This window comes from Myodes glareolus, chromosome 2 (genome assembly GCF_982192425.1).
Source record: "Myodes glareolus chromosome 2, mMyoGla1.1, whole genome shotgun sequence".
NCBI lineage: Eukaryota > Metazoa > Chordata > Mammalia > Rodentia > Cricetidae > Myodes > Myodes glareolus.
In genome coordinates, this window is record NC_142027.1 from 104,539,016 (window position 1) to 104,660,911 (window position 121,896).

Below are 121,896 nucleotides of genomic sequence, written 5' to 3' on the forward strand. Positions count from 1 at the left end.
GTCTCTCTCTCTCTCTCTCTCTCTCTGTGTGTGTGTGTGTATGTGTGTGTAAGTTGGGGAACAGCTTATAGCTTTCAGGAATTGATTCTCCCCTGTACGTTGTGGGTCCCAGGCACCTGACCTTATGCAATCTGACTTGGCCACAAATGCCTTCATCTCCTGAGCCATATCATTGCCCACCCAGGAAACAGGTTTCTAAAGACACAAATAAATACACCTGGCCACAGTTACACACCAAACAGGGCAGACCAAGCCCCTTACCACTGAACATACCCTGCCGAGCCGCGGTGGCCCTTCCCACCTCAAATCTACCCACCAGCCTCCCTCCTTAAATCAATGTTGGAGCTCTGAGCTCTGGAAGAAGTTTCTGGAACATGTTTTGGCCCCCAAACAAACCTTTGAGAGGCTCTGAGTGTTTTCAAAGGCAGCCCGAAGTGGAACCTGACTCTTTAAAAGCTGAGCCTTGCAAATCTGTGCCCTAGGTTTTCAAAACCCAGAATTTTTCAGGAAACTGACTACAAAGGCAAGAAGCTGTGGAATAGAAGCAACTGAGATGGCAGCAGCTCCCTTAGCCTGGAGGGCTTCTCCAGCCCCACCCCACCCCGTGTTTGTACACTGCTCTGAAAGGGGTGTGAATTTACCCAAACCGAGTTCCCATGACTGAAATGGAGTTGACCAAGTTCTTGCTCCGTGAGGACAGACTTGGAGTCATCAGAATCTAGACATTCTGGCATTTTGGCTCCATGCATGTCTCTTACAAGCCATCCCCTAAGCCAGCTCTTCTCGGGTGTGCCATCAAAGGCAGAAAAATTCATTCTAAAACCAGACACAGAGCTGGAGGGGTGGCTCCATTGGTAAAGTGCCTGCCTGTGAACATGAGGAGAACCCACATTTGACACCCCTCCCGCTTAGAACACATGTAAGAAAGCTGGGGCTAACTGGCCAACCAGAGCAGACAGACAGTCCAAGGCTAGAGAGAGACAATGTCTTGTAAAACAAGGTAGGGCTGGGGAGATGGTTTGGTGGATGCTTATCGCACAAGCTTGAGAACTGAAATTTGGGTGCCCAGAAACCATGGAAATGCCTGGAGGCTTGGGATCCTCAGGAAGAGTTGGCTAGTGAGGCGAGCCAGAGTTGCCAGATCGGGGCTGGGGGCCTGTCTCATGATGGAAGTTGATTCCCAACATCAACTTTGGACATGCAAAGGCACAAACGCATCCACATGCACGTATGTGCATGCACACGTGTGCAAAAACTCATGCACACATACATGCATACCGCATACACACTTAAAAATGGAAAAAGAAAGAAAAAGTAGACAGCACGTCCTCCTCTGTTTCAACAGGTCCTCATGTATTCCAGGGTGGCTTCAAACTCCGCAGTAGCTAAGGGTGACCCTGCACTCCTGATCCTCCTGCCTCCACCTCCTGAGTTCTAAAATAACAGATATGCATCACCATGCTGGCTGAGGCGGTGCTGGGGATGGAACCTGGGCTTGTATTCAGTCAGGAGCTCTACTGACTGAGTCACATCCCCAGCCCAGACGTTATTTTTCACAGGAGCATCAAACACTTGGTCCTCGCTGCCGGCATCTTTCTTCTCTGAGCACAGGGATGCCTCGTGTTTCAGGAGATGACTGAGGTGCCAGGTGCCCTGACCAAGGATGGCCATCACCCTGGAGGATGGGACACCATGCAGAGGTCTGCTCCGGAGTGACTTATCTCCGACCAGGAGTGGAGATGTCACTTCCTGTCTAGGAGACCCACAGCCTGTGATCGACACAGAAGAGGTCCCTCCATGAGCCATGCAGGTGCGAGCAAGGTCTTGGGACGGCGCTGCACCCATGCACCCTTTGCCTGACACCAGGAGCAGGGACTCAGTGACTCAGTTGTGGTGTCAAAGCCAGCAGGAAGACAGCAGAGCGGCCATTCAGCTGGGAAGCTACTGACAGATTTCACCCCAGCTCTTTGTGTCAATAAAGAGTCGGAGGGCCAGAGTGGTGGCCTGATCCATGAGGTGTCTGCTACGCAAAAATGAGGACCAGAGCTCAGATCCCGGTGCCCAGAAAAAAAGACGAGACACACAGGCAATGGCATCCCGTCATCCCGTCATCCCAGCACTGGGGGGCACAGACGAGGGTCCCACGCTCCCGTGAATTCCACCATGATACACTGCATACTCTGAACTGTCAGCCAAAATAAATCCTTCCACTTGGGCTGATGGCTCAGCGGGTAAAGATGCTTGCTGCCAAGTCTAACATGAGTCTAATCCCCGGAACCCACATGGTGGAAGCCAAAGAACCAACCCTTGCAAGTCGGCTTCTGAATCTACAAGGAGGTTGTGGTATGCACATGCGTGTATGGACACAGGCAGGCACATACACACACAAAGTAACTGTAATTTAAATTTATTTATTTTTATTTTATGTGCACTGGTGTTTTGCTATGGGTGTCGGGTCCTCTGGAACTGGAATTACAGAAAGTTGTGAGCTGCCATGTGGGTACTGGGAATTAAACCCAGGTCCTCTGGGTTAAGACCAGTCAGTGCTCTTAAGAATTGAGCCATCTCTCCAGTCCTAAATAAATGTAATTTAAAAATCAAACCTTTTCTCAAGCTGTCTCTGTCAGATGCCTGGCCACAGTGTTGTACAAGAACTAGCCATCTCCCTGGTGGTTTGAAATGAACTCTCCAATAGAAGGCCTTGGTCTCCCTGACTGGGTCTTGGCAGAGAAAGGAAACGGTCATAAATATTCATCAGTCTTCATGAATATTAATGATACTATTAATAATTTTTAATACTGATGAGTATCCAATGCCTGCCTGCACAAACACCACCTCAGAAGGTTCCATGCCATTCCTTTTCTTTCCTGTTTTCCTCTTTTCTTTTCTTTTGTTTTTTTTTAAAATTATGCATACAACATTCCTTCCATGTATGCTTGCATGCCAGAAGAGGGCACCAGATCTCATCATAAATGGCTGTGAGCCACCATGTGGTTGCTGGGAATTGAACTCAGGACCTCTGGAAGAGCAGTCAATGCTCTTAACCTCTGAGCCATCTCTCCAGCCCTCTTTTGGTTTTTTGAGACAGGGTTTCTCTGTTGTGTTGCCCTGGCTGTCCCAGAACTTGCTCTGTAGACCATGCTGGCCTTGAACTCACAGAGATCAGTTTGCTTCTGCCTCCTAAATGCTGGGATTAAAGGTATGTACCACCACACCTGGTTCCATTTTCTTTTCTTAATGGGATATTTTCAACCCATGATGATAAAATGGTAGTTTATCAAATACCAACATACTAATTCAACAACAAAATTCATACTCAGGACCCTGTGTGTTTAATTAAACACCACACATCTAACTTTTCACTGGGGGATTCTAGGCAGGTGCTCTACCACTGATCCACACCCCAGCCCCTCACTGGGGGATTCTAGGCAGAGGCTCTTCCACTGATCCACACCCTAGCCCCTCACTGGGGGATTCTAGGCAGGGGCTCTACCGCTAATCCACACTCCAGCCCCTCACTGGGGGATTCTAGGCAGGGGCTCTCCCACTGAGCCACATCCCAGCCTCTCACTGGGGGATTCTTAGCAGGGGCTCTCCCACTGAGCCACACCCCAGTCCCTCACTGGAGGATTCTAGGCAGGTGCTCTACCACTGAGCCCACTTTTAATGTTTTATTTCTAGACCATGTCTCACTGAGTTGCTCAGGTTGCCCTTGCCTTTAATTCACTCTGTAACCCAGGCAGGCCTTTAATTTGTGACCCTCCTGGCTCAGCATCCCAAATAGCTGGGATAATAGACCTACATCACTAGGTTGGGGCAATGGCTGTGAATCTGACAGCTAGGATAGAGAGTCAGCTTTGCTTTGAGTCTCTGACCTGACAACAGCTTACCGCTGACCCCATTTCTTCAGGGAGCCCTAGATATGGTGTCAGCGCTTACCCTTCTCAAAAGCATCCCCACTTCATAAAAGGGCTTAGGGGCTGGAGAGATGGCTCAGCGGCTAAGAGTTCTTCCAGAGGACCTGGCAACCACATGGCCGCGCTCAGGCACCTGAAACTGGATTCCAGGGGATCCGATGCCCTCTTATGGCTTCTGTGGGTACTGCATGCACATGGTGCACAGACAAACAAGCAGGCAAAACACTCATACATAAACAAATTTAAAAAATACTTCAGGCAAAGCCTGTGATGACTGGGGATGGTTTGGCTATGTCACCCAGGGGTCTTGTCCTCAGGGGCCAGGGAATTCGAGGCTGAGGGAACCAATGCCCTCAGAAGAGGCAGAAGGGCCACAGCCACACTCCGTTTCCTGTCTGGTGAGATCCTTCCCTCTTGCACATATTCCAGCTGCTGCCACCACCCTGAGGGTCTCACAGGGCCTCACCAGGCCCTTATAAATTACTGAACCTCAGGGGGTTTGTTACAGCAACAGCAAACTGAGACAGCTGGCCTCAAATTTAGACTGTTGTCTAGTGGGGACACTTTGAGAGCGTCCCCCTCCGGGGGAGGTGTGAGGCTTGGATATCCCATTAACTCCTGGGCCCCTTCCTGTGTGTGCTGTTGCCCGACCCAAATAACCACAAGAGTGCAAGGGTGCGGGCACCACACTTTACTCCAGCTCTCTCCCACTTTCGTATTAAATATATCTGAAATATATTAATCTTAGAAAACAGTATTAACAGTGTCCCATGAACACAGGCTGCGGAGTAAACAAATCCAGATTGCAAAAGGGTGGGGTGTGCAAAACCCTGGAGTGTGAGGTGCTAGGGTCTTGATTGTTCTGTGGTCTCCTGTTGAGAAACGTGTGGCACCCTCCGCCTGTCACACCAGAAGGCCAAGGAAGCCAGGAGAGACCCCGTCCTCAAAGGACCGCCTCACTACGACAGTCATTCAGTTTAATGGGATAGCGTGGGTGCTTATTTGGTGCTGTGGAACTCAGTCTCTGAGCAGGTTTTCCGGCTTGGGATAGCCAAAGAGAACAAAGTCAGCTTCGTAGAGTTTATAGAGCTGCTGCCTCCAGGCCAGGGGGATGTTGGCAAACCAATCCTCCTCCCAGCTGCTGGCCGTCCTGTTCCGGTAACTCGGGGGGAAGTGGAGCTGGGAGTCTACTTTGAGGGACCTCAGGAGTTGGGCAGCATCCTCATCCAGGGTCTCCAGCTTCCCCACGAAGTCATAGTCTATCTGGCACGGGTGGCAGAGGCGGTACACCTGTCGCCAGTGCTCGTTGAAGGGCGCCAGCTTCTCGGTGTGGGGGTCCAGCAGGTACTGGATGAAGTTGGCGAAGGAGACCTTGAGACCGGCGCTGAAGGCCTCGCTCACCGAGGCGGGCAGGCTGGTGTGGTTGGCATATAGCCGGAGCATGGGCACCGCGAACTTGCGGTAGAATTCCTCGTTCTCCAGCTCGAACTTGCTGCGGAAGGCCGAGATGAGGCGCACGAAGGGGTCGCGCACGAACAGGAACTTGGTGTACTTCTTCAGCTTGACCTTCATGAGGTGTCGCGAGAACTTCCCGTAGCGGCGCCAGAACTTGTTGAAAGTCAGGTGCGTGCTGGTGTTGTGCACGTGCTCCCGGGGGATGTCCAGGGGGTCTCGGTAGGGGCTGCCCCGGTCCAGCAGGCTCTCACTCAGCACGATCATCACCCGCTTCCAGTTGGTACAGGCTACCTTGGGCACGTAGCAGTAGATGACCCCGTGGCGATCATCCACGATCAGGTGGTTGAGTTCATAGTTGGGGATGTCATCAAAGGAGCGGTCCTTGGTGGGGAATGCCAGGCTGGCGTTGGCACAGAAGTCTCTCAGCAGGCTCCTCCTCTCGGCCTGCTGCCGGTCCTGGTCTGGGTTCTGCTGGGCATCATGGGTGGACCAGTCGTAGCCTCTCACATTCTCCTCCATGTGGTCCAGGACCGGCTTGCTGGGGGTGAGCACCGGGGGCTGCTCAGTTTTTCTTCTGGAATGGTCCTTCTGCTTTGCATCGGAACTAAGTAGTGTGTCCAAAAACTCGTCCACATCGGAAGTGAACACATTCTCACCACCCAGTCCTGGGGTGGGCAGGGACTCCAAGATGTGTGGTCGGGATAGGGAGGTGTGTAGATAGAAGTGGGCGGTGCCCACGTTGTCCCAATAAACAATGATCAAAAGAATCATGAGGGCCGACCCCAGTACCAGCCATAGCCGGAAGAGCCGAGGCTTGGTCATGCTGCCCTGGGCAGGGCCCACACCTGGCCCCTCACTCCAGTCCTGTGTACAGCTGGGACATGGTGCTGGGAGATGAACCTGGAGAGGCCAGAACACACCAGTTAGAGGTCCAGAACAGCATGAGCTTTCTCGCACATCGAGGGCCTTGGGTGGTGGGTATTTGCTGACATTGGGACCCCCCCTCTCCAATACCCACCAAACAGCCCCACCTGCAGGTCCAGTCTCTAGACTCCATGGTTGGGGCTCAGTTACTCCAGCTTGGAGGGTCACCAAAGTAAGTAGAGACGCTTTGTCCCTTAACTGAAAAAGGCCAAAGGGCTAGGCAGATGTCCCAATGGGGTGTTTATTGGGCGAGCATGAGGATCTGAGTTAGATCCTCAGAATCCCCTTCAGCCACATATGGCTGGCACATTGGTGCATGCCTTTTATCCCAGCACTCCAGGGGCAGAGGCAGGAGGATCTCTGTGAGTTGGAGGCCAGCCTGGTCTACACAGTGAGTTCCAGGACAACCAGGGTTATGTAGAGAGACTCTGTGTCAAACAAACAAACAAAAAGAATAAAAATAAAAACCCAGGTGTGGAGGTGTGTGCATATAATCTCAGTGCTTGGGTGCAATGGCCAGTCTGTCGAGTCTAGTAGGCAAGCCTCAAGTCAAAAAGAGAGACCTTGCTTCAAAAGAGAAGGTGCATGCTCCAAGGGACACCTGAGATTGACCTCTGACTCAAACACACACCCTACACACATGTGCGCCCCCCCAACACCCACTCGCATACACCCACTTACAAACCCTGAAATGGCACCTAAGGTTGACCTATGACCTCTAGCCTTCATATACACACTTTCTCATACGCATACATACACACAATTTTTTTTGAAATAAAAAAAGGAGAGAAAATGGTTTCCCAGAAACTAAGCACACAAGGAAATGGCAAGGAAGAAGGGGAGGAGGCGGACAGAAACATCTGTTACCGGGAGGTTAGAGCTGAAGTTTATACAATGTCCAAGCCATCCTTCCTCCCAAACCCCTTCCATTGTGCATTCTCAGACCAAACAAGTGAAGCTGAGCCAGGCCCGGCTGCAGCATGCCGGAGGACACCAGCAAAGTGACCTGCCATTGGAACGGCCTGGCTCCCATGCAGACAGAGTACCCAGACGGCATGGACCTGAAGCCCAGGTCATGGGCAAGTGATTTGGTTCCCAGGTTCCAAAGTTGGTCCCCAAGGAAGTGCAGCTGACCATCACTGAGGCCAAAGCCATGCTCACAGTAGCCTAGCAACAGGAAAAATTGGTCCAGTGACATCCATTCCTCTTAAGCTAAGCACCATGGGAATGCACAGCAGGGCCTTCACAGCAGTGAACCACCCTTCACAGAGGTCCAGCATTCCCGCTCCCGCTCACCACATACCATGTGGTAGTCGTGGGGCCAGAGCAGACAGCTGATCCCCAACCCTCACCATAGGAGCAAGAGATACTGTGGCAGCCAGCATGGTGGTGCGGTAACCTGGATCTTGACTCCACCTGGTGTCAGCAGCTAGGAAGAGATGGACACCTGAGGGTGACCTCTGACCCAAACACACACACCCTACATACATGTGCACCCACGCACACTCACAAACCCTGACACGGATTTTCACAGCAGAACCTAGAACTGGGCCGAGTCCACCATGACTCCCATCCCCACTGCTCATGGTGGGAGGACAGGGGACATGGAGACAGTGCTGGTTGGCACTCAGCTTTCTCCATTCCTCTCCACTGGTACAGAAAAGATTAGTCATGCAAACATTAATCAAAAGCAAGCAGAAGTGGCTATATTAATATCAGATGAAGAAAACTTCAGAAGGAAAGAACTTAGTCAAGATGAGGAGAGACATTACGTCATCACAGAAAACTCAACCCACAAAGAAGACATAACAACCACAAATACATATTCATCATATGATATAGCTTTGAAATACATAAAGTGAAAATTCAGACTGGGGATGTAGCTCAGTTAGCAACTACTGAGCCCTGGGTTCTATCCCTAGCACTGTATAAAAACAGGTGTGGTGACACATGCCTGTAATCTCAGTAATAGAAGGTGGAGATGGGAGGGTCAGGAATTTAAGGTCATCCTGGGTTACATAGTGCGTTTGAGGATAGCCTGGGCTACATAAGACCATGTCTCAAAAAGTTATTTCATATATATTTACATATATGTTATGTGTATGTATATATAGTTGAGTTGTACTTAAGGGGAAAATTCACAATTATATTTGGAGACTTTAACTTTTTTAAAAAATATTTATTTATTTATTATGTATACAATATTCTGTCTGTATGTATGTCTGCAGGCCAGAAGAGGGCACCAGACCTCTTTACAGATGGTTGTGAGCCACCATGTGGTTGCTGGGAATGGAACTCAGGACCTTTGGATGAGCAGGCAATGCTCTTAACCACTGAGCTCCAGCCCCCTAACTTTCTTTTTTTTAATTTTTTAAAAAACTTTATTTTATTTATTATATAATATTCTGCCTACATGTATGACTGAAGGCCAGAAGAGGGCACCAGATTTTATTACGGATGGTTGTGAGCCACCATGTGGTTGCTGGGAATTGAACTCAGGACCTCTGGAAGAGCAGCCAGTGTTCTTAAGCGCTGAGCCATCTCTCCAGCCTGAGACTTTAACTTTCTACTCTTTTCATTTGATTTTGTTCGGTTGCATGTATTTGTGCGTCTGTCTACGTGGGTATCTGCATGCAAGTGAAGGTGCCCTCAGAGGCTGGAAGAGGACATCAGAGGCCCTGGAGCTAGAGTTACAGGGTGTTGTAATCCATGTGACATGGGTTCTGGGAACCAAACTTGGGTCCTGTGCCACGACAGAACATCCTGTGAACTGCAGAGCCACCTCTCCAGCCCTGGCATTCCGGTCGATAACCGAGAGAACAGGACAGGGCGGAACTGACACGTCCATGCTTCCTGATACGGCTGATTCACTTGTCACCTCCAAGCACATAACATTCAGCACAGGCCAAAGGTAGACACGGTTAATGGACCAGAAACCATCTGGAATTATTTAGTTACAATGCTATAAAAACAAGATAACAGTATCAGAAGGGTAATAGGAAAAGCTTCTAACACAGGGGAATCAAAAGGCCCACTTCTAAATTAATCTGTGGGCTACGACAAAGGGAATTTTGGTTGTTGCTTGTTGAGACACTGTTTTAAAGGAAAGTTTTATTGTTTGAGACATTGTTTCAAAGAGGATTTTTGTCATTTGAGACATTGTTTCAAAGGGAATTTGTTGTTTGTTATCTGAGACATTGTTTCCATGTACAGGCTCGGCTGCTTTCAATCTGTCAGCAATTCTCCTTCCTCAGCTTCCCCACTGCAGGCATGCACCAGCACCCTTGGCCTCAGAAGTTTTCTTTCAGCGCATGCATGGCTACACGCATGGGGGTGCATATTCATGACACAGCGCACAGGTGGAGGCCAGAAGACAACTACTCTGGTGCCGATGTTCCCCTTCCATCTCGTTTGGAGGCAGGATCTCTCATGTCAGCCATCGTGTTTATTACACAAGCTTCCGGCCACTTCTTCCCTCTCTGCTTCCCTTTCCACCTTCTGAGTTCTACATTAGACATACACCATTGCATCTGGTCTTTTATGTGGGTTCTGGGGGGTCAAACTCGGGTCATCACACCCACACAGCAAGCACTTTACCCAGAGTCACCTCAGTCCCTTCAAAGAAAGGTGTAAAAAGACACAGGAAATAAAAAATGAGAACACGATGCATCAAACCCCATGGACTCCAGGGAAGCAGGGCCCGAGGTATTGGAAAGTGAGAGATGACAGATCCGTGATCTAAACTCAGCCAGGTGTCGGGTCACACACTTGTAATTCCAGCAGAGGCAAGAGGATCTCTGTGAGTTCAAGCCCAGGCTGATGAATATAATGAGATGCTGTTTCAAACAAACAAACTAAAACAAGTAAATAATAATTAAAAGCTCCCACCTCTCATAACTGGAAAGAGTAAAATAAACCAAAGCCATAAAGGAAGAAATAACAAGAGCAGGGCAGAAATCGGTAAAATGGAAAATAGGTAAAATAAAGAAATTAATGAGGCAAAAACCTAATTTTTAGGCAAGGACGGTAATGCCCCATGTACTGCCCCCTGGGGGTGACGGAGGTTATAGGACAGGCGAGACTGAGCTCCACAGTCACACCTGTCCATAAGTAATTCTAGAATCAGGTCTGCTGGAGAGCCACCGAAGCGGAAGAAACTGAGGGGGACTACTGAAGCCACAGCTCACTCTCCCTATGATGTCTCAAAAGGTCACAGGGCTGACAGACCTGTTTATTAAAAATGTGTGGTGGGGGCTGGAGAGATGGCTCACCGCTTAAGAGCTTTTGATGCTCTTGCAGAGGACCAGGGTTTGGCTCCCAGTATCCACATGGCAGCTCACAAGTGCCTGGAACTCCAGTTCTAGGAGATCAGACACCCTCTTCTGGCCTCCATGGGCACCAGGCACACAGACATGCATGTAGGCAAAATTCTCATATATGGAAAATCAATAAATCTGTTTGAAGAATTTGTGGAATGAAGGAGAGCAAGAAAATAAGACTGACAATGAATCTGACCTGGGTTCTTATAGGGAGAAAGACAAGGCACCAAATCCCAGAGTTTTCCTTTAATGCCACACTGTGGGTTTTCACACACGGTAAGTAAGTACTTTCTGTCTGAGCCACACCCAGCCCCTCACTGGGGGATTCTAGGCAGGGGCTCTACCACTGAGCCACACCCCAGCCCCTCACTGGGGGATTCTAGGCAGGGGCTCTACCTCTGAGCTATACTCCCCACCTAACGATTCCCTTTGGACAGTCAAACCCCATCATTTCCTCATCCAGCTTTGAACTTGCCCCTGTGACACAATGCCGGGTCCACACAGGGCCAGACCTGGGCCATCTGCAGCCCTTCTCATGACTTTTTATACCAAGGTGACAAACCCAGGGACTCTTTCCACCAAGACACATTCTCCTTCCAGTCTGAGAGGCCAGGGTTCATTTTTAACATCAAGGCCGTCCTCTCTTGTCATGTCTGACCTCAGACAAACCACATAAACAGCAGTTACAGAAATGAGTCAGCTGCAAACAGGAGAGGGCTCTGTGGCAGTGGCCCTTTGAAGGGGCCCACTCTGCCACTTTAAAGTCACCTCTCACAGGACTGCAAGGAGCAAGAGCGAAGGAAGGAAAAGGCCCGCCAGGTTAGCGCCACCAGCACCCAGCTTTACTTTATTTCACTTTTAAGTAGTTTGGGATCTAGGAATGTCTAGCCTTGTTTCCAGACATCTGGGGGAACAACTGTGCTGCCTTCTGTGAGGGTTGGGGAGTCAGCTGGGAGCGGTGGGACAGAGAACCACAGCCATGGTCCCTGCCTGCCTCCAAAACAGTCAAGGACCACAAACGACCTCAGAGAGTAATTTTCCATTTAAAAAATAAGGGCGTTATTTTCAAATCCAAAATCTCCCAACTCTTTCAAAACAGCAGTCAACAAAAGGCCCCGTGTGCTCCGAAGCAACAGGAGCAGCCGACCGGAGCTCAGCCAAAGGAGCTGCTATCAAGTAGACACACTCGCAACAGCTGTGGGACCTGGGCTCTCCCTTCAGCAGGACGCAGCAGAGGCTGGGAGACTTTCACAAGCCTGGGTCCCTTGTGCTCCTAAGTGTCCTGATAACCCAGGGCAACTTCAACACCAGACTCAACAGCAGGGAGGTGTGGTTGCATGCGATGGGGCCATCTGACATTTCTCTCACCCACCACACACATAACAATGCCCTAGGCAAGTCAAGCAGCCAGAGGGCAGGTGCCATGTGGGGGCCCAATTGTTCCAAACCACCCACCATAACAACATGGGTGAGGAGCTGGGGACAGAAGGGCAGTCAGCGGCAGACACTGCAGTGGCCTCCGACCCATCATGTCTAGTCACCATTAGCTAAGGGTGACGTTGGAAGGCAGAGTCACACCTCCATAGGGGCAGCATCGCTCTCTGAGAGCTCATGACCATTAGGCAAGAATGTCCAATAACACAGGAGGGTTTCTTTTGTGTGCCAACATCGGAAGTCCAGATATTTAGACAAAGGTTATTCTGGGGCTGGGAAGATGGTTCAGTGGGTAAAGTGTCAATCCCCAAACACAACTCTCCTCCTACAGGGGATAAGATAGTTTATTTGGGGGCCAAGTGAGTGATCATAGCCCTGGCACAGATTCCAAGCTCCAATGTGGTAACAGTTTAAAGTTGTTAGTAACACCAGAACAAAGGAAGTTATAAATCAAGGGCTTACACACACTGTTTCTGTTAAGTTTTGGGGTTTGTTGTTGCTTTGTTTTTTTTGAGACAGGGTTTCTCTGTGTTGCCCTGGCTGTCCTGGAACTCGCTCTATAGACCAGACTGCCCTTGAACTCAGAGAACCACCTGCCTCTCAAGTGCTGGGACTAAAGGTGTGTGTCAGGGCAATTTTCAAATACAATGGAAGAAATGTCAGGCAGGCCGTCACAGCAAATCAAAGAGATCTCTGCCACAGGCCTCAGACGCTGGCTAGGCGAGCTAGGTGTCTGTACATTCCAGAGGATTTGCCTAATAGCTGAGAGGATGTCAGGCCAGACAACCAAAACTGTTCAAGATAAACTACAATCAGGCTCTGGAGCCACACATCCCAACCTCCCCACAATCACTAACATACACATGGTTATTCTGGGTGGGAAAGTGGATAAAATGAACATGGGAATGGGGAAACTGATTGCAGCTGGGATTGGTGCTACACGCCTGGCATCCCAGCAGTCAGGATGCTGAGACAGGAGCATCACAAGATAGGAGTGTATTTTGGGCTACATAGAGACATCCTGTCTCAAAAAGAAAGGAAAGGAAAGGAAAGGAAGGAAAGGAAAGGAAAGGAAAGGAAAGGAAAGGAAAGGAAAGGAAAGGAAAGGAAGGAAAGGAAAGGAAAGGAAGGAAGGAAGGAAGGAAGGAAGGAAGGAAGGAAAGAAGGAAGGAAGGAAGGAAGGAAAGAAAGTGCTCTACCACAGAGCCACACCCCAGCCCCTCACTGGGGGATTCTAGGCAGGGGCTCTACCACAGAGCCACACCCCAGCCCCTCACTGGGGGATTCTAGGCAGGGGCTCTACCACTGAGCCACACCCCAGTCCCTCACTGGGGGATTCTAGGCAGGTGCTCTACCACTGAGCCACACCCCAGCCCCTCACTGGGGGATTCTAGGCAGGGGCTCTACCACAGAGCCACACCCCAGCCCCTCACTGGGGGATTCTAGGCAGGGGCTCTACCACTGAGCCACACCCCAGCCCCTCACTGGGGGAGTCTAAGCAGGTGCTCTACCAACCACTGATCTGTCCCCATCTTTTTCCTTTTCATTTTGATACAAGGTCTCATAAAATGCCAGGACTGCCTTTGGACTGTGTAGCCAGGCAATCCTGGAATTTGCCATCTTCTTGCTTCAACCTCTCAAGTAGCTGAGATTATTGGCATGAGTCACCAGGCTGGGCTTATATTTGCCGACTTTTTTACACTCAGTCTCTTTGTGCACACACACTCCTGGCGCTGGCTCTTTCTCTGCAGAACTCTACCTAACTACCAATGTTTTCTTTGCCACCTAGACTGGGGGTCTCTTTGTCTCATCACACAGAGTCCTCTGCCACTGAGAAGTGCATAAGAAGCATGGAGGTGGCAAAGCTTGGCTGGGACAGAAGTAGAGGCCAGTTACTGTCTGACACAGGTATGTCAGGGGGCAGCCCTCTGTCACAGAACCCCAGGGGCTCCGGATTCTCATTCCTTCCCAACTGAGTCACTCTGGTCTCTCTGAGCTTTCTCTAATAGGCTTATTGAGGAATGACTGACACAGAATAAAAACTCCCCCTTCCTGTTTAATGTGTAGTTTAATATGCCACTGACTGAGTTTTGGCATATGTAGACTACAATTAATATTTCCAGCTGAGCGTGGTGCTCCAAACCTGTCATCCAACACTCCGGAGGTGGGGGCAGGAGGAAGAGGAGTTCAAGGACAGCTTGCATCACACGAGACCCTGTCTTTAAAAATAATAAGTTGCGATGCACCAGGCGGTGGTGGCGCACACCTTTAATCCCAACACTCGGGAGGCAGAGGCAAACAGATCTCTGTGTGTTCAAGGCCAGCCTGGTCTATAGAGTGAGTTCCAGGAAAGTTTCCAAAACTACACAGAGAAACACCCTGTCTCAAAACAATAAAAATAACAATAAAATAAATAAAAATAAATAAGTAAAATTAAAATAAATAAGATACTGCTAACCTCTGACACTTAGCCATGGCAATTTCCACTGTTTTCTAGAAGGTTAAAAGGAATCATATACCAGAGAGGCTGTGCTGTATGGGCTTTCCTCAGCATAGTGCTCCTGAGGGTCACCCAGACCATCACTTATGTCAAGAGAATGCACCTTTTCTTAATGCTGAGTTCTATTCCACAGTACTATACCAGAGAGAGGGCTCAGCAGGCAAAGGCGTTTGCCTCCAAGCCTGATAACCTGAGTTTGACCTCTGGTATCCACATGGTGGAAAGAAAGAACTGACTCCCTCTAACTATGTCATATATGTGTATGCGCACATGCACATAGACAAACATATGCAATAATTTTTTATATTAAAAAAACACTGGGGATGTGGGGGTTGGAGAGATGGCTCAGTGGTTAAAAGCACTGGTTGTTCTTCCAGAGGACCCGGGTTCAATTCCCAGCACCCTCATTGCAGCTGACAACTGTCTATATAACCAGTTCCAGAAAACCCAACACCCATGTAAAAACTACCAACACATGTAAAATAAAATAAAAATTAAAAAAAATCTGGGGATATAGGCCCATGATAAAGTACCTGACTATAGTCACCCACCGAGGGGCTTGGGTTTGGCTCAGTGGTCGAGCCCTTGCCTAGAGTCCCCCAGTGAGGGGCTGGGGTGTGACTCAGTGGTAGAGTCCCTGCCTGGAATCCTTCAATGAAACTGTTCAACAGTAAGGAGGAAAAAACTGAGTGCACTGACTGCCCCCCTTCACATCACAGCATACACATGCACACACAATAAGAATAAATTAAAATTTTAAATTAAAAAATAAAATAGGGACTGGAGAGATGTCTCAGTAATTAAGAGTACTGGCTGCTCTTACAGAGGACCCAGGTTCAGTTCCCAGAATCCACATGGCAGCTCACGATCATCTACAGGGAGTCCCACGCCTTTTCCTGGCTGCCATGGGAACTGCATGCATGTGGTGCACAGACATGCATGCAGACAAGGCATCCATTCACAGAATTTTTATTTTTAATTTTTTTAAGGTTGAAGGAAAGGAGTGACACCCAAAATTGTCTTCTAATATTCACATGAGTGCTATGGTACACACACCCAAACTCACATGAATTCAGAGGAACACATAAACATTCAGGCATGCACACACACACACATAGGCACACATATACATGCACACATGGGGTAGCGTGTAAATCAAGATCAAATTTGGTCTTTGACCACAAATGGCTTCTGTAGAGCTGGGCCTCAGGTGCAGAGGTTACAGCCATGTTATCCCCACCACCACCCCACTGCGCTAATCAGACTGCAGTGTTAAGTATACAAGACATCAATACAGCCCAGCGCAGGTCAACAGCTCCAAACAGGATCGGGAGTCCTCCAAAGGTAAGGACCATAGCTAATGTACCTTCACCATTCCAAGTTCAAAATTCACGTCTGTGTTGCCTGATCTGAAAGATAAGGCAAATATAAGCCCTATTCAATGCACACCACGTCAAAGATATTTTCCAGCACCGTCAGACATGTCAGCAAGATCAGATTAAGACATGTTTGGGACCAGGCCTGACACAAGCTGTCATCCCAGCTACTCAAGAGGTTGTGGCAACAGAACTTCAAGTACAAAGTCTACCTGGGAAATAGTTCAAGAACAGCCTGGGGAATTTAGCAAACTTGTCTCAAAATAAAACAATCAAAAGAGGTTGGGTCTCAGAGTGTGGTGTTGTACCTTTTATATCAGCAGGATCTTTATGAGTTCAAGGCCAGTCAAGGTTACAAAAAGAGGGTTGAGGAAGTAGCTTAGTAGAGCCACTGCCTAGAATCCCCCAATGAGGGTTGGAGTATGACTCAGTGGTAGAGCCCCTGCCTAGAATCCCCCAGTAAGGGTGGAGGGTATAGCTCAGGGTAGAACACTTGCCTAGAATTTCCCAATGAGGGGAACAGAAAGCAACAGTAGACCATGCTTGACTTCACTGTGGAGCCTGCCCATAGCCCCTCCCCGCCTAGGCCCTCTAACCACCCAAGCTCTAACCAATACAGCCCTGACTTGTATTGCTCCAATGCCCCCGCCCCTCTCCCTGCTTCTACCCTCCTACCTTCCTGCCATGCTGCTGTGAAGAAAGCCAATTAGGACACATCTCTTTCCCCTGTCTCCCCTTCCTGGTGTCCCTGGGTTCCACAGTGGTGACCAGGCCTGTTTATCTTTCCTCTTGGTCACTCCTGTATAGCCACTGAGAGGTTCCTTGTCATTCCTCAGTGGCTTGGTGGACAGCCCCAGGCTGATGTCCCTCTGCTGGGTCCAATCATGCCCTGGGGTACTTCAAAGCACATTCTGTTCCAAGGCCTTCCTAGTCACGCCTCAGAAAGTGGGTCCCAGGTCCCACGGTCCCACAGCTGCGGGCCCCCAACTCTGTCACCGCCCACCGTGTAATCATCTCTTCTCTCAGCCCCGGTCACGGATCTTTCACTGTGTGGAGACCATCACCACTCACACTAAGCAACTTTAGGAGGGAGGACCCATCTAATTTGTCCCAGCACATCCTCAAGGCACAGGGCACTGGGGCCCACGTGAGCTAGGTGACTACTATTCTCTGTCATCCTAATTCTGAAAGTGGGTGCCAAGCGAGAAAGGGTCACTAGCACTCCCGCCACTTGTAATTACGTTTAAAAATTCCTTTACAGGAGCCGAGGTGGCTCAGTGGGTAAGAGCGCTTGCTGCATAAGAATGAGGTTATGAACTTGAACTCTCTCATCTATGTAAAAAGCTGACATGTCTACACATGTACCTGGAAAAGAAGCGCTGTGGCGGGGTGGCGGACAGGAGGTCCTGAGGCCTCGCTGGCTAGCCAGGCCAAAACAGCAAGCTCCAGGTTTAACAAGGATCAGCTTACCAGTTAAAAACACAGGCTGCTCTTCCAGAGGACTTGGGTTCGAGTCTCAGCATTCACATCAGACAGGTCACAACTGCCTGTAGCTCCAAGAGCTGGAGAGCCAACAGCCTCTCCTAGCTTCTGTGAGCACTTGGACACAAGTGAGTATCCATACACATACGCACGAATAAAAATACATCTTAACAGAAACGAAGAGGGGCAGAGATGGCTAAAGGGCAGCGTGGAACCTTTGATAGATGACGAAGTGACCAGAGCTGAGGCGGGACACAGAGAACAGCGAGAGTAATGAGGGGGGAAATGCACAGGAAAGCCCCACCAAGAGCCGAACACATGCCAACCAAGGAGGGGAAGTTCCTTGCTCCAAGACAGCTATGCTTGGCTGAGACTGCTGCAGTCTGTAGTGATGGAGCCCAGCAAGTTCCTTAGCAACCAGTATCCCTTCCTCTTTCCCTATCTTCACAGCTGCTTCTCCCTCATTCTGCTCTCTCTCCGGGGACGGTCTCACCGTGTAGCCCCGACTGGCCCCGGACTCAGAACTCCACCCACCTCTGCCTCCTGAAGGCTACCACATATGCCCAGCTTTGATTGCCAGTTCACCCCGTTCACCCTGTGCACCTAATCTCTCTCAGTCACTGCCACCCAGCCCTTGGCTTCGGGTCTGATTTCCCTCATCACGGCAGGTGACATCACAGGGTGTCCTCTCTCCTCCGGGCCCCTCCCGGGCATGTCATGACTCCAATTAGAGCAGCAGCCTGTGTTTATACACACTGCCGCAGCTATGGGGGAGACTCTCCGCAGCTGGGACTGCCAGGACGCCGTAATTATTTTTCTTTCCCCTCCCGCACAACAGTTTATTTTCCCGGGAACTAATAACAGTCTTGTGTTTACATTTGCTTTGTTGCCCGTGTTCTCAGGACTAATCCGGCCTCGACCCTGCCAACCGTGTCAAGACCCCGGCAGCTGTTCCAGTGCAGAGACCTATGAGTCCATCCCCTTCGAATGCATCCTCTCCCGGAGTCCCGCGAGCCGCTGGGTCAGGAGCACCTGTGGCCGTGGCGCCCTGCTGGTCCCCTGGCCACCTCTGCCTGCAACGGCTCTTCTCACCCATCTCCAGAGAGCACACTGTCCCTCCAACTATCTTTTTAGGTCTAGGCTCAATACCTTACACAGGGACACAAGCTGGCCAGTCACCCTCAAGTTCAGGAGAGACAACTTTGGACAGTCTATCAAGGGCCGAGACTGTGGACTATGCTTGAGGACAGAGCTCATCGGGAGCAAGGGTCTCCCTCGGGAACCGTCTGTTCACTGACTTATTTTGTTGTTCGGGTGTGTGCACACATAGAGACCAGGGGCTGATGTCTGGGTGTCTTCCTCAGTAACTCTCTACTTCATGTATTGAGACAGAATTTCTCACTGAACCTGGAACCCATCGATTCTACCAGACTGGCTGGCCAGTGAGTCCAAGGGATCCTCCTGTCCCTGCCCCCTTCTCTGCCAGCACAGTGTCTTGGGTATACATGGCCATACTTGGTTTTTATGTGGGTGCAAGTGATCCAAACTCAAGTTCTCACGCATGCATGGTCAGCACTTATCCACTGAAATAGCCATGAAATCTTTTGTTAGGTTTTTTGTTTTGAGACAGGTTTTCATGTAGCCCAGGCTAACCCCAAACTACTTGATAAGCAATGGATGACCCTGAACTTTTACTCCTCCTATGATCCTATTCTACGTCCTCCCCCGACCCTCAGTCAGACTCCCAAGTGCTGGGATTGCATGTGTGAAACACCAGACCCACTATAATTTGGGCTTTTTGAGACAGGGTCTCACTATGTAACACAGGCTGACCTCTCCCCTCCTGTCTCAGCCTCCCAAGCCCTAGGAAGACAGCATGTGCCACCACACCTCCACCTCATCCTGTGAGGGTTATAATTATTTATGAGTTCTTCTTCCTTTTCATTTTCAAAGACAGGGTTTTACTATGTAGCCCTGGAACTCACTATGCAGGCGAGGCTGGCCTCGAGCTCACAGAGGTCCACCTGCTTCTGCCTCCTTAGTGCTGGGATTAAAGGTGTGAGCCACCACTTCCCAGCTCATTTATGAGTTACTTTAGAAACAATCGAGTATTCGAAACAGCGACTGGCCACTGCTACTTATAGGTCTCTTCTCTCAGGTTCTCCAGTTGTGAGAAGACCATTCATCCTCCTGGCTAAAGGGAAAGGCTGGGGGCACAGGTGGGCTCGTCCAGCCTGGGAGCCAGAGGCTCTCGTCTGCGGCTCTCCCTGGTGCTCTGAGGGCAGCACCTCCCCCACTCGCCACCGGGTCTGCCGTTTCCCATTTGGCAAGTTTCAGAGTTTCTAAATAGTTTTAGAAACCTCCCTGGCTAACAGCAGGAAGTATTATGTGAGAGGGTTAGCTATTTCCAGCCACATCTGTGGGCCAGCATCAACCATCAGCAGGGGCTGCACACACCAAAGGGGTGTGAAACTCAGGGTTAGCCCTTCCAGCTCTAGCCCCTCCCCAGCTCCTCCCCCCCCTTCCACTTCCACCTCCTGCTCCTCCAGCCTCCACCTTATAGGGATTACAGGCTTCCTTCTACTTGAAAGACAAACTTCCCCCCCCCCCAAGGGGTAATGGTGGAGTTTCAAGGTGGGGTTTTTTTGTATAGCCTTGGTTATCCTGGAACTAGCTCTGTAGACCAGGCTAGACTTGAACTCAGAGATCCACCTGCCTCTGCCTGGGATTAAAGTTGTGCACCACCACTGCCCGGCTGAAATACAAACATAAAAAACAAACAAACAAATAAACAAAAAAAACTGGACAGTGAAGACGAAAGCTGTTTTAAAACGATGATAGTCCAGGGCTGGGGATGTGGCTCAGTTGGTAGAGGGCTCACCCAGCATGTACAGAGCCCTGGGTTCTACCTCTAGCACTGCATAAACCAGGTGTAGTGGCTCATGTCTGTCAGGAATGCCGGCACTTGGGAGGTGGAAGCAGTATGATCTGGAGTTCTGGGCTCTCCTTGGCTACAGAGGTCAAAGAAGCAGCCTGGGTTACCTGAGACTTTCTTACAAAATCTATAGAGAGAGCTTGGCATAGTGGTGTATGCCCTTAATCCTAGCACTGAGGAGGCAGAGCTGGCGTATCTGTCTGACTTCGAGGCTAGCCTGGTATACAAAGCAAGTTCCAGGACAGCCAGGGCTACACAGAGAAACCCTGTCTTAAAAAAAATACAAACAAACAAAAAGAAACACACACACACACACACACACACACACACACACACGCTCGTGTGCACGCACTTTCTCACCTTATTTTTTTTTTCAGTATTGTGAGTGAACAGGCTGTTTTCACCCCCAGCATCTACTGGCCTGCCTTCCTAGAACAACCATTGCCCCCACCCAGCCCTGGCGGTCGTGTGGTAATGACCATAAACTGGTAAGTGCACAGTCACTGAGTGTGCACTTCTCTCCTCCTCAGGTTCTGAACCCCTGAGGCTTCAAGCCTGAGCACACACGCCTCGTGCTGAGGATCTGCAATGCCACACCTTCTTAGCATCTAAAGTTCACACCCTGTCCCACGCCTCTCCCGGCACCCAGCGTGGTGGAGCGGCTGCCCACCCCAGATCTCACGTCACTTCTGCCTTCTGCCCAGTTCCTACCATATCCTAAGGAGAGCCTTGCTGCCCAGAGAAGCCCTTGGGGACTTCAGACTCCTCATCCTCTCCTTAGCTACTGTGTTATACCCACGCTCCACGATGACACGCACTGCATCTCCCTAGACCCCGAATTCACCTGCCCTTCCCTCTAGGATCATGGGTTTACCTTTAACAGACCTGGTCCTCGCTCATGCCAGACCTCGACTGCAATCTCCAGCAGCCGAACCTGGGCTCCAGTATGGCATCCAGGTCCTTCTCAAGCAAAAAGAGATCCTTTCAGGGCCAGGAGGATGGCTGAGTTATAAAGGGCTTGCTCCGTTCAGATCTCCAGAAGTCACAGAGTAAAAATGCCTGGCATGGTGCCCGTATGCCTATAACCCCAGCACTGGGGAGGCAGAAACAGGGGGGATCCTGAGGCTCACTGGTCAGCTAGCCTTACCAAATTGGTGAATTCCAGACCTCTGCCTCAGTGGAGGAGGTGGTTAGCACTCTGGCTTTCAATGCACCTGCACACAAGCCCAGTCCCCGACAGGGGGGCCTTAGTCTCCCGCTCCACCCAAGTCCCATCCCCTATGAGTGCAGCAGCTCAATGTCTCCCGCATTAGCTGCTTCTCCCCTTCACACTTGGTCTCTTCTGTTTGGCTAGTTTCTTAGAGAGAGGGTTTCACATAGCCCAGGCTAGCCTGCAGCTGCCTTCAGTTCTTCAGCACCACGGTTACAGGTATGTGCCACCTTTTCTGGCGTCCTCTCTGCATAACACGAATGTCTTTCACACAGTGGCACTTGAACTGTATCACCGAGTCGGGCGAACCTGAGCCAGAAGGACCTGAGCTGCCCAGGGCCCGTGGTTTCCAGCAGGTCACTCAATTTAGTGGTTTGCCCATGCAACAAGAAACTGATGATGCAGGACCACAGACACCGGACGACAGTAAACAGTTACTGCCCCTGCCCCTCTGCAAATTCAGTCCCAAATGCTAGCAACTCATGTGTAAGGAAATTAAACGTGAAGATTCTCGGCAGACCCTTGGCGGGTTTTGAGACACAGACCCTGTAGCCCAGCCTGGTCCAGACCTCACTATGCAGCCCAGGCTGCCCTCAAAACTCACAGCAATGCCCTGGCCTCAGCTCGAAAGTGCTGGCAGCACACTCGGCCTCAGGCAACTCTCGAAGCGCACTATCATTCCCTTCATACAGGAGTTTCCCCGATAATCTTTTCCCTCTCCTTCACATCCAGACACGGGGCCCTAACTCATGGTACCAAACCTGGAGCCACACCGTAGAACCCCAGCAATCCAAAGGCTCACAGCGCCACTCCACCCCGAGGCTCACATTCTCATTCAACCTGGGGTTCCCATCGCAATGTGGGATTATAAAATAAATAATTTAAGAAGGTTGCAAACATTACAGCTCTCCGTGCAACAGCCGGACGGATGTGCGGAGCCCAGGGTCTGCCAGCAATGTCTTTAGATGTCTTCGTGGCCAGAAGCCCAAAAAGAAGATAGGTCCTACTGTTCGTCACTAATGTTCGGCTTCCTGTGGCCCACCAGTCATGAGGCTGCTGCTGGGGGCAACCGCAGCAATGCTCAGCTCCATCTATGAGCTGGGGTCTGCACTGCTGTCTGTGGCCAGCCAAGTTCAGGGGGGCAGGAGGATGCTCAACGGACTGGGGTGAGATGTGGAGCCAGTGCTTGCTCTGTGCAAAACCTCGCTTCACAGACAGCCTCCTGCAAGGTCTTGCTGGGACACTGCAGCATGCCAGTCCCAAAACAATTGCTTTCTCGCCTGTCCCCCACAAATAGTCAGAGACAAGACTGATGTGTCTCCCCCCCCCCCCACCTCAGAGTCAGCCGTTTCTACTGCAAAGGAGGTTGGCCAAGCGACCACACCCTCTTCCACGCATTCTGCAGGGCTTCACAAGAAGATAGCTCAGAGAAGGTGTACGCTGGACCAAGGTCACAAAGCCAGCTGGCCAGAGCCGGGATTCGAACCCGGGAGCACGTGGGAGCTGCCAAAGCCGTGCAGAATGGGGTACGGATTTGCGTCGCCCACCCGTGGGACCTCGCCCCACCCCGGACCCGGGAGTCCCTCGCACACCTCACTCCACTCGAGCCTGCGCTCCTCACCTAGCGCCCGCTATTGCCACCGCCGCCGCCGCTGCTACTGCTGCTGCTGCTGCTTCTGCGGGCGATGTTGCCTCCTCCCGCTAGCCGCCCCTCCCGCTAGCCGCCCCGCCCGAAGAGCGGCCCCGCCCCCCAGCCCGACCCCCCCTCCATCCTCTCGCGAGAACTAGCTCGTGGGACTACGCCCGTCCTTGATGCGCCTGCGCACTCCTCCCCACCCTCGCCCCATGCCAGCCCGTGCCATGTGGCGCCTTATTTACGGCCAGCGATTGGTCCCACCCACCATCCACTGGGAGTCCCGCCCCTTCCACAGCCACCAATCCGAGGTGGGGGCGTGGCTGATCTCACGAGGCGGGGCCGATCTCGCGATTCGAACTCCAGCGTGGGCAAAGCTGGCTGACAGCCCTGTCAGAGTTTATGGGGCTAAAGAGAGAGCTTGCAGGTAAAGCTCTTAGTGAGAGCCAGGCATGGTGTCTCAGGCCTGTCACCCCAGCTATATGGGGGGGGGGGGGCTGAGGCAGTAGGATGGAAAGTTCCAGGCTAGCCTTAATTAAGATCCTCTTCTCAAAAGCCAGCCAAAGTTTGGGGAGAGGGCTCAGGGAGTAGAGTGCCGGCATGGCAACTGTGAGAACCTGTGTTCGGAGCCCTACCACCCACGCTCATGAGACAGGCTCCAAGGTGCCTGCCTATAATGCCAGCGATGCCAAGATGGGCAGAGACAGAGCGATCCCTGGAGCTTGCTGGCTACCCAGCCCACTCTATTGGTGAAGTTTCAGACCAATGAGAGCTCTGTCTCAAATAAAAGTTGGAAGGTGCCTGAGGTTACCTTCTGCCCTCCACACACCACATGGGACCACCTCCACAGAGCAAAGCAAGCATGGCGGCACACACCTGGAATCCCAGCACTGAGCAGCCTTCTCAAAGTAGGGGACCCTTTCGATGCCAGCAGACTCTCCCGGAGCCCAGGATAGAGGCCTCTTTCTGTAGCAATCTGACAGGATGGTAGAGCTTAGCAGGATTGATTATATTTCAGTGGTGGGTGATTCCCAGCTTACTACTAGGACTCAAATCTTACAGCTAAATACCCTGAGTTCCCCAGTGTGCGCATGACCGGTTCAGGCTGCTGTGACTAACGCTCTGGAGGCCACAGCAGGAATCGAGGTCCCAAGCAGGCTGGTTCCTACAGAGAGTTCTTCAGAAAGCTTGTGGGAGGATCTTCCGGTCCTGTGTGCTTCTGCAGACAGGATCAGGACCACCCTATGATCTCATTTTATTGCACTCTACTGACCCAGTGCCCAAATAAGGTCACTTCGGAGGCGCTGGGAGTTAGAGAGCCAACATCTCTTTCTTTTGCCGGGGGTTGGGGGTGGGAGGGTGGACGGGGAGATAAAACACAGTAAGTTTCAGGGCTGAAGTGTGACTCCGTGGGTAGACTGCTTGCCCAGCCCTGGGTTCCATCCCTATTAGTGCATAAACAATGCATGGCCGCACACATCTACAACTCCAGCACATTCAGGAGCTGGAGACAGGAGGATCAGAAGATCAGGATCAGCTTCGGATACACTGAGCTTGAAGGTAGCCTGGGCTACTATGAGGCATTGTCTCCAAAACAAAGTATAAATGTCATGCAATAAGTTCTTTCTTCCTTCCTTCCTTCCTTCCTTCCTTCCTTCCTTCCTTCCTTCCTTCCTTTCTTCCTTTCTTTCTTTTTGACAGGATCACTCTATGTATCTATGTAGCTCTGGTTGTCCTGGAACCAGGCAGGCCTAGAATACACAGAGGTCCACTTGCCTCTCTGCCCGTGCCTCCCGAGTGCTGGGATTAAAGGCATGCATCGCTAGGCCTGACCAATGAGCCCACTGCATTTTATTTAGGCAGGTGTTATGGCACTCTCTTATAATTCCAACGCTTGGGCAATGGAGGCAGGATTGCAAGCCTGAGGTCAGCCTGGCCTACGTAAATGTTGTTTTCTCTTACATATCTGCTGGAATGGCTTATGCCAGTGTAAACACCGACAACTCCAAATGCAAGTGGAATGGCAGAGCAAGTGGGTGGCCTTCCATGGCAGGTGGAAGTGCAGCATTGTGTGCCTCTTTGAGAAGCTGTGTGGCAGTGCCGTACGAAACATACGCCTTCCTGGGACTAGGCAGGTAGGTGGCTCAGTGCGAAGGAGTAGTGCTGGCTGAGAACGCATTAAGGATCCAGGTTTGAACCCCAGCAACCATGTGAAAGACTGGGCCTGGCCCCATGCATGCATGCCTACACATGTTCTCAGTGCTGAAGAGAGGGGAGGTGTAGAACCAGGAGGCCTGAGGGAGCTTGCCGGCCACCACCCTAGTTCCAGGTTCAAATGGAGACCCCTCTCTCAAGGGACTAACATAGAGTGTGATAGATCAGCATTGGGAATAGTATGTTAAGACGTGTTACTTTAGTTTATGTGGCTTTTGTTTAACTCTGTGAAGCTGTGATACTTTGTCTGTCTAAAACACCTGATGGTCTAATAAAGATCCGAACGGCCAATAGCGAGTTAGGAAAAAGGACACTCAGGGCTGTCAGGCAAAGAGAATATAATAGAAGGAGAAAACTGGGAAAAGGTTGGGAGGAGGAGGAGTCCAAGAAGGAGGAGGACATCAGGGGTCAGTCACCCACACAGAGCAATCCTTGAAGTAAAAGTAAGATTTAAAGAACAGTCCTTCCAGTGTCTATATGAATAAAAAAAAGAAAGAACAGTCCAGTAGTGGCACACACCTTTAATCCCAGCACTCAGGAAGCAGAGGCAGGTGGTTCTCTATGAATTCAAGGCCAGTCTCATCTACAAAGAGAGTTCCAGGACAGCCTCCAAAGCTACAGAGAAAAAAAAAGGAAGGAGGAGGAGGAGGAGGAAGAAGAGGAAGAGGAGGAAGAAGAAGAGGAGGAGGAGGAAGAGGAGGAAGAAGAGGAGGAGGAGGAAGAAGAGGAGGAGGAAGAAAAGGAAGAAGAGGAGGAGGAGGAAGAAGAAGGAGAAGAAGACGAAGACAACAACGACAGAGGCCCAGAGGTCAAAGGGTGGATGGGAAAATATAAATTAAAAAAACAAGGCCAGAAACAAGCCAAGATAATGCAGGATGTTCATAAATAAGAATTTGGGAGCTGGGTGGCAGGCCCCCCAAAAGAGTCCAAAGAAGATAAATAACATCATACTACCACAGATCAGGGCACTTCAGGCCTTTACCGCTGCATGCAAGGGCATGAGCACACACCCTGTGCACATACATGCCCTGTGCACACACACGCCCTGCACAACACAGCCATGCACACACACAGCCATGCACACACACACGCCTTGCATTCACATGCCCTGCGGACACACACACACAAGCCTTGCACACACAGTCCTGCATGCACACATCCCTGAACACACACACCCTGCACACACACAGGAGCTGTTCTAGCTTGCTTTCCATTTCTGTGATAAACAATGACCAAAAGCAATTTTGCAGGGGTGGGAGTGGAGAGTGGGTATTTGAGCTTACAGGTAACATTCCATCACTCAGGGAAATCAAGGAGCTTGAAGGTAGGAACTGAAGCAGATCAATGGAGGCCCTGCCTTGCTTCCCCTGGCTTGCTCAGCCTACTTTCTGATAAACCCAGTCCCCCTGGCCCAGTGGTGAAACCACCCACCTACATCTGGCTAGGTCCTCCCATATCGATGGACGATCAAGGCAAAGCCCCCACAGACATGTCCACAGGTCAATCTTTTTTTGTTTTGTTTTGTTTTGTTTTTTGAGATAGGGTTTGGAGCCTGTCCTGGAACTAGCTCTTGTAAACCAGGCTGGACTCGAACTCACAGAGATCTGCCTGCCTCTGCCTCTCAAGTGCTGGGATTAAAGGCATGTGCCACCACCGCCTGGCTCCACAGGCCAATCTGATGGAGGTAATTTCTTAACTACAGTTTCTTCTTCCCAGGTGTGTCTAAATGTGTGTCCAGTGACAAAAATTATGTCAAGCATATGCACACATGCATGAACGCCCCATGCACACCCCAACCCCTCACTGGGGGATTCTAGGCAGGTGCTCTACCACTGAGCCACACTCCAGCCCCTCACTGGGGGATTCTAGGCAGGGGCTCTACCACTGATCCACATCCCAGCCCCTCACAGGGGGATTCTAGGCAGGGGCTCTACCACTGAGCCACACTCCAGCCCCTCACTGAGGAATTCTAGGCAGTTGCTCTACCACTGAGCCACACCCCAGCCCCTCACTGGGGGATTCTAGGCAGGGACTCTATCACCAAGTCATGCCCCCAGTCATGTCATGCCATTTTCGTAAACTCCAAGCTCCTTTATGAAACTGGGCCTCCCAGGGTATTCTTCCGCTCCATGGGTCCCCAAGTGTGTCTTATCTTAGACGGAGGCCATGTGCCCAAATGGTTTCATAACCAGGGTTGCAGCAGAGGAAAAACATAACTAACTGTGAATCTTGCAAGAATGATCCAAAAACTATCTCTTGGTACTGAAGAGGTCCTGACACACCCTGGGCTCTGGACTGCTATGAGGGTGCAGAGAGTAAGAAAAAGGAACAATTAACAGATGGGACCACATGAAATTAAGGTTTCTTCACAGTTAAAGAAACAGCAGGACCCACGGATACCCACAGAATGGAAGATCTGGAGCTGCTCCTCAGCCAGGGTACTGATCTCTAGAAGTTACAAAAACCCACAGACAGTAAATACTTAATGAAATACAACTGACTATTAAGAAATAGGCTAATGAGGCTGGGCAGTTGGTGGTGCATGCCTTTAATTCTAGCCCTCGGGAGTCAGAAGCAGGTGAATCTCTGTGAGTTCGAGACCAGCATGGTCTACAAGAGCTGGTTCCAGGACAGCCAGAGCGAACAGAACAAAAAGCAAAACACAAAAACAAAAAAGAGAGGCAGCATTCAAAAGAAAAATATGAATGATTAATAACTATTTCCAAAAGGGTTCAGCGTTTAGCATTAACATTACTCTGAGATACCACCTCACCCTTGCCAGAATGGCTCTCTTTAAGAAATTTGAACTGAGGCCAGGCAGGTGACACACACCTTTAATCCTAGCATTCAGTAGGCAATCTCTGTGAGTTCGAGGCTAGCCTGGTCTATTGAGTGAGTTCCAGGACAGTCAGAGCTACACAGAGAAACTCTGTCTCAAATAGAAGAAGAGGAAGAAGAAAAAACTGGTAATATGGATCTAGAAAGATGGCTCAGTGGTTAAGAGCACTGGCTGCTCTTACAGAAGACCCAGGCTTGCTTCCCAGAACCCACATTACAGCTTACACCCATCCTTCACTCCAGTTCCAAGGGATATGAAATCTTCACCTGGCCTCTGTGGGCACAAGACACTCACATGGTACACAGGCAAAACATACATGTATTATTTTTGGAACTTTTATTGTATTTTTAAAATTGTTGTGTGTGGGTGTTTTGACTGCATGTATGCCTGTGCACCATGTGTATGCAGTGCCCTTGGAGGCCAGAAGAGGGCACTGGATCTCCTAGGACTGGAGTTACAGATGGTTGTGAGCCACCATGTGGTTTCTGGGAATTGAACTCAGGACCTTTGGAAAAGGAGGCAGTGCTCTTAACCACTGAGCCATCTCTCCAGCCCCTAAAAACTAAAATCTTAAAAAAAGAAAAAAGAAAAAAGAACTGACAGCAAATGCTGGAGAGGACAGGGAAAGAGAAATAATTCACTGCTTTGGGAGGTGATGAGGCCATGAGGGTGGAGCTGTTGTGAATGGGGCATTTGTGCCCTCACAAACCAAACTCTCACACCCTCCTCCCACCGCAAAAGGTCCTCAAGAACCTGCAACCCAGACACAGGCCTCGCCAGACACCATCTGCACCTCGGCCCTCACCTGTACTCCGCAGCCTCCAGAACTAAGAGAAGCTGCAGTTGTCAAGTTTTGTTCTGGGAGCTGATGGACTCAGACACGCATCTGTGCAAGAGCCACAAAAGCACAGGCCAGTCTAGGGTGAGTCTTCAACTTCCTGGTGTAGTGGCTTGTCCTCAGGAATATTCGAGCCAGAGAAGTCCTTAGCCGTCTGCCACCAGTATGCCTCTTAACCCATGGATTCATCTCCTTGCACACCCCCAAATCAAGAGCTCGCTCTTCAATGAACAGCCCATTGGCCAAACAGACGTCATGTCTCTCTTATCCAGAGGGCTCTACAGGCCGCTGCCTCCCTCCCTCCCGTCCTTCCTCCACTGGTCCTCTTTCTCCTCTATTAACTACTGTTATTTCTCATTACCATTATTATTATTTGGAGATGTTTGGGGACGGACCCCAAGCCTCAGGCAGGCACTCTACCTCTGAACCAACATCCCCACACCTTTCTTCTTTTATTATTTATTGACTTTTTGAGACAGGGTTTCTCTGTGTAGCCTGGCTGTCCTGGAACTCCCTCTGTAGACCGCTGGCCTCAAACTCAGAGATCCGTCTGCCTCTGCCTCCCAAGTGCTGGGATTAAAGGCATGCGCCCCCACCTCCTGGCATCAGCGTGTGTGGCGGTCAGAGGACACCCTCCGTGTCAGTCCTTGCCTTCCACTTTGTTCCCATCCTATGCCAGCCAACTGGCCTACACATATCCAGAAATTTTGTCTCCATCTTTTAGTCCCCCGCTTGGAGCACTGAGATCACAGACATGCATTATCTCATGCTACCAGTTTCTACACACGCTGAGGGTCTGAACTCAGGTCCTCACAATTGTCCGGCAAGTGCTTTACCCACTGAGCCATCTTTCCACCCACCTTTCTTTTTGAGTGCAGCCATGACTGATGAGCTCCAGCCTCCAATGGGCTAGCGACATATTTCATAATAAACATTATGAAAAATCTTCACAATCAAAAAGTTTGCCTACACATGTGGATCTCAGGGTTTGAGGCCAGTCTGGTCTACAGAGTGAGTTTCAGGACAGCCAGGGCTGCACAGAAAACACTGTCTTAAAAAAACAAAACAAACACACACACACAAAGAGTTTGCCTGCTACTGTAGTCTTACAAGTCACCTTACACTGCTTCTAAAGGTTCTTAGTGTGAGACTTGGGACCCGCTGGACCTGAGTCTGAGGGGCTTGAGATCCCAACTGGTACACCCCAGTCACCTCACCATAGTTGAGGTGGGATCAACAGGGCTCACAGAAGTCCCAGCAAAGCCCCCAGATAGAGAGCCCCACCCCCAGCAGTTTGGAAAGTCCTAATGGGCAATGGCTTCAAGGAAGCTCTAAGTCATCTTTCCTGGAATCAGGTGTCACAGTAGGGAGGGAGGGACAATCCCAGAATCCAGCTGTGGCATCTGTTTAACATTTCTAGGCCAGGTACATGCATGTCTAAAACCTACTTCCTAGTCAGTGAAGCTGCCGCCCAACTCTACCTCTCAACACTAAGGAGGTAAAAGTCACACACAGTCCACCTAGCCCTTGTCCCCTCTGTCTTGGTCCTGAAAGTTCCCAGCACAAGACAGAAAGGACAGTCTCCTCGTCTGCTGTCTGTTGCTGTGATAAACACCTGTCAAAAGCAGCTTGTGGAGGAGAGACTTTATTTCCGCTTACAGCTGCCAGTGCATCATTGAGGGAAGCGGGGGCAGGAACTCAAACAGGAGCAGAGGCAGAGGCAGAGGCAGGAACCACAGAGGAAAGCTACTTACTGCTTTGTTCTCCTGGCCTGACAGCTTGATCATCCCAACCCTACCACTCCCTAGCTCTCTACCACCCACCCCCATACCCACATCTCAAAAATCAAACACAAAAACCAGACAAGGCAATGAAAACGTCTTGCCAAACATGGAACTAAATTTTGTTTCTTCTTTTTTCCCCTAGTTTGTTGTTATTGTTGTTGTTGGGTTTTTTTGTTTTGTGGTGTTTTGTTTTGTTGGTTTTTGAGACAGGGTTCTCTGTGTGACAGCCCTGACTGACCGGGAACTAGCTCTGTAGATCAGGCTGGCCTCGAACTCACAGAGATCCGCCTGCCTCTGCCTCCTGAGTGCAGGAATTAAAGGTGTGCACCACCACCCAGCTCTTTATTTTTTATTTTTTAAAGAGAGAAGGCCTTGGGAATGTGGCAATTGGTAGAGCACTTGCCTAGCACACACAGGGTCCTGGGCTCCATCTCCAACACCATATAAACCTGGGGTGGTGGCCCATAGCTACAGTCTCAAAAGTTGAGAGGAAGGCAGGAGGATCAAGATTCAGGGTCATCCTCAGCTACATTGCAAGTTCAAGGCCAGCCTGAGCTACGTAAGAACCTGTCTCAAATAAATACATAATTTATCAATAGACCCAAACTCCTTAGGTCTTCCCCATGCAGGTCCCCAGTAAAAGCACAGTGCACATGTCTCACTAGCCCTAGCTGTTTCCTCTTGCCTCCTCCCATCATCAACTCCCTCGTCAGTGCAGCTGAATTGTGGGAAGCTTGTGTGAGCTTGAGGGTAGAACCAGGTAGTAGGAGAAAAGCCATCCTGTCTTCCCGGTACTGGCACCCCCAGAACCACCTGTACACTGCTCAGAGGCCAGTGGTGATGGGGACCCATTCTCCCATCCCATAGAGACCCTTGCAGCTTGAGTGTGAGCCATGGGCTGTCAGTCATCGGAATCCAGGGATATGGAGCAGTCCCAGGGGCAACCTGAGCGGTCAGAATGATCCAAGAAAGGCCCAAAGTCAGTGTGGGGTCTTGGACAGGTTCTTTGCCATGGGAGGTGATCCCTGTGTCCTGCACCATCTCCATCTCTGGTCCAGTGTTGGGGTCCCCTGGACATCTGCTGCCATCTACTTGGGACGCCTTGGCCTCTTGGCGCTGCCACCCTGGGGCTTGGGGGGATTATTGGGGGGCAGTGGGCTGTGACGCCGACCTCTGCTGTCTGTAGACCCTGCGATGGATGGGAGACTTTAGTTTGTGGTCAGACCAATGAAAGAGAATCCAACACTCACTAGACATTGGGTCTTTAGCCCCATCATGACCACGCGCAGCTCACAGGCCTGGACTCCCCCTACACATATGCGCGTGCGCGCACACACACACCACATATTTGGGACAGGCAGCTGACTTCATCGATACCAGAGTCCTTTTTCAGCTATCATGTGTGACCTCCAAGGCTTTTCCTCCTCACCCTTCAGGCTGAAGTGGCGTACCTGCTCCCTGGTCACTCTGGACTCTGTTTGAAAACATACCTAGCAGCTCTGGCCAAATGCAACAAGGATGGGGGCCTGTGTGGACCCTTCCCTGTCCCTCACACTCAGAGATACAGTATCCGACAGGCTGTCATTGAGAATGCTTGGCTGACCAATCGGCACCTGGGAGAGCCCTTCCTCCAGAGCCCTTTACTCTTTAGTGCAAACAGCAGCATGGGGGAGGGTAAGATGCAGCAGCAGAAAGTGAGGTCAGACAGCAGGAAGGACCTCCCACTTGGCTCCCATCCCTCAAAATTCTGGTAGTCCAACAGCCCAGGGATGTTTGACTTCATCCAATGGCTTGGCTGTCAGGTGGTTCAAGTGTTGACAAGATGGTAGGAAGGATACCAGAGGATGCTTGCCGCCCCCCTGGATTGGATTGGGGTAGCTCGGGCTTCTCCATCTGAGATGAGGATGACATGAACGTGGACACTGATGTGGCCATCCTCGTGGCTGGGGTTCAGTAATGCACAGGACAAGTTAGAGTCATAGGGACGAGGCTGTGACCCTCAGGACTGATGTCTAGACTGACCACTGTCCTGCAGAGTGGGGGCTTCCTGTCCAGGAAGGGCCTTAGCTGGGATCTTAGTTAAGCAATCCACAACAGCCTCTGCTTTGGAGGAATAAGCCAGAGTGAGCAATGGTGCAGGGGTTAAATGGTGCAGGATTTTCACCCTAACACTCATGAGGGAGGAGGATTGTGACTTCCAGGCAGCGTGGACTACACTGTGACTATATACATGGCTGGGGAAGGTGCTATCCTAGATCATAAATTGCGGTTGAAGTTATAGAATGAAATAATGTGTGTGTGTGTAGGTGTGTGTGTGATGTGTTTACATGGCAATAAACATCATCATAGAGATGAGAGTACGCTCCCAGATGCTGTTCCTTGGGCCCCAGGCAGGCTACTGACCCTCAGGGATCCCCCCATCTCTGTCTCCTCAGATCTAGGATTACAAACACACACCACCTCAATGGGCTTTATTGTATGGATGTCAGTGATCTCTCTCTGGTCCTCACACTTGCACAGCAAGCATGCACAGAGTTAACTATGCCCTCAGCCCCAGTGAGAATACTTTTTAAAAGAACCTGGAGGCTCCATATGCAGTGGGTGGGAAGGGAATCACCTGGGTGCCCAGACACTTAATCCCTGGCTCCAGTCCCCTGATGTCACCTCCCCAGGACAGAGATGCTCCCCCGTCAATTCTCCTCATCCTGACCCTTGCCCTGCTCATTTCCACCCATTGACTCCACTGAGCAGGGTTCCTGTTCTAATAGTATCCCACTCCCAACTAGGTCTTCCCCTACAACACTGAAGGTCATCAACCCTCCTCCTCCCAGCTGCATCCGGCCCTCTCCTGCCCACCTCGACCCTTGACCCTCAGCTTCCAGCCATTCACTCTGGACTAGACATCTCATTCAAAGTTAAGGGAAATGTTTGAGAGGGGAGCAAAGTGCTCCATCAGGGATGCCAGGAAACTTTTGCTTGGAAAGCCACCTGGTCCCCACTCTCTCCTCCCAGTCAGCAGAAATGGCTGAGCCAGGGAGACAGAGGGGTCAACTTCCAGTCCAGGCTGTCCACTCACTGCCCAGGTCACCCCCAACCCTCTGTCTTCTGAGAGCATTGCTGTCCTCCAAATAGTTCACAAGCAGCGGAGGCCCGGAGAGCAGAAGGCTATATAGCATGGGACACGAATATCCAAGATATCAGTAGGGTAGAGATGGGGGCACAGGTTTGGAGGTACAGTCACTGACCTCGAATGTCACGTGGCAGGAGGGGAGGCCGGCTTGGGGCTGCGTTGTTCTGCCACATGGCGCTGGGGAAGGTGAAACTGACCTCCGGCACATGAAGCATGTTTTCATCTGAAGGAGACACCAGCAATGGGAAATGTTATCTGGAGGGATGCCCTACAAGACTAGAGGCCAGACTAAGGAGTGGGAAAGAGGTGAGTCTCTCCTTCAGAACCTCAGCTCCACAGAGAATGAAAGATGGGGTGGGGGAGGGGGAACAGGGAAGGGGAGGAAGAGCAGCAGGGAGTGAAGAAGAGAACAAAGAGGAGGGGAAAGAAAAGGAAGAAAATGGTAGATTTGGGGATGTATTTTCCTAAATGGTCTGGGTTGGCTTCACATTCTCAATCCGTCTGAGTCAGTCTTGAAGAGTTGGCAGTCCAGGCATACATCACCTCACCAGCCATCACTTGCTGTGGAGACAAGGTCTCAGTGTGCAGCCCAGGCTGTGTAGGCCTCCTGAGTGTTGGGATCAGATGCGTAGAATATAACTCTTGAAGGACCACCTGGTGCTGTTGTGTTTTGTTGTGTGTGTGTGTGTATGTGTGTGTGGTGTGTGTGGCGGGGGGGGGGTTGTGTGGGTATGGAGATCAGAGGTCAATATTGGATGTCTTTCCTTTATCACTTTGTCTGTTGTTTGTCCAGACTTGGCCTCACTGTGTAGCCCTGGCTGGCCTGAAACTCATTATGCAGTCAAAGCTGGGCTCTGAACTCACAAGGATTTGCTGACCTGTGCCTGGAATTAAAGGCAGGCATGACCCTGCACAGCCTCCTACTTTGGTTTTTTGAGACAGGGTCTCTCACTGAACCTGAAGCTCACTGCTTTGGATAGGAGCTTTGTGTCTCTGCCCCAGGGACTGGGGCTGCAGAGGTGCACTGCAGGGCTGGGCTTTTCGGTGGCTGCGCAAAGCTTTGAAGCATTTTATGGACTAATTGTCTCTGTGATCATAGAAATCCACATCTATAAATAGAACAGTGATGCCTGCAATCCCAGTCCTTGGGAAGGAGGATGACAATCTCAAGACCAGACTGAGCTACATAGCAAAACTTTTCTCAAAATAAATTTTTTTAAAAAATTTCTTTGTCTTTTTTGAGTCAGGGTCTCACATAGCCCAGGCTAGCCTAAAATTCACTACGTAGCCAAGGATGACCTTGAGTTTCCAAATCTCCTGCCTCCACTTCCTAAGTGCTGGGATACAGTCATGCACCATCACACCCATCCATGGTTTTGGGAATGGAACCTGGGGCTCCAGGCTTGTTAGGCAAATACTCAACCAGTTCAAATCCATCCCAACTGTTTATATCTACACAGAAGTAAACTCTGCATCCAGACCTGAACAGATGGACCTAACTTTCCAGGTCACTGGCACATGCACCCAACAGTCAATTTAATCAAACTAAGAAAAACAAAAGCCAAAACTCACACCAAACAGCACGGCCGGCAGGGGACAGATAGCCCACACTGCTCCCTGTCTTTGTCTTGTATGGCTTGAGAAACAGAAAACCTTATTTTTCTTTCTTTGGCTCCATATGTTGTGGAATATTAGTTTAATGATGCAACCATGTGTTGCATTTTTTTAAGTTGCATTTATTTAACTCTGTAAAGCTGTGTTACTTTGTCTAAAACACCTGTTTGTACTCCTAAAGAGCCCAACGGCCAATGGCTAGGCAGAAGAGAGAAATGGGTGGGGCTGCCAGGCAGTGGGAATAAAAAGGAGGAGAAACATGGGCTGGGGGTGGGGTGAGAAGAACAAGGGGCGAGAAAAGAAGAGGGGGACGCCAGGGGCCAGCACCCAGCCACGCAGCCAACTACAGAATAAGAAAGGAAGGAAAGAAAGAAAGAAAGAAAGAAAGAAAGAAGGAAGGGAGGGGGAGGGAGGGAGGGAGAAAGAATAAAGAAAAGTAAAAAGCCTAGAGTCAAAATGTAGTTAAAGAGAAACGGGATAATTTAAGTTTAAAAAAAAAAAAACTGACTAGAAACAGGCCAAGTTAACGCTGGGCATTCATAAGTAAGAATAAATCTCTATATTTATTTAGGAGCTGGTTGGTGGGCCCCCAAAGAGTAAAAACAAAATAAAACTAAGCAAAAACAAACAAACCAACAAACAAAACCCAACTACACCCATACCTGTGTGAAAACTGAGACTGGGTTTCATCTTGGAGGCCACAGGGACAGCAGGGAAAAAGCTCTTCCCTGGCGGCTTTGGTGGCTGGAGGTGTGCAGGGGACAGCCGGCTCTCAGATGGAGGTTCCGTAGAGGGCTGATGTTTCTCCGTTGTCTGCAGTTTGGAAAGGTACATACATAGAAGGAAGGTACAGGGAAGCACAGAGGATGCTGAGGTCATTTTCGGTAAACACCTACTGGGTGCCAAAGTAGCAGAACCAGCCCCAAGGAAATGAGCAAAGGATGGATGAGTCTGACTCCTTCCCTCTCTTTATGGGGGTGAGTGACACGTGAATGGGTAGGCGTCATCCAGTCTGGTCAAGGCCTGGGTGGGACAGTCAGACAGTCCCCAAGTACGAGAACCCTCCTGCCTTCCAAGTGGGAAGCTTGCTTCTTCTCTCCTTTCTCTCTCCCCCTGGTTTCTGCTACTTCCCTTCTTTTATATTGAACAAATCAGCTGATTGTTTGCTTTTTTTTCTTTTCTTTCTTTATTTTAGTGCTTTGGACTAAGGGTCCTAATATGCTGCCCAGGCTGGCCTCCAGCTCTGAATTCTCTAGCCAGTCTTCTAAATGCTGGTGTTAGAAGCCTGCATCACAATGCCCAGTCTTCGTATCAATCTCAACTCAGGGAATACCCTGCCTGTGTCTAGCAGAGGTTTGGGCTTTGGTGTCCAAAGGCAGGATGTAGGTTGGCCAGACCCTCGGTCACTAGTCTATACCAAACACTGGGAGCACAGAAGCAGATGATAGTGGTGGACCCAAGGAACTGATTCTCTCATGCCACTTAGCAGACTTGTTCTCAAGCCAACTGATGACCCTTTCCTTAAATTAAACTACAAGAACCAACTGATGCCATAAGTCCGTGGTCAGCACCTGCCTAGAATCCCCCAGTGAGGGGATGGGGTGTGGCTCAGTGGTAGAGCATCTGCCTAGAATTCCCTCAATGAGGGGCTGGGGTGTGGCTCAGTGGTAGAGCCCCTGCTTAGAATCCCCCAGTGAGGGGCTGGGTGTGGTTCAGAAGTAAAGTTCTTGTTTAATGTGTGCAATGTCCTAGGTTCTATCCCTAGTACCATGGAAGGAAGGAAGGAAGGAAGGAAGGAAGGAAGGAAGGGAGGGAGGGAGGGAGGGAGGGAGGGAGGGAGGGAGGGAGGGAGGGAGGGAGGGAGGGAGGGAGAAGGATATTTAATACTGGGATTGGCACATGGAAGCTCTCAGGTCACGGAGCTGCATTTCTAGGGCTTTAACTGAACAAAACGTTAAGTGGACACTGTGAGTTTGGGTCATGCCATGGGCTCAGACACTGTGAACTGCTGGTGTCAAGGCAGCATACTTTTCTGCTACCTCAAGTGCCGGGATCCCATACATGTGTCACAGTGTGAGTACCCGTCTGCTCTCTCTGCCCTCTTCTTCTCCTGCCCCAGCTTTACCCCAGCAACCAGACAGACATCTACGTACTTGTTGCAGGCTCCAGGTGAATGAGGGTGACCTTTTCCTCCCTGCCTTCCTCTCCAAAGAGCGGTCCCTGCTGGGGCTGGCATGGGGCCACCTCCAGTCTGCAGGGCTGGGGTCCCTGGAGTCTAAGCAGCTGCCCTCTTTGTCATACACTTTGCAGCGACGGCTGGCTGCTATGAGGGCGATGCTCTTGGTGCCCAGGGCCATCTCCTTGAGGGCCTGGACACTCAGAGGGGGGCTGTTCATCTCTCCTGATGGCTGTGGCAGTCTCAGTTCCAAACCAGCTGTGGGCGGCAGTCTAGAGACCAGGCTCTTTACACCTAGAGTATTCGGCTTCTGAGGAAGAAAAGCACAGGTCACCTACAGTCACTATAGAAAGTAATATCATGGGATCCCAGAAGCAGTCCCTTCCCATGCAGTCTAGCTGGGAGGGGGCCTCCCTCTAGCCAGCACCCTGCATACCAACCTCAAGCATGGGAGGCGTCAGCAGGATGCGGAGGGCTGGTGGAGGGAGAAGAGAGTCTTGCTTCCCAAGCCTCCACAATGGAGTGCTTTTTGAGGACCTGTTCCCATCACTGTGGATGAAACAGGAGACACTCTGGAGGCCCTGGGTCCTTTGTCACAGCCTGGGCAGCTAGGATCCAGCCTCTGCTGCTGGTCCAACCCAGAGCACTATAGTCCATGAACTGGGCCAGATGCTGGCCTCAGCTGTGTTGCTGTGGCTATGACCAGGCTGGCTCATACATGCTGGCCACCTAATGTGGGTAGCCAAGAGGTAGCACAGGTTTGCAGTGGATCATGCACTGCCCTCTATAGAAGGCGGAAATACACAGTCACATCAGTCTGGGTTTGTCAAGTTAATCCGGATAGAGACTCATCATGTAAATGAATCTCTAGGCACATCTGTGAAGGGTTATGTAGATCGGGTGAACTGAGGTAGGAAGTCCCACCCTAAATCTTGTGGCTCCATCCCACAGGCTGGGGTCCTGGACTAGATAAAAAGGAAAAAGTGAACTGAGCACCAGCATCCTCTCTCTGCTTCTTAGCTGCAGAAGTCATGTCTTCTCCACCATCATGACGTGTACCCTCCAACGGGCTCGGTAAGAACCCCTGCCTAGAATCCCCCAGTGAGGGACTAGGATCATGGATCAGTGGTAGAGCCCCTGCCTAGAATCCCCCAGTGAGGGACTAGGATCATGGATCAGTGGTAGAGCACCTGCCTGGAGCTCTCCAGGCAAACACTAGGGCCTGGCTAGATTCAGTCCATAGTTCCTGCATGGGGCCGGGGAGGAAAGGCTAGGGCTGTCTCACATAGTACAGCGCTTGCCTTGCATGCACAAAGCCCTGGGCTCCGTCTGCACAAACTGGATATGCCTCGAATCCTAGCTCTGGGGAAGCAGAGGCAAGAGGACTATAAGTTCAAGATCATCCTTGGCCACATAGTGAGCTTAAGGCCTGCCTAGGCTGCATGAGACCCTATCTCAGGACAGGAAAAAAAGGTAAACAAAAAGATATTGAAGTCACCTTTGTGTTCTGTCTCCCTCCCTCTCTGTCCTACCTTAGTAGGTAAGGACACAGCAAGAAGTCAGCCATCTTCCAGCCAGGAAGAGGCCCCTACCAGGTTCTGTCACACCTCTGGGAGGCTAAGCTGGCCGGCTTCCATACTATGAGACAATTCACGTCTCACAATTCATGGTACTTTGTTAAGGCAGCTGCAGTGACAAGTTAATCTTGTCAATTGCTCAGATGTGAACTTTTTTTTTTTTTTTCGAGATAGGGTTTCTCTGTGTAACAGTCCTATCTGTCCTGCAACTCACTTTGTAGACCGGGTTGGCCTTGAACTCATAGAGATCCTCCTGCCTCTGCCTCCCACATGCTAGGGTTAAAGGCATGCGCCCCCACTGCCCAGCCCAGATGTGAACTCTTAAACTTACAAATAGAGTCCATGGGTGTTGAACTTACTGGTGTGAGTTTTCATCGGCTAAGTGGCACTGAACACACTCGGGACAGAAACACCCAGGAATCGGAAAGGCCACTTCCAGCCTCACACTTGTCAAATGCCTCAACTCACCACTGTCCTATGCAGCCGGTACCTCTTGTAATGAGTCTACTCTTCTTTTTTTTTTTTTTTTGTTTTTTTTTTTGGTTTTTTTTTGTTTTGTTTTTAATTTTTTTTTGTAATTTTATTAAATTATAAAAAGTTTCCATTTACGCCCCTCCTCCCGAGTCTACTCTTCTTTAAGTGTGTGTTATATGTGTGCATGGGCACATGTCTGTGCGGATGCATGAGGAGGAAGTATATATGCATGTGTGTTCATACGAAGGACAGAGGACATATCAACTATCATTCTCCAGACTCTGTTCATCTTGCTTTGAAAATGGAGCCTGGAACTCTCCAAGCAGGTGAGGCTGGCTGGGCTAGTGAATGCTAAGGCGGTCGCCTGTCTCCACCTCCTCAACACAGAGATGGTATTTTACATGTGCCATCCTGCCCAGTTATTTTATGTAGGTTCTAGGGATTGAACTCTGTTCGCTGTGCTTGCAAAGTAAACCCTTTCCCCTCTAAGTTATCTCCTCAGCTCCTCCTTTGTTGAAGACAGGCTCAAGAAGAGGCTATGAGACAGGCGCTGGAGGAGAGAACGTGGGCTTGGAGGTGAGCCCAAGAACCACGGCCTCAGCCCCACACAGGACCTGTTGTTAGCTTCACTCCTGCCCACGCTCCGTGCCCACCTGTCTCTCTCTAGGAGCATCTGAGGCAGCTCAAATGTGGCACCCCATGGGAGGTCCTGCCTGTCACCTGGAGGCTCTCCACTGGTCTCCTCAGGCGGTGGGGGTGATACGTTCATAATGGAGCCATCCTGGAAGCAGAGAAGAGTCAGAACATCAGGGACAAAGGAGACAGCGTCACCAAGCCGAAGGTCTCTGACGGGCCATGAGAAAGCTGGTGTACTTCCTCCACCAGGGCTCCAAGGAAGTCATGAGCCAGAGCCTACCAGCCAGGGCTCCTTAACCTGTATCTATCATGGGACAGCGGAAGCACCATCTTCATTCTCAGAAGCTTCCTAGGACAGTCACTCTGCAGACCACAGTATGACAGGGTCCTAGGGACTGGGAGGAGAGAGAATTATTATTCATTAAGTGAAGAATTTTTATTTGGGAAGAAGAGAAGATTCTAGAAGATGGAAATGGCTTCACAATGATGTGGATTTGTTCAGTACCATGGAAGATATGGTGGCATGCACCTTTAATTCCAGCACTCAGAAGGCAGAGCCAGGGAGATCTCTGTGAATTCAAGGCAATTCTGGTCTACAAAGTGAGTCCCAAGACAGCCAGGGCTATTAGTAAGACCTTGTCTCAAATAGACCAAAATAAACAAAATAGTGTAGTACGAATGAAATAGCGTAGAACACTTGCCTAGAATATGCAAGGTCCTGAGTTCACCCCTTAGTATTCCTCCTGTCTTAGTTAGGATTTCTGTTGTTGCAATGAAACACCAGAACCAAAAAGCAAGTCGGGGAGGACAGGGTTTATGTGGCTTACACTTCAGCACCGCTGTTCATCACTGAAGGAAGTCAGGACAGGAACTCAGACAGGGCAGGATCCTGGAGGCAGGAGTGATGCAGAGGCCATGGAGGGCTGCTGCTTACTGCCTTGCTTCCCATGGCTTTCTCAGCCCACCTTCTTTCAGCAGCCCAGAGATGGCACCACCCACCAAGGGCTGGGCCTTCCACTGGTCACTAAATGAGAAAACGTCTTACAGCTGGATCTCATTGAAGCATTTCCTCAGCTGAGGCTTCTTCCTCTGATGACTCCATGTTTGTGTCAAGTTGACACACAAATCCAGCTAGTCCCGTTCCCTCCCAAAAACAATGATAAATTTTATGCACAGTTTCCCATGCCAAAAAAAAAAAAGGAGGGAAAAAAATGAAGGGAAATGGATGCTTTGATTTGTCAACCAGACACAATTTAGAATCCCATGGAAAGAATGCATCAACGAGAGCCTGTCTACATCTACATGGTGGGGGACCGGTAGGCATGCCTGTGGGGAAAGTCTTGACTACACTAATTGATGTGGGAAGATCTAGCCTCAAGTGGGCAACACCATTCCCTGTGTCCTGGAGTGTGAAAAGGAACAACACAAGCATGTATGCATTCCCGCTCTGCTCTTGACTGCAGATGTGGCTAGTTCAAGTTTCTGCCTTGACAGTGAGAGACCACACCTGGAACAGGACCAGCAAATCCTTCCTCCCGTACAGGTGCTTGTATCCGAGCATTTTAGCACAGCAGCAAAGACGAAGCCATAACAGAAGCAGAGAGAGGTGGAGGAGTGAAGGAGATAAAAGAAAGAGAAAGAAAAGAAAAGGGGGACTGGGGTATAGCTTAGTCATTAAAGTGCTTGCCATGAAAGCACAAGGCCCCAAGTGAATCCCAGAACCCATGTAAAAAATAAATGCCAGGCAGCAAAGGGAATGGGGCGATGGCTCGGTGGATAAAGCTTTTGCCATGCAAGCCTGAGGACCTGCGTTTGGATTGCCAGCACCCACATGAATGAAAGGTGAACATGACACTCCATCTATCATCCCAGCACTCAGGAGGCAGAAACAGGAGATGCCTGGAGCACAGGGGTCACATCCATGAAGCTGTCCTCGGGCATTCACACCCCTAATGCACTTGCACACATGTGCAGAAAAAAATAAGCACACATACATTACACACACACACACACACACACACACACAAAGGAAGAACTCTGCAGGTGCAGCTGATGGCTTAACAAGGCTTGTCCATGAGCCTTGAGCGGTCCAGGAGATACGGAGTCCCGGCATCCTCCAGACACTGAGAAATCTTTGGCACATCTGTCACCAGCAGAGGCCAACATGTGGATGACACCAGAGAGAGCAGGGCTAAAGAGGCTCACTGCGGTAAATATGCCAAATGGTCTCCTCCCACTGGTCCACTTAGCCACCCTGGCGAGAACTCCAAAGGCTGCTCCTGCACCCTGGGCATCTGCTTGAAGAAGTTGACGCTAGAGATGCCCAGGTGTGAGTGAGGGGATGCCCTGTGCTGTGAGCGGCTCCCGCATGCTGAGAACCAGCCCAGAGCCCAGTGTGCTGAGCAAAGAGTTTCAGAAAAACCAAAGGCACTTGTGGTCTCTGTGCCAGAAACAGTCCTTTCAGAAGAGCGGCAGGGTTGGGGGTGGGTCAGTGGCAGAGCCACCCTCAAGACTCTGAGTGGCATCCTTAGCATCGAGTCTCTGTCTCTGTCTCTCTCACTCACACACACACACACACTCACAGAAAAAGAGCTACAAGTAGGACTGAGGGCAGGTCAGTGGCCTCTAGTGGCATCCTCAGCGTTCCGAGTTTCTCTGTCTCTTACAACACACACACACACACACACACACACACTCACTCACTCACACTCTCACACTCATGGAGAAAGAGCATCAAGCACCATTTTGACCCAGAAATCAAGGTTAATAAGACACACTCTGTCCCTTGGGCTTGGTGTTCTCTGTCCATGTGTGACCCTTACACTCAACTCATCAAGCTGATCATGAGATGCCAGGCCAGCCCCAAGTAAGGGACATCCTAGGGAACAGTCCAGTAGCCCCAAGTAAGGGCCATCCTGCAGAGCAGCCCAGTAGCACCGTCAAGTGTCAGGCATGGGGGGCAGAGAAGTTAAGGACTCTTCCAGACTGAGGAGATGAAGGAGACACAATGGCTAAAGAAAACACAGATCCCAGGCTGAACTGCAGACTGGGAAAAGACAAAGGCACAAAATCAAATGTGGACTGAGAGGTGGGGGGCAGTGCAGCTGGAGAGTTAGTTCATGGGATAAAAGCACTTGCTGCTCTTACAGAGGACCAAGTCTTGTTCCCAGGACCCATGTCTGGCAGTTCACAAGATCCCTGTAACTACAATGTCCGGGCACATACACACACACACACACACACACACACACACACACACACACACTATAAATCTAAATAACAGCAAAAACCACTAGAGATTAGGTTCATGACAAAGTGCCTGCCTAAATACCCCAGTGGAGTATTTAAGTGGAGGCATGGTTCAGTAGTAGAGTCTCTGCCTAGAATCCCCCAGTGAGGGGCTGGGGTGTGGCTCAGTGGTAGAGCCCCTGCCTAGAATCCCCCAGTGAGGGGCTGGGGTGTGGCTCAGTGGTAGAGCCCCTGCCTAGAATCCCTCAGTGAGGGGCTGGGGTGTGGCTCAGTGGTAGAGCCCCTGCCTAGAATCCCTCAGTGAGGGGCTGGGGTGTGGCTCAGTGGTAGAGCACCTGCCTAGAATCCCCCAGTGAGAGGTTAGGAGCATGGCTCAGTGGTAGAGCCTAGCATTCATAAGGGCTTGGGTTCCATCCCCAGCATCACAAAGCAACAAGAACAACAAATGATCCCTGGTTATTGGGAACCAGTGGAGAGGGACGGAAAACCAGCAGAACATGAGATGTTTCGGCAGGTATTCTGCCTGGTGTGGTCCTACAGTGGTCAATATTTGTTTTACCTGTTGGTGCAAACCCACAGAATTAAAAATAAGGAGTGAACTGGAACATAAACTATGTCACGAGGGGACAACGATAAGTTGATACAGGTCCACTGATGTCAACAAACAGACCCTCTCTGGAGAGGGACTTGATAATGAAGAATTGCAGACTGCCTAGGGGGTTGGTGAGAACTCTAATATGACATGGATCCAGAACAGCTAAACATTAGAGCCAGGTATAGTGACTCACACCTGCAAGCCTAGTACTTGGGAAGCTGAGGCAGGAGGATTGCAAGTTTCAGATCAGCCTGTGTTATGTAACTAGACCCTTTCTAAATAGCTTTTCCCCAAAACACTCTTTAAAAAGAAAAAAAAAAAAAACAACCAAGGCAGGTGGTGTTGGTGCACGCCTTTAATCCTAGCACTGGGGAGGTAGAAGTAGGCAGATCTCTGAGTTCAAGGCCAGCCTGGTCTACAGAGTGAGTCCCAGGACAGTCAAGACTACACAGAGAAACTCAGTCTCAAAAAACCAAGAGAGAGAGAACTTGAAACTATTCTTCCCTACAGGAGCCTGCAGGAACCCAGAGGAAGAGTGGAAAATTCAAATATTTCTCTGAGTTCCCCAGAAGATGCATCCCAGAGTCACTGAGACAGTTAGGCAATGCTCAGGACTCCCTCCCACCAGTTTTGACTCACCTCAGACTCTTCAGGAATAGCCAAGAGCTAGAGGCATGATCAGGGAGAGAGCAGTGGAGGCCCGACCCAAGGGAACAGCACTCAGACCCACCCACATCTCCAGGAGCCCCTGCTCTACTAGCTCAGTGGACAGGCTGTGGTATTTAATCCTGCTGAACTCCCCTGGCTACTTTGTATGTGTGTACATGTGTGCACTATGCATTTGTATGTGTACATACATGTTCATATGTTCATGCACGTGTGGGAGAACAGAGCATGATGTAGAGGGCAGAGGTAGACTTTGGGTGTTTTTCTCAATCACCCTTCTTTTTTCTTTCTTTCTTTCTTTTTTTTTTTAGAAAGGGTCTCTCACCGAACCAATTCAGCAAGAATTAGCCCAGGGATCCACCTATTTCTGCCGCGCCGGCACTGGGGTAACAGACTCTTTTTTTTTTTTTTTTACTGTGTCCAGGGCCTTGGGTCCCATGCTTGCACAGTAAGTGCATCTGACTGAGTCATCTCTGCAGCTCATCCTCTGGTCCTGGTCCCTGTCTGACTATGCAGCCTGTGGTTCAGCACATGCTCCCCCTGAAACTGACTCTGGGCACTTGGTCCATCAATGTCTCTTTAGTCTCTCTCCCCATGTCCTTGGTGCCCAGCACAGCCCAGCACAGGCTGGCCTAGGGCGAAGGATGTCGTTGATCATGGCTTTGGGCAGAGGTAGGGGAAGTGAGGCTCACTTGGATCGAGCTGGACATCACTGAGAGCTGCAGCAGCAGGCGGTCCAAGGTGCCCTCGCCCAGTTCCCGGAGGTACAGTTGGTATTGCTGCTCCAGAGGTTCCGGGGCTGAAATGCCACTGTCTGAGGGAGCAAAGAAAGCAGCCATGAGAATGTAGTACAACACGCCACCTCAGGCCAGGTGAAAACCACCACTGTGTGCCAAAAAGGGCAACACCCTTCCTGGAATGTTTGAAGGAAAGGAACTTCCTAGACAGAGTCTTTCTTCTCCAGTATACTGTCTTTTATATTTCCATCCATGTTAGCGTACTTTTTCTGAGACAGGGATTCATGTTGTCCAGGCTGGCTTTGAACTCACTGTGTAGCTGTGGATAACCTTGAACCCCTGATCTTCCAGCCAGTACCTGCCAAGTGCTGGGATTACAGGTGTGAACCACCCTCCTTGGCTTATATAGTGCTGGGAACGGAACCCAGAGTCTCACGAAAGCTAGGCAAGCACTCCACCGACTGGGCGGCATCCCCAGCTCTACTTTAATTTTTTTATGATGAATTTTGTGTGTGTGATAATGAAAACAGAGTTCAGGGTCTTTTGGGGATGTGGTCTGGGTCTCACTGTGCAGATCTGTTTGGCTCAGAACTATGTAGACCAGGGTGACCTTGAACTCACAGAGATCTATAGACCTCTGCCTCCTGAGTGATGGATTAAAAGCATACATTTTAGTATTTAGGCATCTGTACTGGCCTGCCCTTGGGCTCCTGACAGGATATCTCCTCAGCTGCAGCCACCCATGTCTCTCTCTCTCTCTCTCTCTCTCTCTCTCTCTCTCTCTCTCTCTCTCCCTCTCTCCTTCTCTGCCTGTCTCTCTGTTTCTCCCCCTCTCTCTGTCTGTCTCTTCTCTTCTGCTGCTCCTGTCCCCAGAGGTTCGTCTCCCCGCTCCCCTTCCTCCTTTTACCTTCTCTTTCCCCTAATAAAAACCCTCCACATGAGTTCTGTCTCTCACGTCTTTCTCTCACATGCTGTTTTTTAAATTACAATGTACACCATTACACTTGGTAAGTCCTGTGTGTCAAACATGCCAAGCAAACACTCTCTCATTGAGCTACACCCCAACTGAAGTTTAAAAGTCTTTTTCTGGCCAGGCGGTGGTGGTGCACACCTTTAATTCCAGCACTTGGGAATGAGAGACAGGCAGATCTCTAAGTTTGAGGCTAGCCTGGTCCACAAAGTGAATTCAAGGTCAGCCAGTGTTATACACAGAAACCCTATCTTGAAAACAAACAAACAAATCTTTTCTATTGTGCTGACAGGTTCCTTTCAATCATAAAATAGCAGTATTGAGCTCGACATGTAGCTCAGTAGTAGAGTGCTTGCCTGGCACAGGTGATGCCCTTGGTTCCATCTCCAGCATCACCAAAACAGGAAAGGGAAGGAAAGAGGGGGGCGAGAAAGGACTGATAATGGCTCCAAAATATAAACAAATTTTTAATTGAAAGTTAAAGGTCAATTCCTAGTACACACACCCAAAAGAACTGAAAAGAGGCATATTGCATAAAACTGAAGATGGCTGGGCAATGATGGCACACGCCTTTAATTCCAGCACTCAGGAGGCAGAGGCAGGCAGAACTTTGAGTTCAAGGACAGCCTAGTCTACAGAGTGAGTTCCAAAGCAGCCAGGGCTACACCGAGAAACCCTGTTTCTATAGAAGAAAAAGGAGGAGGAGGAGGAGGAGGAGGAGGAGCAGGAGGGGGAGGAGGAGAAGGAGAAGGAGAAGGAGAAGGAGAAGGAGAAGGAGGAGGAGGAGGAGGAGGAGGAGGAGGAGGAGGAGGAGAAGGAGAAGAAGAAGAAGAAGAAGAAGAAGAAGAAGAAGAAGAAGAAGAAGAAGAAGAAGAAGAAGAAGAAGAAGAAGAAGAAGAAGAAAAGAAGAAGAAGAGAAGAAAGTTGAATGTGAATGCTCTCCAAAGTGTTGTTCACATAGACGGGGACAACGTGAACAGGTAAGCTCTTAGACTCTTAGACACGGGCTGTTCATGTGGTGGGATTGACTCAGCTACAAAGAGGAATGGCATTGTATGGTATCTGCTACATGAATGAGTCTAAGAAACGGTATGCTAAGTGAAAGAAATTAGACACCAAAGATCACATGATTGAATTCACAAGAAATATCCCAAACAGAGGCAGGAGGATTGTATATTAGCAAACAGCCTGAGTTACACAATGAGATCCAGTCTTAGAGAGAAAGGAAGGGCTGGAAAGACGACTGTGTGGGGGCTGAAGAGATGGCTCAGAGGTTAAGAGCATTGCCTGTTCTTCCAAAGGTCCTGAGTTCAATTCCCAGCAACCACATGGTGGCTCACAACCATCTCATAATGGGGTCTGGTGCCCTCTTCTGGCCTGCAGGTATACACACAGACAGAATATTGTATACATAATAAATAAATATTTTTTTAAAAAGACGACTGTGTGAGGAAAGTACTTTCTGCACAAGCATGAGGACCTGAGTTGGGTCCCTAGTGCCCACACGAAAGGGTATGGCATAGCAGTATGTGACTTTAACTCCAGCGATGGGCAGACAGAGACAGGAAGATCCCTGGGGCTGGCTGGTCAGCTAAGTCCATCTACACAGTGAGTTCCAGGTTCAGAATGAGACCCCGTCTCAAGAAACAAGGTGGTATGTAGTACAAGAAGACATAGATGTTGGCCTCTGATCTCCACACATGCACCCTATGTACATGTGCACACATACAAACACATGCATTCACACATACAATGCAAAACAAATCAAATATTTTTAAGAAGTGAAGACAAGTTTGGGCATGGTGGCACACCTTTAATCCTAGCACTTAGGAGAAAGAGAACACAGAGTTTTCTGTGACTTTAAAACCAATCTGGTCTACACAGCAAGTGCCTGCCAGGGCTACATGGTGAGACTCAAAATAAATAAACAAATTAAAAAAAAACACTAGGGTATCTGAAGCAGGAGGGTTATAAGTTGGAAGACAGCACAAGTTAAATAAACAATGTAACTCTGGGAAGGAAGGGAAGAGGAAAGAAGAGGTAGAGGGGAAAAAGAGAGAGGAAAAGAAGAGGGAGGGGAAGGGTGGGAGGGATGGAGTAGGCACAGGGGGCCAGTCACAGTACGCAGGATGGTGACAGGCTAGTGTCTGTGCTACACTCTTGGGGGGCTATGTTTTCAGACAAAGGGTTTTTAGTTTTTCTGTGGTGCTAGGAATGGAACTCAGGGCTTTAGCTACCAATAAGCTATGTTCCCAATCCCTTTCATCTCGTGTGTGTGTGTGTGTGTGTGTGAGTGTGTGTGTGCGCGCGCGTGCGCGCACATGCCTGCATGTAAATAGAGGTCAGGGGGCAACCCCAAGTGTCATTCTTCAGACACCATCCACCTTTTGTCTAGGACAAGGTCTCCCATTACCCTGGAACTCCCATTAGCCTGGAAGGCTAGCCTAGCTACCAGCCAGCTCCAGAGATTCACCTGTCCCCACTTCCCATCTGGCTATGGATGGGATTATATGCATGAGCCACCACAATCGCCTTTTCAATGAGTTCTGGGCCTCAAACTTGCATAACAAACTGAGCCATTTCCCCAGCCCTCGGTTTCTCTTTCTAGAACGCAGTATCAGTTGGTCCGATCTGGCCTCACCCTGCATCAGCTGCCGCTGCCCCTGGATGACCTGCTCACACAGCATCCGGTGCTGGTGGTAGCGCTGGATCACGAAGTCCTTCTGGCACAGCAGGTTCTTGCGGCACAAGTTGTCGGCCTGCAGCTCTGTGTTCTCCACCTCCAGCTCGTGGGCCCTGCACAGCAGCTGCAGCACCTCCCGCTGATCCTCACTGGTCACCTGCCTGGGGAGCAGCTTCTCCATCTGAGAGGCCTTCTGCTTGGCGTGGGCCAGGCGCTGCTCTAGTCCAGCCTGGGGGAGGCAAGGGCAGCTTGGGGCAAGCACCAGTGCCAGGTAGTCAACCTCATGAGACGCGTGGCCATCAGTCCTAACGATGAGCCACCGTGAGGGTGAAAACTGACGAGGTCCATTTGACAGGACTTAGAAGACACAAGTAGACAACGGTGTACACGAGGTAGCCTCTGGCCGTGCCAATGAGAGACTCTGTTGACTAAGGCATTTGAGGTGGGAAACCCACCTAAAACAGGGGACCCACCATTCCCTGGACTGGGGTCCTGGGTTGCTTAAGGAGACAGCGAGTTGAGCACCAGCATCCATCTCTCTGCTTCCTGACTGTGGACGCCGTGTAAGCAGCCGTCTCCTGCTCCTGCCACCATGCCTTCCCCGCCAGGAAGGACTGGGTCCTTTTCTTCCCCCAAGGAATTCTTTACTCTCAGAGTCACATAATACAGGAGATCTGGGGCTGGTGAGATGGTTCAGCAGTTAAGAGCACATACTGCTCTTACAGAGGCTGTGAGTTCTGCCCCCATCACCCAGACCGGGCGACTGAAACTCTAGTTCTAGGGGATCCGATGCCCTCTTCTGGTCACCTCAGGCACCTGCCCCCACATGCATATCCCTTCACACACATATAGATACATAAATACAAATAAAAATAAATACTTTCTAAAGAAAAAATGGGAACTTGGTAGGCAGGGTGTTGGCAACTTTACAGAAAATGCGGCCATTCTAGTAGGCACCCCTGAGGAACCCCTAATAAACTCATTTCAATCCTCAAGTAGAGCTTCGATGAGTCTCCTCTTCCCCCTGCCTCTTTTTTGCCAGCGTTACATAGCCCAGGCTAGCCTCAAACTCACTACTAGCTGAAGATGACCTTGAACTCCTGATTCTCCTACTTCCAGAGTGCTGGGATTGCAGGTGTGCCCTACCAACAGTCTAGTATGGTCAGTGCTGGCAATGGAACCTGGGGCTCTGTGCAGACCAGATAAGAGTGCCACTTACTACCCAAGCCACAGTCCCAGCCCTTGAACGAGTCACGGGCCGTTACTGCTGCTCCGGTTTGGGGTCGACTGTTACTTCCTATCTCTCTACCCACCCCATCTGCTCCTTCCTGCAGAAACCACAGAGGTCTCTTGGCCACCTTGTCTACTCACTTCTCTTATCTCCTGAACTACCCCAGCACTTCTGCATGGGGCCATGTGTGGTGTGGAATGGCAGACCCCTCTCCTGGGAACTGACTGCCTTTTCAATACCAGAAAGCAGAGCCACCCACCTCACACTGTGACATGTCTCCAGGATTTTCACAAAGCTGTGGGTGACATTCTATGTCCTGATTCTCTCAATCAGCATGTGAGGGGACACAGGGAGAGCCCAGCTTGTCTACTGTAGGCCCCCTGAACTGTTCACCCTGTATAAAAATGAGCTAGGAGCCCTTGAAACCCACCTACAGCCTGTAGCTCGGTTCTGCACACCCACCAGGCACGGCTCCAGCTCTCTGTACATAGCTGTGGGTATATGGCCGTTTCTATATGTGTTTGTATGTTCTGTATGTTCATCACAAGGGTGTGTGTGTGTACATCTGATGGAGATGCTGCTGATCACGCCTAGGAAACACCTTCCCAGCGATTGTATCCCTTCACTCTGGGGCCTGCTCAGGTGACTCAGCAAAGAAACGATCACACCACTCAACTAACCCCACAAGGCCCTAGAGAGTCACGTGGGGCTCGGGCTGCCTAGCATGCCCAGAGTCTTGGTCCCCAAGGGATGGGCAGATAACAACAGGGAAAGATATGTTCTACCACCTTCCTTCTGATCAGGGATTGATTTCACTCCCTTCCTCCCAACTCCATCCCGACTCCTCTGAAGCCCTCTTCCATTCTGCTCCATACAGCCTCCTGAGTTCCCCTCAACTTCTTAGCTGAGAAACAGCCCCTCCTCTGCCCACTCATACCTGTTCCAGTGACCGTTGCTGCGCTGACCACAAGTCACATCTGTGTCTCTTCCCTCAGCTCTGAACTTGGGGCACAGGACTCACTAGTTTTCCTTGAAGCCCCAGGGCCTGACCTCCAGCTAGATACTTAAAACCTTGCTTTTTAATTGGTCATTTATTGAATGACAGGCTGGCCTCTGCAGGTTCCTGACTGACAGGCTCGCTTCTGCAGGTTCCTGACTGACAGGCTCGCCTCTGCAGGTTCCTGACTGACAGGCTCGCCTCTGCAGGTTCCTGACTGACAGGCTCACCACTGCAGGCTCCAGGCTCGCCTCTGCAGGTTCCTGACTGACAGGCTCGCTTCTGCAGGTTCCTGACTGACAGGCTCGCCTCTGCAGGCTCCTGACCGACAGGCTCACCTCTGCAGGCTCCTGACCGACAGGCTCACCACTGCAGGCTCCTGACCGACAGGCTCACCACTGCAGGCTCCTGACCGACAGGCTCACCTCTGCAGGCTCCTGACCGACAGGCTCACCACTGCAGGCTCCTGACCGACAGGCTCACCTCTGCAGGCTCCATCATTTGTTGATATCTGAATTTGCCCTTGATGTTCATGTCATCTAGCTGAGTATATCACTGGCTTAGACAACAGGCATCTATCTTCCTTTCGTTGTTGTTATTTTTCAAAACAGAGTTTCTCTGTGTAACAGCCCTAGCGGTCCTGGAACTCATTCTGTAGACCAGGCTTGCCTGGAACTCACAGAGATCTGCCTGCCTCTGCCTCCTGAGTCTGCTGGGATTAAAGATGTATGCCACAACTGCCAAGCTATCTTTCTTATTATAAAAGCTGTAGGAAATCTAATCATTAATCTGAAGTGAGGAGGCAGAAGCCTAGACTGAAGTGGGCAGGAATAACAACATGAAGGGCCCTTTGCTTTGGTTTCATAGCTGGTAAGAGAATTAAACAATGCCTGCCTTTAACAACTTGACATCACTGGACACTTTTCCTACTTTCTGAGAACACCACCAGCATTTAGCTAATGAGCCGCCCAGTTCCTAGCATCACTAGCCTTCCCACAAAGCTTCCTCAAGCAAGAGTTCTGTAATTTTCCTAACCCGAGTTTACTCACTAGCCAGCTATTAAACAGCTCATAAAAGAAGCTCATTTTTAATTTTTTTCTATTTTTTTGAGACATGTTTCTCTGTGTAATCCTGGCTGTCCTGGAACTCACTCTGTAGCTGGCCTTGAACTCAGAAATCTGCCTGCCTCTGCCTCCCTATCTTTTTTTTCACTCCTCTCTAGCACCACATCTGTTGCTGGGGACAGAAACCTGGCCCTTGTGCTTCCTAAGCAAACCTCTGCCAACTGAGCTATGTCCCAGCCCTAGACCAAGTCACTGAGGCTGACTCAGGTGGCTGTGACCACAGAGCTGCTGTGTTTCATGGGATGGGCAGGTACTCTCAACAGGTTGCCAGGCTCAGACAATAAGCACCATTGCCCGGCTGAGCATCCCTCTCTCTCACCTTGAGGGCTGCGGTTTTCTGCTGCTCAGCCAGGAGCAGGTTCACCTCCTCTCTGGCCAGAGCCACCTCCGGGGGCTCTGAAGCCTCGACCTCCTCTCCGTCAGCATCCCCTGGCTCCTCGTCCTTCTCACTCTTGTCCGTGTTTGCGTGGGGGTGGGTCTTCTCTCGCTCCCAGCTGCAGCCAGGACACAGGAATCAGGAATCAATCGTGCCTGAGCGGAGAGCTTTCCAGGCCTGCTAGCCTCCTCACAGGCGTGGGAAAACGATGGCGAGAAATCAGGTCCCACTCATGATCTTCTCCACATATGCATCCACTCCAGCCCCACATATGACCCCTGACCCCACAGAGCCAGCCACAGCCACCTCCTATGGAAACATGCTGTCCTCAGGAGACAACTGTGTGACCAGGGACACTAGGAACGTGTCTGGGCTCTGGTAGCAAGGGTAACACATTGAGCCTAAACAGGATCCATGGAAACAGGGCAGAAAAGGAAGACCAAGGAAGCCTGGCAAGCAGATACCTGGCCAGAAAGGGCAAGACACTGTGACTGCGTTGGTTTTCCTTTTTCTCCCCCTCAAGACAGGGTTTTCAGGCTGGCCTCGAACCTGGAGATCCACCTGCCGCTGCCTCCCTGGTGCTGGGATTACAGGCCTGTGCCACCACAGCACAGCTCCGATTGCATTGCTGAAGTTTAGAATAACTGCGGTGTAAGCAGTGTTGTTCGCATAGTTGGAGAGAGAGGAGGAAGGTCAGCACGGTGACGACAGTGGCCACGACAAAGGGTGGTGATGTACGGTTGTCATTCCAGCACCCAGGAGATGGAAGGGAAAGACCATAAACTCCAGGCCAGCCTGAGTTATATACAAGACTGTGTTCCAAACAAAGGGGGAAGGGAAGGAGAAAGGGAGAGCAGGGAAGGAGAAAGGGAGGGGAAGGGAAGGAGAAAGGGAGAGCAGGGAAGGAGAGAGGAAGAGGAGGGAAGGAGAAAGGAAGGGGAGGGAAGGAGAAAGGGAGGGAAAGAGAAGGAGAAAGGGAGGGGAAGGGAAGGAGAAAGGGAGGGGAAGGGAAGGAGAAAGGGAGAGCAGGGAAGGAGAGAGGAAGAGGAGGGAAGGAGAAAGGGAGGGAAAGGGAAGGAGAAAGGGAGGGGAAGGGAAGGAGAAAGGGAGGGGCGGGAAGGGAATTGAGAAGGGAGGGAGAGGAGGAGAAGAGGAGGGGAATTACGGGGAGAAGCAAGAGTAGAGGTGAAAAGAAGCAAAGGGTTTGAGTGTGACAGTGATGACTGAAGTCAGCCCTAAGTAGGTATTGTGTCCAGGTTTCTCCAGGACAATTGGAGGGATATCCATTGTCCCAGTGTAATGACTACGAGAGCCCCTTCACCTCCAGAGTCTGGTGTGGGCATCCCAGCTATTCTCTGCACAGGCTCACTCTGTCTTCAGGGCAAGGACACATACTGGTAAGTGAACCATGGGAGAGATTGTGGTAACATTTATTGACCCCCCCCCCCCGGGCTGGCTCTGGACCCCAACCGTAAGAGGCCCAAGGGATCTCAAAGTGTCTCTTGTTTGGCCCAGTTTACCAATAGGGTCATAACGGGAGAGGAATAGAGACAGGACCTGTTTTCTTGAGGAGCAGCGCCCCCTCTGTTCCTTGGCTTCCCTTCCCTTAGGGGATGTGCTGTGCCTATAAGCAGGGCACTCACTCTGCAATGGTCAGGAGGTGGCGAGACATGTCTATGTGCAGCTCAATGTTAGTATTCTCCAGCTCCACCAGGCTGCGCCGCATCTCCATCTGCTCCTTGAAAGCCCCAATAAGCTGTGCCCGGATCTTGTTCATCTGTAGACGACTGTCCTCCTCTGCATCCTGGGGGATTGTGACTGCAGGTAGGAAGAAGACTGGCTGGGCTGAACTCCATGCTCACTCACAAGGATGGGTGAGCATGTGTGATGTGGACATGTGTTGACGCATGGAGGATGTGTAGATGCGGTATGTGGATAGATGGGGAGTTAATTTTTTGTTTGTTTGTTTTGTTTTTCGAGACAGGGTCTCTCTGTAGCTCTGGAGCCTGTTCTGGAACTAGCTCTTGTAGACCAGGCTGGCCTCAAACTCACAGAGATCCACCTGCCTCTGCTTCCCAAATGCTGGGATTAAAGGCGTGCGCCACCACCACCCAGCTATTGTTTTTTGTTTTTCAAGAAAGAATTTCTCCATGTAGCTTTGGCTGTCCTGGAACTCATTCTGTAGACCAGGCTGACCTCGAACTCACAAAGATTTGCTTGCCTCTGCATCCAGAGCGCTGGGATTAAAGGTGTGCACCACCACCACCCAGCTTGGATGGGTGGATAACTGATGGTGCATAAATTGATAAATGGATGGATTTTGTTGTGGCCGGATGGATATGTAGATGCGTGGATGAATAAGTAGGCGAGTCGCTGAATAGATACATGTGTGTATGTATGTATGTATATGTGTATGTATGTATATTCGGGTGGATGGATGCATGGAAGCATAGGTGGATGGATAGATAAGACAGCAGAGGGATGAATGAATGGGGGATGGGTGGGTAGATGAATATGTATTTGAGTGGAGAGAAGGATGGATGGGGATATAGGTGGGTGGATAAATGGATGTGTGAGTAGATGGATGAATAGATGGAGGGACGGATATGAGGTTGGATGTATGAGTGTATGGAAGGATGGGTTGGTGGATGGATGGACAGATGGGGAGATGAGTGGGTGGAGGAACATATATTTGGGTGGACAGTTGGATGGATAGGGAAATGGTTGGGTGAGTGGACAGATGGCACATAGACGGACAAGAGGAAGGATAGTAGATGGGTATATGTCATGGTCTTACTTCTCTTTGAAAACCTTAATTTTTGTCTAATTGATATATTACCAATTTAACACAATTCATATTCCCCCAGCACTTTACTTTTAGCTAGTCCAAGAACTGAAAGCTATTTCAGCTTACACCTGTGTTCCTAAAGTATTTGAGGCTTTTTTATATGTTTCCTGCCACTAAGAATTCTGTATGGCTGGCAAAATGGCTCAGTGGGTAAAGGTGCTTACAGCCAAGCCTCACAACCTAAGTTTAATCCCCAGAATCCACATGGTAGGAGAAGTGAACCAATGCCTGTAAGTTGTCCTCTGACCTACACACACCTACACACACCTACACCTACACACACACACATACACAAATAATAAACAAAAATAAAAGTAATTCTTCTGTGAATTGTCTATTAAATGTCTTGCTCACTCTTAATCATTGAGCTGCTTGCTTATTTTTATTGATTTTAGAAGTCCTCTGTAAATTACAGTAAAGCCTATCTTTATAAACCAAAGAACATGTGTGTGGTATGTCCCTTAGGGGAGTAGAGGGTTATGTGTGTATATGCTGTGTACATGTCGATGTGGGTCTGTGTATACATGCATGCAGCCACATGTGCCCATGCCAGACTAGAGGTCAATGTTGGCTATCTTTCAGAGTCTCTCCCTACCTTATACTTTGAGACAGTGTCTCTCACTGCTCTGCAGCCCATTAACTGGCTAGACTGGATGGCCATCCAGTTCCAGAAATCCTCCAGACTCTTCCCTTATCCAATGCTGGGGTTAGAGATACTCAGTGCTGCCTGACTTTTTGTTTGTTTTATTTTTGTTTCTCTGTGTAACTGTCCTGGCTGTTCTGGAACTCACTCTATAGTCTATGCTGGCCTCCAGCTCACAGAGATTGCCTGTCTCTGCCTCTCAAGTGCTGGGATTAAAGATGTGCACTGCTGCACCCAGCCTGCTGCACTGGCTTTTATGTGAGAGCTGAGGATCCTAACCAGTCCTCATGTTTACATAGAAACAATGGCTGGACCATATCCCCGCTCCACACAGGTGCCTTAAAATCCATTTTTGCAAGTTTTTTTCTTCCTTCCTTCCTTCTTTCCTTCCTTCCTTCCTTTCTTTCTTTCCTAAGAGAAGGAGTCAAGTCAGTCTCTTGTCTCCATGGCTGGCCTCAAGTTCTCTATAACCTGAATTCAGTCCACAAAGCCAGGTGTGATAGTGCCCATCTATAATCCTAGCGCCGAAGCACAGGAGAAACAAAGACAAGTGGATCCCTAGGGCACACCGGCCAGGCAGCATGGCCCAATTGCTAAGTTCCAAGCCCAGAGAGAAACCCTGTGTCAAAAAATATTAAGGTGACTGGAGAGAGGTCTCAACATCTAAGAGCACTGGCTATTCTTTAGAGGACCCACATGGTGGCTGACAGCTATCTGCAATTCCAGTCCAGGGATCTGTCACCCTCTTCTGGCCTCCCTGGGTACTGCAAACATATGGGGTATAGACATACATGCAGACAGATCACCCAATACACATAAAATAAATCAAAAGTTTAAAGTCAGTTAAAAAGTAAGAGCCAGATGCAGAGGGCAGGGCACACACATTTAATTCTAGCACTCAGGAGGCAGAGGCAGGAGCCAGCCTGGTCTACACAGTGAGTTCTAGAAGAATCAAGGCTACACAGAATATACCTTGTTTCAAAACAAAGCAACAAACAACAAGCAAACAAACAAACAAAAACAAAGTCAAACCAGAAGGCAGTTGCTCTGAGCCACTTTAAGGTTCTGTTGGGCCCACCTGCTGCTCTGAGGCCTGACTCAGTGAGGTCTAGTTTTCTTCTTCCTCTCCTTCTGTCTTTTCTCTCACAGGCTGGTCAGAGCCTGAGCTGCCTCTTCTGGTGTTCTGGCTTCCTTACTCTTTCATGGAAGGCCCCCTCTCTCATTTCCCATGCAGCTGAATGTCAGTCACATGGCTAACCAGCACGCCTACATCTCAGGCTTCTACCTATGAACCTATGATAATTTTCTCCCTAAACTCAAAAATAGGTAAAGAGTGAGGAAGATATTTAACACTGACCTTTGGCCTTCACACCAAAAAATAAAAGAAAATGAAATAAAAAAAAAAGATGGGGCTGGAGAGATGGCTCAGAGGTTAAGAGCACTGCCTGCTCTTCCAGAGGTCCTGAGTTCAATTCCCAGCAACCACATGGTGGCTCACACCCATCTGTAATGAGATCTGGTACCCTCTTCTGGCCTGCAGGCATATATGGAAGCTGAACACTGTGTATATAATAAATAAATAAATCTAAAAAAATAGAAAAAAAAAGAACATAAGCCAGATGTAGTGGCACACACCTTTAATCCCAGCACTTGGGATGTGGAAGCAAGGGGGATCTCTGTGAGTTCAAGGCCAGCCTGGTTTACAGAGTATGCTCTAGGAGACCCAGAGCTACACAGTGAAACCCTGTCTCAAAAAATAAAATAAAATAAAATAGTCTAGCTCCCATATCTTGTAGGCATGAAACTAGAGCCAGCCTGAGGCTCCCAGGGAAGCAAGAACAACAGCCTTTACAGGGTCACTTGGTCACCGTGAATGTAGATCATCAGGATGGTCATGGCTAGGCACTTCCTGGGCCAGCAGAAGCCAAGGGCCCATGGGATGTGGATGTTGGGCACAGGGCTCCAGGGAGGAGAGGGTACTGAGCCATCAGGGCCTGCTGGAGGCACAGCTGTACTCAGCACTACCTTGTATATCCAGGACGCTGGGGTCACTTTTCTTCTCCTTATCCTGCTTCTCAATCTTTGACTTGAGGTGCTCGATTTCCCTGCGCAGGTCAGAGATGACGTCAGTGTACTGTGCAATGCGGTAGGAGACGTTCAGCAGGTTGCGCTTGACCTGATGGTGAGGACAAGCGCCCAAGGTCAGGCATGGCTGAAGTGTTCTGAAGGACAGGTTTGAGAGGTGACGTGCTGGGTGTGGTGACTGGCTTGTCAACTGGACACAACTTACAATCACCCTGGGAAGAGAGTCTCCGAGAGGGATTATCTACACCGGGCTGGGCATGTCTGACAGGGACTGTCTTAATTAAGTTAACTGATGGTACCCACAGTGGGCAGCACATCCCCTATGTATGGGGGGAGGGTCCTGATATATATAAGAACGGAGAAACTGAGCAGGGCATAAGCAGGCAGGCATTAATTTCTGTCTTTGCCTTGATTGTCCCCCAGTAGAGACTGTAACCTAGAATTATGAGTCAAAAGGAGCCTTTCTCATTTTGGGATTGCTTGTGTCTGGGTATTTTATCACAGCAACAGAAATAAAATGGGAAAACAGGGATGGGGGGAACCCAACATCATTGCTACATTATGTTATCTATGAATGTGCTGGGCCACATGTGTGGCCCGCGGCGGGACAGGTTGGAGACCTGCTATATCACAGAAGAGCAATGAGAACACAGGGCTTGGTGTATTAGGCCAGACACAAAAGTAGAATGCCATGTGACCGGCCTATGCGGCAGCCAGAGAAGTCAGATTCTCAGAAGCAGAAAGCAGAGTGGTAGAGCCAGGGCCTGGGGAGAAGCTGGGGGTCTTTAATGGAGACTGAGTTTTGGTTTGGTTTGGTGTATAAGTTCTAAAGGTGGACAATCATTCTGGTAGCACCACAGGGTAACTATACCAAGGCTACCATGCTGTGGACTCACGGAGATTACAATGGAAATTTGGGTGGCCATAGGGATGACTCAGTGGGGTAAAGGCAATTGCTACCAAGGCTGTCGGCCCAGAACCTCCATGATGGAGGGAGAAGAGCGCTGACTCCCACAAGCTACCCTCTGACAGCCATATGCTTGCCATGACATGCATATATGCACACACTTGTATGCACACACTAAAGAAAAATGGAATAAGGAAATTACTAAATGAAGCCTGGTGGTGGTGGTGCATATCTTTAATCCTAGCACTCCGGAGGCAGAGGCAGTCTTATCTCTCTAAATTCCAGGACAGCCAGGGTTACACAGAAAAACCCTACCAAGAAAAACCAAAATGAAAAAATTTGTTCCGCATATATCTTACCACAGTAAAAGATTTCAAGTAATCCACTAGGATTTTTTAGAAATCTTCCCACCGGTAACTATTGTGACCACTGATTGTGGGGGAGGGGGAGATTCACGTGGGTATACATGTGTGTGCTCGTGTGTCAGTACAGGTCAGAAATCAACTTCAGGTGTCATTCTGCAGGCTCCATCTACCTTATTTTTATATTTAATTACTTACCGTGTATACCTGACTGACCTGAGTCTCCCTAAGATAGACCAGGCTAGCCTTGAACTCACAGTGATCCACATGCCTCTGCCTCCCGAATGCTGACATAAAGGCCTGCAGTATGACGCCCAGCTCACCTTGTTCTTTTGAGGTGGGGTCTCTTGGTGGCCTGGAGTTTGACAGAGAAGCTGGGTTGGCAGGCCAGCCAGCCTCGGGGATCTGTCTGTGTCTTTTCCAGCACAGGAATTATAGGTGAGCGCTGTCACATCTGAGTTTGTTTGTTTTGTGTTGCTGTTGTTGTTTCTTAACATGGGTCTAGGGACTGAAGTCAGGCCATCTTTCCCACTCCCTTACCCGCGTCTTGATGTTCTTCGCTCTGTAGGCATAGAGCAACGTGGTTCTTGATTCCTCAAAGCTGGTGCTGGCCGGGCTGATGTGAGCGATCATCACTGTACGGCTGTTGCCTCCCAGGGCATCCTGCTCAGTGAGAACCACAAAACTGGGTTGATGGAGGCCATGTGCTCGCTACGTCACCAGTGGCCCCAGCTCTCTGCCAGTACCATCAGAGGTCTGGGATCAGGGCAGCTGACGCTGGGGACCAGAGTGAGGCTAGTAGTGCCTGGGAAGGAGACCCCCAGGATAAGTGGGTCGTACTCCAGCCGCCCCTTCTGACTGCTGCTTTGGTGAGAGCAGTTTAGACCCAGAGGGCAGATGTAGGGGCATTTATTTATGATTGCTTATTTATCTAGGCAGCATCAAGCTCAGTATAAAGAAGTTTTCACAGGTTACAGCTATCCACAATGGGATCAGCATCTTGGAAAGTAGTGAGCTCCCTGTTACTAGGGGCATGTGAGCAAAAATAGACCACACTCAGGAGAGTAATGGAGAGTCAGGCAGTAGCCAGGTACTCAGACTTCTACAGAGTGATGTCTTCAGGGTCTTAGGCCTCTGTGCTGGCAGTTAATTCCTGGAAGATACTGTCAGCTGCGGTGCTCTTCCCCAACCCCCATCTGGGGCACCTACCTTCAGCAGGCGCGTGAGTTTGCTGTCACGGAAGTTCACGTACTGAGCTCGGCTGCCACCCTTCTCGCTGAGGGCATTGATGCAGTTGCCCAGCGCCAGCAGCGAGCGGTTGATGTGCGCGCCTTCTTTCATCCTCTTGCCTCGGTTCTGGGTCTGAGCAGAGAGACCAGGCCGAACATGGACTGAGCCCCTTCCTACTGATATCTTCCCTTCCCCATTCCCAGGGGGGGGCTCACCTCCAAAGGGGTGGGGAATGACCCTGCCTGCCCTGGTACTGAGGCTCATAAGTCCTAAGGACTGGAAACCTCTAGATAGGACATCACTAGTAGAATATTAAGCATCTATTCTTAGAAACAGAGTTAGTTAGGAAATCTAACTGAAATAAACAGATTGGAACCCAGACAACACTGCTTACAACAAAATGCAAGTGAGTGTCTAGGAAGTACCCTACCTCCAACCGGGAGACTTACCCTAAGCTCTACGGGTCCCCCTGCTTGCTTTTGGAGAGTCCACAGCCCCAGCGCCTGATCTTCCCAACCCAGCCCCACTTATTTCCTCTAATCCGCAGACTCTATAGCAGTCCCCTGCCTCCACACATCTGCTGCCCCATAAGATGCAAGCATTGGGAAGTCACACCCGTCCCTTTGGGCCATGCGTCTGGGTGCCTGCCGGCAGCTGGCATAGTGAGTGTTCAATGGCATGAGCTAAGTGAACAGGTGAAGATGTGTGCAGAAGCCAGCAAACACACCTGAGCCCAGCATCCACATGGTGGCTCACCATCGTCTGTCACTCTAGTTCCAGGGAATCAGACACCCTCTTCTGGCCTTCGCAGTACCAGGCACACAAGTGGTGCATGGACATAGAGGTTGAATTTAATGTTGCTGGCCTTGAGCTCACTATGAAGCTGGGATGGCCTTGAACTTCTGATTCTTCTACCTCCACCTCTGGATTACATACACACTACTCTACTTGTTTCACACAGTGCTGATGACGAAACCCGAGGCTTCATGTGCGCTAGGCAAGCACTCCACCACCTGAGTTACATCCCTAGCCCCTTCTTTTTGTTTTCAGAGTCTTACTATGTCATCCAGGCAAGCCTGAAACTCATGGTCCTCCTGCCTTGGCCTCTCAAGCACTGGGATGACAGGCATGTACCACTGCAACTGGCTCCAAGTCTGTACTGTGAAGCAGGCGCAGTGCCAATCTTGAACTTGGCCAAGGAGAGCTATGGCTATGGAGATTGCAAGCATCGTTGCCTGGTGTGTGCACTAGAGGGGCAGGGGAATGCTACCTACTGGAAACACTGGATCTGCATAGACCTAAAGTGACTCCTTTTCTAGCCCAGCCCTGAGCTGGGTCCCTGGCCTCAAGGAACACCTGAACCACAGGGTAACGTCCAGGAAACAAAAAAGCAAAACCAAGGGAAGGAACTGTGGCTGTGCAGCCTTTCCCGCCAGGGTCCCTATGCACCCACCTACCCGCCCACAGCGTGGAACTCCAAGTGTTTTCCCTTGTACTCCAACCCAGCTCCTCAGGACCTGTCTGAGCTCAGCCCTAAGACCCCTGCCATAGCCTCTACAGACCGTGAAAGCCCAGGCCTCCATGGACACTGCTCCCTGACATTTTGTGTCGCCCCAACATGTGGGGTTCACCTTCAATAGGTGCAGGATGAGCTGCCTGCCACAAGGAAGATCCTCTGAAAGCATTGGCTCCCTGCCTTCCTCACTAAATGCTTGCAGGATTCATTACCTAAGACTCTGCCACCTCTTCTGGGTCCAACACTGTCCTGGGTGCCAGAGAACATTTAAACAAGGACAGGCAAGGTCCTGTTCAGACTGAGAATGACAGACCCCATGGTGAAAGACAGTAAGGACACCTGAAAGTGGGTGCACCTCAGAGAGGCTGTACCTGGGCTGCACGCTCCGCACCTGCCAGGTCCACCATGAAGAGCCTCCCGAGGCGCACCTCCTCTGCCAGGTCACCACCTCGGCTTTTCTGGTGCACAGTGACCTGCAGTACGGCATGGGAGCGGGATGAAGTCTTGTTGGTAGCTGTGGGCTCCTGTGTACGCTGCCGGTTGCCTTTAGTGAGTAGTTGCATGATCTGAGGGCGGAGGGAGAGGAAGGCAAGTCATAGACCTGAGTGGCCACACATACCTTCTAGAAAGACCCAAGAAAAAGAGAAAGGGTGACTCTGGGGCTCGGACTCTTACAGCAGCAATGTCTAGTTTGTGGCATGAAGTAATATTTAGTTAAGTAAATTAGAGGAATTAAAGATTCTTGACGTGCACCCCATCAGCCCTTCTTCTATCCATGACAGTCATCACTAATGGATAATCTCTTTTTCCTCCTTTTTTTTTTTAAAGACAAAATCTTCCTGTGGTGGCTAGTCTTTTGTTAACTTGACACAAGTTAGAATCAGCAGAAAGGAAGGAACCTCAGTTGAGAAAAATGCAGCCATAAGATCCAGCTATAAGGCATTTTCTTAATTAGTGATTGATGGGGAGGGCGCAGCCCATTGTGAGTGATACCATCCCTGGGCTAGTGGTCTTGGGTGCTATAAGAAAGCAGGCTGAGCAAGTCATGAAGAGCAAGCCAGTAAGTAGCATCCCTCCATGGCCTCTGTACCAGCTCCTGCCTCCAGGAGGATTGCTGCTCCAGTTCTGTAGCTGCGTGCATGGCAGAGGGGTTCACTTCTATTGCCAACCCCAACAGCCCTGCAGCTGCCTGTTAGAGTTCCAGTCCTGACTTCCTTCAGTGATGAACTGATAAGGAACCATAGGCCAAACAAACCCTTGCCTTTCCAACTTGTCTTTTGGTCATGGTGTTTCATCACAGCAATAGAAACCCTAGCTGAGACACATTGTCTGGGTTCACTAAAACTCACTATGCAACCAGGGATGACCTTGAATTTCTGATCCTCCTGCCTCCAACTCCTGAGTGCTAGGTTGCAAACGTGTGCTACCATGTTCAGTTTATACAGTGCTGGGGATGGAACCCATGGACTCATACATGCTAGGCAAGCACTCCACCAGCTGAGCGATATCCCCAGTCTAGCACACCCCTTCCCCACAGGGCCTAGAGGAGCCCTGACCCTTTCCAAGTCACAATTCCAGGAAGCAGAAGCTGCAGAATTGTTAGGGTTGGCCATGGGAGTGAACCCCTTTGCCATGCAAGCAGCTATAGAACTGGAGTAGCAACCGTCTGCTCAGGCCCTGCTGTGTAGGGATCAGACCAGGGCTAGGACAGCACAGTGTGGATGAGGTAAGAGTGGGGGCTGAGGTGCTCACTGTCATCTAGGCCATGGTAGCTCATATCTGTCATCTTAATATTCAAGAGGCTGAGGCAGGAGGATTGCTATAAGGGTAAGCCCAATCTGGGCTACATAGTGAATCCCAGTCTTTAGGCTGCAGTGTGAAGTCTTGTCAAAAAAAAAAAAAATCCAGGGCTAAAGAGACAGCTCAGTTAGTAAAGGGCGTACTGCACAGACTGCGTATGGATCCCCAGAATCAACAGGGGAAAAAAAGCTGGACATAGTAGCATGTGTTTGTAATCCCAGAGCGAGCGAGCGAGAGAGAGAGAGAGAGAGAGAGAGAGAGAGAGAGAGAGAGAGAGAGATGACTGGGTCAGCTGGCCTACTGTTTGGTAAGTTTTAGACCTATAAGAGACCTTGTTTCAAAAAATCAACAAAAGCAAAAAACAAGGTGGAGTACTGGAGAGATGGCTCAGCAGTTAAGAGCACTGGCCACTCCAGAGGACCAGAGTTTAATTCCCAGTATCCACATGGCAGCTCACAACTGTCTATAATTTCAGTTCCAGGAGATCCATTGCCCTCTTCTGGCCTCTGTAGGTCATGCAGGTGGTGCACAGACATACACAGGAAAAACATAAAATAAAATAAACACATAAAATAAAAATCAGTCGTTTTAAAGAAGTTGTCCTCAAAGCCAGGTGGTGGTGACACATGCCTTTAATTCCAGCACTTGGGAGGCAAAGGCAGGTGAATCTCTAGTTTGAGGCCAACCTGGTCTACAGCCAGGGTTACACAGAGAAACCCTGTCACAAGAGTCAATAAACAAACACATAATTTTTTTAAAAAAAAATGGAGAAAGAAAGAGGCATGGTGGGGAACTCTGTTAATCTCAGCACTCAGTAGGCAGAAACAGGTGGGCCTCTGTGAGTTCAAGCCCAACCCAAGTTCCAAGTCAGCCAGAACTACACAGAGATACCCTGTCTTGAGAAAAGAAAGACTGGGGGAAGGAAGGGAAGAGGAGAGGAGGAGGAAGGGCGAGGAAAGGAGCTGGTCAGGAAAATCTGCTGCCTTCCCTTACAAAGAAAGGTCAGCTAGAGGTTTCCAGCCAGCTGTGTTCACCTGGTGGACTGGACTGAGAAGTAGGGGGTTTCTGCACCTGGCGGCTGAGGGCAGCGTACAGGATCGACAGGTGATATCTGCCTGGAGTACCAGCAAGGAGGCATAGGTGACTGCAGAGACCTGAGACCTCAGATCAAGTCCAGATGCCAGAAAACAGTTTGGCTTGGACCCACCTGTCGGCTGCTGCTCAGCAAACTTGAACAAGGAGAACTTTATGGGCTGGGCTGTGACCCTCACCTCTTGAGCATTTGAGGTGGATACTTCCGTGATGCCTGCAATTTGGATGCTGCCTCTAGAATCTTCTCTCAGCTCCAGAAATCCAGAAGACGGATTCAGGAGGTCACGGATGACTTCGTTATAAATCTGGAGCAGAACAGAAAGGTTGGGACAAAGTAGCAAAGAATCATAAAGAAGGGGTTGGAGAAATGACTCTCGGCTGAAGAGCACTGGCTGCTCTTGCAGAGGACCGGGGTTCAAGTCCCAGCATCCACACAGTGGATTTCAACTGTCTGTAACTTCAGTTCGAGAGGATCCAACGCCTTCTTTCGGCCTCTGTGGCTACAAGGAAAGCATCTGGTACACAGACACACATGCAGGGCAACACACATACATTTACATAAATTTTTAAAAAATTCTTTTGGTTTTTTGAGACAGGGTTTCTCTGTTTAGCCCTGGTTGTCCTGGAACTCTCTCTGTAGACCAGGCTGGCCTCAAACTCTGAGGTATACCTGCCTCAGTGCTGACATTAAAGGCATGCATTACCGAGCCCAGCTTAACTAATTTTTAAATTATTTTATTAGCATGGGTGTTTTGCCATCTATGTCTGTGCAACGCTTGCATGCAAAGCCCTCAGAGGCTAGAAGAGGATGTTGGACCACCTAAAACTGGAGTTATAGACAATTATGAGCTAACATGTGAATGTTGGGTGTTGAACCCAAGTCCTCTGGAAAAGCATCCGGTGCTCCTACCTGCTGAACCATCTCTCCAGTCCCCTAAAATACTTTTAAAAGAACCAATTGGAATCCTGATCTGCAGGGGAGTTTACACCCTGAGAATGAGTTCTGCACAGGCAGTTAGTATTGTACCCATTCTGCAGTTGATCCAACTGAGGCACAAGAGCCAGCTCACCTCCAGGTAAGACATAGATACACTATATTCCATGTTGTCCTGGGTCTTCTCGATGGCCTGGAAGAGGTCAGTGAGGGTCTGTAGATAGATGCCAGGCTCCGCGTCCATGCCCAGCATGGTGTGGGTCTTCCCAGCACCTGCAGGAGAGTGGGGCTCAAATGTGCTGTGCAGTAAGAGGCCTGACCCCATGCATAGTTTCAGGGGGCGTTCTTTATAAGGGGGATATCACCAGCCCCCTCCCCATTTGCCCCCAAGCAATACAGCATGGCCTGTCGCTCCCCTTAAACCTGACATATCACTGACTGGTGTATGGATAAAGCAGCCAGGCCTCACTTACACAGACAGAGTTCCAGTCCTCACCCAAGGAGAAGAGAACTAACTTCATTCTGTAGACTCCGGACCAGGCAAGCACTTATTACCCAGCTATATCCTTGGCCCTTTCTTTTTCCTTTCCTTATTTATTTGAGACAAATAAATTATATAGCCCAGGCTGGCCTGGAACTTGTGAGCTTCCTGCCTTAGTTTCTCAAAGAACTGGGGAACTGGGGTGACAGGCCTAAGCCTCCTGTTTGCAAACACTCCCTGAACTCTACTCTAACCCTGGGGCAGTTTTCTTATTTCCTGTGATGAGGGAACATTTTCACCTTTCAGAGGTGTGGATGACAAAGCCCAGTGCATAGTCCCTGGTGCTTATAATGAGGCTCCGTGCTAGACTAGCCTAGAATGCATGAGACCCTAGGTTCAATCTCTGGTACTACCAAAAATATACAAATATATAGGTGTTTGTATATGGACCGGGAATGTGACTCAGTCAGTAGAATACTCACCTAGAATACACAACCCTGGATCCCATCTCCAGCATGGCGACACACGCTTATGATCCTGGCACTTGGGAGATGGAGGCAGGAGGACTGGGAGTTCAAGATCGTCCTTGGCTACATAGTGAGCTTAAGGCCAGCCTGATCTACCTGAGACCTTATCTCTAGAAAGAAGGCAGAGGACCTCTGCTGGTACCATGCCCATACCCTCCTGGAAACAACGCCCAAACAGTACCTGAGGGCCCATAGGCAAAAACGGTCGCATTGTATCCGGAGATGACACCCTCCACCAAATGCTGAATGGTGGCATGATAAACAGTTTCCTGCAGACAGACAGGAGGACAGACAGTCAGGTGACAGCCCAGCTTGAGTCAGGGGACCTATTGCCTAGAAAAGACAGGGACCAGCACTTGGGAGGCGGAGGTAGGCAGGTCTTTGTGAGGCTGAGGCCAGCCTGGTCTATATAGTGAGTTCTAGGACAGTCAGAGCTACACAGAGAGACCCTTTCTTTAAAACAAACAAACAAACAAACAAACAAACAAACAAGCTGGGTAGTAGTGGCACACACCTTTAATCCCAGCACTCAGGAGGCAGACAGGTAGGTGGGTCTCTGTGAGTTCGTGGCCAGCAGGGACCAGCATTCGGGAGGCAGAGGCAGGCAGATCTCTGTTAGTTTACAGCCAGCGTGGTCTGCACAGTGAGTTCTGGCTCAGCCAGGGCTACAGAATGACAGTACATCTTATAGTTAAACAAACAAGAATTTGGGAATCCCCTCCCCCCAGGAGGCCTGACATATGCTCGGAACTAGTCATTCTCCCGGCGAGGATTGAGAGACTGAGGACTCGGCTTAGAACTCCACCATAGCATCAGGATCCCTCTTTGTGGCATGAAACTGGCCATGGCCAGGAAGGGATATACAGGTAATGAGCTCCCTACCCACAGGGGAGTTCAAGGAGAGACACCTGGAGCTGCAGGTTCATCTAGCTTGACCACCAGCAGCCCCTGCTGCTGCACCTCCTGAGCGCCCACTCTGGTACAACACAGGCTAGATATGAATTTGGGCTCTGCTGTGTGTGGTGTGTGTGGTGACCTCAGACGAATGACTCACATGTAGAACAAGGGTGTGTGTGTGTGTGTGTGTGTGTGTGTGTGTGTGAGAGAGAGAGAGAGAGAGAGAGAGAGAGAGAGGGAGAGAGGGGGAGGGAGGGAGGGAGGGAGGGAGAAAGAGAATAGGGTAGTCCATGTGGTCCAGGCTAGCCACAACTTGCTATGTAGCTGAGGTTGACCTTGAACTCCTTATTCTCTTGTCTCTACCTCCTGATGGCTGGGGTCATGGTGTGTGCCATCACATCCGGCTAGGAGGAGGAAATATTTCTGAACATTTTGTATTGCTTGCAAGGGACATTGGGGCCTTAAGTGTAGCACTCAACATAAAGTAGCTTTGCTGATGATTGTCAGTGACGCTCTGTGGAATGCCATCGTGACCTTGAACATGACCTCTACTCAGAGAGTAGCTAGGGAGCCACCTGCTTTAAAATGATGGCTTAGACCTGAGCTGAGGGTGACAGTGGTACTGTCAAAGGTAGTCAATTGGACCTAGTGGCATAACCCCAGCACTCAGGAGGCAGAGGCAGGCATATCTCTGTAAATTCAAGGCCAGTTGGGTCTACATAGAAAGTTCCAAGACAGCCAAGAATACATAGTAAAACCTATCTACCAAAAAAAAAAAGTGACCAATGTCCCCAGCAGGCCCTTCTTCTGTGTTCATCATCCTTCTTGAGATGCTATGTCCCTAGAGCAGACATAGGAAGCAGCCTGTCATGAGTGTGGCTAGCTGAGAATGGCCCTGGACACTTAGCTACTTAACTGAGGAACTGAATATATCCTCTATCATGGTACCCACAGAGGCCATACTAACATGAGCCAGTCTTGAGGTTTGACCAGCCAGCATAAATACATATGGCCTCTGTTTGCCAGGCTTTGGAAGCCCAGGGGGCTCCCATTGGCTCTACTGAAGCTCTGAGGTTACCATGCTGAATGAAACAGCCTGTCCCCAGGAGTGTGAACCATCTCCTAGCTACTGGCTGCTGCAGGATATGACACTCCAGTACCAAGTGCGGACCAAGCAGGAGGCCATCAGCAACATGTAGCTCAGAAGAGCATCTGATGACCACAGCCCCTTGAATGCCCAATCACAGAAGCAGGAGGACTTCTGGGCACAGCAGTCCACATCTGTAATCAGCATGTGGGAGGATGAGGCAGAGGGATTGGGAGTTTAGGGCAATTCTAGGCTACAAGGTGAATCTGTGCCAGCCTGGACTATAAATGAGACCCTATCTGGGAGGGAGAAAAAGAAGGGGCTGGAAAGGTGGCTCAAAGGTTAGAAGTACTGGCTGCTCCTTTCTTTCTTTCTTTCTTTCTTTCTTTCTTTCTTTCTTTCTTTCTTTATGTTTGTTTTTGGAGACAGGGTTTCTCTGTGTAGCCTTGACTATCCTGGAACTAGCTCTGTAGACCAGGCCGGCCTTGAACTCACAGAGATCCACCTGCCTCTGCCTCCCAAGTACCGGAATTAAAGGCAAGCACCACCACTGCCTAGCTGCACTGGCTGACTGTCCAGAGGACCTGGATTCAGTACTCAGCACCCATATTGTAGCTCACAATTGTCTATAACTCTAGTTCCAGAAAACATGACCCCTCTTCTGGCCTCTGTGGGCATCAAACATTTACATGGTGCATTTGCATAAATGCAGGCAAACACTCATACACATAAAAAAAAATTTAAGAATCTTAAAAATCAAAGAAGTGCCGGGTGGTGGTGGTGCATGCCTTTAATCCCAGCACTTGGGAGGCAGAGGCAGGCAGATCTTTGTGAGTTCGAGGCCAGTCTGGTCTACAAGAGCTAGTTCCAGGACAGCTAGAGCTGTTACACAAAAAAAAAAAGCCTGCCTAAAAAAAAAGCAAAAAACAAAAATCAAAAACAAACAACAACAATAAAACAAAACAAAAAAAGAAAGCACAAAAGTGAGCAATCTGGTACTGAATACAGGGCAGCCAACCTTCCCTCTCACAGTAGGACAGGAATGCATGGCAACCCATCTTACACTGTCTCACTGAAGTCTAAATCTCCCCCAGATGCTGCTATCCTGGTGCTGCGACATCCCATTTCAGGAGTCCTAAGTTCAAATCCTACCTTCTTTGCTATCCCTGACGAGCCCTGGCTCCCCGCTGTCATGCGTGGTGAGGTTGCATGTGGCACCACCTTCTGGTCTTACAGAGGATGGTAGTGACATGATGTATGAGAAAGACCAATGTCTGGTCCAAGCGTCCAGCACTGGGTCTTGCTGTGTGACCTCCTGGAGGCTCCCTGTCTGTGAGACGGCATCACAGACTCCTCTTGCCAGCCCCCTGCCTATCTTTACGACAGCTCTCAGCCTTAGATGCCCCTCCTCGGAGAGGGCCTTGCTGGCCGCCGTGTGTTATAATGAGAAAGACACATGTGCTCAGTTTTCCCTTGCCCAATGGTGGTGTGGGAAAGGCCTGTGTCCTGATATCACGTGCAAAGAAGGAACCAGGGAACAAACTGAAGAGAAGCCCCCAGCGTGGGCCACAGGATCTGGTGACCCCTGAGTCCACAAGAGGATCTCATATGCTTGAACCCTGGGGGAAGTTTTCTCCCCACAACCTCCCTGCTCCTCAGGGAGACCATAAATGAGACAGATGAGACAGCCCGGGACCCAGGTCCAGGGAGCTCCTGGAGTTAGCGGCAGAAAGGGTGGTATGAACCTGTGATGCATGCTGGTCAAACACCGTGTCAAATATAAAGGTGCGTTCCCGGGACCGGTGCGCACGGAGCGTGTCCTCCGGGTCTTCGCCTGGGTCCATGAGCACGACCGCCTGGATGCAGCAAGACAGAGGGGTTGGGGAGGGACAGTCAGACCCTAGCTGTGCATCCTAAAGATTGAAGCACATCTTTAATCCCAGCACTCGGGAGGCAGAGACAGGCCTGTGCGTTCGAGGCCAGCCTGGTCTACAGAGAGTTTCAGGCCAGCCAGAGATGCACAGAGAAACCCTGTCTCAGAAAAAAGGACAAGATGAGCATCAGCACTGCTCGCCTCCTTTGCTTCTCCACTTCAGTCTTTGAGGCGGGGTCTCTCCCTGAGCCTGGAACTTGCCATTTCCGCTAGATGGGCTGCCCAGTGACCCTGGAATCCTCCTGTCTCTGCTCTCTAGTTCTGGGGATTCAAACTCAAGTCCTTATGCTTTCACAGTGGGCATCTTACCTTGCCTCACTCACTGGGGCCAGTGTCCCCTGCTGTCACTCGCCCAAGGCAAACCATACAGCTCCCCTCAGTCAGCCACATAAATGGCTCAGATGCTGGGAGGCGGTGGCGCACACCTTTAATCCCAGAACTCGTGAGGCAGGTGGATCTCTGGGAGTTCGAGGCCAGCCTGGTCTATAGAATGCATTTCAGGACAGAAAGGGCTACACAGAAAACCTGTCTCAAAAAACCATTAAAAAAAAAAAGCCCCAGACAACTCCAAGCCCAAGGGAAAACAGCCTGTCATGTTTCAACAACCCCACCCAACACAACAGACCACCACCACTCTGGCCCCATAGTGACAGACCGTCCTATGAACTAATGTCATCAGAGAAGGCAAGAGGCTATGGCAACTGTAGAGTGCTGGGCTGGCCACTCCACAGGACAGAGGAGATAAAGGGACTGTCGCAAAGCCCCCACCCTTAAGCTCCATTTCTCTGAGCGCCTGTCAGTCCCTAGGGCCCCTCAGTTCCCATATACACTATTATCAAGCAAACCTGTTAAGATCCTTGGGGCAAAGGGATTAAAGGAGTCTGCCCCAGGGACAGCAGGGGGCAGGGAAATGGGTAGAGGCCAAATGCAACCTGGTTGGTGGAGATGTGGGGTTGAGCACCAGAGAGGAACCAAGAAGGTGAAGGCAGAGCTAGGTGGTTCTGAGAGTCCTGTCACATGACCACTACTTGCCCCTCCTGTAGCTTTGGAAACTGTAGTCCTGGGAGGCCAGGCTCTGCCAGGGCTTCTGGCTTCTGGCCAGTGCTTGCTCCATGACATAAGCTGACTTTCTCTGTTTTCTCTTCTCCTGGGGATACGCTGTGTGGCAGGGCAGCCTACCTACTGTGGGCCAGGCTGGGCTGCAGGAGGACTTAGATGGGTCCCCAGCCAGGGTCCTCTCAACAACAGGCTCTAGTGGAACTGTGGGATTGAGCGTCATGGAAGTGGACTCTCCAGAACTTGATTTCTAATCTCAGCCTGGCTCTACTGCTCACTCTGGTGGGATCCTAGGACACGGTGTCTCTCAAGCCTCACCCAGTCTTCACATTTGTGAAGTTACAGTAATCACAGAGACTGTTCAAAAGGACCATAAAGGTTGATAAGAAAACATATACACAGACCCTTGGGTACTCAAAAGGTACCTGTAGCACTGGGTCTTGGATCATAAACAAATATGTTTTATCTATCTATCTATGAATCAATCATTTTTTAGTGTGTTATGGTTGCATGAGTGCGGGAGTTTGTATGCCATGGTGGGAACAACCTTTGGGGAGTTGGCTTCCTCCTGTGACCTTGTAGGATCTGGGGATTGAACTCATATCATCCGGCTTGCACACGGCACCTTCCCCTGTCAAGTTATTGTTGGACTCAGAAAAATATTTTTGTTGTTATAATGAACACTGTCCTTATTTGCAGATGATATGATTCTATGCAAAACAGACCGTAACCACCCCAGGAGAAGAATCTTAGAATGGAGAGACACAAAATGGCAGGACACAAAGTTAAAATGAAGGACCCCAACTCGTTTTAACCACAGTTATACCGTTTTGCAAAGGTTCACAGATAACAAGCTCAGGGCCTCCGGAATGCTGAACAAATAACAAGCTCAGGGCCTCCAGAATGCTGAACAAATAACAAGCTCAGGGCCTCCGGAATGCTGAACAAAGATACCTGAGGTTAGAGCAAGGACAGCCTTATCTGGCTGAGACAGGGGATTTATGGACTGGCCATAGAAACAAAGAAAGAGAGGATTGCGAGGCCTGAGTCACTATAAAGCGGGGCTCGTCACGAGTCAGGGGCTGTGCAATCAGACATCTGGTCGCCAGCCAGGAAAGGGGAACAGGATAAAGAGGAACAGTAAACCGCTGAGTAGTCCCCTCATTGTTATTTAGGTTAAGAATTTACCACCCTGCATCTCGCTTCTGTAAACCTTGCTTTTTGCTCTCCTATAAAAACCCCTCACCCCCAACCTGCGGCGCGCAAGTCCTCGGAGAGACTTTGTCGCCCCAGGTACCTGCGTATCCAATAAACCTCTTGCTGTTTGCATCCGGCTGCGTGTTTTCGACTGATCTTTGGGCACGGGGTCTCTCCCGAAGGAAGACGCCCACGGGAGTCTTTCAAAAAGAGTAGCTGGGACCAGTGAGGTGGCTCAGCAGATCAAGGTGTTTGCTATGCAAGTTTGAAGCCTGAGTTCCCTCCTCAGGGGACTGTTAGGTGGTAGTTTCCAGGAAATGTCCTGCACAGGCTCTGATATTTGAACACAGATCCCCAGTGGGTGCTGCTGTTTGGGAAGGATTAGGAGGTGTGGCCTTGCTAGAGGAAGTATGCCACTGGGGCTGGCTTTGTGGTTTCAAAGTCACGCACCATTGCCAATGTGTTCTCTCTGCTTCCTGTTTGTAGTTCAAAATATGAGCTCTCAGCTTCCAGATTCAATTGCTATGGCTCTACTCTCTTCATTATGGTCTCTATTTTGGGCAGTTTTATGTCAACTTGACACAAGCTAAAGTCATCTGAGAAGAGGGAACCTCAGTTGAAAAAAAATTCTCCACAAGATCAGGCTGTAGGCTAGCCTGTGGGGCATTTTCCTAATTAGTGGTTGAATGAGGAGGGCCCAGCCCATTGTGGGTAGTGACACCTGCTGGGTTAAAGGTCCTGGGTGCTGTAAAAAAGCAGACAGGCCTGGTGGTAGTGGTGATGATGCTCATCTTTATTCCTAGCACATCAGAGACAGAGGCAAGTGGATCTCTGTGAGTTCAAGGCCAATCTGGTTTACAGGGCAAGTTCCAAGACAGCCAAGTCTACACAGAGAAATCCTGTCTCAAAAAACCAAACAACAACAAAATGCAGGCTGAGCAAGGCACTAAGCAGCACTTCCTCCATGGCCTCTGCATGAGCTCCTGCCTCAGGTTTCAGTTTGAGTTGCTGTCTTGACTTCCTTTGATTATGAACAGCGATGTGGAAGTTTAAGCAAAACAGGCTTTCCTGCCCACTTTGCTTTCGATCAGGTTGTTTTGTCACAGTAATACTGATGCTGCCTCAGACAGACTCTTACCCCTCAGGAACCATAAGCCCAGATAAACCCCTCCCTAAGTTGCCTTGGCCATGATGTGCTACCACAGCATCTGGAGAGGGACGAATACACCTTGTAAAGGTGGAAGGAGAGGACTTACTCCACAAAGTTGTCCATGTCTACGCTGTGACATGCATGCCCACATACATCACACACAACAACAATAACAGTAACAATAATAAATTAGTAGCCTTTTTATATATTAGTGTTTCTCAACATGTGGGTCCAGATCCCCCTTTGGAGGTCAAATGATCCTTTCACAGGGATCGTCCAAGACCATCAGAAATACCAGATATTGATGTTGTAATTCATAACAGTAGCAAAACTGCAGCTATGAAATAGCAACAAAAATAATTTTATGGCTGGGAACCAGAACATGAGGGATTGTACTAGAGGGCCACAACATTAGGAAGGTTGAGAACCAGTGTTGTATAAGAATAACAACCACCTAAGGACGGAATCAGACAAATGCTCTCATTCACAACTGCTTCAGGAAAAAAAAATCTTTGGAATAAACCCAACCAAGGAAATGGTCTCTATGACAACTTTTTTTTTTAAACACTTGTTTTGTTTTTTTTTAAGATTTATTTATTTATTTATTATGTATACAATGTTCTGTCTGTCTGCTTGCTGGCCAGAAGACATTACACTCATTACAGATGGCTGTGAACCACCATGTGGTTGCTGGGAATTGAACTCAGGACCTCTGGAAGAGCAGCCAGTGCTCTTAACCGCTGAGCCATCCTCCTGCTCTGACCAGACAGTGACAGAATTACAGGCATGAGCAACCAACCACATCCAGATAAGAATGTTTTTTGTTTTAAAGAGGTCTATGATGGAATGTTTGGGTAGGGAAGGGTGTTGTGCCTCCAAATGCTTCGGAGAAATGGAGTCGGAGCGCAGGGGAGTAAAACAGTGTACCAGACCTTAGCAAACGGGCTCCATGATGGGAGTACCATTCAGGCCATAAAACTCGGCATGTAGTCAGCACCACCTGCCAAAACTAAAACAAAGGCCTAATCCATCAAGGTCTGTAGTTCTGGGAAAATGTAAATGTACTAACCTTGCTTTTTGACTTTTGTAGTTCTGTTTCTGGTTAACTGCTCTTATTAACTGAAATATGGATGTGGTTTTCAAGCTTAAAAGCTCATCCTGCGAAAGGCTCAGGGCTACACTGGGATTTCCAAACACCCAGTGTAGTTAGTTTAATAGGGACTTTCTATTGGCTTAAGCCCATATCTGAGTAGTCTTCTCTGGTGAGTACAACTTCTTCTCTACAACAGGTAGAGGACAGAGTGAGGCACATATATGAGGTTAAGAGGGCACCGGGTTCACAGCATTCTCTATTGGCTTGAAGTCATTTCAAAATAAAAATAGAAACTAGGGGGCTGGAGAGATGGCTCAGAGGCTAAGAGCATTGCCTGCTCTTCCAAAGGTCCTGAGTTCAATTCCCAGCAACCATATGGTGGCTCACAACCATCTGTAATGGGGTCTGGTGCCCTCTTCTGGCCATAGAAGGAATGTTGTATACATAATAAATAAATAATTTTTTTTAAAAAAAATAGAAACTAGGTGTGAGGGTACACACCTTTAATCCCAGTACTCAGGAACCAGAGACAAGGGGGATCTCTATGAGTTTGAGGCCAGCCTGGTCTGTGTAGTTAGATAAAAAGAGAAGAGGAGGGCAGGAGGAGGGGAGAAGGAGGAGGAAAGGAGGAGGAGAGAAGGAGGGGAGGGGAGGAGAGAGAATAGGAGGAGGAAAGTGGGAGGAGAGGAGGAGGGGTGGGGGAGGAAGAGGGGAGAGGAGTTAGAGAACTTAACTTATCACAGCCTGGGTGATCCTCAACAACATTGAGTCACACAAAGAAGGTCACACACCACACACGCGTGACTGCACTGACACGGAATGTCCAGAAACCAGAGTCAGAAGTGGAGTAGCAGTTGATAGGTGTGAGGGAATCTATGTGGATTGTATAGCTGAAAAGGACTAAGTGCCCCTCGATTATTTACTTGAAAAGGGGGGATGGGGGAAATAATATAATTATATTTTGATTTTCAAATTTAAAAAGATGAAATTTTGAACCACAAGGTGGTGGTGCACTCATCCCAGCACTCGGGAGCTGAGGCAGGAAAACTTCAAGGGTAGCCTGGGTCAAGTGCGGAGACACTATCTCAAAGAAGAGAGTGAATTTTCTGCGGTGCTAATTTTACTTCGGGTTTTGTGTGTGTGTGTGTGTGTGTGTGTGTGTGTGAACCAGATGTGGTCATGTGTGTATAAGTGCTTGGGAGGCCAAAGGCTGGCATCTGCTGTCTTTTTAACTGTCCTCCACCTTTTTGTTTGTGTTTTGATTTTGGTTTTTCAAGACAGGGTTTCTCTGTGTAGCCCTGGCTATCTTAGAACTCACTTTGTAGACCAGGCTGGCCTTAAACTCAAGAGATCTGCCTAGTGAGATCAAAGACATGCGCCACCACACCCAGTCCCTCCACCTCATTTTTAAAACATGGTCTCTCACTGAACCTTGAGCTCACCAATCTGGCTAGATTAGCTAACCATGGAACCCCAAGGATCTTTCTGTCCCCACCACCCTAGTGCCAGGATTACCAACTGGGCACTACCATGCCCAGTTTTCCCTTGAGTTGGGTTAGAATTCAGGTCCTTATGTGTGCAAAACAAATAGTTACCAAGCTGTCCCCAGAACCCTTTACCTTGATGTTTCAGCATGGGCTGTCTTTTGGATGAAGATTTATTTTTATGCTATGTGTATGGGTGTTTTGCCTGTATGTATGTATGAGCACCACATGCATGCTGGGTGCCCACAGAAGCTAGATGGTGTCTGATCTCCTGGTACTGGAGTTTACAGAGGGCTGTGAGTCACCACGTGGGTGCTATCTCTCCAGCCCCAGGCGCTGTCTTCTGCACTGCTCACGGTCACACATATACATATCTGAAGCACCAGCCCTGCCCTCCCTACTCAATCCATCTTTGCAGGTGACATTATGACTTTACTGTTGTGTCTGAACACTGGCACTGGGTTGTTGGCTCGAATGTAAACACCCTGCCTGAGCATTGTCGCAGAGACCACCTCACTAATCTCGCTAGTGCCCAACAGGGACATGATGTCCATCTCACAAAGCCTGGCTTTAGATTCCTTCTAAGTGACAAAGACAAACATTTCTAAGGTGTGGGTAGCTGAGTGTTGACTCTTTCTCTGAAGAAAAGTCCCTGGTAATGGCAGCATGTGCTCCACCCTACAGCCAGCAATCACTTGAAGTTTCTGAAATCAGACCTGGCACACTAATGTGGCCTGCAAAGTCTCCTCACATTCTGTCTGTCCTATGTCCCCACTTTGGTGTCTCAGCAGACCTCTGTGTAGCAAACAACCCCAAGAACAAATGCAGTTCTGTTAATGAATGGAAACTGGGTGTTGAGGAAGGAGAATTGCTCAAGTGCAAGGCTAGCTCACCTGGGATACATAATGAATGAAGTACCAGGTGAAGTACCATAGTGAGATTCAAAAAGTATTTAAAAAAAAAAAAAGCTAAGCAGATAACTCTAGTCAGTAGTCGCCATGCAAGCATAAGGACATGAGCTTGATCCCCAGAACCTGAACATACCCAAAAGCTGGGTGTGGTGGCACACAATTCTAGTCCCACTGCTTGGGAGGCAGAGGTAGGAAAATCCCCGGGGTTCACTGGCTAGCCAGCCAAATCTAATAAATGAGCCCTTGATCCCAAAGACAGTTTGTGTCTCAAAAACCAAGAACAGGGCTGAAGAGATAGCTCAGTGGTTAAGAACACTGCCTGCTCTTCCAGGGGTCCTGAGTTCAATTCCCAGCAACCACCTACTGGCTCACAACCATCTGTAATGAGATCTGGTGCTCTCTTCTAGCCTGTAAGTACACAAGCAGGCAGAACACTATACATAATAAATAAATCTTAAAAAGGGAGGGGGCTGTCTTGCAAGATGGCTCAGCAGTGGATAAAACCACTATGTTAAACCTGAAAACCTAAGTTTGATCCCTGGAACACATCAGGTAGAAGAGAAACAGCTCCATCAAGTTTTTCTCTGATGCACACACACCAGCTCCAGCAAGTTGTTCTGTCTGTCTGTCTGTCTGTCTGTCTGTCTCTCTCTCTCACACACACACACACACACACACACACACACACACACACTTGTGTGGAAAGTGCTTGTCAGCTCAGCTCTACCCCAGAACAGAGCCAGGCCACCAGGGTTACCTCTTGATTGAGTGACTGCCTCGTGTCCTCTAGTCTCACCTGGTCCCCCACTTTGTGGGCAATGACGGTGGCTCCTTCCTCCAGTTCTGTACTGTTGAGTGGGCGGATCCGAAGAGCCACCTGTGAACAGGGCACAGGTAGCACCAAGACCCTCAGCGGGACTCCATTTTCCATCTACCTGTGTTACCCTCACTCAAACCTAGATCCTACTTGCAAGGAGCTGTTCCTGCCTCCCAGAAAGGCTCTGAGGAATTGGTGGTGACATCATTGTCACGGATTAGAGGAGCAGCTTTCCCAAGGTCACACAGCTGTCTGTCTTAACTGTGATCAGAAAGGAAACACATCTGCATCTTCCAGTCCTCTATGAGCATTCAGAAGAGGGAATCTGGGCTCAATTCTGCCCAGTCCATGCATAAGGGTATCTTTGATGGCACATAGATGACATGGGGGCCAGTCTGCCTTAACCAGTCACAGGAGCTAGTGGAGTTCTAATGCAGTTCATCCCAAGGCCAAGTGGTACAAGTAGCCTGACAAGTGGGTCAGGATGGGGGCTGCCCCACAGCTGGGGTCATAGTCCAAACCCCAGGCTTTCTGAGGACGGAGGATGAGACAAAGGTCTAGACAATCAGGGCGAGAATGTATGTCAATATCACTGGGTCCCAGGAAAGTAGGAACCAGGAGTGAGGCACTGGTCCCTAAAGGGCTCACGAGACCTGATCCATGACAAGTACAGGGTTTAGGGTTTCTTGGCAGGGGTAGAGGCAAGAAGGGGCTGGAGTTAGCAGAGGACATGAGCAAGGGTACTCACCATGAGCTGCTGATCCTTGGGTTCCATCTCCCTCAGGGCTGGGCTGCCCCGAGCTGGAGAGGGGTCTGTGGTCTGGTGGGAGGGCATGCTACAAGTCAGAACTCCTGGAGGGCTCTCAGCTAACCTAGCAGAGTCGGAGGCAAGGAGATCTTCCCAGATCAGCCCCGCCCTGCTCCCCAGGCTCACTCTGGTGACGTCAGCTGGGTCCCCAGAGGTGGAGCTGGGCCAGCATTGAGCTCATTTACTAACCTGGTGTCACCCCTACCTGTTTCTTTGGTCAGGACAGCCCTCATGGTTTGAGTAGTTCCCAAGTAGTCAGACCTCACAGATGGAAGGCATCATGATGGGGACCATGACAAGAACACTGTTCAGCCTAGCTCTAAATTCCTCTTATGCCACAGAGGCACAGAGGTCTAAGGATAAGTCCAGTTAACAGAACCCCGCACTGTGGTGCCCAGGAGCAACGATCACCCACACAGGGGCCACCTCACGGCAGCAGGTGAGCACTTGTGGCTTCCCACTCAAGGTGACAAAACAGCAACAACGGAAACCAAATAAGCCAATTTCAGCTGTCAGTAACCTTGCCAGGGTCTTTCATGGATGACCAATTTCTGGTGAATTTCCAGTCTTCAGTGTCTGTCTGAACACTTGAGAGGGATTAAGGATGAAACTGGTAGATTTACTGCTTCACCTCTTCCACTGGATCCCTGGGGACATCCTGTTCTGTGAACTTCACAGTCTGGCCAAAAAGACTGCACCAGTAATGTCACACAGGTAACCAACCCGGGGTGGCGCAAGCTATTAAGAGCCAGGCTTGGGAACTGGAGAAGTGGCTCAGCAGGTAAAGGCACCTGCCATGAAGGCTGACAACCTAAGTTCCATCCCTGGGAACTACACAAAGGATAATCAACTCCTACCAAGTTGTCCTCTGACCTCTATATGCATATGGCACAAATACAAAGCATACAAAGGCAAACAAACAACACATATCTCTAAGAGCCAGGCTCAGGAGCTGTTTAGTGGGCAGAGGCACTGTGCTTACAGGTCTGGAGACCTAAGTTCAACTCCTAGGGTGCACACAAAGAAGTGCTTCCTGCAGGTTCCTCTCTGACCTCCACAAGCATGCACAGCACTCATTCGCGTGTTCATGTGTGCATATACAAACACACACACATAATACTATGAAATTAAAACTATTTAGAAAAAGGGATGGGGCTGGAGAGATGGCTCAGCGGTTAAGAGCACTGGCTGTGGAAGAACAGAGGTCCTGAGTTCAATTTCCAGCAAATACATGGTGCCGCCCAACCATCTGTAATGAGATATGGTGCCCTCTTCTGGCCTGCAGGCACACATGCAGACAGAACACTGCATACATAATATATCTTAAAAACAAAAAAACAAAAACAAACAAACAAAAAACCCAAAGGAGCCAGTTTAGCTGGAAGGTAGTTGTCCACACCTTTAATCCCAGCACTAAGAAGGTAGAGGCAGGCGGATCTCTGTGTTTGAGACCAGTCTGGTTTACAGAGCTAGTTCCAGGACAATCAAAGCTGCCCCATCTCGAAAAACCAAAACCAAACCCCCTGAAAATATGCTGTATCTGTGTGCCTTTTTCATCTCACTGCTGTGAAACTGGGAAAAGGTGTTTAAAGAACATGGAAGTGGCCAATAGGTGGGTCAAGCTGTTGAAGGTCCTACAACCACGATGGAACCTCGGAGAGCCCAAAGGAATAAAGACTCTAAGACCCAGGAGGAAAAGTGAACTACCTTCTAAGAATGAAGCACGCAAATCACTCATCTCTGTCTTCTGCTCACTAAGCTAGGGCAGCCTGTCCTCTGCTGGAGGTACGCGCTCTGCACACATACCATGGCTGTGGGCCCAGCCTGGGGTAGCTCTCTGGTCACAAGAGATGCAGAGTCAGGTGGGAACCTGAGAGAAGCAGGTTGCATAGAGCTTGGCCACAGCTCACTCTGGGTGGAGCCCATGCATACAGTATGCTGTCTTCGCTATTGGACACTAGGTAACTACAGATGTGTGTCTCTAAGTGGCTGACCCCCTCTGTACCTGTTTTCCAACTTGTCCAAGTCTAGAAAACCTAAAGGGTTCTGTCAGGGTGAGATGAATATTTTCTCACAGAAACAGATGGAAGACATTGCATCTGGGATCTGGCACACTAGCTCCTGGCCAGATTTCAGACAAGCTCTCAACAAGTCAGGTGCAAGTATGCAAATACCCTCACCCTAGGGAGTGGGAATGGCAGGCCTCAAGGCCATTACGAATTGAAAGAGGAGCAAGACAACACTTTCACACAGGGTTGCTTTTATTCCCACATCCAACCTGTGCAGAGGCCCTGCAAAATCTGAACAGGCGCAAGGTGTTGGTGTGCCTCCAGATCTACTGGCACAAGTCAGTGGTGGGTGTGCAGTCCCCCTGAAGGTCTCCAGGCCACAAGCGGGGACAGCGAGTCTGTGAACAGGAACTCCACTGAGCTGCAGGTAGAGGCTCTTGAAACCACGGGCAGCAGGAGTGAAAGGAGCAACCAGGAGAGCTGCAGTGAGGCCCCACAGCAGACACGGCATAAAAACCCAAACAGGGCAAGTGAGAGCGGAGCCTCGAGTGTCCCCACTGTGGACCCAGGGGCTGAAGGCACAGAGCTGTGTCGGGATGGAAGAACCCCGGGTGCACTCGCAGTCCAGAGAAAGAAAGCACAATGAGAACCCAGCCCAAGGCTCTCTGTGAAGGGTGGCCTCGGATCCTGGGCACAGCACAGTGACACTGCAACAGATGAGCCACCATTTAGTCAACCACAAAGCAAGGGGAAAACAGCTGGATTCTTCACTGACCACACTCCAGGCCACGGGAGAGGCCTCATATCAGTCAGTAGTACTCCCATCATCCCGAAGGTTTAGCGCCTCACACAGGCAGACACTCGCTCCTGTGGCTTGTACCAACACTACCAACACTGGGTGACAGTACTGTGCCTGATCCTCCTTCTTGTAGCACTGCCCTCATGCCAGCCCCTGCTTCTTCCCAAGCTCCCTACCAACCACCAGTGGTGGCACCACCATCTTCCTGGGTGTCTTCTATGCTGTGGTCTAACTCAACAGGCATCCACTGCTCTCTTCACACTCACAACTCTTACCACAGTGCTGAGGTCACTCCTGACTTCCCAGAGGAATAACCTCCTCAGTGACAAAAAACTCGATGGTCTCCTCCTCCCAGTCATCCACATTGCTGTCCAGCTCATCAGTGTCCACCCCTAAGAAGACAGAGAGCAGGTTGACACCCAGGATGTGGCTGTAATGTCAGCTGCAGGGCTCTCTAGTCCACACCCTTGAGTGACCACTCCACTTGCAGACATGCCCAGAAGCTTGGTTACCTCCCCGTAGTTCTAGACGTTCGTTCTTCTGCTTCATGTAGAGTTCCTGGGCCATTTTTCGGTATTGCCGGAAGTCCTCCATCATGGTCCGCCTTCTTTCCACTAGTTCCTATCATGTGGGAAGGTTGTAGGGATGAGCAGGACACATTTGTTCAACCACAAACCACAGTGACATCCTCTGTGTCTAGCAATCATTGTTGAAGTTTAGAAGAGGGCAAGCGGAGTCTTGTATTCCAGCTCTGTTGTGCTGGGCAAGCCTTACATAGAACCTCCCTTAAGTAGGACCCCCATTTCTCTTCTATATCCTAGAACCTCCTGCTTCTATCAAAGAAAAGCCCGCTTCTACTCAGTGTTAGTGGGTATTGGTTCCATGGACCAATGCTGGCCTTGTTGCCCATTGCTAACTACCACCTCACACGTGGGAGAACAAACCAGATGAGGCTCCTGGCACACCCTTCTCACTACTGCCCAGGCCCAGACAGGAATGCGCGCACGCGTGAGCATCCCCTCAGGCTCACCTTTGAAGCTTTGGACTGGCTCAAGCGATCCTTCTGCTCGAAGATCTTAGAGTATTTCTTCAGATCCTTTTTAATTTGCTGAAACCAAGACAAGTCTCTTAGGACTGAACCTTCAAAGCAGGACCACAACTGCTGCCTTCAAAGATGCCACTGCGCACTGACAGCCTCTAGGACTAAGAGGACTCAGCCCCAGGGCACTAGCATGACTGGCTGGGGAGTCTCATTTCATGGAGACAATTCCTAGGGTGAGTCACTCCCAGTTCGGACCTAAGATCACAAGCCTACCCCATTACCTAACCCCACCTAGCTCTTCCAATTCTACTAGGGCTTGTTTATAGCCTGTCTGGCTTAGTCAGACTCCTGGGTTTTCTGGGGAGTGGGGAACAGACAGGAAGACTAGGGTTATCTTTTGCTACAAAGCAGAGTCTAGAAGAACCCATGATCCTCTTGCCTCAGCCTCCTGGGCTTGTAGGTATTGCTAAGCCTGTAACTTTAGAGTTAGTGCCTGACATTGCTCCAGGTCAGGTCTCCCTGGCCTTATATCTCTTCAGAGGCCCTCTCCATGTCCTACCTCCACTCCCCACTCACTGCCCCTTTCCAGTCACAGGACAAATGCCTTATTTCCTCCAGTGCCACAACTCCTCCCATAGTCCCAACCAGGCAGGGACCACAGACCTTTATCTGATCCTGGCTGAGGAGCGTTGGGGGCCTTGGTCTCCAGAGCAGCTGGCAGAAACGATCCTTGTTGTTCTTCTGGAGAAGGCGTCCTTGGAAGGTCCACAGCCAATAAGCATTATCCACCTAGAGAGGACAGTGGGGTTCATCATGCAAAATGTGCAAGGCCACTATGACACCTTTACTCTTAGTAGCCAAAGCACCAACCTGTACTCAGCACACTGTAAAACACAAAAACCTGCACCTGGCTGTGCTCATCCTCCGGCAGGGAAGGTGATGAGCAAACACACAATGATCTAAGAACACCACGTCAATAGCAGTCAGCAGGCGCTCCTCTCAGTGCGGGCCTGCTCATCACTGATCTTTTTGACAAAAAAACTTCCCCAGCAGTGCCATCTACTGACAGCACCAATCACAGCTTAGCCAGTGAACCTTGTCTTTCTTTACCAGCAAGACTCAACGAAGCACTGTCTCAGCCCAAATGCTGGGCTCTGGAAGTTATGTAGACTGAACAGAATGGCCCCACACGGGACTTAAGAGTTTCACCCCTACCCATTTTTTTTGGGGGGGGGGGAGGGTCCCGGGGATAGAACCCATGAACTTCTGCACGGTAGGTGAGTATTACGCACTGGTACCCCCAGTCCTGTAAGATCCTAAACAAGGGGTTAGAGAGATGACTTAACAGTTAAGAGTACTGACTATTCTTCAGAGGACTTAGGTTCAATTCTCCCACATAGCAGCTCACAACTGTTTCTAACTCCAGTTTCAGGAGATCCTATACCCATACCAGTGCACATAAAAAATAAATTAAAAAAAATCCTAAACCGGGCATGGTAGCTCACACCTTTACTCCCAGCACTTTAATTCTAGGCAGAGGCAGGCAGATCTCTGTGAGCTCCAGGTCAGACTGGTTTGGTCTACAGAGCTAGTTCCAGGACAACCAAAGCTACACAGAAAAACCCTGTCTCAAAAAATCATAAATACATCAATCAGTCAATCAATCCTAAACAAGTGTTGGGATGGGCTACGCTGCACTGACATTTGGGATGGCATCACATCCTATAATGAACACAGAGAATGCTATTCCAGACACTACCCAAAGCCATCTGGGAAGCAACAGCTCTTTTTCACCAGCTGGAGCCCTTTGAGCTTACAGGTTTTGTTTGCACAGAATGGCTCAAGTGTCCACCATCAGTAAACACAGAAAGCAGTCTGCCTCAGGAGGCATAGCAGTCCATGCTCTGGCAGTTGACCCCCTCTGGATCAGATGGGTTCCCTAAGCCGCAAAGGCTTGTAAGTAGTATCTCCTCTCACCCAGGGTCCATGGATACAATGATCCCACAGTTTGTCACCTGCCTTGAGAGACTTCATTCCCGGAGGGCCCAGCATCTACCACCTACCTTATGGCTCCACCACGACACAGAGGTGACCACATAGCGGCCAGTTGGGTCCCACTCAACGTCAGAGGCCATGTAGTGTTCTGCAATGTTCATGACGGTGCAGTCTGAAGTGTCGACAAATGCCAAGGCACCATTCATGCTGTGGGATGACAGGGTAGCTGCATCCCACAATCACCCTGCATCTCCACCCTGAGAGGTCCAATGCCCCTAACTTCCACTGAGTCACAAGGATGGGGAAGGAGCAAGGACCAAGACGCCCACCTCTGCTGAGCTGTAGCTCCCTGGATTTTAACCCTATTGTCCTCACAGTGACTGGGATCAGGACATGATGTGCACGAGTGATCTGTGGCATCTAGAGAAGGTGGTACCTGAGGAAGCCTCCAGAGCTAGGGTAACATGCACACCACAGTGGGAGCAATCCACGGCAGTCCTTCCCACCAGAGGTTGAGGCTGGATTTGCTCACTACTCCTATGTGCTCAGATGGAATGCAGGGGAGCAAGAGAAAGGCACCCCAACCACAAAGGGCAAGGCTGCCTCCAGCTAAGCATCTGTCCCACTGGAAGACACGGGATTCACAGGAGAGAACGTAAGAACACGGAAGAGCTGTCATCTGCAAGTCACTACTACAATCATCCTGGTTTGGCCAGAGGCTCAGCTGTGACAATTATCAAGTGAGATGTCCCATCTCAACACAAACCCTAAGGAGGCAGGGTGTTGCTTGCCATAGTGGGCAGGGCCCTAACCCACCTCCTCAGCCCGGCCAGCACCACGAACTGTCCCTGGGGACTCCAGAAGATGGTATTTGCTTGCTGCTTGTCAAACATCTCTGCAAGAAAAGCAAGAACCTATGAGGGGACTGTGCCAGTGCCTCTCTAGCTAAGACAGTGCTACCCTTGAGGAGGGCTGGCAAAGACAAGTCCATATACCCACTGGTCACCTTAGGAGAACTATCTTAAAACAACTGCCCCATTCAGTTAGACATGAAGTCATGAAACATGCTTAAGGGTGATGGGTGTTGACTGGTGTGGAAGTATGGTGGGTACTGTTTTCAACTTCACATGCAACTGGACAAAGAATGCACTGACAGTAACTACAGCAATGACTCATCTCTGGAGTCCTTGGTGTTTACCAGACTTCAGAGAGCTGATTTCAAAAACACCAAGGCTAACCTACTGAAGTCGCCATTTCAGTGTTCTAACAGAACCTCAGGCTTATCATCTTCCCAGTCACCCAACACTAGGGGAAGCTGGTAAAGCAAATTGGGTGACTCCCCAGGTCACTCCTTGCCTAGACCTTCAGACCTCTCTTAGTCAGCCATCTGCCTTCAAACAAGGCATTAACAACTGGGTATCTTCTTGGCCAAGGACTCAAAAGCAGTAGAGTGAGTGGGGGCGAAGTCCTGGCACTACAGCCGTATTTGTTCTGATGAGGCAAGAGTCTCACGTTCCGAGAGCTACCGACAATTGTCCCATCTAGCTCCAATGCACAGTGGAGCACTGACTGTGAGCCTAGTGCTGAAAAGCCCAAAGAAAGACATACCACACAGTCAGGAAATAAACAGCACCTTTCCTGGTGTTTGTTATAATGGACAGAAGTCTTCTGATTGTTTGCAACTGTCCACATTTTATACATCTAAGAGAATCAACAACATAATCGACTTTGCAACACAGCCAACTGATTCTATCACAAATAATTAGATCCGGGTAAAGGGAAAGCACACTTCACAGGTCTCAGAAGCTACTCCCAAGATACACAAAGTCCAAGTCCAAGAAAGCCCTGGCATGACTGCTACAGCACAGGGAACAAGGTGCTGGCTTCTTAGAAGCATATGGAACACAGCCTGGGGCAACCCTGCAGATCCACCCCAGTGTAGCTCAGCTTGCCTTGAGCCCTAAACCTGCTGACTTGTGTGGCGTTATCATGACACAAGGACAAGACTGAGCAGCAGTAGCCCCTGGGGAGCCCAAACAAGGCTGCATGCTGCCTCCATGTCAAACAGGAGAGTGTCTTTTAATTACATGAGGATATATGTGTTCCCTCTGTTCCAAGTAACCCCAACCTTAGCCCCTGACCTATCTTCTGACCCACAGTGGCAATCCAAGCCCCTGAGAAGCACTCTACAGGGAGCCTAAGGGCAGACTGCTTACTGATGAGCTCGATCTTCCCGTTGCTCTTTACATGGTAGAAGGAGACAGATATCCGAGGGGCCTCACCATGAAGCACAGCAAACTTACTGCCATTGGGTTCCCAGGCAAAGGCTATGATGGTTTCTACAATCAACAACAAGAGAAGTCAGTGGCTGTCATCTTTCACAGCAAAATCTTCAATTATGAAGATCTTCACTCAACTGGAGAAAAGTACCCGGAAACCCCCAATTCATTACAGATCAACTGACAGCAAAAGCAAGCAAACAGCAGAGGCCAATAGAATTCAAAGGTAGCAGGTTTAATCTACTTGTGATGTTGTGTTAGTAACAAGGCCAGGCCGGACCAGAACTTATACTCTTCCAGCCCTGGCCTCCTGTGTTTTAAGATCATAGGCTTGTGCCACCACATTGTCATCCCTTACTCCGACATGGCAAAAGAGATTGTTTTTCTATAGAATAAACAGAATAAAAGTAAAATAAAAGGCACAGACACTTTGCTAGACAAAGGCAGAAACTATTTGACTATTCTAGCAAAGGAGGGAAGTTAGAGGGAGAGTAAAGTACATCAATCTTTCTTTTGTTAAAAAAAGGTGAGGGTGGGCATGGTGGCACATGCCTTTAATGTCAACACTGGTGAAGTAGAGGCAGGTGGGTTTCTATGAGTTCCAAGCAGTCAAGGATATATAGTCAGACCCTACTACCCTCCACTAAAAACAAAAACAAACAAAATTAAACTTAAGAAAATAAAATAAAAAACCTAAAAGCCAAGCCTGGTGGTACAGGCGTATAATTCCAGCCCTTAAGAGGTTGAGGCATATGGGCTATAGAACAAGACTCTTATTTAACAGAAACAAAATGACTGAAACTGCAACCAGCAAGTTAGTCATTCAAGGCGATCTCCAGGCATGTGCACTGTAACCCTAGCACAGAAGGGCAGACAGCAGGATCCCCGCAGCTAGGCAGCCTAACTAACCCGTGTGCTCCAGGTCAGTGGCATCTGGGTTGGCTGCTTCTGCTGTCACTCCACTTGGGTAGACTGCTTAAGTACCCGGTTCATGCAGAGCTGTCCAAGACAAGGGCACAAAGGCCCTTCCTGCTACACAGAAGCTTACCTTTCATCTCAACAACATCGACAGGTACCTGCTTCTCCCTCATTCGGAAGATTTCAAAATTTGTAACAACACCCTGTTGATAAGAAGAAAAAAGAAGGGGTAACATTCTGGAAGAATGGGGAGTACAACTGGACAAGCTAACAGAAGATGGCGTTCAGCCCCCAGCGTATCTATATCTCTAATGCTGGCGATAAAGCTGCCAGAATGACAGCATAGTCCAAGTACATGCTGAAGCACATCTATCAGAGTTCTCAGGGTCCTCTAGTCCATCAAGGGGACCACAGGACTCAACACTGTGGAGCAACCTGCACCATGACCTTCAAGCAGCACCACTTCCAACAGCAGTCCCATTACTACTCACTCACCAGTTAATGTGCGTCCATCAACATGTGGATGGATGTGTGTTGGAATACTAGTCAACCATGAAAAGGAATGGAATGAAAGGCTGACACATGCTATAATATAAATGGGGCTGTTTTAAAAAAAAAAAAAAGGTGGGCTGGAGAGATGGCTCAGAGGTTAAGAACACTGGCCGTTCTTCCAAAGGTCCTGTGTTCAGTTCCCAGCAACCACATCTGTAATAAGATCTGGTGCCCTCCTCTGGAATGGAAGTGTAAAGGCAAGAGGAACACTGCATACATAATAATAATAATAAAAGTAATGTTAAGCCATATACAAAGGGCCACAGACTGTAGGCCTGTAGGACTTCACCTGTATGAAGTGTTCAGAACAGAGAATGCAAACAGAGAGCAGACCAGAGTGAGGAATGGGCTGGGGCATAGGTCACCAGAACACGGGCCCAACATGCAGAGGGTTGCCCGAGTGTGATCCCCAGCACTAGGAGAGAAATAACAATGCAGACCAAAAAGCGATCTAGAGAGGGAAATGGGGAGTGAGTGTTAACTGGTATGTAGCTTGAAATCAGCAGCAGCACGCCTGTGTGACCTGCTGAACACACTATAAGTCATGGAGATGGCTCGCTACTTAAAAGAATGGTAATTTTTTGGTATATGAATTATATCTCAAGAAAAATAAATGTTGGAACAGACATAATGGTTCATGCCTGTAATACAGCACTCAAGAAACTAAAGCAGGAGAGTCACTGTGAGTTCAAATATATCCAGAATCAGAGTGAGACCCTGCCTTTAAAAAAAAAAAAGGTAGTTTGGCATGGTGGCACACACTGTGCCACTGTGCTCTCAACACTCAGGAAGACAGAGGCTGAGTGATTGGTTACAAGTTATGGACCAGTCTAGGACCAGTTAAGGCCCTGCCTTAAAATATCAAAAGGGAAAAAAACTGTTAGAATCAAAGTATTTAAAAACAAAAAAAAACCTTGGGTCTCACTATGTAGTCCTGGCTAATCTGAAATTTGCTATGTAGACCAGGTTGGCCTCAAATACGGATAGGACTAGGGTTAAAGGCTTTTTTTTTTTTTTGGATGAGGGAAACGACATTCATGCACTTTAAATACCCCCTCTCACTAGCATGCAAACTGCTTTCATTGTTAATAATAAAAGAACACACATGTACATATCAAAGAATTATCTTAAAATAAGTTATTATGATATTGGATTTGATTATGATGTTGGACTTGAATACCTATTCTGTGCACATATTTGCCTGGGGGTCATACAAAAGTTTCCCAGGTGAAATGCAATTATGAAAGTCACAGTTTCGTTATACCAATGCACGTGATTTAAAGTTAAATAAATTTTTATTTAAAAAAAAAAGGGGGGGCTGGAGAAATGGCTCAGCGGTTAAGAGCGCTGACTGCTCTTCCAGAGGACCCAGGTTCAATTCCCAGCACCCACATGGCAGCTCATAACTGTCTGAAAATCCAGTTCCAGGGGATCTGACACTTTCACACCAATACACATAAAATAAGATAAATAAATCATAAAAATTAAAAAAAAAAAAGGGCTGGCTGGGGCTGGAGAGATGGCTCAGAGGTTAAGAGTACTGACTGGTCTTCCAGAGGTCCTGCGTTCAATTCCCAGCAACCATGTGGTGGCTCACAGCCATCTGTAATGAGATCTGGTGCCCTCTTCTGGCCAGCAAGCATAATGCAGACAGAACACTGTACACATATTAAATAAACAAATCTAAAAAAGGGGGGGGGGCTGGAGAGATGGCTCAGTGGTTAAGAGCAGAGCACTGACTGCTCCTCTAGAGGACCCAGGTTCAATTCCCAGCACCCACATGGCAGCTTGCAGCTGTCTGTAACTCCAGTTTTAGAGAATCTGACATTGTTATACCAATGCACATGAAATAAAGTTAAATAAAGTTTTAAAAAAAGTCAATTTAAGAAGCCTTTAACCAGAACACTCACTATGACCAGACAGTCGACTGTATCAAGAACCCTGAAAGTACCCTATGAGTCTATACAATAGACCAGCAGTTAACAAACACCTCCCAACCAAAAAATAAATAAATAAATAAAATTAAAAAAAAAAAAAACAAAACAAAACAAAATCTGCAGGAGCTGGAGAGACGCTGCAGAAGATTCGCATTAGGTTGCAAGCACCCAGCCAAGTGACTCACAACCATCTCTAACTCCAATTCTAGGAATCTGAAGCTCTCTTTCTGTCTCCTCAGGCACCCGCATACCTGTACTCATGCACACACACAAACAAAAACAAATCGTCAGAAGCAGCACTTCACTTAGATGTAACTCCCATGGCAACTACTCACCTGTGTGCCTTTGGGAGTCCTGTCCACTTTCACACACAGGTAATCTCCATTTTTCTGCCAGTGCAACTTGCAGTCGACCACATTGAACAAATTCCTCACTCGGATCTCCTGTCTGGTGGGGAGCTGCATCAGGGTCACCCTAGCTGGAATATCTTTGTCTTCCGGAACCCAAAATGCAATGATGTTACCACCCGGAGACCAAGAAAAGTCTCTGTAGGACAAAGGAATTAAAGTTTATGCAAAGAACAGGGGGTCACAGAACTGAGCAGCAGGAGAGAACACACTCTTAAAAGCTCTATGTTGGCACCCTGCCCGCTACACACCAGCCCCATGCTAGACACTGCAGAGTATAGCCTGCAGTTGTCCTAACCCTGGGGGGCGGGGTCGCATGATCACACTGCTTTGACAGCAAGGAGCTAGGCATCCGGATGCTGCTCATGGCAGCCACCTCTCCATGCAGACCAGCCCCGTATTCAACCACCACATGACATTGCTCTTTACAAACACAATTTAGGCTGATGCCTCTATCTGCAGGGTATGAAAAGGTCAACCAAGGTGCCAAAGGGGAAGACTACAAGTCAGAAGGCGGGCAGCAGGACAAGTAAGCAAAGCCTTCTCCTCTATTAATGGTCCCACAGGGCAGACACTGTAACAGGCTGCCTGTGGGTTTAGTCAAGTGAAAAACGTCTATACATGCCATTCTCTCATTTCGCTTTTTTTTTTTTTTTTTGGTTGAGAAGGTCGGCAGCCTAGATTGGTCTCAAGCTTGTAGGCTCAAGCCTCCCCCCCCACATCCTCCTGACAAGCTGGACTGCAGAAGCCTACCACCACATCCAAACTTGATTTTAAACCTATTGCAGATCAGTGTTATGTGTTTTTCAAATGATACCTGGGAACATAAAAACAAAAGGAGGACATATCAGTGTCCTCTGGGCTACTAAGTGTTCACCACCCCAGCTCCCAAGGACTTCAGATAAATAAGACACCTATCTGTATGTATGCAGTGTTTTGCCTACATGTATCCCTGCAGACCAGACTAGGGCACCAGATCTCATTACAGATGGTTGTGAGCCACCATGTGGTTGCTGTGAATTGAACTCAGGATCTCTGGAAGAGCAGCCAGCGCTCTTAACCCGAGTCAACTCTCCAGCCCGATACTCTTAAAAACTAAAAAACTCAGCCGGGTGGTGTTGGTGCACGCATTTAATTCCAGCACTCAGGAGGTAGAAGTAGGCAGATCTTTATGAGTTCAAGGCCAGCCTGGTCTACAAAAGCTAGTTCCAGGTTAGGCTACAAAGCTACAGAGAAACCCTGTCTCGAAAATCAAAAAAAATAAAATAAAAAAACAAAAAAAAAAAAAAATGAAAACTCATCTGCAGCCAAGCAATGGGGGCACACACCTTTAATCCCAGCACTCAGGAAGCAGAGATAGGCGGATCTTTGTGACCTAGTTCCAGGATAGCTAGAACTATTACACAGAGAAACCCTGTCCAAAAAAACCCAAAAACCACCAGCTGCAATGTCCTGAAGGTCTGTTCATGTGCTCAGCAAACATACAGTGGAACTCTAAGGTAGTAACCATAGGTGAGGCCCTTGTGAGGCAAACTGGTCTTTAGGAAGGGAAGGGGGACCCAGTGAATGTCTTTTTAAGGTTCCTAGAGAGCTGTTCCTTCTAACCATTTGAAGTGAGAGACACCATCCACTGAAGAGAAAGCCCCCACCAAGCAGAATCCACTAGCTCATCTTGGACTTCCAATTTCAAGAGGCAAAGACAGACATTTCTGTTGCTTGAAGATAATCATCCTGTGTTGCTACAGCAACCAGAGCATACTGACATTGGACTTTACAGAAACTTTCACTTACTTTATTCCAGAGATCTTCAAGCTCTTCTTGTCCAAAAGGCCCATAGACTGCACATGAGTGGGAATAGAAAAAGGGGGAAAAAAAACAAACCACACAGTTCAGAAAAGTCACAGCAATGTTAACTCTATGTACCTCTTTTTACATTTATTCTAAAGAATGGAGCATATGTTAGAGCGCTCATACAGGTCAGAAGACAATGTTCAAGAGTCGAGTTCTTGGCTTCCATAGTGCAGTGTAGGGATTGAATTCAGGTTGTCAGGCTTGGTGACAAGTGCCTTACCTACTGAATCATCTTACCAGCCCGTCCCCCCTCTTAACAGTGTAAGATTCTGCTGTATCTAGGGAACATTACAATCATGAAGGGTAGGTGAACAGCAATAAACAAACATCCAAACAACTTCAGTAGGAGCCAGGACAGGAGAATCCAGACTTCCACCCAGCACAGGAAGGGTTGCAAGGGCATTGGAGTTGGCCTTTATTTATTTGGCCAGTAGGTCTACCAAAGCCCTGCCTTCCTTACTAAAGTACAGATTAAGCAAGCACTAACTATATCCATACTGAAAAGTATAGCCACGCACGCACCCAACCATTCACGATTTGTCTTCTAGAACACAAAAATTGCCACGGAAGCTAGGGGATAGCTCGGCAGTAGTAGCGCAGTTGCCTAGCATGCAGGATTCTAGTCCAATGTCCAGAGAAATTTGAAAACAAAACAAAACTCACAGGTGTTTCATAGATGCTGAGAGTATCCAGAGTCATCCTCGCAAAGAATTTGCCATCATGGCTCCACCTGTGGAGAAAAGCAGTGTCAGGCTGTACCAATGAACATGAAAAGGCCACAGGCAGACCAGGGCTAAAGTCTACTCACTTGAAGATGGGCCAGTGGGCTGAGCTTTCACAATGGAAGCCTCTCTTCTTATGCCCTGTGAGGATGTCCCAGATAATGATGGCCTGAGGATCATCCTGAGTGTCCATCAGCGGGCTGAAAGTGACCAGGTATCTGCAAGAGAGAGGAGTCACTTAGCACAGCACTTCCTTTGGTATGAGAGTCATATTGCCAGCACGCATTACTGTGGGTCACAGACACAAGTTCTCAGACCACTGACAAAATGTAGGGAACCAGCCTTTCCTCCATATACCATGATCCCCAAGAATGGTATCTGATCTCTCCAAGTTGGGGGTGGGGCGAGCACAACCAGGCACAAAGTAATCACAGACCACTGAAATCAAACACCCCAACAAGTCTGCTTGAGTGGGCTGGTCTAGAAGGAAGAGTGGTGTGGATTCTCCCATCTTCACTCGTGTAACTAAGACTATTGAGATAAAGACAACAGATGGTCGTGTACAGCTCTAAAGTGAATATCCTGGGAAATGAGCAATTAGCTACCTGACAGAGCATCTCCACATTGTTGAACAAATCTTTCTTTGTTCTCATAAGGCACAGATTTCCTAAGCACACGACCTCTTGAAGCAAGGTACAGTGAGCATGGCCACAGCAAGCCAGAAAACACCAGCAAAAGACCCTACTGCTGCAGTGCCCAGGCTGCTAATACTGAAATCCTGATCATCAACATGATGTTATAAAAACTGCTCAAGTTCGTAACAAGTGAGTTCCAAAACTGCAATCTACAAACCAAAGCACAGGAGGACCTAACAAAAGACAGGACAGCCCCGTTTGCTCAGGAGGACAGATACGTCATACCAGGTATGGTAGTACAGAGCTCCAATACCAGCACTTGCAAAGTGAAGGCAAAAGGGCCAATGTCAGCTTCAGCTACAATAATTTGGGGTCAAGCCCTATACCAAAAGAGAGAAAGCCACATCTTAACTTAATGTGCCAACTGTGCTCCCAGAACACAGGTGAGCTAACTGCTGAGGAAACTAAGCAGGCATCCCAAAGAGGTAATGGGACAGTCAAGTGCCACTCTAGCACAGGGATCAGGCCAGCTGTCTCTCTCACACAGCCCTTGTTGTTTTTTTTTTTAAAGACTTATTTAATTTATATGTATGAGTGTTTTGCTTGCATGCATGCCTAGTGCCCTTGGATGTCAGAAAAGGGAGTGGATTCCCTGCAACTGGAGTCATAGATGGTTGTGAGCAACTGTGCAGGTGCCGGGGATTGAACCAGATCCTCTGTAAGAACAAGTGTTCTTAATCATCTCTCCAGCCCCTTACATATCTACTTTTTTTTCATTTTTTTTTTATTTTTTGGTTTTTTGAGACAGGGCTTTTCTGTGTAGCTTTGGTTGTCCTGGAACTCACTCTGTAGACCAGGCTGGCCTTGAACTTAGAGAGCCACCTGCCTCTGCCTCCTGAGTTCTGGGCTTAAAGGAGTGCGCTACCACCACCCAGTTACATATCCACTTTTAACACTGCTGCTGGAATGGACTCCCTTGTACCAGACATGTGAAGTGGTGAACACAGGGCACTTCTATGAAGAAAGCAGCACAAAGGGAAGGATGCTCCAAGGGAAAGAAATGAGGGTTAAGGAATACAGGAATTGGGGCCAAGCATGTATCAGTGAATGTAACAACTTTTGTCTAAAAATGAAGGGAGGCTGGGGCTGGAAAGATGGCTCAGAGGTCAAGACGAGGACCCGAGTTCAATTCCCAGCAACCACATGGTGGCTCACAAACATCTATAATGGGATATGAAGCCCTGTTCTGGCATGCAGGCACACATGCGAGCACTCATAAATAAAATATAAATTTAAAAAAATGCAGGAAGGCATTATATGCCTTTTGTTTTTGAAGTAAATTTGACAAAATAAGAAAGAATTTAATGCAGTAACAAGTATATATTTTTGCTGCTCTTTGGAAACTGGGTTTCATGTAGACCAAAGTGGCCTCAAACCCCTGATCCTCTTGCCTCTACTTCCCAAGTGCTAGAATTCTAGGTGTGCACATCATGTGGGTTCCTCCAGCTCCACTTTTCATAAGTGTGTCTGTTCTGTGATCAATTCAGACATTGGAAAGAAACCCTTCTGAAAAAAAAAAATGTCCTGAATACAACAAGAACTGATTTTTGTGTAACATTATGGCACCAAGTATCAGTGCTAGCATGGTGCCTTCCCTAGAACCAACGTATCACAAAATACACATGGTATTTATGTGGTCAATGGACCCTTGGAAAAGAGCACATGCAACACCTGGCAGGGTCCACTTTACCTGAGGGATACATTCCACACCCTACAGTACCAAATGCAACGTGCATTTTTTCATGAGAAATGTTTAGCAGAGTTAAGACACCAAAGACACCAGAATGCAACCATTATGAACACATATGAACATGGACTCTCTTAAGAGTCATGATACAGACAAACTTCCTGCTGTGGGACTTTTGTCACTGCAGCCCAGAAAGGTGAAACCACAGTGAAGGAGCTAACTGCTCCACCCCCAACACCAACCAAGTTGCTTAGGTGTGGGGCAAGGGAGGACGCAGCTCAGTGGCAGAGACCCTGGGCCACATTTTGGCAAGCAAAATAATAATAATAATAATTTAAGAAAAACTTGGATGCCCCCCCCATGGTTCTGGCAGTTTACATATTATGTGGAGGTGTAAAGGAGCAGGGCCAAGTGCTAGTGGGAAACATCCATGAGTTCTCTCTTTTTAAATCATTTTTTAAATTTATTTTTATTTTCATTTTCGAGAAGATTTATTTATTATGTATAGTGTTTGCCTTCAAGCCAGAAGAGGGCACCAGATCTCATTTGGATGGTTGTGAGCCACTATGTGGTTGCTGGGAATTGAACTCGGGACTTCCAGAAGAGCAGCCAAACTTTAAACTTCTGAGCCATCTCTCCAGCTCCCTATTTTTTATTTTATATGCATTGGTGTTTTGCCATGGGTGTCAGGTCCCCTGAAGTTACAGTTGTGAGCTGCCATGTGGGTACTAGGAATTGAACCTAGGTCCTCTGGAAGAGCCATCTCTCTAGCCCCCATGAGTTCTCTTGATATCTCTTGCATTTTCTCTCTCCCCTTTGTTTTGAGACGTGTGTGTCACGTCACATAGCTTAACCTGGCCTCAAACTCACTATGAAGTCCGGCTGGCCCTGACATCTCTCTCCTGCTACCATCCTCCCAAGTGGAGTTCTCTGAATTCTTTCTGTGTTTTTCTGTGATGTCAGAGACTACTACAAGTCACCTGAGGAGGCCAACAAGGAATTTAAGCCACTCACCTTTCACATGGAGAGAAGTCGATGAGCTGTACACCTTGGTGGCTAAACCTCTGAATCTGCTTGAACTTCTCCCCTCCCCAGAGGGCAATCCCCCGCTGATGAAAAGTAGCCAGGTAGGTGCCCTTAGGGGACCAGCGCACATAAGTCTCTGTCCATCTCTGTAAGAAAGGAAGGAACAGGCTTTAAAATGGCAAAAAGTCAAGCACAGTGACCCTTCCTTCTACAGGCATCATCTTTTTTCTCAGAACGTATTTCCAAGCTGGGACAGGAGTGACACTGTTCTCAGAGTACCTCAGAGAACAAGAGCCTTCACCTATTCCTTCGGGAGGACACAGGAGGTCGTGGCCACTGCCACTAACTAGTACACACCGCTCTTTCTTCAATTGAAACTGGGTCCTTGACGTCATTCCAGAAGATGGATGTCCGGTCTCCGCTCTCAAAAATCACACTGTACTGATCTCTACACTCTGCCTCTTCCAGCCAGTAACGCAAATTTCCCTAAAAATAATCAAAATTGAGAGATTTAGTGCACTGAATCAATTTTAATCAAAGAAAGCTCGCTGACAACTATCACACTTTATGACAGATGCAAATTTAATAGACACCTTTAAACCTCAAGCTATAAAATCTCTCCTGACTACAAAAGCAGGGGTTTCACAGAACATACCAGGTCTTTGAAAGGCTGCTTCTCTGGAATGTCCCACTCATCACTGATCGTCATGTACCTGGAACAGAACAGGCACTGCTAAGTGGCACAGTCTAGATAGAATGGGGGGGGAGGGGTTACATGACCAGGCAGCACCGTAGTCTCTCCACCTACCCATGCCCAAAACACAAACATGAAATGCTTTGCCGGCCCAACAGAAAGAAGTCAATCACCTTAAAGACATCAGCACCCACCGAAGAGCTTCCCAACACCCACAGGCACCAACCACAGATCTATCTCAGGCTCCAACTCACTTATCAAAATCCGTGAAGAGGTTGACCCGGAACGTGTGCTGCTTGTCCAGCTTGTATCCATCGGCATTTTTCACAGCATCCACAGCATGGGCAGGAGAAGCATATTCCAGAAAGATGTACCTGAGCGAGAAGGCAAGCAGCTTGCACACGTGTACCTTTAAGACTTATTATACACTGAGAACTTTCTACGTGAACTGAGTCCTAGCTGTCCTGCAGTCTCCCCAAGGTGGGGTCACCCTCAAGACCAGAGTACAACATGCAGACCAAATATTTTCCTAAAGAATAAAATCCTAACAGAAAGATCTCAAAACCGTGACTTCGCAGTTATAACTGAAAGAAAAGTTTAACAGAAATAGTCATTATCCCATGATAGCCCTGTGATATGATGCATGTATGCCCTAAACCTAGCAAAATGTCCACTTTACATATACAGTAATGATCTCATTAAGAATCACTATTACACATCACAGAAAAATGACACAGTGTTTCAAGGGAAGCTTCAGTACAGATAAACACCTAACACAGCAAACAACTGTCAGCCAAAGAGATTACCTTTCAACCAAATGGCTCAGCAACAGTTAAGAGCACTAGTTTTTAACTTGGCCAGGGGGCCCACATCTTTAATTCCATAGCTAGAAAGCAGAGGCAGGCAGAACTGTGAGTTCCAGACCAGTCAAGGCCAGAGTGAGACTATTTCAACAAAACAACAAAAGACCAATGGCTGCTCTTGCAGAGAACCTAGTTTTGATTCCCAGTACCCACCCACATGGAGGTTCACAACTGTCTATAGCTCTAGTTCCAAGAATCATATGAGACACTTCTCTGGCTTCTGAGAGGACCATTGGTGCACATATACATGCAAGCCAAATATTCACACATAAATCAGAATTGAAAAAACAAAACAAAAAACAAGGGGCTGGAGGGATGGCTGAGTGGTTAAGAGTACTGGCTGCTCTTTCAGAGGACACACGTTTAATTCCCAGCCCTTAGATGAGAGTTCACAACTGTAACTACAGTTCCAAGGGATTTGGAACCTTTCACAGACATACATGCAGGCAAAAACACTGATGCACATAAAATAAAAATAAATATAATCTAGGTGGGTGGTGGTGGAACACACCTTTAATCCCAGCACTTGGGAGGCAGAGGCAGGTGGATCTCTATGAGTTCGAGGCCAGCCTGGTCTACAAGAGCTAGTTCCAGGACAGGCTCCAAAGCTACAGAGAAACCCTGTCTTGAAAAACCAAAATAAATAAATAAGTGCATAAAATATAACCTTTAGAAATAAAATAAAAACCATACAACACAGTAGCACTACCTAGAACCAATGATTCTTGCAAAAATAATAACTTTGTAGATAGTGTTTTTCTAAGACTTTAATTCTAAAAGAAGGTAACCTTATCATTCTATACTCCCTTCAGACATGCTGGCATTTAAAGGTCTGTCCACAGTGGCAAGCTGCAAACAACCCCCTATAAATATGGCAGCAACCACTGTCCAGTTCACTGAAGGCAGCCAGTCCCACCACTCAAGAGCCTCCTAGGATGGAGACAGGAGCCTCTGGCCTGCACAGAATCTAAGCAAACCACCAACAGTTAAAATGCACCAAAGCACTTAAAGGCTTAGACTGGGGCTCCACACACAGCACCAGACACAATGGAGGACTAGAATCAAATAGGAAAGACCTAATTTTGAAGAGGAAAAAGTAAACTGCAGGCCATGAAACCTTGGGCTACACCTATGATTTTAGCTAACAGTATGAAGGAAGTAAAGTAACTAAGCAGTAATACAGGTTTTCTCTACTTCAGATGAGTTAAAATGTTTTAAAAAGTATTTCTGAGAGAAATCCCATAGGCAGGCTTGCGCTTGGGCTGACAATGGTATCTCTATCCAGAACCTATACCAGGCCCCCTGCTACTCCTGTGGGCATCAGCTCTGGAAACCTCAGTCTGCGGTCACTCACTACACCATGATTTCAGAGTCCTGCAGAGGGCCTGAGAACCAAAACTCCACTGTCAAGAGCGTCCCTCTGGGGTAGACGGAATACACAAGTCCCCAAGCCCACCGCTGTTGCTTCAGCAACTAGCACTCTTACCCTTTTGTCTTTCCATCCTCTTCAGGGTAATAGTCATTTATGATTTTCCCAAACTTGGAGAAGATCTTGTGGATGACATTTTTGAGCTTCTCAAGTCGATCCGGTCCCACCTGAGGAACGTTGTCTACAACAATCACCGAGTCGATCCCATCTGCCTCCTGAGGCCGATCTTTGAGTACATCACCAAGGAGTTCTGAAGGAGTAAAAGAAATGTCAAGTGGCTTCTATTTAAACCAAGAAGCACTCATCCATTAGCTAGCAGGCTGATTATTTCTAAGAGGCATCTACTCTAAGTGCTCTTATCATGAACAAAGAAATCATGACCTAGATTAAACAACAAAGAATCAGGAAGGATAATCCTCACACACCTTTTGATGGGAAGTATTGTCAAAACGTACCCATTTGTGACTGCTGAGTGGTGCACGCATTTAATACCATCAATCTGGAGACAGAGGCAGAAGTAGGTGGATCTCTGAATTCAAGGCCAGCCTGATCTCCATAGGAAGACCCTGCCTTAATGAAGTGGAAAGAATCCATTCCCAAAAGTTACCCTCTGACCTTATCCATACTCACACACAAGAATTACTTTAAAAAAAATAAAATGCAAAAGACTGCAGATATAACAGAGGAAGAGCATGCTGACCTAATACAAACGTAGCCCTGGGTTCAATCTCCAATAGTACTCTTAAAAGGGGGGGGGGGGGGCGCTGGAGAGATGGCTCAGAGGTTAAGAGCACTTCCAGAGGTCCTGAGTTCAATTCCCAGCAACTACGCAGTGGCTCATAGCCATCTGTAATGAGATCTGGTGCCCTCTTCTGGCCAGCAAGCATACAGACAGACAGAACACTGTATACATAATAAATAAATCTTTAAAAAAAAAAGCAAAGCAAAATAAACAACAAAAAACCCTTAAAGAATGGTTTACTGCACGAATTTCTAGTTGCTCTGGAAACTATCACTGCTCCTTTTCACTCAATCTTTTAAAGGTGTGTGAGTACACACCTGTAACCCCAGCACCTGGAAGGTGAAAGCAGGAGGAGCAAGAGTTTAAGGTCATCCTCAAATACGCACAAAACAAAGGCCAGGCAGTAGTGGAGAAAGCCTTTAATCCCAGCACTTGGGAGGCAGAAGATTGAGTTCAAGGGCAGCCAGGTCTATAGAGTGAATTTCAGGACAGCCAGGGTTACACAGAGACTCTGTCTTAAGAAACGAAGAAGGAAGAGGAGGAAAAAGAAAAGGAAGAACAAGAAGAAAACACAAGGCTAGCCTCCTACTGGGCTACACGAGACCTTGTCTCAGGAAATTGAAAAAAAGCTGGAGATGCCAGGCAGCGGTGGCTCATGCCTTTAATCCCAGCACTTGGGAGGCAGGTGAATCTGTGAGTTTGAGGTCAGCCTGGTCTACAGAGTGAGTTCCAGAACAGGCTCCAAAGCTACAAAGAGAACCCCTGCCTTGAAAAACCAAAAAGAAAAAAGCTGGAGAAATTGCTCTGATTAACAACATGTACTGTTCCTGCAAAGAACCTTAGTTCTGTTCCCAGTACCTATACTGGACAGTTCATCCACCAGTCTGCGAACTCCAGCTCAAGGAGATTGGACACCTCCGGCCCCCAAGGGCATATGTGCACACATATACACTTAAAACTAAAAACCAATCTTATTAAAAAGAAAAGCAACTTCAACATACTAAATATCTCAAATATCAACAAACACCCTGTGTCCCACTTCATTATCAGAAGTGGAAAAAAGGGCTAGGATGGAGGCTCAGAGGAACAAGTGCTCGTTGCCCACAAGCATGAGGAACTAAGTTCACATCTCCAGCACCCACACTAAAGCCAAGCGTAAGGTAGGCATAGTGGTGCATGCGTTCAGTCCCAGGACTCAAGAGGTAGGCAGAATGCGGTGAATTCAAGGCCAGCCTAATCGACATAGTGAATTATAGAACAGCCACAGCTACACAGTAAGAGTCTGTCTCAAATGAGCCAGGTGTAGAAGCATGCATCTATAACCCCAAGGCTGTGAGGGCAGAGGTAAAAGGATCTCAGGGGTTTGCTGAGCAACCGGTCTAGATGAAATGGTAGCTCCAGGTTCAATTAGAGAGCCTACCTTTAAAAAAAAGGGGGGGTGGTGGGATGAGGTGGGGAGAACGCACCTGCTGTACACCTCGGGTCCCCACATGCACTTGCACACATTTAGCACAAGTACACAAAGAAAAAGGTAAGCTAGATGTGAGAGTGCTCTCAGCACCTGAGAAACTGGGGCAAAGACAGCCATTCTTGAGGCTATCTAGGGCTATAGAAAAAGATCCTAGTTAAAATATATAAGTTTGAGCTGGCAGGGAAATTCATGCCTTTAATTCCAGACCACAGGAAGCAGAGGTGGGCAGATCTCTGAGTTTGAGATCTACAGAGTTCCCAGGCAGTCATAATGAGATTTCATAGTCTTCATAGTTCATAATAAGATTTCATATTCTTCATAGTGAGTCCCTGTCTCAAAAGACCAAAAAGAAAATATATATGTGGGGCTGGGGAGATGGCTGAGCAGTTAAGAGCACTTGTTACTTTTCCAAAGGACCAGAGTTCAATTCCTAGCACCCACCCAATAGCTCAGAACCATCTGCAATCCCAGTCAGGGAACCCACTGCCCTCTTCTGGCCCCCAAAGACAACATATATATGAGGTACAGACACACATGCAGGCAAAACATCTTTACACAAAAAAGAATGAAAAAATAACCGGGAGATGGTAGTGCACGCCTTTAATCCTAGCACTCGGGAGGCAGAGGCAGGCGGATCTCTGTGAGTTTGAGGCCAGCCTGGTCTACATGAGCTAGTTCCAGGACAGGCTCCAAAGCTACCAAAAAAACCCTGTCTTGAAAACGAGAGAGAGAGAGAGAGAGAGAGAGAGAGAGGAGTTGGAGAGATGACTCTGTCGTTTTAGAGCACTTGTTGCTTTCGCAGAGGATTAAGGCTCAATTCCTAGCACTCACATTGTGGCTCACAGCCATCTATAACTCCAGTTCCAGGGAATCTGTACATGATGCAGGCAAACAACATTCACACAAACAAAATAATCTAAAAATAAAGTTACAAATAAACAAATAATAAGTAGAATTAAAAATAAAAGAAAATTCTGAGCCAGCAGGAAGGCTCACAGTTGTACAAGCCTGATAACCTGAGTTCAATCCCTGGAACCCACTGTGTAAGGCAAAATCAACTTGACACGCTTCTGACTGCTACACAAATGTGCAGACCAACTCACCAAATGACTTTATGTTGTTGTTTAGACAGGGTTTCTCTGTGCAGCCCTGGCAATCCTGGGACGTGCTCTGTAGACCAGGCTGGCCTCAAACTCAGAAATCTGCCTGCCTGTGTCTCCCAAGTGCCTGGATAAAAGGTATGTACCACCACCACCACCACCACCAGGGAACCAAATAACTTTTTTAAAAGGTCATTGTTGGTGGGCCCTTCCTTACTTCCTGAATGATGGACTCAGGGTTGCTTTTGGCCATGTCTTGTCACAGCAACAGAAACCTAATTAAAACACATCAGGGACTGGAGAGGTGGCTCAGAGGGTAAGAGCACTGGCTGCTCTTACAGAGGTCCTTGAGTTCAAGTCCCAGCAACCACACAGTGGCTCACAATCATCTATAGTGAGATCTAGTGCCCTCTCCTGATGTGCAGGCATACATGCAGAAAGAACACTATATATAAATAGATAAATCTTTAAAAAAAAAAAAAAAAGACACATTTCAAAGATGGTAGAATCAAGAGCAGGCAGAGAGCAAGGAGGAGGCAAGAGGCAGATTTTCAACACAGCAACGCCACACACCTCTCCTACAGAAACTATGGTGAACTCTGGGTTCCCTTAAAAACCTGCTCACCATACTATTAAATGGCCTGCTAAGCTGGATCTGAACTTAATAAGATGTAGTAAAAAAAAAAAAAGGTCAGCTTCTATACAAACTACAGACTCTTTCCCAGGAGCTCAAAGCGTCTACCTAGCCTCAACAATCTACTTCTGCCTCGGCAGGGAAGAGCAAATTATTCCCACAATACAACACATATTTGATTGTTAGTTTGTTTGGATTCTTCAAAAATTTATCTATTTACTTATTTTTAGAAATGTATTTATTTTATGTCTATTTGTGTTTTGCCTACATGTATGTCTGCGTGAGGGTGCCAGAGTCTCTGCAACTGGAGTCACACAGTTGTGAGTTGCCATATGGGTGCTGGGAATTGAACCCAGGTCCTCTAGAATAGCAGCCAATGTTCAATCACTGAGCCATCTTTCCAGCCATAAAATTTATTTTATGTGTATGAATGCTTTGCACCACACGCATGCCTGGTACCTGAGCGTAAGGTCCTCAAGCTGGAGTTACAGAGAGTTGTGAGTCACCATATGGGAGCTGGGAATCAAACCCAGGTTCTCTGGAAGAACACTAAGTGCTCTTAACTGCCGAGCCATCACTTCAATCCTTTTTCATGTGTTTTTAATACAAAGTCCCAGGTACCTTAGGCTGCCTTTGCACTCCCTACATAGCAGGGGACAACCTCCAACTCCTCTCTCTACCTTCCAAGTACTGGAATGACGGGCAAGCACACCACCTGCATGTTTTCCTGGGGAAACAACTTGTTCGTGATCACAACAGAACAGGAGACCCCATACTAACACACAACCAGACAGAACAAGGAGACAAGACAGATTCCACACTGCTCCTCCTGTTAAGGACCAAAAGGCTGCCTTCCTTTCCCGTCCTTGTGACACCCTACATGACAGCCCAAGACCAGATGGCCTGAAGAGTTTCCGTTCTCAGGACCAGAGCCTCTTCATTACTCTGTACTCTCTTCATACACTGGACCCACTGGGCTCCCCACAGACTTGATGAAGGCAGGCTGGCCTTGTAGTCACATCATGAACCCCTGACTTCCATTTTCCCCAATTCTGGAAAAAAATTTACACACTGGAATCTAGGAATTAAGTGGGCTCAAATAACTCTTTAAATACTCATTTTGAGCCGGGCAGTGGTGATGCACGCCTTTAATCCCAGCACTCAGGAAGCAGAGACAGGCGAATCTTTGTGAGTTCGAGGACAGAGTAGTCTACAAGGGCTAGTTTCAAGACAGCCAAGGCTATTACATAGAGAAACCCTGCCTGGTGGGGGGGAAGGGGAACGACGACGACTCATTTTGCACCAGACAGGCCCATTTGCTTCCCAGTACCTACATAAGGTAGCTCACAATCACCTGTAACTTCTGCTCTAGGGAACTGGCCACCCTCTTCTGGTCCTAGTGGCACCTGCACTCACATGCACACAAACCCATACAAAGGGACATACCCAAAATTAAAAATAAGACATACAAAAGTTAAATAAAACAATGGTAACATTAAATGGCATCCCCTTTAATATTTCAAATATTATAAGTTCTAAGTCGACAAGTACATTGAGGCTCTAGATTTTCTTGGCATATCACTGGTTGTTCAAAATCAATTATTTGGCGGTGCATGCCTGTAGTGATAGCACTACAGAAGTAAGTGCAGGAGGATAAAGAGGTCAAGTTCAGCTTGATCTACCTGCCCCTTGGTATTAACAACATCAAGGAAGTTGAAACGGCAGAAAACACATGCAATCGGCTGTCATAAAAGCTTTTAAAAACCAGGCTCCCGTGCAGGACGACAAAACAATGTCTTAGAAACAGTCACCGTAGAAGAGAAGATGATGCAAGCCGCAAAGCGAACGGTGTGAAAAAAATCGATGTACAACACAAACATGGTCAGGGGTACCGACCAAGGGGGGAAAAAAGAGGTAAGCAGACGGGAATGGGGTTGTTCCGACGACTATGTCTTACTATGGAAACCGTTGGGAAGAAGACATTTCAGCAAGGGGGAAGACACCAGCGTCGACGCGTCCTGTCCCTCCCATTCGATCCTCTGAGGGGCCCAGCTGATCAACGCTAGAAAGCTTAGTAGGGAAACTGGAATGGCCCAGATACTGCAAACTCGTCCTGCCTTCTATCAACTCTAGATGTCCAGTCTTCACGCAGAGGTGGGCTCCCCGAGAGGTCACCCTACTTTAGAGGAAGCAGGGGCGGATCGTTGCAGTCGGAAGACTTCGCGCCCTCGACATCAGTGGATTCCCCGCCCCACAGACACAATCACGATCACAGCCCTTACCTTCCTCGCTCACGTCGTCCACGAAGTCCTCGGGGTCGCTGAAGGAGGGCTCATCTGCCTCTCCGTTCTCCAGAGCCCGCGGCTCCGCCTCAGCCGCGCTGCGATCGGACCCGCCCTCCTCCTCCGCTCCGGCGGCGGAGTGCTCCCGGGCCTGCTCCGCCGCGGCCTCCGCCTTCCCGGGAGCAGAGGGCTCCTGCACTGAGGATCGTTCTGCCGGCTGCGGCGGGGGCGACACGGCCGGGCTCGTCGCCGTTTCTCCTTCGGGTTGGGCCGCCGGCTTGGCCCTCACCTCGGACTCCAGTCCGGCCTCGGCGTCTTCCTCGGCGTCTTCCGTCCGCCCCACTTCGGACCCGCCAGACCCCACCGCCTCATCCGCCGGCGGCGACTCGGAGGCTGGCTGCTGCCTCGCGGGCTCTGCCCGCTCCTCGGCCGCCTCGGGCGCCGCCACGTTCTCAGCGTCCTGCATGGGCCCGCGCTGCTTCTCACCCGGCTCGGCCGCCCTGCTTCCGACTCCCAGGAATCACCGCGAGCCGCTAGAGCGGAGCCACGTGCGTGCAGCGAATGGATCGTACTAATATGCACGCCGGGGGAGACACCCACACCCTCGTTCCTCACGACCATTCTAAGGAAACTCAGATAGGCATAAAAAGCATCTAGAAACAATCATAAAATTAATTTTCAAGATGAAATAAGTTATTCATGGCAAAAAGACCTTTTAGGTAACAAATAAACTCACTAATTTATGTAGTTCCCCCATTTTGGGTAAGAAATAGTTGCGTCCAAGATGGCAGACATTCCTCGGCCTCTCCCGGCGGGCGCTAGGGGAAGGACTGAACTATCTGGGGGAGCACCAAGTAGATTCCCAAATGATTTTAACACGCGTAACTATATGGAGACAAAATAGGTGACTAGAAAACCATGCCCAGAAAATTGAAACTTCCACATATGATGCCTTTCAAGCTTTGCTTTCAATCGGAGTGACTACTTGACTGACAAGACTGGACTTCCCCCCTTTAAGATCTGCGTTTTAGACCCGTCCACTGACGGGGTTAAAGAACGAAGGGTTAAAAAACTGCAGAAGTTCGCGACCAGGCAGAGACAGCCAGCACACAAGAAATGACTGCCTCTCGCAATGCAGAATCGTGTTGCGGGTGGCTTTAGCTTTCGTGGTCATCCGCACCGCAGCGGCTCGCACCGTCGCGTTCACCCCCGAGCAGGAGGTCACTGTGGTTCAGTCCGCCGGAGACAGCCGCCTTCACACGCGGGAGAACACGATCACGTGGGCTAGCGTGGGGTGGGCAGGGCGGAGCCTGCTCCTAGTGGCCAGCGAGGCTGCGGGAGAGGCTACTAGGGAAGATTTTTGTACTTCTGTCTGTCTTGTCAAAATTTTTGATGCCTCCAACCCAGAGCTCTTCCTTGTAGGATGTTTCCTCCGTCTTAAAAAGGACCAACTGGGGGAGCTAAGCGCTTAACAGCACTTTTTCAGCGGACTAATTTAACTTAAACCATCCATCGCTAACTCGAAAATTTTTACGTGAGTGTTCTGCCTGCATGTATATCTGTGCACCATGTGTGTGCCTAATGCCCGCGGAGGTCAGAAAAGGACGAGTTACAGACGGTTCTGAGCTGCCATATGGGTGGGAATTGAATCCGCGTCCTCAGTAAGAAGTGCTCTTAACAGTTGAACCATCGCTCCAGCTCCAGTTCACCAGTTCACTTCCAAAAAAATAATAATAAAAACATTTTTTAAAGGATCAGTTAGTTGACCGTGAAAGCATAGGTTTGGAATCCTAGCACTGGAGTGACTGAGCCAGAAATATGAGTTTTATATATATATATATATACATATACATATATATATATATCTGAGTCTATATATATCTGAGTCTATATATATATATATATATAGAGAGAGAGAGAGAGAGAGAGAGAGAGACTCAGCAAACAAAACAGGTGGCCAAGGGCCAGAAATCAGGCAGGAGTTAATGGCGGGTAGCTCAGGGTAGCTTGCTTGTCAAAGCTGACAACTTGAGTTTCATCCTGGAAACCCATATTTTTTAAAGATTTTATTTATTTATTATGTATACAGTATTCCCAGTAGTCTGTCTGTATGTATGCCTGCAGGCCAGAAGAGGGCACCAGATCTCATTACAGATGGTTGTGAGCCACCATGTGGTTGCTGAGAATTGAACTCAGAACCTTTGGAACCTATGGTTGCTGAGAATTGAACTCAGGACCTTTGGAAGAGCAGGCAGTGCTCTTAACCACTGAGCCATCTCTCCAGCCCCTGGAAACCCATATTGTGGAAGGAGAGAATTGACCTGAGAATTATCCTTTGATTTACTCAAGCATTTACACAACTAAGTAAATGTATTTTTTATTTTGTTTTGTTTTTTGAGACAGGGTTGCTTTGTGTAACAGCCCTAGCTATCCTGGAATTAGCTCTGTAGCCCAGACTACAAACTCATTGAGATCGATACACCTCTGCTTCCTGAGTGCTGGGATTAAAGATGTGCACCACCACTACACCACTACCTGGCCTAGTCCATAAACTACTTTTATAGCTCTCAAGCCTTAACTGTTGATACCCATGAATCCTGATGATAGCTTGTAGCACATCCCCACCCCCTCATTTTTCTTTCCTTCCTTCCTTCCTTCCTTCCTTTCTTTCTTTTTTTATTTCAAAGATATGGTTTCTCTGTGTAGCCCTGGTTGTCCTGGAACTTACTCTGTAGACTAGGCTGGTCTCAAGCTCACTGAGATCCACCCGCCTCTGCTTCCCAGTGCCTGGATCAAAGGCATGTGCTACTACCACTGTCTAATATTGTCCCTCCCTCTCTAGCCAAGTCAGAGATCTCTTGAATATCAGGACTGTCAGTCTTTTTTTTTTGAATATTTATTTATTTATTTATTATGTATACAATATTCTGTCATTGTGTATGCCTGCAGACCAGAAGAGGGCACCAGACCCCATTACAGATGGTTGTGAGCCACCATGTGGTTGCTGGGAATTGAACTCAGGACCTTTGGGAGAGCAGGCAAAGCTCTTAACCTCTGAGCCATCTCTCCAGCCCCCAGGACTGTCAGTCTTACAAGCCCACCCAGGTCTCAGTCAAGGTGGGTAGTTACAAGGCTAGCCCAACACAAAATCATGAACGTATTGAAAACATGTTTTTGCAATTGGTAACTCAATTGCACAGTTCTCAAGTGTGAACTCTGGGTGACAGCTTCATATGAAAACGTCAAAAGGTTGGACACACCTTTTCCCAGAACTTGGCAGCTCCTTGGACCTCTTCCTGTAACCAACCCTTTCCTCCTTCAGAATGAGCTGGTAACAGAAGTGGCAGAATAAAGGAATAAAATAAATCTAAACTTCACAGGAATAAAATAAATCTAAAAAATTGTCTTTAATTATGAGGATCTGCGTGTGGGTATGTGTACATGAATGCAGGTGCCCTAGGAATCTAGAGGGGCCAGATCCCTGGAGTTGGAGTTCCAGGTGGTTGTGAGTCCCCTGACATGGGTGCTGGGAATTGAACCTGGGTCCTCTGGAAGAGCAGCCAGTGCACTGAACAGCTGAGCCATCTCTCCAGCCCCTTATTTATTTATTTGTTTGTTTGCTTATGTATATTCAATTTAGTTGTCTGTGTGTAATATAGGTATAGGAGTCCTGAGAGTTCATTTATTTATGTTAATTTTAGTTGTGTGTGTGTCTGCACACTCGGGATCCAAAGAGTTCAAAAGAGTACATTAGATCCTCTGAAACTGGAGTTTGAGGCGGTTGAGAGCCACCCAATGTGGGTGCCAGGAACCAAACCCAGATCATCTACAAGAGCAGTATGCATCCTCAACCACTGAGTGTGCCCACCCTTTCGATATTACTCTACTGAAAACAATGGGCCCAGAAAGAAAATTTCCCCAGCAATCTCAGTGTGGAAGAAGGGACAGACTGAGGCTGGGTGCCAGTCAGAGGAGGAACTCACACACAGTTCCAACAACTTGGTGGACCACCCTATATGACAGATCGGAGCTAAGAGGATCGGGATCTGTTTTAGTGCCCCTGTATTGTCTCCCCAGGGAGCCTCGTAGAGTTAGAGAGAGATGTAACTAAGCAGGTATATGTGATACAAAGTGTTTTATTTTGTTTTTGTTCTTTGAGACAAGGTTTCTCTGTGTAGCCCTGGTTATCCTGAAACTTACTATGCAATCCCCTGGAGCTGGAACTGGCTTAAAGATATTTTTTTTAATAGTCTACTCGTTTTTATTTAATGAGCAGTGATTGGTGTTTGGTCTGCATGTATGTCTGTGTGAAGGTGTCAGATTCTCTGAAATTGGAGTTACAGACCGTTGTGAGTTGCCATTGTGGGTACCGGGAATTGAACGCTGGTCCTTTGGAAGAGCCGCTACTGCTTTCAACCACTGAGACATCTGTCCAGCCCCTCACAAAGTGTTTTAAGTACTGATGACTTCTGACTTCTAGGAAGGATTACGTCGAGCTGCCTGATGCATCATGCCCAGTAGGGTGTTTGCACACCTTTGAGGACCATGGAAATAATACTTCGCTCCAAAAAGTAGATAAGTCCTTGTCCTTTTCTGATATTTATAACTGGGAATCAAAGGAATGGAAAAGAGTGAAGGCTCAGCATAAAACTGGAACATATCACCGGTGACTGGGCATAGTGGCCCGTTTCTTTAATCCCTGCACTAAGGGGTCAGAGGCAGGAGAATCTCTGTGAATTCAGAGACAGCCTGGTCTACAGAAAGAGTTCCAGGCAGACCAGTGCTACCTCTTGAGACCCTATCTCAAAGCAATCAAATAAATAAGCAAACAAAATGGAAAGTGTCTCAACCAATGTGTCGTTTTCAAAAGAGGTGCTTAAAAATGAGAGATGGCTCAGTAGTTAGGAGCACTGGCTGCTCTTCCAGAGGTCCTGAGTTCGATTCCCAGCAACCACATGGTGGCTCACAACCATCTGTAATGAGATCTGGCATCCTCTTCCGGCGTGCAGGCATGCATGGAGGCAGAATGTTGTATACATAATAAATAAATAAATCTTTATAAAAAATGTTTCTGTCAGGGACTGGAGAGATGGCTCAGCAGTTAAGAGCACTGGATGCTCTTCCAGAGGTCCCGAGTTTAAGTCTCAGCAACCATGTGGTGGCTCCTAACCTTATCTACAGTGGAATCTGATATTCTCTTCTGGAATAAAGGCATACATGCAGATAAAACACACACATGCATTTAAAAAAAGTTTCTATCACACAAAAAGGTCAGAGGGTCCATAGAACTGATGTAAAACTGATGTAAAGGAGAGGCAAAGGCTGGAACTCTGACTTTGTTGGTAAAATACTTGCCTAACAGGGATCCCTGGTCCCATTCCCAGCACATTACGCTCAAGTCATGGTGGTGGGCACCTGTATTCCTAGGAAGTAAAGGCAGTAGGATCAGAAGTTCAAAGCCATCCTTGGCTACAGATCAAGGTTAAGGCCAGCCTAGGCTGCATGAGACCCTATCTCAAAACAACAGCAAAAGTGTTCAATTTCTACCGTGCTCATTGTGCGAGGTGACAGACATCACAAACATGGGCACTTTGAGTACCTGTGCACTAGAGGGCGCCACAAGTCACTGCTCCCACTTGCCTGCTGCTGCTTGGTGCTGTCAAACACGAGGAAGAGCTAGGGAGGTAGCTCAGGAGGTAAAGTACCTGCTGCTCAAACTTGAAAACCTGAGTTCAGATCCCCAGAACCCACAGAAAAGCCAAGTGTAGGGCCCAGCACAGGGGCACACACTTAGATCCCATCTTTAATCTCAGCACTTGTGAGGCAGAGATAGGGAGATCTCTGTGAGTTCGAGGTCAGCCTGGTTTACATAGTGAGTCCCAGGAACCAGGTCTATGTCGAGAGACCCTAGTCTCAAAAGAAAAAAGGCGTCTGTTGCTGTGTAGTGCACATCCACACCTATAACCCCAGTGAAGGAGGGACAATTAGGTCCCTCACTGGTCAGCTAGTTTAGCTAAAATAAAGAGGCCAGGTTCAGGGAGACCATGTCTCAAAAAATAAAGTGAAGAACAATAGAGGAAGACACCTGATGCCAACCTGTCAACTTCTAGCTTTCACAGACCCCCCCCACACACACACACAACACACACACACAACACACAACAGAGAAAGAGCATAAATACACAAAAATAATGGAAAAACTTTTAAGGAATTGGTAACCGAGGCCAGATGATGGAGTTGCATGTCTTTAATTCCAACACTCAAGAGGCAGAAAAAGACAGGTTGCTGAGTTCTAGAGAAACCCTGTTTTGAAAACAACCCCGCCCCAAAATGTGGTCGAGTAGAGAGACAAGTTGTGCCCAACATTTTTGTTTTGTTTTGTTTGTTTTCCGAGACAGGGCTTTTCTATATAACAGTCCTGGCTGTCCTGGAACTCACTCTGTAAACCAGGCTGGCCTGGAACTCACAGAGATCTGCTTGCCTCTGTTTCGAGAGTGCTGGAATTAAAGGTGTGTGCCACTATCACCCAGATGTACTCAAAATCTTAGTGTTCTTTTTTTAATTTTTGTATGTGTGTGTGTAAAGATGGATATGTATGTATGTATATATATATATATATACACACACACACACACACACACACACAAATGGCTCACAACCATCTGTAATAAGATCTGATGCTCTCTTTTGGCCTACAGGTCCAGAGCACTCACACCTAAAATATAAATAAATAAGAATTTTTTTAAGCTTTATTTATTATGTGTACAGTGTTCTGTCTGCATGTATCCCTGTAGGCAAGAAGAGGGCACCAAATCTCATTACAGATGGTTGTGAGTCACCATGTGGTTACGGGAATCAAAACCAGGACCTCTGGAAGAGTAGCCAGTGCTCTTAACCACTGAGCCATCTCTCCAGCCCAAATAAGAATTTTTTTAAGTTGTTAAAATGTTGTTGGGGAATATTATTTTCAGGTGTGTGACTTTAGTTTACACTGCATTTGTTTAACTTTGTGAAGCTGTGTTACTGTGCCTGTCTAAAATACTGATGGTCCTAATAAAGAGATGAACGGTCTATAGTGAGTCAGGAGTAAGGATAGGCAGGGCTAGCAGGCAGAGAGTATAAATAAAAGAAGAACTCTGAGAGAAGAAAAAGATCAAGAGAACAAGAAGAGGAGGATATCAGGGGCTACCCAACCACCCAGTCCCAGTCACAGAGTAAGAAGGAAAAAGGTATATAAAAAAAGGTATATAAAAACACAAAGGCAAAAGGTAGTTAGAGCCGGTGATGGTGGCACAGGCCTTTAATCCTAGCACTCAGGAGGCAGAGGCAGGTGGGTCACTGTGAGTTTGAGGCCAGCCTGGTCTACAAGAGCTAATTCCGGGACAGGTTCCAAAACTATAGAGAAACCCTGTCTCGAAAAACAAACAAACAAGCAAACAAAAAGGAATTGGGCTAATTTAAGTTAAGAATTGTTGGCAAGAAACAAGTCAAGCTAAGACCAGGCATTCATAAATAAGAATAAACCTCCATATGTGATTTATCTGGGAGCTAGGTGGCAGCCCCCCACAAAAAGACTAAAGAGTAAATTATCCTACAACAAAATGTCATCATGGTTCAGTGGTAGAGACCCTGCCTAGACTCGCCCAGAGAGAAGCTTGAGTAACAACTTAGTCTCAGTGACAAACTGTCTACATTGGGTTATCCTATGGTATACAGCCTTGATTAAATTGATGTGGGAAGGCCTAGTCCTCTGTGGGTAGCACCATTCCCTAGATAGGGTGTCTTGAACTGTGGAGCAATCCAGGGAACACAAACAAGTATATGGGGATGCACTCGCTCTCTGAATAGCTGCTTAAAGTTTCTGTTGTTTGGACTTCCCTGCTGTCGTGGGCTAGAAACCGGAACTGTGAGCTAACAAATACTTTCTTCCCTAAGTTGCTGTGGTGTTTTGAATGAGATAGACCCCATAGCCTCAAATGTTTGAACGCTTGGTCCCTAGTTGATGAAATCATTTGGGAAGGATTAGGAGGTGTGGCCTTTTTGGAGAAGTTGTGTTACTGGGGATGAGCTTGGAGGTTTAGCTCTCTTGTGCCTCATGATTGTGGATAGAGATGTAAATTCTCAGCTACTGCTCCAGTGTTGTGCCTGCCTGTCTACTACCATGTGCCCCAACTGTGTCGGTCATAGATATTTGGCTGGATGCTCCAGCTCGCTCCTGCAAAAGCCCCATTTCTCTCTCTTCAAACCCCACCCTCTCAAAGAATCTCCAAAAAGTCCAGTTTGGCATTCTTGGCAGCTGGTGGCTCTTCCCCTGAAGTTTCTAGCAATCCAAGACCCTGCCTAAAATTGTACCATGCTTAGGCACAAACCCAGCTTGTGGCAGACACATCGTCAGTACTCGACTATAGTGTACATAAATGCTCCACTATAATTTGGCCATGTGATTTTTTTTCCTGCCCCTTCTCCTACCTCAAATTCTGGGGGCTGGAGGAGTTGCCCAGGAGTTGCTTTGCTCAGAATAAATTTGACCTTTTATTATTATTTTTTTTAAAAATTTGGTTTGATCTGGTTGACTGCATTTGTAGAGAAACCTATTATCATGGTACAGAAGACCTATTAATAGATTCTAACCTTTTTAAAAATGTAAGCCACAGCTGGGCGGTGGTGGTGCATGCTTTTAATCTCAGCACTTGGGAGGCAGGGACAGGCAGATCTCTGTGAGTTCGAGGCCAGCCTGGTCTACAGAGCAAATTCCAGGACAGGCTCCAAAGCTACAGAGAAACTTTATCGCAAAAACAAACAAACAAAAAACCAAACAACAACAACAACAAAAACCAACAATGGGCTGGAGAGATGGCTCAGTGGTTAAGAGCACTGGCTGCTCTTTCAGAGGTCCTGAGTTCAATTCCCAGCAACCACATGATGGTTCAAAACCATCTGTAATGAGATCTGATGCCCTCTTCTGGCCTGCAGGCACACATGCAGGCAAAACACTGTATACATAGTAAATAAATCTTTATAAAAAAATAAAAAGAAAATTAAGACAGTTGTTGCTTGTCAGGGCATTTTATTGGAGAACCAAAGTTGAAACTAAAATGCACCAATCACTTTGTTTTTATTTTATTTTATTGTTTGTTTGTTTGTTTTGTTTTGTTTTAGACAGGATTTCTCTGTGTAGCCCTGGCTGAACTGGAACTCACTATGTAGCCTCAAACTCACAGATCTACCTACCTTTGCCTTCTGAGTTTTGGGATTAAAAGTCAGCACCACCACTCCCAGCTTCCTATACCAATTTTTAAAAATTAATTTATTTGAATTTTTTCTTACATATATGGGTGCTTCGCCTGCATCTTTGTCTGTGCACTTGAGTGTGCAATGCCCTGAGAGGCCAGAAGAGGGTGTTGTATCCCCTGGAACTGGAGATCCAGACAGCTGTGAGTCATCTTATAGGTACTGGGAATCGAGCCCAGATCCTCTGGGAAGAGCAGACTGTGCTCTTCCTTGCTTAGCCATCTCTCCAGCCCCACACACCAAAGTTCATCCATCCAATTCAGTCAGTATTCATGGAGGGACAGATCCGTGAGTGTGGCTGCTGTGGTAACAGTAAACAACCCTCTCTACTCTCAGGGGAGACAGACACAGGAGGAGCACTGTGAGTTCAAGGCTGGTCTGGTCTACAGAGTGAGTTCCAGGACAGCCAAAGATACACAGAGAAACCCTGTCTCAAAAACCAAAAAAGATTTAAGCTCAGGCTTGTTTGTATCTTTCAGTGTATTGGTGCTTCCTGACTCTCAGACACCAGATAACCTACGCTAGATTTCAGGTTGAGACTTTGTCTGTGTCTCCTTCACAGTCTTTAGCTTTCCTCACTCCATATGAAAGGTGTGCTTTTGGTGAAGGAGAAAATGGAAGTAATAAATTGATATTATAAAGGGTTTAAGGGTTTGCCTTCTTCTTCTTCTTCCTCTTCTTCCTCTTCTTCCTCTTCTTCCTCTTCTTCCTCTTCTTCCTCTTCTTCCTCTTCTTCCTCTTCTTCCTCTTCTTCCTCTTCTTCCTCTTCTTCCTCTTCTTCCTCTTCTTCCTCTTCTTCCTCTTCTTCTTCTTCTTCTTCTTCTTCTTCTTCTTCTTCTTCTTCTTCTTGGATTTGCCTTTTATAAAGGCGAGAGTCCTGGCTTATGGTAGCTCATTAGACTTTGTCCCTCATCAAAAAGAACATATTGCTGGCCGGGTGGTAGTGGTGCACACCTATAAGACCAGGAGAGGCAGGTGGATCCTCTTAAATTCGAGGCCAGCCTGGTCTGCAAAGTGAGTTCCAGAACTATTACACAGAGAAACCCTGTCTCAAGAGGGAAAGAAAAAAAACCAAAACACCCCAAAAACTTAATTCTGTCAGGGTGCCCCTAGGTGACAACAGCACCAGCTCACAGTAACTGGGACAATAGCTTGGCTATGTAAACCTCTTGATTGTCCAGAATTGACCAACCTCGAAGTTTCTGTCTCTGTGAAACACATTTTGCTGCTCAAAGTGTAACTTGGAGGTAGGACCTAAAAGATTTACAGGTAACACTTAATGTGGAATGTTCTAGCTCAAAATCTATATAAGCTGCAGATAATTTCTGTCCAGGGCTGGCTTCTCTTTGGGCATTAACCAGAATAAGATGCGAGTTACTATTAAAGGGTTTCTCTCCTTTTTATGTCCCAAGTGTTTGGCGTAAATGCTCACTGGGGAGGGCAGGGCTTAACTTGCCACTTCACTTTGAAGAGTTACCACTCAGGTAGAAGAGACTGTAAACAGATTAAATAAACACCATGAGATACCTGCCTGGTAGAGGCAGTCTTGAAAAACAAACAACAAAAAAAAGACAAGGTCTCCTGTAGCCCAAGAGAACATCAAACTCCCTGTGTAGCCAAGAACAACCTTAAGTTTCTGATCCTTCTTCCTCTACCTCCCAAGTGTTGAGTGTGTGAAACCACCCCTAGTTTATATGTTTTGGAATTAGCAGCCCTCTAGGTGGGTAGTTAGCACTGCTATTGTACCCTCAAGTTCAGCTCACAGTATGGTCGTCTCCCCATGAGTTGCTGAACAGAGGACTTTGTGTATACTGGGTAACCGCTCTACCTCTAGGCTCCATCATCGGACCCACAATAAATTTTTAAGAAATCACTGAAAGCCATCACATCTGCTGTTACTCCTCTTGCTAGCTTTGTAGGTAGCACTGAGCAAGGGCCTTAGTCTACTGCATAACTTATGGCCCAGAAGTTGATGCTCAGAGTCCTTGGGTGCCCAGATTGGAAAGAATGTAGGTGAAGAAGCAGCTTGCCTGTAGGTGGCAACCTCGGCCCACCCTTCTTCACTGTCATAGAAAGGATGCGCTCTCTCTCTCTCTCTCTCTCTCTCTCTCTCTCTCTCTCTCTCTCCCCTGCCTCCACCCCCCTTGTCTCACATAGTTCAGACTAGCCTTGGACTCAGTCTTGTAGCCAAATTTGCCCCTTCGTGCCTCCACTTCCCAAGTGCTGGGGATTATAACTGGTTTATGTGGTGCTAGGGATTGAACCCAGGGCTTTGTACATTTTGTGCATGATGGGCAAGCAGTCTGTCAACTGAGCCACATCCCTTCCCCAGCTTTACTTCCATCACAGGAGGAAGAGCACTCAGCTCTCAGAAGAGATACTTAGGTGTGTATCTGGAGGATGCTACCAGCATGGGGCAGTCTCTAAGCTCACAGAACACGTAGATGAGTGAAGATGTATGGATGGTCCCAGAGGGTCTCATCCATCACTGCCAAATACTCACTCCTCGTTTTCCCTCCGTACCCACCTCTAGCCTCACGTTCTTTGGGTTTCTTTATATAGATGCACAAGTCTTAAACACAGGAGCTTGGGAGGACCAGGATTCACACATGAGCATTGAAATTCCATCTGTGAGCTGGTGTGATGGTTCAGCAGTGAAGGCGATTGCTGCCAAGTCTGGTGACCCAAGTGTGTTCACTGTCTTAGTTCAATCTCCAGGACTCACATGGTGGAAGGAGAAAACCCAACTCTCACAAATGGTCTTCTGATCTCTACACTCAGACCACAGGATGCACAATCACAGGCACACACAAATACACATTTAAAAACATAACCAGAGGGCTGGAGAGATGGCTCTGAGGTTAAGAGCACTGACTGCTCTTCCAGAGGTCCGGAGTTCAATTCCCAGCAACCACACATACATATTATAGATGGCTCATAACCATCTATATTAGATCTGGTGTCCTCTTCTGGCCTGTGGGCATACATGCAGACAGAACACTATATACATAATAAATAAATAAATCTTTAAAAAATGTAACCAGAGGGCTGGAGAGATGGCTCAGTGGTTAAGAGCACTGCCTGCTCTTCCAAAGGTCCTGAGTTCAATTCCCAGCAACTACATGGTGGTTCACAACCACCTGTAATGAGATCTGGTGCCCTCTTCTGGCCTGCAAGCATACATGCAGGCAGTGTACTGAGAATACTGTATACATAATAAATAAATAAATCTTTTTTAAAAAAATAAAATGTAAGCAGAAATGTTTTCAAAATGAAACCTTAGCTGTTCCCATCCACAGAACAAACATTCAAATGAGTTATTTGTCTTCTCCAAGCCTCTGTTTCCTCCATAACAGAAAGAAGTGAGCCAAGCAGTGGTAGAGAACCGGCCTAGAATCCTCCAGTGAGGGACTGGAGTGTGGTTCGGTGGTAGAACCACCCTAGAACGCAGAAAACGCTTGGTTTGAATCATAAATCCACACACACACGCACAGGGGCTGGGCATGGTGGCACAAACACATGCCTTTAAATAAAGCATTTATGAGGCAGAGTCCAGAGACTGGTCTACAGAGAGAGTTCCAGGACAGTTAGGGCTGTTACACAGAGAAACTCAATCTCCAAAAGCCAAAACAGAGAGAGAGAGAGAGAGAGAGAGGGAGAGAGAGAGAGAGAGAGAGAGAGAGAGAGAGAGAACTAGAATTTATCCATAGAGAAAAGACTCAACGGCGGTACATACCCATAATACCAGCCCTTCAGAGAATGAAGCCAGGCAACTGCCTTGAGTTTAACTGCATCATGGGACTATACCCTGTGAATTCCTGGCCAGCCTCAGCTACGGAGTCTATTGATCTATAATGCCATTCAGCAGTATTTAATGAGCAGATGGCTGCTCGTTAGCACCAATCATTGTGTGTCTCATAGTTAAGTGTTTAATAAGTCTTAGGGGCCATTGCTGTTCATATCGAAACGATCATAATTCCCTCTGCTTTCAGAGTGACTCTCCGGCTGTGACTCTCACAGCTTTCACGCCACACTCCTAAAAGAGGGTATTATGGGCAGAGCAGAGTTCCCCCAGTGAGTGTTTGACCGGCTTCACAGCACGTGATTAACAAATGCCCCAGGGCTGTGACTATGGTCAGACAGTCTGGGTTTTGGTGGTCACATGAGATCATAGTGAGGCAGGACCTAGCTCTCTGCAGGTGGAAAGGGTAAAGAGTAGCCAGGGTGGAAAATATATGTTTCAGTGAGAACAGAAGCTACAGTTAAAGGCAAAGTCTAGTTAGAGGCAAAGTCTAGCAGGATGTGGTGGTTGGTGCATGCAATTAATCCCAGCGCTAGGGAGGATGAACCTTTGTGAGTTCAAAACCAGCCAGAGCTAGAGAGTCTGTCTCAAATAAACAATCAAGATTATGTTAATCAGGGGCTGGAGAAATGGCTCAGTGGTTAAGAGCAATGACTGCTCTTCCAGAGGACCGGGGTTCATTTCCCAACACCCACATGGCAGCTCACAACTGTCTGAAAATCCAGTTCCAGGGGATCTGACACTTTCACACCAATGCACATAAAATAAAAGTAAATAAATTAAAAAAAATCAAGTGTTAATCAAGTCACCTGTGGCAGTGGTGGTGCATTCCTTTAATCCCCCCCAACACTTAGGAGGTAAAGGCAGGTGAATCTCTGCAAATTCGAGGCCAGCCTGGGCTACAAAGTGAGTTCCAGGACAATTAGGACTGTTACACGGAGAAACCTCTGTCTCAAAAAAAAAAAATCAATCAATCAATAAATAAATAAGAAAATTAACAAAGTCTGGAGACACTGAAGAAAAGAAAGAAGAAAGCTTGCATTTATTTATGTGATAACCAGGTTAAACAGATAAAGAGGGCCGGCAGGGCTCTGGGCCAGTGATAACAGGTCACTTGGTCCCTGAGGCGCCTGAGGAACATAGATCAGGCATTACTGTGTTTTCCTATGTCTTTGCTGCTGGTACAGCTAATTATAACAGACTGAGTTAGAAGTAAAGATGCTTACACACTAAGTAAGGATGGAACTAAGGAAGCTCCCACCTGTTTCAGAAAAGAGAGCCTAGGACATCTCACAGGTTAGGAGATCAATAACCAAGAACATAGCAGTTAGAGAAGAAAGCAAGCTTATTTAATTATTCCCTTGTCTGGGACACCGACAAGGTCAAATGAGGGAAAGCCTGCCAGCCTTTAACTAAAGGTTATCTGTGCTGATTAGGCTTTGATCAACTTGGCAAGAAACTGAGTTATCTGGGAAGAGAGATTCTCAATTGAGAAAATAACTCCATTAAACTGCCTGTAGGCAAGTCTGGTAGAATTTTCCCGTTTTTTCTGAGACACGGTCTCTCTATTTAGCCCTGGCTGTCCCATAGACAAGAATGACCTCCAACTCAAAGAGATCTTGCTGCCTCTGCCTCCAAAGGGCTAGGATTAAAGACTGGACTACCAAACCCAGCCATTTTCTTTCTTTTTTTTTTTAATATTTATTTATTTATTAT

At 48.5% G+C, this 121,896-nt stretch overlaps 3 protein-coding genes across 4 annotated transcripts; all 3 read right to left on the reverse strand.

The window, feature by feature from the left end:
• Positions 1 to 4,593: 4,593 nt before the first annotated feature.
• Chst12 (carbohydrate sulfotransferase 12) lies at positions 4,594 to 23,265 on the reverse strand. 2 transcript variants are annotated; one of them, XM_087903336.1, is made up of 2 exons: positions 23,145 to 23,265; positions 4,594 to 6,272 (listed from the first exon to the last, which is right to left on the reverse strand). In XM_087903336.1, exon 2 carries the CDS (start codon positions 6,192 to 6,194, stop codon positions 4,935 to 4,937), a length of 1,260 nt encoding a protein of 419 aa, XP_087759462.1. In that variant the 5' UTR covers positions 6,195 to 6,272; positions 23,145 to 23,265; the 3' UTR covers positions 4,594 to 4,934. The 2 variants fall into 2 exon arrangements, with proteins under 2 accessions (XP_087759462.1, XP_087759463.1); XM_087903337.1 differs by having other exon boundaries at positions 23,174 to 23,264.
• A 4,729-nt stretch (positions 23,266 to 27,994) lies between these two features.
• On the reverse strand, positions 27,995 to 80,004 carry LOC125402249 (kinesin-like protein KIF19). Its single transcript, XM_087903338.1, has 20 exons — positions 79,894 to 80,004; positions 79,125 to 79,205; positions 71,250 to 71,360; positions 67,702 to 67,789; positions 66,649 to 66,785; positions 65,758 to 65,883; positions 63,058 to 63,252; positions 61,150 to 61,302; positions 60,481 to 60,603; positions 58,612 to 58,762; positions 54,739 to 54,913; positions 53,039 to 53,213; positions 49,326 to 49,596; positions 45,670 to 45,791; positions 40,485 to 40,612; positions 38,221 to 38,329; positions 37,758 to 38,090; positions 36,267 to 36,417; positions 34,106 to 34,213; positions 27,995 to 32,049 (listed from the first exon to the last, which is right to left on the reverse strand). Exons 1-20 carry the CDS (start codon positions 79,978 to 79,980, stop codon positions 31,949 to 31,951), a joined length of 2,925 nt encoding a protein of 974 aa, XP_087759464.1. The 5' UTR covers positions 79,981 to 80,004; the 3' UTR covers positions 27,995 to 31,948.
• A 2,192-nt stretch (positions 80,005 to 82,196) lies between these two features.
• Eif3b (eukaryotic translation initiation factor 3 subunit B) lies at positions 82,197 to 107,593 on the reverse strand. The gene is made up of 19 exons (XM_048436898.3): positions 107,088 to 107,593; positions 100,916 to 101,108; positions 98,821 to 98,940; positions 98,528 to 98,585; positions 98,230 to 98,358; positions 97,861 to 98,018; positions 94,551 to 94,682; positions 94,406 to 94,472; positions 93,683 to 93,729; positions 91,820 to 92,030; positions 89,126 to 89,198; positions 88,015 to 88,137; positions 86,615 to 86,693; positions 85,867 to 86,005; positions 84,467 to 84,592; positions 83,792 to 83,869; positions 83,274 to 83,382; positions 83,037 to 83,153; positions 82,197 to 82,669 (listed from the first exon to the last, which is right to left on the reverse strand). Exons 1-18 carry the CDS (start codon positions 107,551 to 107,553, stop codon positions 83,050 to 83,052), a joined length of 2,412 nt encoding a protein of 803 aa, XP_048292855.1. The 5' UTR covers positions 107,554 to 107,593; the 3' UTR covers positions 82,197 to 82,669; positions 83,037 to 83,049.
• Between the last annotated feature and the right edge of the window lie 14,303 nt (positions 107,594 to 121,896).

Excerpts from the sequence above, each read along its gene's own strand:
- Chst12 (XM_087903336.1), bottom strand. The coding sequence starts at position 6,194 with ATGACCAAGCCTCGGCTCTTCCGGCTATGGCTGGTACTGGGGTCGGCC.
- LOC125402249 (XM_087903338.1), bottom strand. The coding sequence starts at position 79,980 with ATGCCCTCCCACCAGACCACAGACCCCTCTCCAGCTCGGGGCAGCCCA. Across the intron at positions 40,613-45,669 it reads TGATGTCCAGCTCGATCCAA|GATGGCTCCATTATGAACGT; the intron begins GTGAGCCTCACT and ends CTCTGCTTCCAG. Across the intron at positions 36,418-37,757 it reads TCACCTGGAGCCTGCAACAA|ACAACGGAGAAACATCAGCC; the intron begins GTACGTAGATGT and ends TCCAAACTGCAG.
- Eif3b (XM_048436898.3), bottom strand. The coding sequence starts at position 107,553 with ATGCAGGACGCTGAGAACGTGGCGGCGCCCGAGGCGGCCGAGGAGCGG. Across the intron at positions 101,109-107,087 it reads GGACGACGTGAGCGAGGAAG|AACTCCTTGGTGATGTACTC; the intron begins GTAAGGGCTGTG and ends TTACTCCTTCAG. Across the intron at positions 83,154-83,273 it reads ACGTCTAGAACTACGGGGAG|GGGTGGACACTGATGAGCTG; the intron begins GTAACCAAGCTT and ends CTGTCTTCTTAG.